We start from the raw sequence: 125,846 nt of genomic DNA, 5'->3' as shown, positions 1-125,846 counted from the left end.
TTTCACCCGGCCCTTGGATCCATGTAATAAAACACTGTGGCTTACCTCTGATATTAGAATATTTTGTCAGGGCACGTGCCAATGTTGGCTGTTTATTTTCTGATCTTCTTCTGTAACTATATATAAAGACGTTTGTTGACCCATCTGCTTCACCCCTGGTCTTTATAGCTACTTCTGTAAAGAGCTTGCAACCTCCAAACCCCAAGACTGTAAGATAAACACGCTGCGGTGTAGCTGTGGTCATATTTATGCCAGGCTGAAGTGTTTTGTCAGTTTACGTGACGTGAAAAACATTATAAAAAAAATATATAAAAAAATAGGGGATTGAATAAAGATAACGAAACGCCTGAAGGTTTTAGAGTTAGTTTTACATTGGATAAATTGTATAGAGAGGTTAGCGCTAAGTGATGCTAGAGCAGAAGCCTTCACCAAGCTCTCTCCCAGTTATTTATCTTCATAGTCATCGGAAAGCAAAGACATACGGACTATAGACGTAGGATGCAGTAGCATTCTCTCCTGACATTGTATTCTCTAAATGTTCTCCAGTAGGGCATATGGAACGGCGTTGTGGTCGTGAGACAGCACCTTTAAAGGATCTGTCACCTACTGCGTTATGTAAGAGCAGTGTATTACAGGGGCTGGTATGTTCACCTATTCGCCAAAATGGCGCAATAAATATAATGGCTAATGGGAGGGATCTAACAATGCAGCAGATTAATCTGCTGTATTTATGAGGAGAGTACGCCGCCATCTACCTGCCCCTGTCACCAGTGACCGCTGATGGGCATGGGGGGAGCAATATTTGTTGTGCCATTTAGGCTAATAGTGGATTGGACCTGTCCCTGTAATCTGCTGCCGTCCCATAGGGCAGTACCTTGAGGAAATAGCCACACTGGGAGGATTTTCTGCAGCACAGTTTCTTCAGCAGATTTTAAGCAATTCTGCAGGAAAATCCACAATAAATCCTCTTGTAATCTGATTGTAACCTGTGCGGGTTAGCTCTGAATTTCACCTTATGTATTGTAAAGGCTGAGGGGTCATTTTCTGCTGTGGATTTTTTCCACTTTGGGTGGAGGAGGTCTTGTAAAGTCTCACTCACTTTGCCGATGCTGTCATTTGCTGCAGATTTTCTACCTTCAATTCTGCAACATGAAATCCAGAGTGTATCCACCTTGTGTGAACATAGGGGACAGATCCGCTTTAATTATTTCCGCTTGCCCCGTTGGGGTTCACCTTTCTATTAGTTCCATTTTAAGTTAAATCTATGTATCTGACTTATTGTGTAGATTACTCAAAGAGAATGATGGGACACTATAGTCAGGCTGGATCATGCAGTTTTTTTCACCTTCCACTTTTCCTTTGTAGGGAGAGACTCTTAGGAGATCACAACTGAAAGGCTGGTGTGTGGTTGAGCAGGCCCCATCTCGTGGGGCACTTTTAGGGTGCGTGCTTAGGCTGAGTTCACATCAGCGTTCAGCCTTTCCGTTCTTCTGCTCCTTCATGCATGACTATTGTCTCCTCTTCAAAAATCTTTCTCTGAGCAGAAACCTAACGGACCCCATTATAATCTGTGGGGTCCGTAAGCTCCACTCAGCTCAGTTATGTGCCGAATCTGTCCTATAACAGAGCAGAAGATTGGAAAGGCTGAACGCTGAGGTGAACCTGCCCTTATGGACATATTTCTGAGCTTAAAGGGGTTCTGCAGTTTTTGTTTTTTTTTAGGAAGAAATAAGACAAAACGAATGAAATAAATAGTAATTCACAAGCTGCAAAAAGTCATGGCACGAGCACAGACTGGCACATTGGGGCAGATATATTCTGTTTTTTTCCTGTTTTCTGTTCTCATTTTTCATACCCGTTTGTCTGACATCAATTGTTTGCACAAAAAAAACTTTGGTGTGTAGACAAAAGTGTATTGCAAAAGATACCAACACTGGTCTAAACTGAGACCAATCATCGTGTCCCGTTCTGGTGCAGAGTGACGCATGTTCCAATTGGACCAAATTTATTTGATGCCATGAAATCAGCGTGACAAAAGTCAAGCAAATAAGTTCTATGTTCAAGCAAAGGATGACAGCATATTCTTAGGGCACCATCGATGGGTCAAGTTAAAAAGAATTAAAGACTTCCGGTTCCGGCGCCAACATGGAGAGACGCAGCTAACCTCGGCTCCGTACAGTCAAACCTCGGCGGGCTATTCTTCCCCTACATACCGGACGAGAGTCGGGAAAACCGAAACCGCTTGCTAAGCGGGATTTTATGGATCGATATATAGTAAACATGGGGACCAGAAGTAAATCAAAAGGCCTGAATAAAGCTCTGAAGTCCGCAGCGCGGGAAAGTGAAGGAGAGGAAGAAGGCGTTCTCATGTCGACGCAACGAACCACAATGGAAGAACATACAGCGCAGGATGAAGCTGATATCAGAGGTGGGGATGCAGGCATTGACTATATCAAGTTGGCTATAGAGGTGGCGAACAGAATCCTACCTGACCTGCAAGAATCCTTGGCTAGCACAGTGGGACATACGCTTCAGTCCCTGCAAGCAACTGCAGCAGAACACGGGTCAAGGATAGAAAGCGCGGAGACTCGTATACAAATGCTAGAAGAGTCGTGCTCCGATATGCGCGTGCTGCTAGAAAAGGCAGAAAGGGAGACGGCGACCATAAAAATGAAGGTGGACGACCTGGAGAATCGCTCCCGTCGGAGCAACTTGCGAATACTGGGATTGAATGAATCTATTCCAGCACAGGATCTGATCGCAATTTGCGAACAAGAATTACCGTCGGTCCTAGGGCTAGAGAAACCATGCAAGGTGGAAAGAGCCCATCGTATAGGCCCTGACCTGAGATCAGGGGGAGACCGCAACTCAAAGGCTGCTGCAGCCTCAGCTTTACGACAGAGACCGAGGCCGGTCATAGTAAAGTATTTGGACTTCACAGATAAGACGGCCATTTTGCGACAGTACAAGAGGCAGAGATCCACGCTTGAGCTCCGTGGCCAGAAAGTGCTGATATTTGGGGACTATTCCGTGGATGTGCAAAGGAGGAGAAGAGAGTTCTCTGGGATATGCTCAGAACTGTACGAGAGACACACTAGATTCGCACTACTGTACCCAGCATTACTTAAAATATTTCACTCGGATGGTACGACATCCACGTATACCTCAGCAAAAGAAGCGATAAGTCAGCTGGATCTACATCATTTGTCGTCAAGACCCCCCGGCCGAAACAGAGCACAAGAGAAGCCAGTTAAATCCAAGGACAATGCAACAGAAGTTGCTGCGGCAAGTATGGACATAGGCGGGGAACCGCGAAAATGGCCCTCACGTTGATAGGGGGATTTGAATGATAAAATGTCAGGGTTGAAACTGTTTTTCTTTTTGGTCAGAAGAGCGCACAGTCTTCATATCTGCATGTAAAAGGCCTTAAAATGTTAATGTTTTTGATTGAGGTGACGCATGGGGTTTGACTGACCATGTTGGAAAAAAGTGAAGTAGAAAGGAAGTAAGGAGAGGAGTATGCTATCCTATAATGTTATTGAGAGTTATGAAGTTAGAAGGGGGTTATTTCCATGTGACAAGCCATGGAAAATGTTTTGGGCGGGAAGGGTTTGGTTATCTGTCTGGATGTTTACTCAAGTACCTAGGCCGCATTCTCTACATGTGACAATAACATAATGCGAATTATATCATGGAACGTGAAGGGGCTTCGCTCCCCGGCTAAGAGGAACATGATCCTTAAACACCTACAGAAATGCAGAGCTGATATTGCGCTGCTACAGGAAACGCATTTGCGAGCAGAAGATTTCAGTCGCATGGAGAGAATGTGGGTGGGGAAAGCTATGGGATCAGATGCCATGGGCAAGAAAGGAGGAACACTAATACTTTTTCACAAGAAATTGCAAATAGATATAACGACACAAGCAAATGATGATGAAGGAAGGTGGCAGATAGTGACATTAAAAACCTCAATGGGGGAGATAGGGTTAATCAATATTTATGGGCCTAACGGAGATAATAAAAAGTTTTTTGAGGACCTTGGTGTGCGCATGAGCACTTTACGGCAACGTAATGTTATAGTGGGGGGGGACATGAATACAGTGATGGAAGGCAGGGAGGACCGTAGTTCAGCTAAAACACTGAAAAAGGCAGTAATAGGGAGGGAGAGGGTATTGGAAAGGTTGGCACGAGATCATGACCTCATGGATCCTTGGAGAGCAGTTAATCCTGAAGGACGAGAGTATACCTTTTACTCGGCTCCTAATGACTCATGGTCACGTATCGACTATCTGCTGGTTTCTGCCCCCTTGTTCTACATGATTGAAAACCCCAGGATTCTGGACATGGTTATTTCGGACCATGCCCCAATACAGATGGACATCAAAGAACAGGTGCAGAAGGGTTCCGACTATATATGGAGGTTTCCCTCATATCTAGGGGAAAATGACAACTTCAGAGACTTGTTAAGGGGATGGCACCTAGAATTCCAGGCAGATAATGCGCAGCACAAAGACGATCCAACATTGTTATGGGACACTGAAAAGGTGGTCCTACGGGGAAGGATAATGTCGTACGTACATGCTCTTAAAGCGAGAACAAAAAAGAAGTTAGGAGAAATAACAGATATCCTTAGAAAGGTATATTCAGATTTTTTGCAAAACCCTTCTGAGAAAACTAAATTAGAGTGGATAACCGCAAAAAAAAATTTTGAGCTATGGTACACTAGATGGGAAAAGATGTTTAGCTCTCAGAAGGAATCTAAATTATTTAAATACGGGAATAAATCTGGACGGCTGCTAGCAAGGTTGTCTAAGGGTCCACGACCCCAGTTAGTCTCCCCGACGCTGTTAGATGGACAAGGTAACCATCAGAATAATCCTGAGAAAGTACTGGAGATTTTCAGGGAGTATTATCTGAAATTATATTCGGTGGAACCTGATGCCCAACCATCCCTAGTGCATTATCTTGAACAGGCAGATTTGCCGGGACTCCAGGACAGTCAGCTACTTGACCTAAATAAGCCAGTGTCAGTGGAAGAAGTATCTAGGACTATTAAAAATATGCCTTCTGGAAAGGCACCAGGCCCAGACGGGTATACTGGGGAGTTCTATAAAATATTAAAGGATGATATAGCACATATGCTCACAGAGAACTTCAACAAGGTATTGGAGGGCAAAACCACAAAACTGACTAATAACACAGCGTATATACGTCTACTGCCGAAACCGGGGAAAGATTTACTGTTGCCATCTTCATATAGACCCATATCATTGATAAATGTAGATCACAAAATATTTTCTAAAATTATGGCAGAGAGACTAGCGGATAAATTGCCGAATCTGATTGGGCCATCACAGGTGGGATTCGTAAAAGGCAGATCTGCTGTGTTTAACATGAGGAGGGTGCTGGCTGTCCTGGACTCAGTGGCTAGGAATTCTCAAGCAAGTGAAGCACATGCACTTCTCACAATAGATGCCGAGAAGGCTTTCGATAATGTGCATTGGGGATGGTTGTCGCAGGTATTGGATGCAATGAATATAAAAGGGGCCTTCCGAACTTTTATAGCAGCTTTATACTCGGATCCTAAGGCGCAAATAGTATTACCAGGGTTTCTCTCTCGGGCTTTCCCACTTCTGAAGGGGACGAGGCAAGGGTGTCCTCTATCACCGCTATTATTCAATATTGCAATCGAGCCTCTAGCTAGATATCTAGAAAAGATGGACACTTTTGAAGGAATAAAAATAGGGGCAAGGGAGGTGAAGTTATCATTGTTCGCTGATGACATAATTATGTTTTTAGCGAACCCTTCCAGAGATATACACAAGATATTTGAAGTGATGAAGGATTTTGGGAAAAGCTCAGGATTTAGAGTCAATATCGAAAAATGCGAACTCCTATATATAGGGAACACATCCTCAAAAAATAGGCCAATTATACAGGACTGTCCGGTTACTATCTCAAAAAAGCATATTAAATACCTAGGTATTAAAATTGGGCCCTCGCCCCATACTCTGTACAGCCTCAACTATACACCGTTGATAAAACAAATAAAATTAGAGCTAGAGAGGTGGCAATCATTGCCATTGTCTTTGCTGGGACGGTGTCATTTGGTGAAAATGGTTAGTGTGCCCAAATTATTCTATCCTATGCAAACATTGCCCATTTTGATTAGGCATAGTGACCTACAAGAGTTAAATAAGGCTTTCTCACAATTCCTTTGGTCAAAAAAAAGAGCCAGGATTGCTTTACGAAAACTTTATTTACCAGTGGAAAAAGGTGGGGTGCGCTTTCCTGATCTGAGAAGATATAATCTGGCTAGTCTTTTTCGCCATTGTAGAGATTGGATAGCTGGGACATCTTATTATTCAAATATATTATTGGAAAAGGAACTGGCCCAGGGATGGGATCTGGGAGCAGTATTGCATACACGTTTAGCATCTTTACCAAGTGGAGTCAAGAACTCTGTGTTATTAAGAGACACCATTGTAACGTGGAAAGCAGTGAGAAAACTATATAGTCTTTCCTTTCAGACTTCTAAATATATGACTTTATGGGCCCACCCAGAATTTGAGGTAGGAAGTACTAATAAATTATTTCAACACTGGAGGCAGAAGGGGATTGTTCAGGTGATACATTTGTTGAACATTCAAGAGCAAAGGTATTTAACGCTGTCAGAACTAAGTGAAAAGTTTGGTTTGCATAAGGGTCAAGAAATGCAGTATTACCAGGTGATGCACTTTTGTAAGGCTAGGCTAAAACAGATTTCCTCTGAATGTAAAGTAAATGGATTTGATACATTACTCAAACAGCTGAAAAATAAATGGTCATTATCGGACATCTATGGACAACTCAGGGATAGGGAAAATGATAAAACAGCAGTCACAATTAGTAGAGGGTGGGGTAAATTATTAGTGAGCCAAGACTGGAGGGAGAAGATATTGAAGGGATGGATTAGGACTAGGAGAGCGGTAGCGAGTGAAAAATGGAGAGAGACTCAACTGAAATTAATGCACAGAGCAATATATGCCTTTAACATTACTAACACCCGTAATACAGAGTCTTGGATAAATAAGTGTCCAAAGTGTGATCTTTTGAAGGCGGATTTGGATCATGGGATGTGGCTTTGTCCTAAGACACGTCAATACTGGGAATGGGTGCTGTCTTGGATTAAAGACACGTGGCATATTACCATACCGTGTGAACCAGAAACGGTCTTATTTCATGTATTCCCGGATACGTTACAAGTGCCCAAACTGATCGATGGGGTGCTGCTGGTGGCCTTGAAATGTCTATTACAAAAATGGTTAGAACCACAAACACCCACAAACACAGAATTCCATAGTTTAATGAGGCACTTTCTGTTGATGGATCAGTTGGATGCAGAGTCCAATAAAAATAAGGGATCAACAGCTTTTTTGAATAAATGGTCAAAGTTTATTGTCAAACAGTTGTCAAAGGAAGAAACACAAACTCTTATGAGTAATTTTAAACACACTGAGTGGTATTTACAGAAAGATTTAAGAGGCACCCTAGGACAACTAAAAGTCACTTGAAGCGAGTGACATAGTTTTGAGAAGTTTGCCTTAGTTGTGTCTAGACAAAATACACAGACTAAGAGTAAGGTTGAAGTAAGAATGATATTAAGGTGGAGTTGCATCCAGACAATAGGGGTTGGGGCGGGGGAGGGGGGGGTTGAAGTTTATTAGTTATGCATACGTCAGATGTAACGCTCAACGTCTGATCAGCGTAAGAAAAAGAAAATGTCAATGCTTTTAATTGATATTTGAGATGTATGTGTTATTTGTACCGTACTATTCAAATGTATCTGTAAGAATTCTCAGTATGCAGAAATGAAATAAAATGTTTTTGAAAAAAAAAAAAAAAAAAAAAAAAAAGAATTAAAGGGGCTCTGCAGTTTTTTTAAACTGATGATCTATCATCTGGATAGATCATCAGCATCTGATCTGCGGAGGTTCGACATCCAGGACCCCTGCCGATCAGCTGTTTAAGAAGGCAGCAGCATTGGCAGTAGCGCCACGGCCTTCTCACTGTTTACCGCATGCCCAGTGACATCATGACTAGTATCAATGGCCTGGGCGGGGCTAAGCTCTGTTCACTTGAATGGAGCTTAGCCCCGCCCAGGCCATTGATACTAGTCATGACGTCACTGGGCCTGCGGTAAAAAGCGAGAAGGCCGCGGCACTACTGCCAGCGCTGCTGCCTTCTCAAACAGCTGATCGGCAGGGATCCCGGGTGTCGGACCCCCGCGATCAGATGCTGATGATCTATCCAGATGATAGAGCATCAGTTTAAAAAAACTGCAGAGCCCCTTTAATTCTTTTTAACTTGACCCATCGATGGTGCCCTAAGAATATGCTGTCATCCTTTGCTTGAACATAGAACTTATTTGCTTGACTTTTGTCACGCTGATTTCATGGCATCAAATAAATTTGGCCCAATTGGAACATGTGTCACTCTGCACCAGAACGGGACACGATGATTGGTCTCAGTTTAGACCAGTGTTGGTATCTTTTGCAATACACTTTTGTCTACACACCAAAGTTTTTTTGTGCAAACAATTGATGTCAGACAAACGGGTATGAAAAATGAGAACAGAAAACAGGAAAAAAACAGAATATATCTGCCCCAATGTGCCAGTCTGTGCTCGTGCCATGACTTTTTGCAGCTTGTGAATTACTATTTATTTCATTAGTTTTGTCTTATTTCTTCCTACCATATATGTATTTGGATGAATTCAGTGTTACTTTATTTTTCCTGTTCTAGAACACTTCCACAAAGGATGAACTTCGACCCTCAGAAGAAGAGGTTGGAACGTTTACCAAGATAATCGAAGCAATGGGCTTCACTGGACCACTGAAATATAACAAATGGGTGAGGGAAAATTGATCTCATGTAAAAGGGCTGATTTTACATTTTGGTCTGCATTGTAATGTACAGTTTTTGGGCTGGGACCCAAAGTGTGATCCCAGCCTTTTAGTTTTGATTCTGACTCATTGTAGGGATACAGTTTATTAGACTGATGACTCGTAAACAGTTCTTAAAGGGAGGCTGTCAGTAGTTTGACAGCGCAAGGTGTAGAGTCTGGGGACAGCAGGGCAATTATGCGTCTTGTGGAGCATTTCTCATCAGCTGTGTGAATATAAAGTTTTATTCTGCCCGGTTCTGTCCAGCAGTTGCTCATGAGGTGAAGCGCTCTGCATTCACCTGCTTCACATCCCTCCCCTCTGCTCTGAGTGACAGCTGAAGCATCCAACCAGGATACCAGTATGCCTCAGAATAAAGGTTCATATTCACACTGATAATAAAAGCTCCCCAAAAGGTATGTTTGTCCTGCTCTTACCTGGTGAAAGCAGATGTTCTTTAAAGGGGTTGTCCAGTTTTTACTATTGATGCTCTATCCTCAGGATAGGTCATCAATATCAGATTGCCAGGGGTCCGACTCCCGGCACCCCCGCCGATTAGCTAGTTGAAGAGATTGCAGCACTCATGCCAGCGCTTCCTTCTCTGCTCTATCTGCTCGCCACAGCAATTGCAGTGGTGAGGAGGTGTAATTACAAGTATGGCATCCCCATTCACGTCTATGGGACGACTCTGTAATATTCCCTTGAACAGACAGAGCCTTCCCATAGAAGTGACTGCTCAACACTGCAATTGCTGTGGTGGGCTTTTAAACAGAGCAGAGAAGGCAGCACTTGAACAATGTTAATATTTTGATCAGAACAAAGTAATATCAATTGTTAGTGACAGCCCAAAAACTGTGATCAAGTCAAGTACCCTATGGTAAGTGAGAAGCAATCACGGAACGACACGTTATTATACTGCCCTACTATGTCCATGTACACTGCTCTAGGGTTCTCTGCTTTGAACAATTACTATTTGGTCCGGTGACAATAACTGTTCCGTTGAGAAGCCCCAACAATTAGTTGTAAATCCAATTTTACAAGAATGTAATACTGTCACAGCTTAGGGGGCATGTCCTTTCTCAGGGGGATTGTTCTTTTTGTTGCAGCTCACTCCCTGTTACAGCTCAGGAGGTGTGCCCTTTCTCAATGGGTGTGTCAATTCTGCCGCAGTTTTCTCCCTGTAACTGTCACGGCCTCTAACCAGGTAGCATACAGTATATACACCTGGTAGCAGTGGAAGCATGGAACTGAGGATGTGCGATCATGCTCAGTCTGCGGACATGCACGTTACTATACAGATTAATCAACAAGGGGCTCCATTTTAATAAATCTCACACCTGGAGCATTTTTGTAAACTACAAAGTAACTAGTTTTTCCCATATCATCACCATGACGGCCACAAGGAACAGAGAAGAGGTTAAATTGCCCCCTCCCACCACCACACCTCAGTGTTCCTGTCCCCACTGTGGCCAGGGTCAGAGAAGAGTCTCCCTGCGGTCGGCAGGGAGATGAAGATGGGAAATCGTCTTCTTTTTTATTTTTTCCTACTCCAGGAGGGTCAGAGGACGGTCTCCTGGTTACCTGAAGCTCATCGGAGCTCCCCCAGTCCGCCGGCGGCCGCGTGCTTAAGCTGGGCTGGGGGGTATCGGGAGGACTCGCTCCGGCTGGTCTGGAGCCTGCTCCTGGGCCGCAATCTTCCTCCTCCTCCCCCCCCTGTGGGTCGGGCTGGTAGACGTCACTTCCGGGTTCGGTCATGTGACGCAACCCGGAAGTAAAGCGCTGGAGGACAGAGCAGTTTGAATAAAAGGCGGGACGGCCATAGGAACGCTGATCTGAGGTCTGTGAGTACTGTGATTACACTTCTACTTCAGAATATGTCAGGTCCTGAATTACAAACTGTTATGGAGCCTGATGCTCCCTCTCTGCCTCCTGTAAGTATCCCTCTGGGGGTCCGCTTTTTTTATGGCACTGTATTTTCTGCTAGTCCTATTTCTGATGCCTCTATTCCATATTTATTTTCAGGCTAAAGAGGCTCAAAAAAAGGTTAAAAAACCTCCTCGCTGCATCTCTTGTGCTAAAAGACTGCCTGGCGAATATGGAAAGAAGCTTTGTAAGGAGCGTATTTCTGATGTGATCCAGCAGGAACAATCGTCTCTTATGGAGAATATCAGATCTGTGGTTCAGGAAGAAATTAGGGCCGCTAGAGTTGCTCCGTCTGATTCCCAGGGCGAGCCCTCTCGCAAGCGTCCGCGTTCTAGGATCATTACCTCTGGATCCGAGGATGCTGACGATAAAGCTTCAACTTCCGTGCAGTGGGAGGATGATCTCTCTCTCTCTGAAGGAGAAATTTACGAAAGTAATAGGAAATTTTATTTTTCCTCAGAAGAGATGGGTGACTTATTAAAGGTAGTCAGAGCGACAATGGGGATTGAAGAAACCCCTAGGTCCTTATCCATTCAGGATGAAATGTTCGGGGGACTCGGGGTAAAAAATTTCGGGGAAATTAATAAATGAAAATATTAGAGAAATGATTTTGGAGGAATGGTCGGAACCAGAAAAACGACTTGGGATTTACAAAGAATTTTAAAATCGACTATTGTTCGACCCCTCTCAGTCTAAATTGTTCGACGAGACCCCTAAAATAGACGTGCAAGTGGCGAAAGTTAACAAAAAAACTGCCCTGCCATTTGAGGATGCCGCTCAATTGAAAGATGCTATGGAGCGGAAGGCAGACGCCCTTTTAAGAAAATCTTGGGAGGCCTCCATGTTTAACATTAAGACCAACTTCGCAGCAACGTCTGTTGCTAGGTCTATGTACTTATGGTTAGGAGATCTTGAGAACCACCTAAGCAGTAAGACCTCCAGGGAAGAAATCCTGCAGTCCATCCCGCTACTTAAATCAGCTACGGGATTCCTGGCAGATGCATCGGCTGAATCTATTAGATTCTGTGCTAAGGAGGCGGGGCTTTCCAATGCGGCTCCTCGAGCTTTGTGGATGAAGTCTTGGTCGGGCGATAGAATTTCTAAACAAAAGTTAGTATCTATCCCCTTTTCAGGAGAGTATGTATTCGGGACGGTCCTAGACAAGATTCTCGAGAAAGCGGCCGACAAGAAAAAGGGAGTCCCTGAGGAAAAGTCCTTTAGAAAGAACCAGTCCTTTCGGTCTTGCGGTGGACAAAACAAGGCTGTTAGGGGGAAAGGCAAGTCAGGCCGCTGGTCTTATCCCAAAGGGGGTAAAGGAAGAGGCTTCCTTCTTAAGCCCCAATCTAAATTCGAAGATAAACAGTGACGCCATTGTAGGGGGGAGACTGAAGGATTTCCTAGGTCCATGGGCACTAACATCAAAAAATCCTTGGGCCTTGGATATCATTCGGCAAGGTTACAGGATCGAGTTCACCTCTCTCCCCCCTCCAAGATTCGTCGTCGCAAAGAGGCCTGCCAGATCCTCCAACCTAAATATTTTCCAAGGAGTCCAGGACTTGGTGAAGAAGGGAGCAGTAATCCCAGTTCCCGTGTCTCAAAGAGGTCGAGGGTACTATTCAACCCTATTTTTAGTAAGAAAGAAGTAAGGAGACTTCCGGACCATTATAAACTTGAAACAACTGAACAAGTTTATTCTTTACAGGAAGTTCAAAATGGAGTCTCTCAAATCCATAGTACCTCTGATAAAGCTAGGAGCATTTATGTGCTCGGTAGACCTGAAAGACGCTTATCTGCATGTCCCCATTCACCCAGATCACCAGAGGTACCTAAGATTTGCGATCCTAGACCCTTCCAATCGGCTTCTTCATTTCCAATTCATAGCGCTACCCTTCGGGATTTCAGCCGCTCCAAGGCTTTTCACCAAATTGGTGATAGAAATGATAGCCCTACTCAGACAGGAAGGGTTAAATATAGTGCCATATCTGGACGACTTTCTAATTATAGCAGACTCAAAATAACTCCTGCTGTCGGACTTGGAAATCTTTCTGTCTCGTCTGTCTCAGCTGGGATGGATGGAACAATGTTAGTTCCATCCACGAAGGTGAGGTTTCTGGGAGTTACACTAGACTCCGTAACTCAGTCAACCTTCCTACCACAGAGCAAGATCCAGTCCCTGGTAAACAAGGTGAGGCACTTCCAACACCGGAAGAGATGCTCAGTGAGGGAAGCAATGAGCCTACTCGGCCTCCTAACCTCCTGTATACCTTCTGTCGAGTGGGCGCAAGCTCACTGTCGAGTAATACAGAACTGGCTATTGTCCCACTGGAGCAAGAAGATGGGTTCTCTGGACTCCAAGCTTCCAATCCCAGGATCAGTAAAGAGATCTCTCTCATGGTGGATGAAGGAGAAGAATCTTTCCCAGGGAGTTCCATGGATCAAATCGCCTTCAATTACGATCTTCACGGATGCCAGACAATCTGGTTGGGGAGCAAAAATTGACAGAGCTTATTTCCAGGGAATGTGGAAACATCTGATATCTGCCCAATCTTCAAATTTCAGGGAGCTGTATGCGGTAAGAAAAGCTCTACTTTCCGCCAGACAGCTGATAAGAGATCAGCACGTGAAAGTCCTATCGGACAACATGACCGTGGTCTCCTACTTGAAACATCAGGGAGGTACTCGATCAAGGAGACTCCAGAGTATCTAAGAGGAAATTTTCTCCTTTGCAGAGAAAGAACTAAAATCCATCTCAGCAATGCACCTGAAGGGATCCCAGAATCTAGAAGTGGACTTTTTGAGCAGGCAAGTGGTATATCATACAGAGTGGGCACTGAATCCAGAGGTCTTCAATATGCTAACCCAGAAATGGGGGCTTCCTACAATAGACCTGTTCGCATCAAGGAAAAATACGAAAGTACAAACATTCTGCTCCCTAAATGCTGGAGATCATCCCTGGAGAATAGATGCCTTCTCCCTAAAATGGTGCTGGGATCTAGGGTACGCATTCCCCCGATTACCTCTCATCCCGAGGGTCATTCAGAAGATTCAGGAGGGAAGAACCACAGTAATATTGATCGCCCTGTTCTGGCCGAAGAGAAGTTGGTTCGCTCCTCTCTTGAAACTAGCAATAGACGAACCAGTGAGACTCCCACTCAGAGGGGACATCCTATACCAGGGTCCTTTGCTACATCCTCATCCGGAGTTCCTGAAACTCACGGCTTGGATTCTAAAGTCTTCCTCTTAAAGTTTTAGGGCCTGTCGGACAAGGTTATAGCCACCTTGAGATGTTCTAGGAAAAAAGTAACGTCTGCGATATACCTGAAGATCTGGAAAAGGTTCTGTTCATGGTCAGGTGAAAAGAATCCAAATCTTGAAGGGCCTAACATTCAGAAAATTCTGGAATTTCTACAAAAAGGTCTGGACATAGGCCTCTCTCCATCCACCTTAAAGGTTCAAATTTCGGCATTAAGCGCCTTCTTTGATGCCGACCTGGCAGACCATAGATGGATCAAACGATTCATAAGAGCTGCCCGTAGACTTAGACCCACGCTAAGATCCCACACCCCAACCTGGGACTTAAATTTAGTACTCAACAACCTTATGTGTTCCCCATTTGAGCCATTGGAGAGTTGTTCAATTAAATTGCTTTCATTCAAAACTGCTTTTCATATAGCAATTACCTCTGCCAAGAGACTAGGAGAGATTCAAGATTGTGTTTAAAGGGTTTCTACCACTTGCTTTGCACACATTTTGTTTTCAGACACTAGCGATCCGCTAGTGTCTGATGTACCATACAAGCTAAGTATTATATTCCTCTGTTCCGCCGTTTTGTTTAAAAAAGCACTTTTATATTTATGCAAATGAGCCTCTAGGTGCTATGCGGGCGTCTTTTCAGCACCTAGAGGCTCCGTCTACCTTCATAAACTGTCACCCAGCTCCTCGCTCCAGCACTCCCATCTCCTAGTGAAATCGATCCTCCCCCTGCTTTTGCCGTCTGAAATCTCGCGCCTGCGCCGTTCGTCTCGGCATTCAGCGCAGGCGCAGTCAATGTCTGAACGCTCCCTGCTCAGACATTTCCACTGCGCCTGCGCCGAATGCAGAGACGAACGGCGCAGGCGTGAGATTTCGGACGCCAGAAGCAGGGGGAGGATCGATTTCACTAGGAGATGGGTGTGCTGGAGCGAGGAGCTGGGCGGCAGTTTATGAAGGTAGACGGAGCCTCTAGGTGCTGAAAAGACGCCGGCATAGCACCTAGAGGCTCATTTGCATAAATATAAAAGTGCTTTTTTAAACAAAACGGCGGAACGGAGGAATATAATACTTAGCTTGTATGGTACATCAGACACTAGCGGATCGCTAGTGTCTGAAAACGAAATGTGTGCAAAGCAAGTGGTAGAAACCCTTTAAATTAGACCCCGGTTTCCTGCCAAAGGTAGCCTCAGACCGCAACAGAGGCCAGGAGATCCTCCTTCCATCCTTCCATCCTTTTTCAACAATCCCAAGGATCAGGAGGAAGAGAAATTTAATTCCCTTGATGTTAGGCGTACAGTCCTTAGATACTTAGAAGCCACTAGGGACTTCAGGAAGTCTGACTGCCTACTTGTCCAATTTGCTGGAAAAAATAAGGGATCCAGGGTCTCAAAATCCTCCATTGCAAGATGGATTAAAGACACCATTACCCTATGCTATAAGAATCAAAATCTGGATCCTCCTTCCAATATTAGAGCACATTCTACCAGAGCTGTCTCCACTACTTTTGCTGAAAGAGCAGGGGCCTCCCTGGAGGATATATGCAGGGCCGCCTCCTGGTCTAATAATCACACGTTTGTGAAACACTACCGCTTAGATTTATCTGGAACCTCTGGCCTCTCCTTTGGTCGGAAGGTTCTTCAGACGGTTGACCCCACCCATAAAAAATAATTTTATAACTCTCCTTGTGGCCGTCATGGTGATGATATGGGAAAATCGGAATTAGACTTACCGGTAATTCAGTTTCCATGAAATCACCATGATGGCCCATATATTCCCTCCCCTTTTTTTGTTGAAATTTTTTCACAGATATTTTCTGGTATGATGTTAATACTGGGAAATACTAATACACTTCTGGCACTTTATGTCTTTGAAACACTGAGGTGTGGTGGTGGGAGGGGGCAATTTAACCTCTTCTCTGTTCCTGCCCCCACAGAGGTCATGGGTCAATCTCCTTGTGGCCGTCATGGTGATTTCATGGAAACTGAATTACTGGTAAGTCTAATTCCGGTTTTTAACTTTTTATTTTAACACAATCCTATGCAAGACGGAGATGTCATCCAGAGCAAGAGTTGCTCCTTGTAATCACCCTCCACTCTGCCAAGAGATGAGTACCCTGACCAGGGGGTGCGGACAACTTTTTCATGGCATATTTGAAAAGAACTGTCAAGTGTAGTGCGACTCTTCCTAAGGATTTTTACAGATTTTTGCATCGATGGCACACTGTTTCAGTATAGGAGTTTTAGTTGGCCGTTAGTGTATTGTAAAGGCGTTACAAAGCCCTTGGCCACTGTATATTCTACTGCATCTATTTCATCCTTCCTCGCGTCGTCATGTGATTCCGTTTTTAAAAATGAGAAACTGTATACAGAAAGGGAGCGTACGCAGAAGCCTAGACATAGCTAGAGCTAATTGTGCCTCGCGGTGTGGATATTTTCTACCTCAAAGTCAATGCAGTTTCTCCTTCAAATGATCATTGTACGCTTGACAACCTTTATTTCTGTAAAGGAAAATAAAATGAGACAACTCGACGCACATATTTTAATGGAAGTCTGCACAAACGTTTATACGAAAATAAAGCAAATGTCAGTTTTTGGATTTTTTTATTTTTTTTAAGTGCTGCTTAATGAAGTATGCAGTGTGTAAGCTGTGTAGGACATCTGTTCTTTGTGGTTTTGTGGCATCTGGCATCCTCTAAATGCTGACATTTTAACTCCTTTTAAATAAAGGTTAAGCGATTTAATAAAAACTTTGGGTCAAGATTTTGCCACGTTGGGTGCATTGAATCAGACTTTGTGGATTTTAACTCCCTTTAAACTATTCAGAGGAACTTTCCTTCAAATTTACATATGGAGTCGAAATCCTGAAGACCAAAGGTAAGGTGTGCGGTGGCGTATTAGGATCTCAGAGGGTGACCTCACTCGTTTCTAAGTAGTGGCACGACATGTTATTGCCGTGTATCTAAATGTGGTGGGTTTATTTTGAATAATTAACTATAAGCAAACCCCATGATAGAGGAGTTGTCCCACAAAAAATATTCTATACTTTTCAAAACAGCACCTGGATCTGAATACTTTTGTAACTGCATGTATTAAAAAATTTAGCATAGCCACTGAGTTATTAAATAAAATGTATCTGTATAGCACCACCTGCTGTTTGATTTCTTTCTTATTTCTTTGACCTGCTCACTGAGATGGCCGCACATGCTCAGTTTCATCCTTTAACTGCCTCCTGAGCTGTGATGGGGAGAGCATGGACACGCCTCCTGAGCTGTGATAGGGAGAACATGGACACACTCTTTTAGCTGCAGCAGAAAAGACACTCCCCTTGAGCTGTGAGCTTGATCTAGCAGAGCAATGAATGGGGAGATCTCTGGATTCATGTGAGGTACAGGGCTGGTTCTCGCTTTGTTAGAAAGAGACCGCCATGTACTATATGATGTCTGATTTTAATTTTTTTACATTAGTCATGGGATAACCCCTGTAAATATTTAGGTAAATCAGAAGTCTTAGACATGGGTTTCCAGACTGGGACCCACTTTCTTTCTCCATCCACCATGCTTTACAGGTCAGAAGGATAGTTGGCATCCATTGAAAACAATGAATGCCCATTAGGGACAATGTATGTCATGCAGGTCTTCGTTTTGCTGCCACAGCCTATTGCATGGCATCCACTTGAAGAGAACCTGTCACTAATATAACCCTCTTCAAATTAGAGCGTTGACATGATGCCCTGATAAAGCTATACTAGGGGGTTTAATTTGTATCCAGTAAACAGTCGCCAAAGTGCCCAACAGGGGGCTGCAAAAAATTCCTGTAAAGTCCTCCTGACAGCCGCTGGAGTGCTTCCTTTTCAGCCCCCCTGATTGTGACTATGGAAGCTGTTAGAAGGTGTAGTTGTGGCCACTAGCATTTCTCTTTTGTAGGGCAGATTGGTAAAATCTGCAACCGATGACTGTACAAGGCAAGTGGATGAAATATCTACATCTTGTGGACATTTTTTAAACCACGGCATGTACATCCTGTTGTGGATCTTCCCTGTAGATTGCATCATTTTCAGTATTATGGCTCAAATTCCTTGTGAATCCGCAGTACATGTAAGACATGGATTCGACACTGATTTTTGGCAAGAAGTGCAGCTGAAATATTCTGCCCATATTGGAACTATTATGGTGTTGTGCTGATGTCCTTATTTGAATAGCTCTGTCATAATGACAGGTTCTCTTTAAATAGGGGGTCTGCTGCCAGTAACAGCTCGCTTGAGTAGTGCCACCTCCATCAATCAACCTGTGGTTTTCCGAGAGTTTAGTATTGATGAGCTATCCTTAGGATAGCTCATCAGTACCTGATCAGTGGAGGTCTGACTCCCGGCACCCCTGCTAATCAGCTATTTGAAGAAGCCATGGTGCTCCGGTCAGCGCTGCGGCCTCTTCCTGGGCCAGTGATGTCACGTTCATCGGTCACATGGCCTAGGCACAGCTCAGTCCCATTTGGTCTGACTTCCACCACTCCCTGCATTCAGCTGTTTGAAGAGGTTGCGATGCTCCTGTGAGTGCTGAGGCCTCTTCTCAGGTCAATAATATCATTTTCTTCGGTCACATGGCCTAGGCGCAGCTCGATCCCATTCAAGTGGCAAGGCCTGGGCTGCAATACCAAGCATATCCACTATACAATGTATGGCGCTGTGATTAGTAAGGTGCTCACTGGAGTGCTGCAGCCTCTTCAAACAACTGATTGGTGGGGTCTGATTCCTGGCATTCCTAACTTTGAGGTTCTATAACTAAAAACCTCTTTTAAAAAAAGCTGATTTTCTAGTGTATTAAATGTCTCCCAACTTTTCTTTATTCATATTAAGAGATTTTAGACGTAGCTGCCAGTAGTAACAACTGTGAGAAATTGCGCAGTTATCAGTTATGACTCTATATTGTATTTCAGGGCCGGTGGCACATGTAGCCCCCGGGGAGGGTACACGTTATGTCAGTAGGGGGTTCTCACACTACCCTCATGCTGTGCTCTTAATAGGGGCAGCACAGTGTCAGGTCATACCCTTGGGGGCACTTTGAGATCATTTATTTGAGCGGGGGGTATTTGGCTTGTGAACTTTGAGAAATCTTTAGTACGGTATGTATGTTGAAATTGACGTCAGTTGTCTCTTTTACTTCTGTTACAGAAAATTAAAATAGCTGCTTTGCGCATGTATACCTGTTGTGTGGAACGAATAGATTATGATGAGTTTTTTGAAAGTAAGTATACCTTTTTTTTTTATTTTTATTTTTTTATTGTTTTTCTATACACTGGATCACTGAAAAACTAATGGCACACGTCCGTGATTCAAGTGTGAATAAGCCCTAAAGCCGTGTTTAATCCAAAAAGAGAAGTAGTAGTCACGGCACTGACCAATGTATCAAGTAGTGGTCCTTATTCGCTTCTCAGCAGGTATGTACACGGGGAGGATGCACATACATGGATGAGTCATGTGCACTAACACCTTAACAGGGCCTGTTGTATCGTCAGTACACGCAAAATGGCTGTAGGCTCAGGCTACCGTGAAGCGAATAAAGGCCACTACTTGATACATTGGCGAGTGCCTCAACCCGAATAGAGTTAGTCATTTTTAAAGTCGTGATGACAAAATGATTTGACTGTGTAATAAAATATAGTTGCACGCAAAATCTAAACTCATAAATGTATATTTTTATGATTTTAAAGCGGTTGTCTGGTATCAAGGGGAAACCGGACAACTCAGGAAATCGACCTGTGATAAAAAAATAGATGACTAATGACCTGACAGATCCAACCCTGCCTCTCCAGTTCTCCTGCCTGCAGTGGTGGTATTACAGTAACAAAACGTGACTGCTGCAGCCAATTACTGACCTCAGCGGTGCACTGCAGAGGCCAGTGATTGGCTGCAGCTGTCAGGAGTTGACAACATGATGCAGCCGGGAAAACGGAGCACAACCAGGAGACCTTTTTAAGTAGCAGTGCAGGATCGGTAAGGTAAGTAGTCATCTATTCTTTATTACAGGTCGATTCCCTGAGTTGGCAGTTCCCTCTTGAAACTGGACAACCCCTTTAACTGCTGATATGCTATATTGGGGCAAGTCTTTTATACAGTTTTGTCTTCTTAAATGCAGAATGCAATCTGCCTGATACATTGAATTCCTGGTTCCTTGTGACGCAGCTACACGTATGGTAAGTAAAAGTCATTCGAGTCTTCTCTATACACTGTGAAGAATTGTAGCTGCCTGTATGTAGCATAAATCTGACCAAACTATATTTTCCACTGCAACAGTTGCTCTTTATTTTATGTACAATTGTATTTCTGGTATGTGCACATCATGTTACTTAACCACCTCCGGACCGCCTAACGCAGATGTGCGGTCCGGAGGTGGCAGCCCTGCGCTCAACGACGCATATACGCGTCATCTCGCGAGGGCCGGGATTTCCTGTGAACGCGCGCACACAGGCGCGCGCGCTCACAGGAACGGAAGGTAAGCGAGTGGATCTCCAGCATGCCAGCGGCGATCGCTCGCTGGCAGGCTGGAGATCCGAATTTTTTAACCCCTAACAGGTATATTAGACGCTGTTTTCATAACAGCGTCTAATATACCTCCTACCTGGTCCTCTGGTGGTCCCTTTTGTTAGGATCGACCACAAGTGGACTCAGGTTGGTAAGTACAGTCGCACCAAACACCACACTACAATACACCCCCCCCCCCCCCGGCACTTATTAACCCCTTATAAACCCCTGATCACCCATGATCACCCCATATAAACTCCCTGATCACCCCCCTGTCATTGATCACCGCCCTGTCATTGATCACCCCCCTGTCAGGCTCCGTTCAGACGTCCGTATGATTTTTACGGATCCACGGATACATGGATCGGATCCGCAAAAAGCATATGGACGTCTGAATGGAGCCTTACAGGGGGGTGATCAATGACAGGCGGGTGATCACCCATATACACTCCCTGATCACCCCCTGTCATTGATCACCCCCCTGTCATTGATCACCCCCCTGTAAGGCTCCATTCAGACGTCCGCATGATTTTTACGGATCCATGGATACATGGATCGGATCCGCAAAACACATGCGGACGTCTGAATGGAGCCTTACAGGGGGGTGATCAATGACAGGCGGGTGATCACCCATATACACTCCCTGATCACCCCCTGTCATTGATCACCCCCCTGTCATTGATCACCCCCCTGTAAGGCTCCATTCAGACGTCCGCATGATTTTTACGGATCCATGGATACATGGATCGGATCCGCAAAACACATGCGGATGTCTGAATGGAGCCTTACAGGGGGGGTGATCATTGACAGGGGGGTGATCACCCTGATCACCCCCTGTCATTGATAACCCCCCTGTAAGGCTCCATTCAGACGTCCGCATGTGTTTTGTGGATCCGATCCATGTATCCATGGATCCGTAAAAAATCATGCGGATGTCTGAATGGAGCCTTACAAGGGGGGTGATCAGTGACAGGGGGGTGATCACCCTGATTACCCTGATCACCCCCTGTCATTGATAACCCCCCTGTAAGGCTCCATTCAGACGTCCGCATGTGTTTTGTGGATCCGATCCATGTATCCATGGATCCGTAAAAAATCATGCGGATGTCTGAATGGAGCCTTACAGGGGGGGTGATCAGTGACAGGGGGGTGATCACCCTGATCACCCCCTGTCATTGATAACCCCCCTGTAAGGCTCCATTCAGACGTCCGCATGTGTTTTGCGGATCCGATCCATGGATCCGTAAAAATTATACGGATGTCTGAATGGAGCCTTACAGGGGGGTGATCAATGACAGGGGGGTGATCAGGGAGTCTATATGGGTGATCACCCCCCTGTCATTGATCACCCCCCCCCCCCCCCCCCCCCCTCCCCGGTAAGGCTCCATTCAGACATTTTTTTGGGCACAAGTTAGCGGAAATTTTTTGTTTGTTTTTGTTTTTTCTTACAAAGTCTCATATTCTACTAACTTGTGTCAAAAAATAAAATCTCACATGGACGCACCATACCCCTCACGGAATCCAAATGCGTAAACATTTTTAGACATTTATATTCCAGACTTCTTCTCACGCTTTAGGGCCCCTAAAAAGCCAGGGCAGTATAAATACCCCACATGTGACCCCATTTCGGAAAGAAGACACCCCAAGGTATTCCGTGAGGGGCATATTGAGTCCATGAAAGATTGAAATTTTTGTCCTAAGTTAGCGGAAAGTGAGACTTTGTGAGAAAAAAAACAAAAAAAATATCAATATCCGCTAACTTATGCAAAAAAAAAAAAAATTCGAGGAACTCGCCATGCCCCTCATTGAATACCTTGGGGTGTCTTCTTTCCAAAGTGGGGTCACATGTGGGGTATTTATACTGCCCTGGCTTTTTAGGGGCCCGAAAGTGTGAGAAGAAGTCTGGGATCCAAATGTCTAAAAATGCCCTCCTAAAAGGAATTTGGGCCCCTTTACGCATCTAGGCTGCAAAAAAGTGTCACACATGTGGTATCGCCGTACTCAGGAGAAGTTGGGGAATGTGTTTTGGGGTGTCATTTTACATATACCCATGCTGGGTGAGAAAAATATCTTGGTCAAATGCCAACTTTGTATAAAAAAATGGGAAAAGTTGTCTTTTGCCAAGATATTTCTCTCACCCAGCATGGGTATATGTAAAATGACCCCCCAAAACACATTGCCCAACTTCTCCTGAGTACGGCGATACCACATGTGTGACACTTTTTTGCAGCCAAGGTGGGCAAAGGGGCACATATTCCAAAGTGCACCTTTCGGATTTCGCAGGCCATTCTTTACACATTTTGATTGCAAGGTACTTCTTACACATTTGGGCCCCTAAATTGCCAGGGCAGTATAACTACGCCACAAGTGACACCATTTTGGAAAGAAGACACCCCAAGGTATTCCGTGAGGGGCACGGCGAGTTCCTAGAATTTTTTATTTTTTGTCACAAGTTAGCGGAAAATGATGATTTTTCTTTTTTTTTCTTTTTTCCTTACAAAGTCTCATATTCCACTAACTTGCGACAAAAAATAAAAAATTCTAGGAACTCGCCATGCCCCTCACGGAATACCTTGGGGTGTCTTCTTTCCAAAATGGGGTCACTTGTGGCGTAGTTATACTGCCCTGGCAATTTAGGGGCCCAAATGTGTGAGAAGTACCTTGCAATCAAAATGTGTAAAAAATGGCCTGCAAAATCTGAAAGGTGCACTTTGGAATATGTGCCCCTTTGCCCACCTTGGCAGCAAAAAAGTGTGACACATCTGGTATCGCCGTACTCAGGAGAAGTTGGGGAATGTGTTTTGGGGTGTCATTTTACATATACCCATGCTGGGTGAGAGAAATATCTTGGCAAAAGACAACTTTTCCCATTTTTTTTTATACAAAGTTGGCATTTGACCAAGATATTTTTCTCACCCAGCATGGGTATATGTAAAATGACACCCCAAAACACATTCCCCAACTTCTCCTGAGTACGGCGATACCAGATGTGTCACACTTTTTTGCTGCCAAGGTGGGCAAAGGGGCACATATTCCAAAGTGCACCTTTTGGATTTCACCGGTCATTTTTTACACATTTTGATTGCAAAGTTCTTCTCACACATTTGGGCCCCTAAATTGCCAGGGCAGTATAACTACGCCACAAGTGACCCCATTTTGGAAAGAAGACACCCCAAGGTATTCCGTGAGGGGCATGGCAAGTTCCTAGAATTTTTTATTTTTTGTCGCAAGTTAGTGGAATATGAGACTTTGTAAGAAAAAAAATAAAATAAAAAATCATCATCATTTTCCGCTAACTTGTGACAAAAAATAAAACGTTCTATGAACTCACTATGCCCATCAGCGAATACCTTAGGGTGTCTACTTTCCGAAATGGGGTCATTTGTGGGGGTTTTCTACTGTTTGGGCATTGTAGAACCTCAGGAATCATGACAGATGCTCAGAACGTCAGAGCTGTTTCAAAAAGCGGAAATTCACATTTTTGTACCATAGTTTGTAAATGCTATAACTTTTACCCAAACCATTTTTTTTTTTTGCCCAAACATTTTTTTTTATCAAAGACATGTAGAACAATAAATTTGGCGAAAAATTTATATATGGATGTCGTTTTTTTTGCAAAATTTTACAGCTGAAAGTGAAAAATGTCATTTTTTTGCAAAAAAATCGTTACATGTTGATTAATAACAAAAAAAGTAAAAATGTCAGCAGCAATAAAATACCACCAAATGAAAGCTCTATTAGTGAGAAGAAAAGGAGGTAAAATTCATTTGGGTGGTAAGTTGCATGACCGAGCGATAAACGGTGAAAGGAGTGTAGTGCCGAAGTGTAAAAAGTGCTCTGGTCATGAAGGGGGTTTCACCTAGCAGGGTTGAAGTGGTTAAAGGGAACCTGTCACCGGGATTTTGTGTATAGAGCTGAGGACATGGGCTGCTAGATGACCGCTAGCACATCCGCAATACCCAGTCCCCATAGCTCTGTGTGCTTTTATTGTGTCAAAAAAACGATTTGATACATATGCAAATTAACCTGAGATGAGTCCTGTCCCTGACTCATCTCACATACAGGACTCATCTCAGGTTCATTTGCATATGTATCAAATCGTTTTTTTGACACAATAAAAGCACACAGAGCTATGGGGACTGGGTATTGCGGATGTGCTAGCGGCCATCTAGCAACCCATGTCCTCAGCTCTATACACACAATCCTGGTGACAGGTTCCCTTTAAAGGGGTTGTGCCATGGAGAACCATTCTACATTTTTCAAACCAGCATCAGAATCGGAATACTTTTGTAACTGCATGTAGTTAAAATGTAGTATAGTCACTGAGCTATTCAATAAACTGTATCTGTGTGGCTGTCATGGCCCATAACAGGTAGGAACTACTTATGAAGGCGACCTTGACGTGGTGAGTGGCTTATTACGCTTTGGCCAAAATGTACACCAATGCCTTATTCAACATCCAGCATTAAGGCAGGGCAGAGTGCTGGTTGCAGAGTGCGATTGCATTTTGTGTTTTTGCGTTTGTATCTGTATAGTGCCACCTGCTGTTTGTTCTTTTTCTTATTTGTTGTCCACCTCACCTCACTGAGTTGGTCGAAACACGATCAGTTTAAATGTTCAACTGGCACCAGCTGTATCTTCCTTTAGAAGCCCTGAGCTCCGAAATACAACATTTTTATACTCAAGAGCTGCCAACGTGAAATAAATCAAGCAGAACAATTGGAGCAATGAATGGGGAGATCTCTGGAACCATGTGAAGTACAGGGCTGGCTCTAGCTTTGTTAGAAACAGATTTCCATGAACAATATGATGTCTGATTTTCATTTTTTTTTTACCTCAATCATGGCATAACCCCTTTAAAACCATTTCCCTCAAATAGGGTTCTATGAATAAGCACCTCCACAGAATAGTCATCTAAGTCAGCATATCTTCCAAATACTCTGAGCAGTCCTAAAAAGTAGTAGCTACTTTTCTTCCTCCATTAAGGAACATGAAAACCTATTTGAAAATGAAAATTGCTTGTTAAATGCAGTTGGTTAGCAGTTTTGAACTCTCAAAATTGCTGACCGTGCTATATAGATGATGGGGGGGGGGGGGGGGGCATGTAAACATATCTGGGGGGGGGGGGGGGGCGTGTAAACATATCTGGGGTGATGGCCAAGCAGGTTGCATAAAAGAGAAATCCAGAAGGGATGTTAGTTACAGCCATCACTGGAGGGCGCATAGATCCGAGGGCACTGCACACGTCGAGACCACTTCCATGGCACTTGTGATTATATGGAGTTGGCGTGAATTAGAAGTTGGATTCCTTGATCATGCAGGCTGCACGTTTGCAGTTTTAGTACCGATTTTTGCACCTTCATATTTTTTTTTGGGGGGGGGGGGGGGTTGCAGTAAAAACATCAGCTCCAGATGTTAACTGTAAGTCTAAGTCTATAGAAAATATAAAATGCAGGACACACAAGAACTTTTTAGGGTTGCTGGCTTGGGCCTACCAAGTCAGAACATTACTTTGACAGCCCATAGATTTTATCTAGGAATTGTGTAATGCCTGATTTCCCCCAGTGCTGCTCATTGATTACAGCTGAACCTGTGTTCAGGTTACCGTTGTGGGCCCTTATGGACCAATGAATAGACGGATAGGGGACAACTGTTAGATCAGTAGGGGGTCTAACAGCTGGAACTCCACCCATCACAAAACCTGAGGTCCTGTGTTCCCCTGTATGTATGGAGTGGTGGTTGGGCATGGGCGCTGCCGCTCCATCCGCCACTATGGGACTGCCAGAGATAGTGGAGTACAGAACTTTCAGTCCCATAGGATATGAATGGTATGGCAGTCGACTGCTGCTGTGTTAAAATGGGGGGACACTGGGTCCCCGCTCTCATGATCACGGATGTTCCAGTGGCCCAAACCCTACAGATTTTACAGATATCCTCCTATCCAGTGGCAACTAGAATATGCCTTTAAAAGTGATTTTTGCAGAAATCTCCCTGCAGGGATTCTCACTGCGAGTTGTCAGTAGACTGGGCTATAAGAGTTATTACACTGACATTTATGTTACACCTAAAAAACACACACACAATTTTCCTAAATTGCAGATTTGTTGCTTGTGAAAATATTTAACACCCAGGCAATATTTTCCCTTTTCATCTGTGGAGTAAATAGCCAAAAAAAAAATATTGTTTAATCTCGCATTATTGAAAAGGTCAGCGTATGTTGTGGCAGGGGGAAAGATATATATCTTAATGTGTAACAGGAACCTTGCTGAAGTACATTCAAACATTTGCTAACATGCCGGCGAGAGCTAACACATCATAAATTGAGCTGATTACTGGGGTTGTCTTTAGCTGAAATGTATGGGGCCTTATTTAAACCCGACAGTATTTTTAATGTCCTAGGTCGCCAAACTGTTTCCTTCTGGGCTGGAATCCCCCTGTCCAGCCGCAGAAATGGAATGCAGCGGTTTTCTGCTCATTTATCCCGCTGCCGGGGTTATGAAGTGATATTTGGAAATTCAGTTGACCTTGACGATTTTGGTAGACTTAAGGGAGTTAACGTTTTATATATGCTAAAGCTCTTAGAATAATATTCCTTCCTTATAATCGCCTAATTGTGCGGATCCAATTGTGCCATCCATTATTCATTTTGAGATTCAAATGCTCTATGCAAGTTCTGGTGCGTTTTTTCTGAAATGTTAATGGAGTGTAAATGCTTTATATTGAATGCATTTCTAATTGACCTTTGACATGGGGGCTCTCCAGGACTGCATAAAGAAACACGGCACGCCACCGTATACTTGTTCTTAAATACCGATGTACAGCAAACATCCGGTCAATAAATATAGATCACCATCAATGTAGAATAGTCAATAACTGCAGATGAAGCGAATCTGGTAGAGACAGAACTAAGCACCAACTGGGCGACTGCAATGTTTCCCTTCATCAGGCATAGAATGCAAATCAGTAATAAACACTAGGGATGTCTCAATACCGATATCAGTATCTGTACCAATACTGGACATTTGCACGAGTACTTGTGCAAATGCTGCCGATACCACTGACGATACCTGATGGCTGTCCAGCGGCGGGTCCCATATCCCAGATGGTCAGCGGCGGAGGCGATGGCGGGTCCCTTGTCGGCTGCGGCGGTGGGTCCTGTGCTGGCTTCCGTGCAGCGGCGCTCCCAGGCCATCAGCGCGGGGACGGCAGCGTGTCCCAGCTAATCGGCATGGGGCGGGACTTCTGTGCGGCGGCTCCCAAGTCCCATGCGGTTGCCTAGCACTGGGAGGAAGTTAAAGGGTTTCTACCACCAGATTTTGACATATTTGGCCGACTGACACTAGCGAACTGCTAGTGTCTGCAGTACCTAACAGTGCTCTTGTATCACCTCTGTCTGCTGCCGTTAAGCTTAAAAACGTACTTTTATTGATATGCAAATGAGCCTCTAGGTGCTATGGGGGCGTCTTTATTAGCACCTAGAGGCTCCGTCTACTCACTATTTCTGCCGCCCAACGCGTCCCTCCAGCAGAAATGGTGAGTAGACGGAGCCTCTAGGTGCTGAAAAGACGCCCCCATACCACCCAGAGGCTCATTTGCATATCAATAAAAGTATGTTTTTAAGCTTAACGGCAGCAGACAGAGGTGATACAAGAGCACTGTTAGGTACTGCAGACACTAGCAGATCGCTAGTGTCAGTCGAGGGGAAAATCTCAAAATCTGGTGGTAGAAACCCTTTAAATATTGGTCAACTATCTTCAGGATAGGTCATCAATATCAAATCAGTGTGGTCCGATGCCCGACAGCCCCACCAAGCAGCTATTGCAAGGGGCCATGGTGCTCACCTAAGCGCTGTAGACTGTTCCTCGGCCTGTGGCATCCATATGTCACATTGTCTTTATACAGCTCGGTCCCATTCAGGTGAATGGGACTGCGCTTGAATATGAAGCACTGGCACTATATAATGTATGTACAACATTCATTCAAGCACCAGACTAACTTAAAAAGCTGATTTTCAGGAGTGTCAGGATTCGGTACCCCATCTATCTAATATTGAAGACCTATCCTGAGGATGGCGTTCAAATATTAGATGACGGCAGCATCATTCTTCATTAATTCTTTATTTGCTGTTAATCCATGACCTATGTGCAAAAAAGACCATTGATAGCAGCAATGTTTCGACTAGTATACAGTGCTTGCTTCAAACCTTTATATGATACAGGTCACCACTTATGGTTCACATATAACCAATCACAATAGGCAATTGTTATTCATCCACACCCTTCTTAAAAGGCTGCCAGTAGGATTGTACCCATTGGTAATTGCCCCACTTGTGCACCTGTGTACAATTATAACAAATACCTATCTACCAATGGACACCTCACCTCAGGTGTCCTGCACAGCCCAGCGTCTCCGTTTACCTAATGCGCATGTCTCTCAATCCGTGCGTCATGTCCTATCCCTGCCCAATAAAATAGTGTGATCGTGGCCGCAGTCACTGGCTCACTCACCAGTTTCCATTTAGCTCCGACCTATAGATCATCCTCAATGGTTTGCACACTCGTAGGAGGGTACCACTCCACGCTCCTCCCCGGAGTCTCTAGATCACGTGTCTCCATCTGAATCACATGGCCGGCTCCATCCCGAGGATAGATCATCAATATTCAGTTCCTGGACAGCCCTTTTTAGTGCACAATTTCTCTCTCCGTGTCTGCTGAATGGACAGCTCTTCTAAGAGCTGTGCTGTGTGCGCTGACCCTGCTGCCACCCTCTCACAACATGCAGTCTCAAACTCAAATGCTGCAGCTGTATCTGCGTTAAAGGGGTATTACTATCTTAAAGGCTAAATACTCCTTTGGGATCAAAATTATTTCATTGTGTTTTCCTAATTTGGGGCTAAGGCTACTTTCACACTTGCGCTTGATCGGATCCGTTCTGAACGGATCCGATCATATTAATGCAGACGGAGGCTCTGTTCAGTACGGATCCGTCTGCATTAATAACTTAGAAAAAATTCTAAGTGTGAAAGCAGCCTGAGCGGATCCGTTCAGACTTTCAATGTAAAGTCAATGGGGGACGGATCCGCTTGAAGATTGAGCCATAGGGTGACATCTTCAAGCGGATCCGTTCCCATTGACTTACATTGTAAGTCTGAACGGATCCGCTCACCTCCGCACGGCCAGGCGGACAGCTGAACGCTGCAAGCAGCGTTCAGCTGTCCGCCTGTCCGTGCGGAGGCGAGCGGAGCGGAGGCTGAACGCCGCCAGACTGATGCAGTCTGAGCGGATCCGCTCCATTCAGACTGCATCAGGGCTGGACGGAGGCGTTTGGGTCCGCTCGTGAGCTCCTTCAAACGGAGCTCACGAGCGGACCCATGAACGCTAGTGTGAAAGTAGCCTAAGAATATTTTTTTTAACTTGGTCTTTATTAAAAAATGTTCAACAGTTTCTTTTTCTGCAGCTTTTAGTTTCACTGCATCTACATACTATTGCTGTCTGCCTCACACTGAATCTGTCAGGGAGCTGCTCTGATGGCCCAGTTTTTAAAATGTACCTGAGTTTTCCAAAAAGTTGGCATAATTGCTGTGCTTCTTTGTACAATCATAACTGTGAGTGTTAAGTAAATTGTTTTTTTGGGGCTTCTCTAAAGTCTCTTTCAGGCATATTATTCTCTGTCTCAGCTGCACATTTAGATGCATTTCACTCAGAAGCAGGGGGGGGGGATACATTCAGTGAAATTTGCCTGCACTGTACTGCTGTGATAGCCTTTCCATTACTTCCCACTATGTTCGTTTTCAGCTCCAAAGCTCATAGGACTAATAAGGAGGCTTGTGTGATGTTCAGATGCAATGTAGAAGCAGTCCTTTTATCAGGCTCAGGATCTCAGCTAGCTCTGACACTTCCTCTTTGCTGTCTCCTATTTCCCTGTTACTAGGGACAGATCTTGCTTGCAAATTAGGTGAAAGTGAGACCCCTAGTGGCCATGACTGCAGATTTTTTCAGGTGGATGCATTCTTTTTATTTTTTTTATGAAGTGATTTAGAAATTTAGTTAGATCATTCTCTATTAAATTAAATGGAAAAGTGTGAAAGTACAGTGACTTTTTAAGCATTTATGATGTATCATATGTATATGCCTTAAAACTCTGACTTACCACCTCTGGAACCATCATCACCTGTGAGGGACGCAAGGTCCGAGTCCATAGGCTTTACTTGAGAAGGTTGCATGCAAGAACAACCACCTCTTCACTGAAGTTCATGGAGAACACTGATTATGATTGGCAGACAGACCCCAGTTCTCTCAGAAGGTGAGGGTCTCAGGCATTTGAAGCAGATCCTTTGGAGTCACATTAAAACGACTTAAAGGGGTATTCCCATCTGAGACAATGGGGGCATATCACTAGCATATGCCCCCACTGTCTGATAGGTGCTGGTCCCATCTCTGTGACCCGCACCTACACCGAAAACTGAACGGGGAAGGTGGTGGCCGGAGGACCTCGGGTCTTCCGGCGTCCGGCTACCACCAATCTCTCTCCCTATAGTAATGAATGGGAGCGCACCCGTGGCCACCGCTCCCATTCATTTCTTTGGGGCCGACGAAAATAGCCAAGCCAGCGCTCGGCTATTTTCGCTGGCCCCATAGAAATGAATGGAGGGCATCTGTGCAGTGCGCCCTCCATCATTTTCGGGGCTCCGTTCTCAGTGTAGGTGCAAGTCCCATTGGGTGGGACCCGCACCTATCAGACAATGGGGGCATATCCTAGCGATATGCACCCATTGTCTGAGATGGGTAAACCCATTTAAGTGACTGTTTAGACCCTTGACCGGAACGGATTTCTATGTCTTATATGCTATGGTGCTAAAACTTGAACTTATTTGTGCCAGGTCTCCTTGCCGTGGTATTATCCTGCCTGCTATTAGTGTGGGCTCCATGTGTAGGTGCTGGAGTTCTAATCTAACCTTACCAGAAAACACTGGCCCTGCCACTCTTCCCCTTAATTCGAAATGAATTCTTCCCTTCACTGTTCATGTCACTTTGATGTTATATAATATTTGTGTTGCTTTTGTGTTAGCGTTTAGACTGTTGACGTAACTGGGTTAAACAGGAGTCTCATTTTGCATGTGGAAAAAATTGCTAACCTCTTGCTAGCGTGGATCCGCGAGCGACTTTATTAAAATTTTGTAAACAGGAATGCAATGTTACCGTTGTGGTTTGACAATGATGAGTCAGACTTTTAATGTGCTCCAGTTCTTGCGTTACAAACTGCACTGATTATAGTTGTGGAATTTTATGGACTGAGAAAATATATATACGTCTTTTAAAATCCAGGTTGCAGGTGCAGCTAAAAAATGGCATTTTCATGTAAAAACACTGAATTCCATGACCTCATTTTTTCAGTTGACAAATTGGTACAGGGTGATGCATCAAACGTACACCTTCTCTGCAATCTTAAGATCTCTCGAAGCAAAGTGATTTCATTTGGGAAAAGATGCCTGGGCGTAGATTTGGCCTGATTACTCTGTTTCACAATATTCCGTTGAATGGTTTAAAAAAGTATCGCCCATAAGCCTGTAATTGTTCAAAAGTTTGCTTGTCAGCAGTCTGTTTGAGATGTGTTCTTTCTGGTTAACATTTAAGGTTCGTTAGATTTCGGGAGTTCTTTAAAATAGTCAAATTACTAATACTTGACCTGTTTAATCCACCGCTGGTACAGTGCCGTTGCCTCTCTCTACCCCCTGCCAGCCACGGTAAAGTGTATGGGCTCCTGTGAGAAGGTCACGTGCCACTGAGACAGGTGGTGGTGCAAAGTAACATGTAGGAATGTGCTGTGTTTTGGTTGGGGATGGGGGGGTTCTGTGTGATCTCTTGTGTGAGTTTAGGTTTAGGGTAAGGGTTGTTGGGGTGGTGCACGTGGGTTCTGATGATCCTTTAAGGGCGTGGATAGATTCTCCTAGAAGCCCATACACTCTAGGGACATCCACCAGTCACTGTTTATCTCCGGACAGTAGTCCCATGCCACCTAAGCATACGGCTGCATGTGGCCAATCACCCACCTTAGCAGTGATACCGCTGAAAGGAGATTAGTGTAGACCAGAGCAGTGGTGGCGCTGTACCAGCAGTGACTTAAACAGGTGAGTATTTGTTAATTTATTATTTTCAAGCTCTCCGTGCATTAACAGAAAAATATATACAGGTCCTTCTAAAAAAATTAGCATATTGTGATAAAGTTCATTATTTTCTGTAATGTACTGATAAACATTAGACTTTCATATATTTTAGATTCATTACACACCAACTGAAGTAGTTCAAGCCTTTTATTGTTTTAATATTGATGATTTTGGCATACAGCTCATGAAAACCCAAATTCCTATCTAAAAAAATTAGCATATTTCATCCGACCAATAAAAGAAAAGTGTTTTTAATACAAAAAAAAGTCAACCTTCAAATAATTATGTTCAGTTCTGCACTCAATACTTGGTCGGGAATCCTTTTGCAGAAATGACTGCTTCAATGCGGCGTGGCATGGAGGCAATCAGCCTGTGGCACTGCTGAGGTGTTATGGAGGCCCAGGATGCTTCAATAGCGGCCTTAAGCTCATCCAGAGTGTTGGGTCTTGCGTCTCTCAACTTTCTCTTCCCAATATCCCACAGATTATCTATGGGGTTCAGGTCAGGAGAGTTGGCAGGCCAATTGAGCACAGTAATACCATGGTCAGTAAACCATTTACCAGTGGTTTTGGCACTGTGAGCAGGTGCCAGGTCGTGCTGAAAAATGAAATCTTCATCTCCATAAAGCTTTTCAGCAGATGGAAACATGAAGTGCTCCAAAATCTCCTGATAGCTAGCTGCATTGACCCTGCCCTTGATAAAACACAGTGGACCAACACCAGCAGCTGACATGGCACCCCAGACCATCACTGACTGTGGGTACTTGACACTGGACTTCAGGCATTTTGGCATTTCCCTCTCCCCAGTCTTCCTCCAGACTCTGGCACCTTGATTTCCGAATGACATGCAACAGTCCAGTGCTGCTTCTCTGTAGCCCAGGTCAGGCGCTTCTGCCGCTGTTTCTGGTTCAAAAGTGGCTTGACCTGGGGAATGCGGCACCTGTAGCCCATTTCCTGCACACGCCTGTACACGGTGGCTCTGGATGTTTCTACTCCAGACTCAGTCCACTGCTTCCGCAGGTCCCCCAAGGTCTGGAATCGGTCCTTCTCCACAATCTTCCTCAGGGTCCGGTCACCTCTTCTCGTTGTGCAGCGTTTTCTGCCACACTTTTTCCTTCCCACAGACTTCCCACTGAGGTGCCTTGATACAGCACTCTGGGAACAGCCTATTTGTTCAGAAATGTCTTTCTGTGTCTTACCCTCTTGCTTGAGGGTGTCAATGATGGCCTTCTGGACAGCAGTCAGGTCGGCAGTCTTACCCATGATTGCTGTTTTGAGTAATGAACCAGGCTGGGAGTTTTTAAAAGCCTCAGGAATCTTTTCCAGGTGTTTAGAATTAATTAGTTGATTCAGATGATTAGGTTAATAGCTCGTTTAGAGAACCTTTTCATGATATGCTAATTTTTTTAGATAGGAATTTTGGGTTTTCATGAGCTGTATGCCAAAATCATCAATATTAAAACAATAAAAGGCTTGAACTACTTCAGTTGTGTGTAATGAATCTAAAATATATGAAAGTCTAATGTTTATCGGTACATTACATAAAATAATGAACTTTATCACAATATGCTAATTTTTTTAGAAGGACCTGTATGTAATGGACAACCCCTTTAATCTATGATATAAATGTTTCTATATGAAATTAAAAAGAAATTGATTGAGCAGCTGACTGTGTTTTCCACTTTATGGGTGTCTGGTTTACAGCTAGTTACCAGGATCAGGACATCATAACGAGAGTGGAATTAGAAAAGTTGTAAAAGAGGAACATTTCCCATGTAGTTAAAGGGGTTGTGCAAGGGTTTTATATTGATGACCTATCCTCAGGATAGATCATCAGTAGCTGATCAGCGGAGGTCCAACACTCGGCACCCCCACAATCAGCTGTTTGAAGAGGCCGCGCTCCATGCCAGCACTACTTCCTCTTCATTACATGGCTCAGTGTAACTACTAGTACTCACTCCATTCACTATGCTGCTGCCACAAGTGAGATGACGCATAGTGTAATGAAGAGGAAGTAGCGCTTGCATGGAGCACCGCCTTCTCTTCAAACAGCTGATCGGTAGGGCAGTGCTCCAGACAACAAAAAAATATCAAGGAGCCATTGGCTCCTAAACTGAAAAATTTAGGAGCCAAATTTAAAATGCATATAATTTTGGTATAATAAAAAAAAAAAATGTCTTACCTTGTGTCGTTACCCATTTGTCTTTCCTTTTGATTCATTCTTCTAACCCCATCAATCTTGAGGCTCTTGAGGGGTTGTGCACTAATTTCTATGAACTCTCAGACTAGCCAGGTTTGCGTTGCTGATCATGCTTCCTTGATCCCTAGGTACTGGGCCTTGGCTTCCAGGCCTCCGCTGCTTGTCTTGGGTTTCTCCATGAAAACTTTTATGTTGATGCTGCTGCAGCCAATCACTGGCCACAGTGAAGATCTGCTCCCCTTGCATCACATGACCATTTAACATAATGCAAAGGAAGCAGTGATCAGTTATTGGCTGTAACGGCGTCAAACAGGAAGTCTTTATGAAGGAACTCAAGAGAAGCAACGGAGGCTGGGGAGCAAAGTTGCCAGGACCCAGCACTGGGGATCAGGTAAGTATGATCACCAACAAAGGAGGTCCTTCCAGTCTCAGAAATTAGTGTATACAAACCCTTAATTTTTTAAAGGGGTTTCAAAACAATATTCTTCTATATGTGACACAGAATGGGTTAAAATAAACTATCCCCACTGCACTCCTTAAAAGGCCAATCACTTAAGAGAGGCGCCACTGCAACTAGTGACCACATCAGCAGGCATCAGCGCTCTCCATAAACCCCCCCCCCCCCTCTACACAGAGTGCTCTCCATACATCCCCATCTACACAGAGCGCTCTTTATACATCCCCCCCCATCTACACAGAGCACTCTCCATACATCCCCATCTGCACAGACCTCTTTCCATGAATCGCCCTCTATACAGACCGCTCTCCATACATCCCCCCCTCTACACAGACCGCTCTCTATACATCCCCATCTACACAGAGCACTCTCCATACACCCCCATCTACACAGAGCACTCTCCATACATCCCCCATCTGCGCAGACCTCTTTCCATGAATCGCCCTCTATACAGACCGCTCTCCATACATTCCCCCCCCCTCTACACAGACTGCTCTCTATACATCCCCCTCTACACAGACCGCTCTCCATACATCCCCCCCTCTACACAGACCGCTCTCTATACATCCCCCTCTACACAGACATCTCTCCGTGCATCCCCCTCTCTACACAGACTGCTCTCCGTGCATCCCCCTCTCTACACAGACTGCTCTCCGTGCATCCCCCTCTCTACACAGACTGCTCTCCGTGCATCCCCCTCTCTACACAGACTGCTCTCCGTGCATCCCCCTCTCTACACAGACTGCTCTCCGTGCATCCCCCTCTCTACACAGACTGCTCTCCGTGCATCCCCCTCTCTACACAGACTGCTCTCCGTGCATCCCCCTCTCTACACAGACTGCTCTCTGTGCATCCCTCTCTCTACACAGACTGCTCTCCGTGCATCCCCCTCTCTACACAGACTGCTCTCCGTGCATCCCCCCTCTCTACACAGACTGCTCTCCGTGCACCCCCCTCTCTACACAGACTGCTCTCCGTGCATCCCCCTCTCTACACAGACTGCTCTCCGTGCATCCCCCTCTCTACACAGACTGCTCTCCGTGCATCCCCCTCTCTACACAGACTGCTCTCCGTGCATCCCCCTCTCTACACAGACTGCTCTCCGTGCATCCCCCTCTCTACACAGACTGCTCTCCGTGCATCCCCCTCTCTACACAGACTGCTCTCCGTGCATCCCCCTCTCTACACAGACTGCTCTCCGTGCATCCCCCTCTCTACACAGACTGCTCTCCGTGCATCCCCCTCTCTACACAGACTGCTCTCCGTGCATCCCCCTCTCTACACAGACTGCTCTCCGTGCATCCCCCTCTCTACACAGACTGCTCTCCGTGCATCCCCCTCTCTACACAGACTGCTCTCCGTGCATCCCCCTCTCTACACAGACTGCTCTCCGTGCATCCCCCTCTCTACACAGACTGCTCTCCGTGCATCCCCCTCTCTACACAGACTGCTCTCCGTGCATCCCCCTCTCTACACAGACTGCTCTCCGTGCATCCCCCTCTCTACACAGACTGCTCTCCGTGCATCCCCCTCTCTACACAGACTGCTCTCCGTGCATCCCCCTCTACACAGACTGCTCTCCGTGCATCCCCCTCTCTACACAGACTGCTCTCCGTACATCCCCCTCTACACAGACTGCTCTCTGTACATCCCCCTCTACACAGACTGCTCTCTATATATCCCCCTCTACACAGACTGCTCTCTATACATCCCCCTCTACACAGACTGCTCTCTATACATCCCCCTCTACACAGACTGCTCTCTATACATCCCCCTCTACACAGACTGCTCTCTATACATCCCCCTCTACACAGACTGCTCTCTATACATCCCCCTCTACACAGACTGCTCTCTATATATCCCCCTCTACACAGACTGCTCTTTATACATCCCCCTCTACACAGACTGCTCTCCATACATCCCCATCTACACAGACTGCTCTCCGTGCATCCCCCTCTCTACACAGACGGCTCTCCGTGCATCCCCCTCTCTACACAGACGGCTCTCCGTGCATCCCCCTCTCTACACAGACTGCTCTCCGTGCATCCCCCACCCTCTACACAGACCGCTTTCCGTGCACCACCCCTCACAATCTGCTTCCTCGGTTACCTTTCCGGTGCACGGGAATTGCACACCACTAGACCTGCAGCCGCAGATTTCTCCCTGAACTGATCTCACAAATGGAAAGCCAAAACGCTAAGTAGCCTAAATGCAGTTAAGAACAGCTCAGCCAAGATGACAGCCCCATAATCTTGTTCAGGAAATAGAATAAAAAATTCTGCAATCAGAAAATGAGAACGGTAACAAAGAAGGAAAATAGTCAGCGGCACTCACCAGCGTATTATATCAACTCCACGCTTTATTCCACGGAGTGAAGACATGGCATTGGGCAAACAGACATTCAAAAACTTTGAATGTCTGTCTGCCCCATGCCATGTCTTCACTCCGTGGAATAAAGTGTGGAGTTGATATAATACGCTGGTGAGTGCCGCTGACTATTTTTCTTCTTTGTTACCGTTCACACATAATCCTCTTCTCAGCTGTGCACCACCGTCAGTGTATACAAAAAGGGAAGCCAGTGGATGTTGCCGTACACTTTACTTGTGCCGCCCGACTCTACACTTGTTTTGAAAATAAGAACAGATTAGAAAAAAAGGGAATGTGTTACTATCTGGTTTTAACTGGCAGATGAAAATTTTGGTGACACATTTCCTTTAAAGATTTTCAGCAGAAAATCACAATGGGTTGGGGGGTTCTTTAAGGAATTTGAGAATCAATCGGTGTTTGCACAACGTTAGTCGTCACTAATCTCATAGTTGCCTTGTGTAGAACTACTTCGAGATCTTGGGCTTGACTAAGTTGATTAAGGTCTGGGTTATAATTTGTGTTTGTATGGTTTGTAGGATTCTGGTATAGAGACTGCTACATGCAGTGTACACTGGCTGGCGTGGTGATGTGATGTATAAGTATGCAGCGCTGGAGGCGGTCCGGCTTCCTGATAAACAGTGGCCCCCTGCAGGCAGAGGATCTTTTGATCCTTTGCCTTTGATGTGCCCAAAACTTTTGTCCAGTTTTCCGGGCTGCTCCCCTCCCCAGCAGGTATAGGTGACTTGGCTCACGTCTGCCTACAGGGGAATCCTTAAAGGGGACAGATCCCTCTCCCTCCCCCTCTCTGTCTCTCATATATACATATATATTTAGACACTTCACTGCTACAGTCAACACAGGCTGTATTAGTAAGTGACATATAGTCATCTCAGCCAACCCATGTAAGGATAGCCAATTGCACAACTCTCAACTCTGTACGGTTTTCAGGAGAGTTTTAAAGTAATATAGCGGTTTGGGTTAGGTCTCAGAATTTGGACCAGTAGGACTGGTTTAGGATATTGAGGATGGACCACCTGACTGGATAGGAGCATGAGTAACAACCTGACCTGTCACTTCTAGACAACTGAAACCTTTATGGAAGTTTTCTCCATCTTTGCTGGAGCTTCCTCCTTTTAGAATATTAAAGCGTGTAGGTCTCCAACACAACAGGGTGTAAAGTCAATCCCGAGTACTTGACTTCACCCCTTGCTACTTCAGTTATCCACTTACTAAGTGTAGATTGTTCCTTGAGTTACAGGCACTTCTGTGATGGGTAATAATATAAATTACAGCAAGTTATGGTCATTGAGGCACAAAGGAAATTTTATATGCAAAAAACTGCAAATTGTTTCTACTTATAATAAGTTTACTTAAAACTCTAGTTTTGCATGCACTGTAGGTCATGTTCCTTTACTGTTCTTTTTGTGCGCTAGATATAAATATTTTTCTGGTTCTTTACATCCTAAAATGTTACAAGAATTTTATCACCAAGGATGGAGCGTTACAGTGCCTCAATATTATACAAATGTTTTTATAGTGATCCTGCAGATTTAAAATGTGTCCTATGATGATGTCACCCTTAAAGACTGAGTGGAACCATAGCTGGATTATATCAACGACTGGACATTGAAGGGCATTGGATTGACAGTAATGTGTTTTTATAGGATGTGCTTGGTTCGAATAAAGCAGGAAGGACGAGCTGGAAAGTACATGTGCAGATTTATTGTCTACTCCATGTGGGAAGATGTTGAACAGCGTGGGAAAGTCATGGGGGTGAGTTGTGGTGTTTCATATGCCATATTCCGTATTGCTTGATGATGCATATAATTTGTTTAGAACAGAACTGTATCTGTCCATCTAATCTATCTATCTCATACCTATCTATCTACCATATTTTTGGCCATATAAGACGCACCTAGGTTTTAGAGGACAGTAAGAAAAAATATTTTTCATTAGACCTCAGTTCAGACCCCCAATCCTCAGACCTCAGCTCAGAACCCCAATGTGAATTACCCCCAATCAGACCTCAGATAAGAGCCCTATGCCTCTCATCATCCCCCAGGAGTCTCATATCAGCCCCCATTGCCTCTCATAGTAGCCCACAGCAGCCTCCATTGCCTCATACCAGCCCTCAGTAGTCCTTTAATTCGCCAATCTTATATTCACTTATCCATCCATCCATCCACTCAAACTCATCTCCTGGCACATCACTTATTGTATTTCATTGGCTTGTGCCATTTTTCAGGCTTCAGCCAGAGGATGCCGCATCTGGCCATATTGCTCTTGCAGAAGTCAAAAGTGGAGAGGCACATTGCATCATAGTCGGGTCCCAAGCAGGGTATCCCCCCTCTGTGATGTCCATATGCCCTAAGTTGACAAAACCGAGATTGTTGGTGACCGAAACAGGAAAGAGAAACACATCTGGAAGGTTTAACCTCAGCTGTCTGTCCTCTTATATAAAACCTTTTCATATTTTATTCAGTAGCTTCTGGATTGTCTTGGTTTTATACAGTTTTGTGTGTGACACCACTAATGGCTGCTGTTCTGCGCACATAGGCGTTGTTAGCTACAGACCCTAAATGCCAGTTGAATTTTGCAGTGTTATGTACAGATAAATCTTGATCCAATTAAAAAGGTTTCTGCATATGGGTAGGGCATGCAGACATCTTAGGGGAAAGCTGGGTAAAGAACCCTGCATGGGTCGAAGCGTAGCAACTACGTGTTGGATATGTTAATTTCTTGTGCATGAATGTGACATAGCAATTTACTTACTGAAGCTCTCATTTGCATAAAGAATAAGCCTTATTTCTCAGGGACACTTCGACCGATTTTCACAAGACAGGTATCATTTTAAAGAGGACCTGTCATCTTCATGCATTCCCCATATAATAACAATTCTGGAGCATCTATTCTTATGTCTCCATGTTGTGCCGTTCCTGTATTATTTCTACTAGAAGTTATGAGTGAATTGCTAGCAGTCTGCAGTAAGGGTACAGAGGGGTGGTAACAAGTTGGGGGCGTGTACCGGCACAGACTCACTATCCAATCAGTGCCGCCGTTGTCAGACTGTGCAGGGACGCACCCCCAACTGGTGACAGGTCCTCTTTAATCAGCAGGATTAACTCTACCAGGTGGTTCGTTTGGTTTATTAGGGATGGTCATGCTGATAGATGCTTTTTAATTCTATTAAAGGGGTTGTCTAGCAGAACAATTGTATTTTGTTCCACATAGGTTTTTGGGTGCCTATTCTTGAATCCTAGTGAAGCATCCTAGTGCTTGTCTAGACTGCTTATCTAGACAAATCTGATCTGCCATTTTAGAGTATGAAAAAGCTATGTGGCAGCCCGCAATGTTGACAGTCACCCATCTTTCCCAAACGCAGGTAATACCTGCTAGAAGAGGGCAGCCCAAGGGCTTAGACTCACAGATGATTTTCTCCAAAGCCTAAGTCCACCATATTTATAGAGCAGTCATTTGTGAAGCTCCCAGTAACACATGGTTGAAGCCTTGCAGTAAGAACGCTTCCAGAGCGAGGAGCACGAGGCAGATGGGAAGAGGTGGAAAGTAGAGGAACTGCAATCAACCAGCATCATTACAGAAAGAATATAATTATCACAAATGAATAGCGGAGTGTAAGTGCTTTACCAAATCACCGGCCAAAATACACTGACTCCCTTCTTCTTCACTTAGTACCAGAATGCAGTTCAGTGCAAATAAATGAATTGAGTTTTTCCTAAATCTGGCAGCGAGCAATCTGCGAGTAGAACTGTGTTTTTTTGCAAAAGATTAAGGAAAATTGGCAGAATTATGGGTAATCCTACACTATGTTGTCATTTTTGGCTCCATTTGCAGCAGAAACCGAGTAATATTTGTATCTTTTCCTCTTCTTGGCCCTTTCATTCCATTTTTTTTTTCTTTGAAATTAGCTTTTATCATCATATTTTCTTAGGACATTCATCCACAATAAACTGTGACAACTTGGGAAGTTTCCACGGTAAAGGGCTTGTCTGTTGCAATTTTTTAAAAACGCCTCACACTGCTACTATGTTACTCCACTGTGTATTTTTTTCCATTTTTTTTCTATCCCATCCACTCCTCCTAACACGCACGAGGGCAAAAACAGGGCAAAGTAATAACTTTTATTCACTTCTGAAAAGTTGAAGCAATAAAGAGAGCCTTGTTAGCATCAGAGAGCCCGGCAGCCCGAGGTTTTCATAGGCCTGCCATTGTTTGTTTTATCTGTCATTTGGAACCTCCTGAACTCTTAAAACCTTGGCAAGAAAATCCTTTAACTGTTGGCCTGCTTCACCCCACGTACACAACCTGTTCTCAGAGCAAGTGCTCCTTTCACGGAGCGGAGACTGTGCTGCCTTGTTTAATGTGCAACATTCAGGGATCACTCTGTCTGTGGACTTATAGGAGGATCAGCCGGTGTTACACTTTAACATAAATGCTGGAGCACATTTATTAATCCTTGCTAAAATTTAAACAGTATAAACTGAGACTAGACAGTCTAAAAATGCCCCAGACTGATAAGTAGTTGATACAAGATGATAAATCTGGTGCACCTTTAGGCTGGAACCTACTAGGGGGCTCATGTACCTTGCACTAGAATTTGAGCACAGTTTTTGCGCATAATATCGCAACTTAAAGGGAGTCTGTCTCCAGCGACCTCCCAATTTAGCTGTTTCAGGGGCTGACTGGGAACTTGAAGTGGCCCTGGAAAGTGGGACACATGTTGTATGCGGGTCCAAACTGACAGGAAGTAATAACTAAACTAAACCAAGCTTCTTTAAAGGGGTTCCCTGGGAATTCATAAAATAAAATGAAAATACTTAAATATCACAAGATTTTAAATACATTCCCAGATACCTTTCATCATTTAGAATGTCTTGTTTTGTCTGGGGAACAATCATCAATGGAAATAAAATGTCCTAATCACACAGCAGGACAAGTTACTTCAGAACACTGAGCTAAAGAGCTGCCTCATCCTCCTCTCTGCTCTGCTTGTCAGGGATTATGATCCTGAATACAGCTGATAAGCTCTTCAGCTGAATCTCTGTACGAATAGAGTTCATGAAGAGACAGGTCAGACTATGGTAATGGAGACTGCATACAAGTGCTGCTGCTCATTAGCCACAAACTACCCTCCTCTCCATACTTCATGTCTCCTCATGACCTCCACTCCTACAGAGATTCAGCTGAAGATCTTATCAGCTTTATTCAGGATCATAATCCCTGACAGGCAGAGCAGGGAGGAGGATGAGGCAGCGCATTAGCTCAGTGTTCTGAAGTAACTTATCCTGCTGTGTGATTAGGACAGGTTTTGTGTGGACTAATGGGAGAGCGGCCATTTTATTTTCCCTGATGATTGCTCCCCAGACAAAACAAGCCATTATAACTAATTATTATTATTATTTATTTTAAAGTGCCATTAATTCCACGGCGCTGTACATCTAGCTGGGGTTACACAGAAATGAAAAACACAGTAAACAAGAAACAGACTGGGACAGAGAGGTAGAGGACCCTGCCCGCAAGAGCTTACAATCTATAAGGGGAGAGCACAGTAGGTGAGGGTATGCTTTTGTGGCTATGTGGTGGCAGCATGCTCATTGCAGACGGTAGGCTTTTCTGAAAAGGTGGGTTTTCAGGTTACTCTTGAAGCTTTGGATGTTGGGGGAGAGCCTGATGTGCTGGGGTAGTAAGTTCCAGAGCAGGGGAGAGGCACGTGAGAAATCTTGTAGTTCTTGTGTAGAACTGAGAAGGAGGTCCTGTGAGGATCTGAGATTACGTGTGGGGATGTATCGAGAAAACAGGTCAGAGATGTAAGGAGGGGACAGATTGTGGATGGCCTTATATGTACTTGTAAGTGTTTAAAACTGAATTTGCTGGGCAATAGGGAGTCAGTGAAGAGATTGGCAGAGGAGAGATTGGAGGGGAGCAAGAGTGCTTGATGGAAGACCACACAGGAGGATGTTGCACTAGTCCAGGCGGGAGATGACGAGAGCATGCACTAGTATTTAAGTTGTCTCAGGGGTGAGGAAGGCGTGAATACGAGAGATGTTCTTAAGTTGAAAACAGTAGGTGGAGGCGAGGGTTTGGATGTGTGGCTTAAAGGACAGGGCAGAATCCAATGATACCCCCAGGCGGCGGGCCTGCGAGACTGGAGAAAGTGTTGTGCCATTAACTGTGATGGACAGGTCAGGAAGGGGGGCTGAGTGACATGGGGGAAAGACAATGAATTCAGTTTTCTCCATGTTGAGTTTTAGGAAGCAGGGAGAATGAAGATATTGCTGACAGACACGCTGGGATTCTGGATAGGAGGGAAGCAACAACTGGGCCAGAGAGGTAGAGGTGTCGTCAGTATAGAGGTGGTATTGGAAGCCATGGGACTCTATGATCAGTCCCAGGCCGAATGTATAGGAGAAAAACAAGGGACCCAGGACAGAGCCTTGAGGGACACCAACAGAAAGGGTGTGTGATGAGGAGGTAGTGTATAAATGGGAAACGCTGAAGGTTCTGTTGGCGAGGTATGAGGAGATCCAGGAGAGGGCTAGGTCTTTGACGTCAAGGGATAGAGGATTTGTAGGAGGAGAGAGTGAGTGGTCAGCAGTGTCGAAGGCAGAGGAAAGGTCAAGAAGGAGGAGCACATAGTAGTGACGTTTAGCTTTGGCAGCTAGCAGATTGTTGGCGACTTGGGTTAGGGCAGTTTCAGTGCAGTGATTTGGTCTGAAGCCGGATTGCATCTGATCAAAAAGTGAGTGGGATGAGAGGTGAGAGGACATTTCGAGATGGACATGTTGTTCTAGGAGTTTGGATGCAAGTGAGAGCAGTAAAATGGGACGATAAGCTGTATAAAGAGGATGGGTCCAAGGACGGTTTCTTAAGTATAGGTGTGACGGTTGCATGTTTAAAAGAGGAAGGGAAGATGCCAGTGGTTAGCGATAGGTTGGTTAGGGCAGGGAAAACTATAGTGGTGGGGTTAGGGATGAGGTGGGATGGGATTGGGTCAAGGGCACAAGTGGTGAGGTGAGACTTGAAGTTGGAAAGCTTTTTTTCTCTGATGGTGGTAAACTGGGTTATGTGGGAAGATGTTTGGGTGGCTGTGTAGTGGGGGGGGGGGGGGGGGTTTAAAGCTTTCACAGATTTTATCTCTGAAATATGAGGCAAAGTCTTCAGCTGAGATAAGGGGTGTTGGAGGGGGACAGAGTAGTGAGTTATAGGTATTAAACAGTTGTTTGGGGTTACGGGAGAAAGATAATATGAGCGTATTGAAGTAGTTGTGTTTAGAAGAGGTGAGTGCAGACTTGAATGTGAGAACAACTTCTTTGTATGAGATAATGTCCTCCTTGGAGTGGGTTTTCTTCCAGCGCCGTTCTGTGACTCTGGAAGCTTGTTCCAGGGTTGTCGACTCATTTGCCGGGTTCTCGTGTGTGTGAAAGGGGCGACTGAGTCAAGGGCTGAAGTAATTGTGGTGTTGTAGAAAGTAGCGGCTGTGTCAGTGTCGTGAAGGGAAGATATGATGGATAGTGGTGAGAGAGAGTCTGAGAGTGTGTGAATGGAGAGGTGTTTGAGATTTCTGCAAGGGTGTGTTAGTTTATGCACTGGAGGAGCAGTTGAGGAGAGAGTGGATGAAAATGTAAGAAGATTGTGATCTAAGAGGGGGAGAGTCTGAGAGATTAGATAGGGAACAGAGGAGGGTAAAGACAAGGTCTAGTGTGTGTCTGTCTCTGTGGGTGGCTGTGGAGGACCATTGAGTCCAAAGGAGGCCTTTAAACTCCTAAGGCGTTTGAGTTTTGTGTGTCAATATGGATGTTGAAATCCCCCATGATGATGGAGGGGATGTCAGCAGAGAGAAAGTGAAGAAGCCAGGTATTGAAATGGTCAAGAAAGGTAGAAGCAGGGCCTGGTGGACGGTAGATGACGGCTATTTGAAAGTTGCAGGGAGAGAAGATGTGGACGGAGTGGACTTCGAAAGAGGGGAGGTTGTGAAAAGATGGAGCAGTTTCCTGATAGGAGGAGGCCGACACCACCACCATGTCGGTCTGGGTGGGGGTGTGAGTAAACTGAAGGTTCCCATATGATAATGCAGCAGAGGAGGCTGTGTCTGTAGGTGTCAGCCATGTTTATGTGAGGCCCAGGAATAAAAATTTATTGGAGATAAAGAGGTCGTGGATGTAGGAAAGTTTGTTACAAATGGAACGCAAGTTCCATAATGCTCCAGATTGAGAGGGTGGGGGAGCAGGGGTCAGGTGAACAGGTATGAGGTTAGAGGAATGAGTGCAGTTAGTGGCAGGTGCTTTGTAACGGAGGGGAGATAAAATGGTGGGGACAAAACAAGGGGGGCCTTTATTAGGAGATATGTCTCCAGAAATAAGGAGAAGTAGAGCAAGGGTAAGCAAGTGAGTGTAGGATAGAGCAAGAGGTGGTTGATCGTGTTTAGATGAGAAGATCGGAGTGTTAAGGAGGAGTTCAGCAGAAGTGGTGAGAGGGTAGTAGGGAAGGTGAGATAAATAGCTCTTTATCAGTTTTAGGAATAGTGGGCTTACGAAATAGTATGAGGGATATGAAGTTAATCGTGGTAAACACAAGTGAAAACATGTTAATGCAGTGATGTTGAAGATGATAGTATAATAATCTTTGTAGCAAATGGTTTACCTTCTGTTCACTTCTGGTTCAATTCCTGGTATAATTCCTGCATTACACTTAATTCAATGTGGCACTTAGATGTGCACAGAAATGACCAAGAAAGCTATTTGGGAATATATTTAAAATCTACATGTAAGTATTTTCAGTCATTTTATTTTATGAATTCCCAGAGAACTCGTTTAAAGAAGCTTGGTGTAGTAATGGGTAAATAAGTTCATGTTATATTGTGACCGGCATTTCTTGCCAGCTTTGCCATTTCTCATGACAAATATCTTTGGGCAGACATGTATGTGAGTTAGGGAAACAGCGTGGCACAGCCCAGTCGGCTGTTCTATAATCCCAACCACCTTTGGTCGCCACATCCAAAGATAGATGCAGGTTTGGGACCTTCACCTATCAGACATTTATGGCCTATTCTATGGGTGTCCCAGAAGTGAAGCCCCCAGTGATGATACATTTATCATGTATCCTGATGATTCCTTAAAAGCTGAGAAGAATAAAATGCTATAATGAACATGGCTGCTTTATATACTGTTGCTTGCACCTTTTTTCATAGGATGGAGTAATCCTGACAGTGGCCTTGTATAATGAGGTAAACCTCATCATGACCATGCAAGGTTTTTCAACCATTTCACGCAGACATAGTCCTCAGAAGTAGAATATATATCTGGAATCATCTTATCTCATTGCTACAGTCAGTAGAAAGCAATGGTACAGAGGGTTTTGAAAGCCCCATGTATAGCACAGGAACATATAGTAGTTGGAAAAGGATTGCTGGTAAATGGGTGATGAAACAATGAAAGCAGTCTTACAGCTGTGCTGGGGAGTGGCATTCGACCAGTCTGCAGCACAACCCTCTGAAAGAAAATGGATGTCAATGCCGCAACGTTTGTACAGGTGCAGCACGGGAAACAATGAGTCACTGTACATCTGGAGCTTTCTACCGAGGTCCAAACTTATAGAACTAAATGGCAGGGCTTCATTTCTGAAGGATCTCGGCAAAGTTCCAGTACTTGCTTTAAGTCTTCCATAAAAAACAGTACAGAACGCTGGGATAGTTTCAATATTTCTATATACATCTACCGGTATATCTTTATGTATAATGTATTATTTTAAAAGGAAAACCTATGTTTTTGAAGGTTACCTCATGTAAAATAATGAGATGTTGAGCTTGGGGATATCTTTTTGAGATTCTGTTCGCTGTTATGTAAATATCGGCCTGTTGTGATGGGCAACCTCTTCTAACACCTTCACGCTACATGTGATGTATATATCTGTCATGAGCGAGGAGTTTGTCACGCTCTGTAATGGATATATAAATCACCATGATCTATTGAGTACTGCCATTGTCATGAGCTCAGCAGCCAGGGCACAGCTGATAAACACAGCCAGGCCCCTGCCGAATTATTACCAAATCTGACATCTTAGATGCCGCAGCCACTGTTACAGAGGGAAGTGGCTCACTCTGTCAGCCCATCGATCCACCCTGCAAAATGATTAAAAAGTGCCAGTGGGTTGACATGGGAGCTGGGGCCTAACAGTGGCTCCCAGGCATCCAGCTTACTACATCTATTAAGTCCCGTTGGAAGTTTAGCAGTTTATTGTATCTGTGATGAATTCCCTTAGTGGGACTAAACATAATAATATTAATAACATGTTACAAAAATTAAATTAAGACATAAAAATCACCATTCTCGCAATAAAACATCGCTTTTTTTATATGGAAAATAAAACGTACACTTAATTGGTATCACTGCATCCATGTTATGGATGGGTGTGGAACCACTGTATCAAGCAACAGTTTTGACTTTGGGCTACTTCTAAGGGTGTTATCCTGGCAGCTCCCAAGTATTCACAGTTTAACTCCTGTACAGGGATTTGGAATTTGCTGCAGGGGAACCACCAGGTCGCTACCTCCTGGAGTAGTCTTGGTATGATTGACAGCTGATCTGGTTAGAGACACCGGTGCTGAGCACTGAAGGATCAGGCAAAACAATAGTCAGGCTGAGGACAGGGTAGGCAGAGTCCGATCAATCCGATAAACAGTTAGAGGTCAGGGCAGGCAACAAAGGGTCAATATGGAGGTTGGGCAGTGGAGGGTCAATATCCAGGAAACAGGCAGAAGTCTGTACACGGACAAACAAATACAGCAGACCTTTGCAGGGAGCCAGCAAGCTAAACAAGTTATTGCTCAGTCACATTGAACAGGAGGAGCTGAGCAGACTGATATATAGTTTTGTGGGAAAAGATTCAGTGCAACATGTGTGTTATTTATTTACATTCCTGCTCATTCTGGGCTTTGAAGTCGAGGAGACGGTCCTGTCAGTGATTGACAGCCTTCTCCCTATGACTGTATATACAGTGATAACTGTCGGTCACTGATAGGACCGTCTCTTTGACTTAGAAGCCCAGAATGAGCAGGAATGTAAATAAATAAGTTACATGTTATACTGATTCTTTTCCCACAAAATTATGTTTGTCTGCTCAGCTCCTCCTGCTCTATAACCTGCTGCCCATAATACCATGTTCAATGTCACAGGTTCCCTTTAACCTGTTCCGGACACATGATGTACCGGTATGGCATGTTGTGCCGATACTTAAGGACACCTGACGTACTGGTACGTCATGTATAGTTCCGATCACCGGCGGGCGGTGATCGGAACCCAGTGCCTGCTCAAATCAATGAGCAGGCACCGTGGCTCAATGCGCCGGGGGGTCCTGTGACACCCCCCCCCCCCCATGTTGGTGATCGCAGCAAACCACAGGTCAATTCAGACCTGCGGTTTACTGCGTATTCGGGTCTCTGGGGACCCGATAACCCGGATCAGGATGGTGATCGGTGGTGTGATAATACACCACCAATCACCGTCCTGCAATCCTGAGTGGTGCTGGTGACATCACCTCTCAGGATCACTCTCATTGGTCGGGTGGGCGGGTGGGTCATTTCAATTATCGCCTTTTGTGTCCGAGAGCCCGAGGAGAGAGGAGCGCTGCATGTGGATCGCCAGCTGCACGGATCTCCAGCCAGCACCCCAGCCCCCACATCTGTGCCCCAGTACCACCCAGGTATTTAGGGAAAGGTTAGGGTCAGATTAGGTTAGGCAGGGATATTCAGGGAAAGTTAGTGAGAAAAAAGAAATAAAATTTTTTGTTGCATCACCCTAAATCCCCAGTTTTTTTTTTTGTCTGTTAGGTTTAGGGTGGAGGAAACAAACCTCTACGCCCAACAGTTTGTTGCTCAACACCCGGGCTCCTTTTTGGCTAGGCCCGGTGGCTGGACTTCGGTAAGTGCAGCCGAGATGAGGACGTTTTGGGGCCTCATGCTGCTCATGGGCCTAGTCAAGAAACCTAGTGTCAGGCATTACTGGAGTGGGGACATCCTCTACCAGACCCCACTTTACAGTACGTCCATGACACGCTCCCGGTTTGAGGCCATCCGGAAATGCCTGCATTATTCAGATAATGCAGCATGTCTTAATACAGAATGCTTAGTAAAATAGGGCTGGTGGGGTTAAAAATAAATAAAAAATATTTTAACTCACCTTAATCCACTTGTTCGCGCAGCCGGCATCTCTTCTGTCTTCTTCTTTGCTGTGCAGGAGGAAAAGGACCTGTGGTGACGTCACTACGCTCATCACATGGTCCGTCACATAATCCATCACCATGCTGATGGATCATGTGATGGACTGTGTGATGAGCACAGTGACGTCACCACAGGTCCTTTTCCTCCTCCACAGCAAAGAAGAAGAAAGAAGAGATGCCGGCTGCGCGAACAAGTGAATTAAGGTGAGTTAAATTATTTTTTATTTATTTTTAACCCCTCCAGCCCTTTTTTTACTTAGAATTCTGAATTAAGAATGGTATTATTTTCCCTTATAACCATGTTATAAGGGAAAATAATAATGATCGGGTTCCCATCCCGATCATCTCCTAGCAACCATGCGTGAAAATTGCACCGCATCCACACTTGCTTGCAGATGCTTGCGATTTTCACGCAGCCCTATTCACTTCTATGGGGCATGCGTTGCGTGAAAAACACACAAAATAGAGCATTCTGCGATTTTCACGCAACGCAAAGTGATGCGTGAAAATCACCGCTAATGTGCACAGGCCCATGGAAATGAATGGGTCCGGTGCAATGTGTTCACCTCACGCATTTATTGCACCCGTGCGGAAATCTTTCCCGTGTGAAAGAAGCCTAAGGGCTCTTTCACACTTGCACTTTTCTTTTCCGGCATAGAGTTCCGTCGTCGGGGCTCTATGCCGGAAAAATCCTGATCAGGATTATTCCCATGGATTCTGAATGGAGAGAAATCTGTTCAGGATGCATCAGGATGTCTTCAGTTCAGGACCGGAACGTTTTTTGGCCAGAGAAAATCCTGAACACTTGCCGCATCGACGGATCCGGAATAATAGCCCATTGAAATGTATTATTCCGGATCCATCCTAATATCTTCAGTTGTTACGACGCAACGACGGATCCGGAAGTTGCGTCTGCGCCAGGAAGTAGGAAGGGCTTGGCTGGCGCGAAAAGAGACTGATCCGGAAATCCTGAAGCCAACATCAATGTTTTTTTCCGGATCCGTCATACGGATCCGGCCCCATACCGGATCCATACGACGGATCCGGAAAAAAAACGTTGATGTTGGCTTCAGGATTTCCGGATCAGTCTCTTACCAAAAAAGCCGGAAAGACCCATCCGGAAAGAAAAAATTATGCGTTCTTACGCATTTTTCCGGATCCGGCGTGTAATTCCAGCAAATGGAGAACACGACGGATCCGGGCAACGCAAGTGTGAAAGAGCCCTAAATCTGTCTCACGGCGTTCCGAAACAGAAATCTGGTACATTTTATTCAGACTATGTCCACATGGTATTCTGTTCCAGCAGCGGCGCAGAACACTGGAATTGCTGTATCCGGCATAGCCGAGCAACCCAGAGGCCCAGCAGATCCCATTGACTATAATGGGGTCCATTGGGTTTGCTGCATAACTTCAGATTTTCTGCTGGAAAAAATACTGCTGCAACGGTATTTTTCTGGTAGAAAGTCGACATTCATGCTGGAAATTATATTCTAGTGAATGGAGATCTGGCCGTGTCCGGCTATGGTATAGACGGCAATTCCAGTATTCTGCTCCTCTGCTGGAACACAATACAGGAACCCAAATGTGAATGGAGCGTGAGTAAATCTGCCCTAATATTTCTGGGCTACATATGGATATCTAATTAATAAAACTAACATTAAATGTATGGAACAAAGTAAAGATAGTTCTCTGCAAATTTTTGTACAAATACTTTTTGTTACTTTTTTTTTTTAACATGTATGTATACATATTGTGTATATATATTGTAGATTAGTTTTTTTTTATACAATAATGCAAGAGTTAATCCCCATAAAAAAAGCGAGTTGGTTTTTAGTTCAGGTATATAGAGTGAAGTACTTCAATTAATGGAGCCTGAGTTTATTTTTCTTGCCTCTTTACATTTGCCTGATGTAAGTTTTGTAATAAGTGTTAAGCAATTCTCAGGGTAACAATTTTACTGCGCCATAAAAAGAGCGCAGCAAATATATCGTAAGTCGCAGAGTTTGTTTATTTAAAAACGGAGAGGTAATTTATGGAGTGTGCTACATGTAACCGGGTCTGCCTTATTAAAGCCAAGTAATCCTAATTTACAATGTATTCCACTGAGAAAAAACATGTCCCGTGACTTGCAGTGAACAGCCCGCTCCCATTGGCTAGACGTGACCTCATTGTTTGTGAGCGCTATAAAATATAATTGAACCATCAGTTGAATTGTAATCATACTATGAACCTTCTAATGTGTCTCTGCTAGTTTATCAAGCCTTATTAAATATTGTAATAACCAGATGTAAGTGGCACCATGATTCTTTAGGCAGGTGTTTACAGCCTACAAACACGAACGATCCACTTGTTGCTTTTATACGCTGGAAAATGGATGGCTTTATATACCCAGTTTAATTACTGGCTTGTTATAATAGAAAACTTCTTTAGCTTCTATAATTCATAGAATTGTCGCAGAATGCTTTGAGCCTTGCCTTCTTTACAATTAACCCCTTTGTGATACCAGAAATTCACTTAAAGGGTTATTCTCATCTCAGACAATGGGGACATATCGCTAGGATATGCCCCCATTGTCTGATAGGTGCGGGTCCCACCACAAGACCCGCACCTATATTGAGAACAGAGCCTAGAAAGTGTTGGAGGGCTCACTGGGCATGCGCAGCCGCTCTCCATTCATTTCTATGGGGCCACTGAAAATCGGCTATTTCCATCGGGCCTATAAAATTCATTTCTTTGGGGAGAGCGCTTGGTGGTGGCTAGACCGGAGTCCTCCAGCCACCACTTTGCGGGGCTCCATTCTCGATATAGGTGCGGTTCCCAAGAAGAGTGTGGGGCTGAATAAAAGGTATATTCTTTGTCTGCCGGGTGTTGAAGATGCCACAAATCATACAATTGTAGTTGGAGTAGCACTTTTCTAACTTTTTTAATGGTCGAATAGAGAAGGGAAGCACGCCCAGTAGAGTTGTCAAGCGTGGGGTCTAGGGTGAGGTTAAGGTCACCACAGAGGACAACCGTAACACAGATTAGGGGCAGGGCCGTGTCGACAAGGTCCAGTAGAAAGGAAACTTGGTTTTGGTTGTGGGCGTAAGCATTAAGAAATGTGAATTCTCATCCGCCAATCAATAGCGAGAGAATCAGGTACCTGGCCCCAGCATTGACAGCACAGCTCAGCACCTGATGAGGCAAAGATTTGTGGATCACTATGGCAACCCCCTTTGTTTTATTCACTGGGTTGTTTGCAAAGTGCCAGGTCGTGTAGTGTCGATGTCGGATGTCAGGAGCACCACACTCTTTGAAGTGTGTTTCTTGAAAACAAATAATATGTACCTTCTGGCGATTAAAATGATGAAGTACTTGGGCCCTTTTTTAAGGGGTGTTGAGGCCTTTCGCTTTAAAAGACTCTGTCTTGAGTGACGTCATATCTGTGGGGGAGGGAAGAACAAAAGGAGCAAGGGGAGGAGGAGTAGGCAGGTAAGAAAAGAAAAATAGGAAAAGAAAAAAGAAGTAAAAGCAACCAAAGAGAAGAAAGAAATGGAGAGATAACTATCTAGTGTGACCAAAAGGTCTAGGGAGTAAATCACCAGGAACCGCCCCAAGGGAGTGTCTCAAACTATTGAGGGAGAGTAGCAGCCAGAGAAGAGTAAACATGCTACGTTCCCTGCCCCAAAAAACTGTCAAAAAGATAGCATCTACTACTGAGGGGGGCAAGTGAAGCAGAGAGGTGCAAGAAGTTAGGAAAAAAGGAGCTGTGTTGGCAACAGGTTAGTAGTCCTAGTCAGGAACAGCAGGTAGTTCTTTAGGTGGCGGAGCTAGGTGGGGATCCACATCGGGGACAGGTACATTGCCGGTGTCGCCATCCACGAGGAGCCAGTGTAGTCGGTCCAGAAGTCTTGGTACTGACCGTCTTCCCAGCGATGCCAGAGCAGGTGGATGGATTGAGGGCCAAGGGCCCAGGTCGACCGGCTGCAGATCCAGCTGTTGGAGGAAGTGCGGTAGGTCCAGTGGAGTTACGGAGAGCAGCAACATGTCCCTTGGGGCCTGCAAATAGGGCAAATGGATAGTCTCAATGGTAAGGGATTCCACAGACTCTGTGGAGGTCCAGCAGAGGACGTAGGGCAGATCGCTGTGATAGGGTATGGCAAGAAAGGTCTTGCAGCAGCGTGATGGGGGTCCCTTCATAAGACAGGGGAGAAGATTGTCAAGCTTTGTTCAGGATTCTGTTAAATCTCTCGGTTTGGCACCATCTGGGTTGGGAGATCTGAGGGCTCGGTGGGCCCTGTCGATCTCTACGTGGGTGCATTAGATCAGCCATCGTTATTGACTCTAGAAGACCTCTGATCCGTATATTGTTGCAGCGACTGCGATTTTCTATATCATCTAGATGTTGTAAGGCAAAGAGTTGTGCATCGTAAGTTTGGATCTTTTCTTGTAGGGCTTGGACAGTCGAGGACAAGGTTGCATGGTCTTGTGTAACAGAGTTGACTCTTGTGTCAATTGTGGCCAGCTTAGGGTACTTTCACACTAGCGTTTTTCTTTTCCGGCATAGAGTTCCGTCACAGGGGCTCTATACCGGAAAAGAACTGATCAGGCATATCCCCATGCATTCTGAATGGAGAGTAATCCGTTCAGTTTGCATCAGGATGTCTTCAGTTCAGTCGTTTTGACTGATCAGGCAAAAGAGAAAACCGTAGCATGCTACGGTTTTTTCTCCGGCGAAAAAAACTGAAGACATGCCTGAACGCCGGATCCGGCATTTTTTCCCATAGGAATGTATTAGCGCCGGATCCGGCATTCAGAATACCGGAATGCCGGATCCGTCGTTCCGGCATGCGCATGCGCAGATCGGTAAAAATGCGAAAAATGTACAAGACGGATCCGTCGGTCCGCATGACAAGCGGAGAGACGGATCCGTCCTTGCAATGCATTTGTGAGACGGATCCGCATCCGGATCCGTCTCACAAATGCTTTCAGGCAGCAGCAGATTGGCGGATCCGGCGGCCAGTTCCGACGACGGAACTGCCCGCCGGATCACACTGCCGCAAGTGTGAAAGTAGCCTTAGAGCAGATCTGAGATAACTCCTGCTTACATTCTCACAAGATGTTGGTAGCAAAACTGGACCGGTCTGCCTTAGAGGGTAAAGAGCAGATGAGGGTACGCAATTCTGTCATTGTTGGCGGTCTAGAGTTCTCGTCAAATAAATCTGTGGAGGATGAAAGTCTCAAACAGTAGTGCAAAGGAGACCCCTGGGGAGGTATGGCTGCAAGATCGATCGTGGTCTTGGGATCAGGTGGAGCTAATCCAGACGCCTGTGGATGAGAGCCATCCCATGAGGATCCAGTGGACCAGTGCAGGGATGTTGCCAGGGAAGGTCCAGGGAATGAGAGGGTGGGAGCAAGGGGTCCTGTGCAGTAGGAAAGGAGGGGACATGGTCTGCGGACAGGTTAGGGGACTGCTGCTGGTGATCTGGAGGCGGTCTCTGAAGTATAGATAGATTTCAATCAATAACTCAGTAGCTGCACTAAATTTTAATTACATTCAATTACAAAGGCATTGAAACTCAGGTGCTGGTTTGAAAAATGTTAAATATTTTTGGTGGGACAAGTTCTGCTGTAGCCAAACTCCCATTATCTGTCATGTTTGGTATGGAGAGGTGCCTGTTTGTATGTTTCAGACTGTGACATGGTCACATGGGTATATGCATTATTTTCTGGTTTGCATGTCCTTTTATTTTTTAAAGGATATGCAGATAATGTGATGTCTTTCTTTCTCTTTTTTCATGTATGGAAAAGTGGATTAGCTATGATGGGTTATCTAGTGTACCCACCCTCCATAAAGATAGCATACAGCCCATATACATACATATTTACATTCAATACTTCTACGGCCATCTTAAGAAGAGTTTGTCACCAACAAATTCACTGTTACCCCAAGCATAATACCTTGTAGGTCTAGTTTATCTGAATGTCATGAAGAAAAAGTACTTTTAATGCACATGCAAATGATCAGTTAAGTGCACCAAGGGCGGACCCAAGCCACTCTGTGCACCCTTGCTTCTCCTTTTCTCCTTCTCCTATCTCCTTGATAGGATCAGGTTTTTGTATAGTCATCTTACCTGGCCCTGTCAATCAAGGAGGAGAATGAGCGTCTGGCAGAAGAAGGAAAAGGATGCACAGATTAGTTTGGGCCTGCCCTCTGTGCACTTAACTGCTTATTTGCATATGACTTTAAAGTATTTTTTCTCCAGAATGGAGCGACATATCGGTCAGTTAAATGTATCACATCCGTGTTTCATGGATTATTAGGAAGAGATGTTTTGAAAATAATTTTTCAGCTGTGCAGTGTCAGTGAAACACGGATGACACACGCGGACAGCAGAAAACGGACGGACATCTTTACGGAGGCATCACTGACCACCTTTTCACGGATTTAAGCACGGACGTGTGAATGAGGCTTAATAGTGAATTTCTTGGTGACAGACACCCTTTAACACTGGCCATCATCCGCACCGAGGACCAGTTTTGCCTATTACCCCTGCTCTTACACTTTGTTCTTACTCAAGTCAGATCCCAAAGATGCCGAGCTACCAGGCGTTTTCCCCATCTGTCACTGGGGCTATTTTTGTTGGATGCAGATATTCTTTTTGGATTAGTGACGCTTTACTGTATAGGGTTTTATTGTTTTATGATATATGCTGGAGCGGTCTTCTATGTCATGCCAATGAAAGCAGTTTGTGTAATAAATATGGACACAAGTGTGAGATGTATGTATTGATTTATATATAATGTATTTTTATGTCATGTGTGCATTCAGAACACTCCAAATCCTCAAACGTACTTGAAAATAGTTGAGAGGTGGCCAAGGCTTCTTTAGAACTACAAAGCATGGCTCTGTCTTGCCTTCGCCATACATCTTTGCGTGTAACAAATCTATACAACCCACAGGAAGTGAGCTTTATAAAGTGCTTCTGTTTTACAGTCTTGGCCAGATATTATATATTACCAAAAGGAAGGAAATTCATACCGCCGTGACACAATCCATTGCCCATAGCAGCTTGAGTATGATTAGAGAGCTCGGTTCTCCCACAGTTGCTAAGTCACTGAAGGGTAAAACTGTATGTTTTTCATCTTCTCTCTTCAGTCGTTACACTGAAAATGCTATATATTATTACAGCACTCTGTATCTAAGAGGAGGGGAGTTAATTCTATGTTGCTCAGCTTCCATGAACCACTTACATGAAGAGAACATAGATGGTTCTCATGACATTCCTTCATCCTTTCATCTTTAACTTCAGTTGATCTACTTTATCAAGGATTTCCCACTTGTAAAAAAAAAATGGACGACATACGTCACCGAGTTAATGGCTACCATTGCAGTCCACACCTTCCAATGTCATTTTGGTTATCAAGTTGATAATATATGCTATGTGTGTAAACTTAATGGAATGGGATTTTATATAGGTCATCAATACCTGATCAGCGGAGCTCCAACTCCTGGTAGGGTTGCACCGGGTATCAAATTTTCAATACCCAATTGATACTTTTCCACCTGGATTGAATACGATACCAGGATTTGCACAGCCTGGTATATGTTAGAGAACATGGCACGCGCCGCTCTCAGCGTGCACCATGTTCTCCTCAGCGGCACAGTGGAGAAGGAGGCAGTCCCTCCCTCCCCACTGTGACGCGGCTGCCACCAATGAGAAGATAGTACTGAGGAGGAGGGGGGGACTGGGGCCACTGCGCCACCACTCAGGTGTGACACCTAAGGGGTTAAATGACGGGGATCGCCGTGCCCTGTCATAGAGGCTGGGTACCCGGAATGTGATACGGCCGACACCTTCCATCTACATTTGTATTTAGGGGTAAATTATATTCTTTGGTGGCGCAGTGCGCCCCCCAGTATTATTATGGTGGTGCAGTGGCCACAGGGTCCCCTCCTCCTCAGTATGTTAATTAGTGGCAGCTTTGAATCGGAGCCCCAGCATGAAATCGTGGGGCTCCGATAGGTTATCATGGCAGCCAGGACGCTACTGAAGCCATCCATGGCTGCCATGGTAAGCTCCCTGCCGCTGTGTGCAAAAAGCACAGGGCAGTATGGACAGTGTAAAATCCTAATCACCCTAATAGTTAGTAAGTAAAAAGTTTTTTGTTTTTTTTAAAACACCGAAATATTATTAGCCTCTAGGTGCAGGAGGGGCATTGCCCCTGCTCCTAGAGACTCTGTTATCCCACCTCTGGCCATGCCCTGCTACACTAGATTGACAGGGCCAGGCAGCCTTCTCCTCCAACTGCCGGCCCTGTGCGCTGGGGAAATCTCGCGCCGTTCAGTATTCGGCGCAGGCGCAGTGAGGCAACCGGCGAGTGCTCTTCAGTCACTGCAGATTTACACGGCAGACAGGGCCAGCAGTAGGAGACCAACGCTGCCTGGCCCTGTAAATCTAGTGTAGCAGGACGTGGCCAGAGGTGGGAGAACGGAGCCTCTAGGATCAGGAGCAATGCCCCTACCCCCCTGCTCCTAGAGGCTAATTATAAAAGTTATATTTCTGGAGTAACGCGGTTATAGATAAAAGTAGGAATAGGCTAGTTAGGTTCAGTTGACATTAGCACATCGCTAATGTCAGCTATTTTAATAGGGTTAATTCTGTTGACAGAAACTACAAAAAAATGTAATTAAAAATTTTGTATAGCATCTCAGTGACTCAATCTTTTTTCTGTGTCCAGCTCACTGAGATGGCCGCACATGCTCAGTTTCATCTCTCAATTGCCTCCTGAGTTGTGATAGGGAGAGCATGGACACGGCTCCTGAGCAGTCAGTTTGATATAAATCTAGCAGAGCAATGAATGGGGAGATCTTTGGGTCCATGTGTGGTACAGGGCTGGTTCCAGAATTGTTAAAAAGAGATTGTCATTTACAATATTAGTCATGGGATAACCCCTTTAAGTCCAGTGGGTGTTCCTGCTCAGTGATTGACATTTATTCCTGTATACACACTCATATATGGAAGGTTGTCAAATAGTGCAGAAAGTTATTCTCAAGTCTAAAATACCTAGGGTGGGCGAGACTGTGATATCTATCCACTGATTCAACTTCTGTCCCAATAAAACTTTTTTTAATGCGTTAAAGAGGACCTTTTATGGGTTTGTATTAATTGCGATAAATACCTTTACTTGGGGGGTAACACCCGCTGATGCTGCCACCCTGCCTGTTTTTTTTTTTAAATATCGCTCCTGTGCCCCGCTGTGCTCCCCCGCAATTTTCCCGCTGAGTATGCTAATTCTGAGCATTAGTACAGGGAGGAGGAGACGCCAGGGTTTCTCAATGGGCGTCTCCGTCTCCCTGGCTGTGCCGCGATCCAATCACAGCGGAGAGCGTCACAGCCAGGGCCAAAAAAAAAACAACTCACTTTCTCCCTGGCTGTGAGACTCTCCGCTGTGATTGGATCGCGGCACAGCCAAGTGGAAGGAGACGCCCATTGAGAAACCCTGGCGTCTCCTCCTCCCTGTACCGATGCTCAGTATTAGCATATTGGTTTTTTTTTAGTTTTTTTTTTTTTATTACCCACAAGTCATAAAGATGCTGAAAGTGGTTCCCGGTCACGTCTCTGCATCTTTGGGCACATTGCATTGTGTTGGCTGATACTGCTTGTGATGCTACGGATAGTGTTTGTGATGTTCTCCTTGAGTTCATCCAGGGGATGTGGATTGTTAGTGGACACTTTCTGTTTTACATTTCCCCACAGATTAAAATCTCATGTGGACAAGTCAGGGGAATGTGCTGGCCATAACCCTTTGGTCACAGTCTGTTCCTCCCTAAACAGTTCATGAACCCGTGCCAGTGAGCTCCATGAGGTGCAGCATATTGTCCTAGGACATTTTATCTTCTGCAGCATCACTGCTGAAGAGCTGCAAGCAGTAACAGCCAACATAATCCAATGTGTCCAAAGATGCATAGATGTGACTGGGGACCACTTTTAGTATCTTTTGTGACTTTTGGGTAATAAAAAAAATAATTAAAAAAATCCACTTGCTCGTTTATCTTGTCATACTATTGCTGGAGGCGGCTACTTTTTTGTGGGCCACTCTGTATTATGTTCTAGAGGTGAATACAGCAAAGAAAAAGGGGGTCAGTCAGCACATCCCAATGCGCAGGTGAATGTCGCCACGGCTGAAAGCACAAAAGCAAAAACAAACACAATGCAACAGCACCCCTCAAACGCAAATAAAATGAACTGATGCCATAGTCATTTACCCCTTAGCGACCAGCACCCTACATGTACTGCACTGGCCGGGTCTTTAAAGATGGCGTCCGCTCCTGAGCGCTGCGGGCGCCATAGCCGCGGGTGGCTGTCGGCGGTATGGAAAGGGTTAAACGGCTGACATCGCATCACAGTTAGCCGAGATGCCTGGTCAATGATTTGGCGGCAGTGATCGGAACAACATACCGGTACGTCATGTGTCCTTAAGTACCAGGACAACATGACGTACCGGTACGTCATGTGTCCTGAAGAGGTTAAAAAAAAAAAAAAATTCTAATCACTCCCCCTTTTCCCAAAATAAAAATGAACTAAAAAAATCAGGGCTGTGCTCCTCCTCACAGTGCTCTCCTGTCTCATGTTTATATCAGAGAGGAGACGGCCTGCACATGACAACACTGTCAGAAGAGGCTGCTCAATGTGAAAGTGACACACATTTCTAGGTGAAACTAAAAAAGATGACATTTTAAAGCACAAAAGCATTTATAAAGCAGGGTGTACTATACCATCACGGTATAAAAAATGTCTCACCTCAGCAAATGGCATTTATCATGTAGAGGAAAGTCAATACATGGCACTTACTAATGTATTGCTATTGTCTATATTGCTTCCTTTGCTGGCTGGATTCATTTTTCCATTACATTCAGACACTGCTGGTATCCAGGGGTTATGACCATCCTGCAATCCAGCAGCATTGTCCGTGCTTGTACACTGTAGGAAAAAGTGCCAGCCTCTCTGGTAGCCAGGACCTGGGGAGTGCGCATAGACATGCATGCGCAGCAGCTCCTGTCCCGGCCACTCAATATCTGCGCTGCGGCAGTGGTCATAACCCCTGCAAAGAGAAGTGTATAATGCAATGGAAAAATGAATCCAGCCAGCACAGGAGGCAATATGGACAATAACGATACATTAGTAAGTGGCTTGTATTAACTTTCTCTACATGATAAATGCCGGTTGATGAAGCGAGACAACCCCTTTAAAGGGGTTTTCTAGTTACACACACAAAAAAATAACACCAGCATTCAACCTTGCTGCATTTTAGAAGTCAGATGATGAAGTTCTGAGTGCATTTTGACTCCTCCAGTGCAGTTGCAATCTGTGACCCGCACCCTGTATTTACATCCTAATTCAAGACTCATGGGGAGTGTCTGTAGCCTCAGGTCTCTGCCTCTCCTTCTCCTCCCAGCCTCAAAGTCACAGATCCAAGCCTGCTTGAAGACCTGCTGGAAAAAGGCCCGCCCTAAACCCAGCATCATTTCTGACATCACATCTACGGGGCAGGGTCCAGGAGAATGAGCAGAACACTGCCCAAAGGGGCAAGGTATACAGAGGCAGAGCCTTACAAGCCTCGCCATGCTTCAGATGTTGATGTGATGTCTTCAGGATAGGGAACCAACACATCATAAAATGTCACATGATCGCGATGGAGTGCGGAAAAACGAGGCATTACGGATAAATCCAAAAAGCAGAAGATCTACTGCTCCATAAAATCACATCACACTTTATTTAATCTTCAATTAAAAGCAATGCATAAGTAGTTCATTCCTCCCACGCGTTTCAAGCTCCTTAGGAGCTCATGTTCACAGAATAGTTTGCAACATAATGTGCTCACTATTTAAAACTACCGAACTACAAAATAGCAAGCATACTATCTAGCAAACTATGCTGTGAAAAAGAGCTCATAGGGAGCTTGAAACGTGTAGGGGAAGAATGAACTCCTTATGTATCACTTTTACTTGAAGATTACGGTAAATAAAGTATGAGGTGTTTTTATGGAGCATTGGATCTTCTGCTTTTTAGATTTAACAGCCGGTGGTCTGCGGCTTCTGGATGTTCTGAGGGCTACGGATGTTACATAGTGGAGCCAAGGTGGTCAGCGCCCATTTATCTGGTTTTGTATTACCTTACAGATAAACAGTCAGTATTAGTGAGTGGTAATGTATTGTCTACTATCAGTTGATGCTGAAAATTGCAAAACCGGAATACCCCTTTAAGGGACTGTTGACTCAAAAGGCATTAAAAGGGCAGTAAACTATTGTATTTGTAACAGCAAATAAAAGCTCATTTCCCTCCTGTCCAGAAATAACCGTGGGCATATACCCTTTTTAACACTTATACACCTTGCTGATGCAGCAGTATAACAGGATGGAGAAAAAAAGTGTTTAATAAAGACCGGATTCATATAAATATTTTGGGTGAAATAATAAAGAAAATTTGATTTACAAGATGTTGATACCAAATAAAAAAAAATGCAAATGGCATGCCATTGTAACACGCACGCAGATATATTGAAATTTGTTATATTTATAAGGTGTGGAAGTGGGGTCTGTGTAGAGTCACATAATAGATTAAAGAGCACGAGTGTAGCAAAAGGTAAGAAATGATCCCCCTTCCCCTCCCCACCGTCGGAGCCAGATGTATTGAAAGGCATTTGGGTGACCTACAAAAATATGACTTCATTATTTAGCTTTCCTTCCCAATACGCCTATAATGTTTAAATTTTATGTAATTTTTTTTTCTTTTCTTTTTTTTTTGTCAAGAAAGTGTGTGTTGGAGGGGAGGATTTCTTTTCCCAGCGAGCGGGATAGAACAAGTCGTCTCCTTTGTGATTGACACTCTGCTAGTCATCAGTAGCAGTGAAGGCCCCTGCTGTTTTGAAGGCCCTGTTTGGATGACAGCCCAGTCAAGGTCTGCATCTCAGACCTCCGCTCTGCCGGCCTGCACTTTAGTGTCTCTAGATAGAAGGGCTTCCAAAATATGTCTGAATTCTAAGACGAAATTGGCTCAGAATAGCCTCGAAAGCGTTCTCATGGGGTTAAGAGAAGGCGCCACTACAGCTGAGACCTGCGTTTTGAACTTTTGTTTTTCAGACCATTACCACCTTTCAGAAATTGTTTCTTTAGTTTATAATATATATATTTTCCAACTTTTACCGAGTGTTTTGAGTAAAAACACAAAAGACCCCTGTCCCGTAAGACAGACCTTGCCTTTGTACCTGGATTAAATTAATGCACAATGGAATCCAATGCTCCTAGACACAAGAAGACACTGGCGTGACATATCTACCAGTCTGCACCGTATCACATTTAGATTTAAATTCAGAATAGCAGCCACTATAGTAATGATACCAGAGTATTATAACTAAGGGCCGATCCTGTTAAGATACGCACATTAAACCACGCCCCTTTCCTGATGGGCTAAACACCTTTAACACGTTAAGCGAGGCACAGTGGATTATTCTTTTTGACATATTTGCTTCATAAATAGGCAAGAGATGCACCGGATTTTGGCACACACAGGGGGAGATTTATCAAGAAAGTCATTTTGTACCCCACCGTTAACTCTTTCACCCCCGGAGGATTTTTCATTTTTGTGTTTTTGTTTTTCAGTCGCTGCCCTTATGGGGGCCATAATTTTTTTTTATTTTTCCATTTACATAGCCGTATGAGGGCTTGTTTCTTGCAGGACAAGTTGTACTTACTATTGGCCCTTTATTATTGCATACGATGTACTGGGGAGCTGTAAAAAAAAAATTCCAAATGGGGTAGAATTGGAAAAAAATTCAATTGTGACACAGTTTTATGGGTTATGTTTTTATGGCGTTCCCTATTTAGTAAAACTGACCTGTTTTTTTAATTCTCCAGGTCAGTACGATTACAACAATACCACTTATGTATAGTTTTTCTTGCGTTTTAATACTGGAAAAAAAAAACTTGGGAAAAAACTAATTTTTTCTTTGCATCACAATATTCTTACCCCCATAACTTAATTTTTATGTGTACAGAGCTATATGAGGGCTCATTTTTTGTTGGGCGATCTGATGTTGTACGTTATTGTCGATCACATACATTGATCCTGGGTGTTTGCTGTTGAAAACAGCAGGCACCTAGCAGATATGGCACCTCCAGCACTTGCGAGCGTGTGCCATCTTTAAAGACCTGCCCTACATGTACGGCCCTGGGCAGGAAGGGGTTAGTATTCCCTTTGCCACCAGAGGATGCGCTTAATTTATGATGGTGCACGTCATCATAAATTAAGTGCATCCTGTGGTGGTCTTTACACCTAAATGAAAGGCATCATATATGCCTGAAAACTGGAGTAAATGATGATAAATCTGCCATGGCTGATGGCCGCGCGAACATGCCTGCACTATTAAAATACAAAAATATTTATCCCAAATGGCAAATAGCTGATTTACTGTATTTTGGTCGCTTCACCTCCCACAAAATAAATTGAATAAAAAGTGATCAAAAAGTCATACAGACCCTGAAATGGTATTAATGAAATGTACAGATCGTCCCACAAAAAATGAGCCCTCAAACAGCTATGGTGATGCAAAGAAAAAATTATTTTTTTCCAGTTTTTTTTATTTTTCCCCCTATTATTTTTCAGTTTTTTTTTTTTAGACTTCCACCCCATTTGGGATATTTTTTTTTTTGCCTCTTCCTGCTATATGATATAATTATATGCAACCGTAAATGGTGCCATTGGAAAATACAACTTGTCCAGCAAAAACAAGCTCTCAAATGGCTATGTTAATGGGAAAAAAAGAAAGTTATAGCTGGGAGTAAAAAATGAAGATACAAAAATGGAAAATTGCACAGTCATTATGACGTTAATAATGATTGTTTATCTTTAATGCCCTGTTTTCCTACACTCCATCATAGTCACGTGACATCTGAAGCATGGCAAGGCTTGTAAGGCTATACACTGTTGATACAACAGCATTAATGACCTTGCCCCTTTGGGTAGTGCTCTGCTCATTCTCCTGGACCCTGCCCTGTAGACGTGATGTCAACAATGATGCTGTGTCTTAGGGCGTTGTTTTTCCAGCTTCAAGCAGGCTTGGATCTGTGACTTTTGGTCTAGGAAGGGAAGAAGAGGCAGAGAGCCTCAGAGCTGAACCCGGACATACCTCCATTTTCACCCAGACAGCCCCCCTGAGATTAAGCATCGGGGCAGTTCATGCTCCAATGCTCTCCTTTGCCCTGCGCGATTTAGCAAAGGCATTTTCAGGAGTTCTGGTGACGAAAAGGGCTCTCCATGGGGCTGCCAGGAAGCCTGGTGACGTCTCCGGCACAGATGGGCGGGCTCTAGCGCTGCCATAGCCAGTAAAACGGCTAGGACAGCGCTAAAGCACACCCATCTGAGCCGGTAACGTCACCGAACACACTGCTGGGCGGAAGCTTCCGCCCGGCAGTGTGTTATTGTAAACAAAAGAGCCCATCCTCTGCGCAATCTAGCGCAGGGCAAGGGAGCGCATAGGAGCATGAAATGCTCCAATGCCAACATCAGGGGGGCTGTCTTGGTAAATACAAGGCTATGTCCGGGTTCAGCTCTAAACCCGGACAACCTCTAAGCAACAGCTGAGTACTTTTTCATTCAACCCACCTAGGACAATGTTTGTATATAGCAGAACTCTAAGGGCTGTTTCACACGAGTGGATGCCGAGTGCGTGGCATCCGCTCCGTGAAAGAGTGCCAAGACCCGATGCAGACTGCAGGGGCACGGAGCATTAACATGACTGATAATGCTCCGTGCCTCTCTGTGATCTCTTTACTACAAAATCACAGTGACAACTTTATCTCACTGTGATTTCGTAGTAAAGAGGTCACAGAGAGGCACAGAGAATTATCAGTCATGTTAATGCTCCGTGCTTCTGCAGTCCGCATCGGGTCTTGGCACTCTTTCACGGAGCGGATGCCACGCACGGCATCCGCTCGTGTGAAACAGCCCTAAGAGAAGAGCCGGTGATAAGCAGAGTTCTCAAACATGAGGGAAGAGCTGGGAACTCCTAAGAATGTTGGTGCCACTAAACTGGAGCCTCTTCAGTATTTAGTATTTTTGCATAGATCCACGATTTTTTTTCCCATATTCTTATCAATAAGTATGCCTTAGCTACTATAAATGTGTCCTCACTTATCTTTTTTTCTTGGCTCAACTAAGATGATGAGTTTTAAAAAACAAACAAACTAAAAACATGATTTAGTGATATTCTGTCACAAGATTCCTAACCTTATTCTATGTCGGTCACCCAGTGGCTATGTTGAGAAGTGCAGTCAGTCAAAGGCTTTCCTAGCTTGCCACCATACTGTGTTAAATTAGTTTCATGAGAAACTGAAGTCCAAATTTGAACCTAAAGTAAGAGTGGGCAGATCTGAAAAAGCCATACAGAGAGAAGACGCGGTTTATATTCTTTAGGTGGACAGTATGACCTCACTAAGAATCAGGGAAATTACAATGATGTGGCACTTGCAGTGAATTGGTACCATTATGTAGACTAAACAAAAAATTCCTCAGTATACAGCCTGTCTTCACCCTACATGACAGACAGACCATGTACTGTAGGTGGATCAAGCAAGACATAAGGAAAAAAGCAAGCCGTGCATATAGTATTTCACGTCACTACAACATTAAAGGGAAAATAAACTTTGTCGTCAACTCAAAATCCGAGCAAAGTACTCTTGGAACAGAGCTCAAGCGTCTTGGCTTTCGCAACAAAATTACTTAGTATCTTTTTGCCATTACGTTCACAGAGGAGCCCAGAGACTAAAGTCACGACTCCAGCTTAAATCTATATTTTTCCCTTTTATATCCTGCAGGGAAAAATAATAAATGGCTGAAAAAGTAGATGATCCATGTAATGTGTTGAACCCCGTAGCTGCAGCCAAAATAACCGTATAGAAAAGTGGCACAACTTTCTGTTCTTGTCAAGTGAAGAAAATGCCATTAAAAGTGCTGCACTGTAATCAAGGGATTGGTCTATGCCTGGCTATGCTGAGCTCATATGTGCAGGATAGCACATCCATCCAGCTCTGTGCTCTGGCTGCTGTCACTGACACAGTCCGTCTAGAAGACGGCAGGTTGACCCGAATCCAAGAATGGCTGATGTTTTTTAAGTCGAGCATATTGCAGAACAGGCCAAGGACGTGGAAAAAAGTGTTTACCTAAAACATGGCAAACATTGGACTGTTTCACTACAGGAAGCGTCTGAAAACTTTTAATAAATCGTGTGGACTTCGATAAATATGCCGAGGTGGTGGATTTTAATGTAACAATAGATGTGGCTTAAAGGGGTATTCTGGTATCACAATATTATGACAATATTGAACCAGATTTGTGCCATTAGTAACTCTAAACAAGAGAGAAGTCAGGAGCGGAGTGTTGTTTTAAAGGGACACTGACAGGGCCAATAAGCATATTGAGGTATATATATGGCAGTGCAGGTCTTATAATGGGTATTACAATCATATAAGTATCCCCCCTGTCTACATTATACATACAGTAAACTTAAGTTTTATAACCTGCTCCAACGGTCTTCAATCTGCCCAAGGGGCGGCGTTTCACCTCTCTTACACCCAGCCAGCCTCCCCAACTGCCGCTTTGAAGCGCTGCCCAGCTCATGAATATTCAGTTTGCTGGGCGGCTTCTGCGGTCCCCGCTCTGAAGCGCTGCGCTTAACAGTGCCCGACGCATGCGCCGGATCTTGTGAAGTCGGGGACAGTAAGCGCCGCCCAGCGAAGTGAATATTGATGAGCTGGGCGGCGCTTACTGTACCAGACTTCACAAGATCCGGCACATGCGCAGGGCACTGTTCAGCGCAGCGCTTCAGAGCGGGGACCGCAGAAGCCACCCAGCAAACTGAATATTCATGAGCTGGGCAGCGCTTCAAAGCGGCAGTTGGGGGAGGCTGGCTGGGCGCAAGAGAGGTGAAACGTCGCCCCTTGGGCAGGTTGAAGACCGTTGGAGCAGGTTATAAAACTTAAGTTTACTGTATGTATAATGTGGACAGGGGGGATACTTAGATGATTGTAATACCCATTATAAGACCTGTACTGCCATATATATACCTCAATATGCTTATTGGCCCTGTCAGTGTCCCTTTAAAGGGATGTTACAGTCTGCAATAAGTATGGGTAATTATAATGTGTGTAGAACTGTGAGTTTGTAATATACTTTGCTTACCTATGTGGTCCATATCTCAAGTTTAGAACTCTGCTCCCATGACCCCATCCACTCAACATGACGGAGCTTTCACTGACATCACGTCCACGTCTTCCTATCTTGTGTCTTGCAGTCCGGAATGCGTCACCACCATGGGCGGTCAGTAGGTGCTTCTGGAATCTCTCCCACAGTTAAAACTATGGACCCTCTGGCTACCGACTGCCCACGGTGGTAATCACACTGGTAAATAAAGTATATTACAAACTGACAGTTCAGAAAATCCCTTTAAGGGTGCCTTAATAAAGTGCTAGCAACCATTTCAGCTCAGTGTAATCACCCACTCCTGGTAAGTTCGTCAGTAGTCCTTCTGTTTGCTTGACCATCATTGGTTCAGCATTGCCGAAGTACATTCTACGTATCCTTCATAAATATTCATATTCTAACCCTTACTATGGAAGACATTGTGGGAGGATAGTGGTTAGCAATGTATACTGCCAGTGAAAATAGGTGGAATGTCGGTGGAAGCAAGTAGATAATACAGCTTTGAGGAGTATTCCTATTCCTGTACGTTACGGTTAGGGATGAGCGAACTCGAACTGTATAGTTCGGGTTCGTACCGAATTTTGGGGTGTCCGTGACACGGACCCGAACCCGGACATTTTCGTAAAAGTCCGGGTTCGGTGTTCGTCGCTTTCTTCGCGCTTTTGTGACGCTTTCTTGGCGCTTTTTGAAAGGCTGCAAAGCAGCCAATCAACAAGCGTCATACTACTTGCCCCAAGAGGCCATCACAGCCATGCCTACTATTGGCATGGCTGTGATTGGCCAGAGCACCATGTGACCCAGCCTCTATTTAAGCTGGAGTCACATAGCGCCGCCCGTCACTCTGCTCTGATTAGCGTAGGGAGAGGTTGCGGCTGCGACAGTAGGGCGAGATTAGGCAGATTAACTCCTCCAAAGGACTTGATTAACTGATCGATCTGCAGCTGTGGATCATTGAGCTGCTGATCCTCAATTGCTCACTGTTTTTAGGCTGCCCAGACCGTTTGTCAGTCACATTTTTCTGGGGTGATCGGCGGCCATTTTGTGTCTTGTGGTGCGCCAGCACAAGCTGCGACCAAGTGCATTTAACCCTCAATGGTGTGGTTGTTTTTTGGCTAAAGCCTACATCAGGGTGAAGCTGTCACACCAAGTGCATTTAACCAGCAATAGTCTGTTTATTTTTTGGCCATATACTACATCAGGGGCAAGCTGCGCCTGTCACCAAGTGCATTTAACCCTCAATGGTGTGGTTGTTTTTTGGCTAAAGCCTACATCAGGGTGAAGCTGTCACACCAAGTGCATTTAACCAGCAATAGTCTGTTCATTTTTTGGCCATATACTACATCAGGGGCAAGCTGCGCCCGTCACCAAGTGCATTTAACCCTCAGTAGTGTGGTTGGTCAAGCTATCACACCAAGTGCATTTAACCAGCAATAGTCTGTTCATTTTTTGGCCATATACTAAATCAGGGGCAAGCTGCGCCCGTCACCAAGTGCATTTAACCAGCAATAGTCTGTTCATTTTTTGGCCATATACTACATCAGGGGCAAGCTGCGCCCGTCACCAAGTGCATTTAACCCTCAGTAGTGTGGTTGGTCAAGCTGTGACACCAAGTGCATTTAACCAGCAATAGTCTGTTCATTTTTTGGCCATATACTACATCAGGGGCAAGCTGCGCCCATCACCAAGTGCATTTAACCAGCAATAGTGTGGTTATTTTTTGGCCATATCCCAGTCTAATTCTGTCACTAAATCCATACCGGTCACCCAGCGCCTAAATACTAGGCCTCAAATTTATATCCCGCTAAATCTCTCGTTACCGCTGTCCTGTTGTGGCTGGGAAAGTTATTTAGTGTCCGTCAAAGCACATTTTTTGTTCTGGGTTGAAATACAATTCCCAATTTAGCAATTTAAAAATTTAGTGGTTTCTGCTGTATCAGAGCTATTTGAAATCTATCCCTAAAAGGGTATATAATATTCAAGGTGCACATAGGGACATTCAGAATAACTTCACACACCCGCTACTGTGCATTTCCAAGTCTAATTCTGTCACTAAACCCATACCTGTCACCCAGCGCCTAAATACTAGGCCTCAAATTCATATCCAGCTAAATCTGTCGTTAGTGCTGTAGCTGGGCGAGTTATTTAGTGTCCGTTCAAGCACATTTCTTGTTCTGGGTTGAAATACAATTCCCAATTTAGCAATTTCATAATTTAGTGGTTTCTGCTATATCAGAGCTATTTGAAATCTATCCCTAAAAGGGTAGATCATATTGAAGGTGCACATAGGGACATTCAGAATAACTTCACACACCCGCTACTGTGCATTTCCAAGTCTAATTCTGTCACTAAACCCATACCTGTCACCCAGCGCCTAAATACTAGGCCTCAAATTTATATCCAGCTAAATCTGTCCTTAGTGCTGTAGCTGGGCGAGTTATTTAGTGTCCGTTCAAGCACATTTCTTGTTCTGGGTTGAAATACAATTCCCAATTTAGCAATTTCATAATTTAGTGGTTTCTGCTATATCAGAGCTATTTGAAATCTATCCCTAAAAGGGTATATAATATTCAAGGTGCACATTGGGTCATTCAGAATAACTTCACACACACCCGCTACTGTGTATTTCCAAGTCTAATTCTGTCACTAAACCCATACCTGTCACCCAGCGCCTAAATACTAGGCCTCAAATTTATATCCAGCTAAATCTGTCCTTAGTGCTGTAGCTGGGCGAGTTATTTAGTGTCCGTTCAAGCACATTTCTTGTTCTGGGTTGAAATACAATTCCCAATTTAGCAATTTCATAATTTAGTGGTTTCTGCTATATCAGAGCTATTTGAAATCTATCCCTAAAAGGGTATATAATATTCAAGGTGCACATTGGGTCATTCAGAATAACTTCACACACACCCGCTACTGTGTATTTCCAAGTCTAATTCTGTCACTAAACCCATACCTGTCACCCAGCGCCTAAATACTAGGCCTCAAATTTATATCCAGCTAAATCTGTCCTTAGTGCTGTAGCTGGGCGAGTTATTTAGTGTCCTGTTCAAGCACATTTCTTGTTCTGGGTTGAAATACAATTCCCAATTTAGCAATTTCATAATTTAGTGGTTTCTGCTATATCAGAGCTATTTGAAATCTATCCCTAAAAGGGTAGATCATATTGAAGGTGCACATAGGGACATTCAGAATAACTTCACACACCCGCTACTGTGCATTTCCAAGTCTAATTCTGTCACTAAACCCATACCTGTCACCCAGCGCCTAAATACTAGGCCTCAAATTTATATCCAGCTAAATCTGTCCTTAGTGCTGTAGCTGGGCGAGTTATTTAGTGTCCGTTCAAGCACATTTCTTGTTCTGGGTTGAAATACAATTCCCAATTTAGCAATTTCATAATTTAGTGGTTTCTGCTATATCAGAGCTATTTGAAATCTATCCCTAAAAGGGTATATAATATTCAAGGTGCACATTGGGTCATTCAGAATAACTTCACACACACCCGCTACTGTGTATTTCTAAGTCTAATTCTGTCACTAAACCCATACCTGTCACCCAGCGCCTAAATACTAGGCCTCAAATTTATATCCTGCTAAATCTCTCGTTAACGCTGTCCTGTTGTGGCTGGGAAAGTTATTTAGTGTCCGTCAAAGCACATTTTTTGTTCTGGGTTGAAATACAATTCCCAATTTAGCAATTTCATAATTTAGTGGTTTCTGCTATATCAGAGCTATTTGAAATCTATCCCTAAAAGGGTATATAATATTCAAGGTGCACATTGGGTCATTCAGAATAACTTCACACACACCCGCTACTGTGTATTTCTAAGTCTAATTCTGTCACTAAACCCATACCTGTCACCCAGCGCCTAAATACTAGGCCTCAAATTTATATCCTGCTAAATCTCTCGTTAACGCTGTCCTGTTGTGGCTGGGAAAGTTATTTAGTGTCCGTCAAAGCACATTTTTTGTTCTGGGTTGAAATACAATTCCCAATTTAGCAATTTCATAATTTAGTGGTTTCTGCTATATCAGAGCTATTTGAAATCTATCCCTAAAAGGGTATATAATATTCAAGGTGCACATTGGGTCATTCAGAATAACTTCACACACACCCGCTACTGTGTATTTCTAAGTCTAATTCTGTCACTAAACCCATACCTGTCACCCAGCGCCTAAATACTAGGCCTCAAATTTATATCCTGCTAAATCTCTCGTTAACGCTGTCCTGTTGTGGCTGGGAAAGTTATTTAGTGTCCGTCAAAGCACATTTTTTGTTCTGGGTTGAAATACAATTCCCAATTTAGCAATTTCATAATTTAGTTGTTTCTGCTATATCAGAGCTATTTGAAATCTATCCCTAAAAGGGTATATAATATTCAAGGTGCACATTGGGTCATTCAGAATAACTTCACACACACACGCTTCTGTGCATTTCCAAGTCTAATTCTGTCACTAAATCCATACCGGTCACCCAGCGCCTAAATACTAGGCCTCAAATTTATATCCCGCTGAATTTGAATACAATACATTGGGCCAAATAATATATTTGTTGTTGTGGTGAACCATAACAATGAGAAAAACATCTAGTAAGGGACGCGGACGTGGACATGGTCGTGGTGGTGTTAGTGGACCCTCTGGTGCTGGGAGAGGACGTGGCCGTTCTGCCACATCCACACGTCCTAGTGTACCAACTACCTCAGGTCCCAGTAGCCGCCAGAATTTACAGCGATATATGGTGGGGCCCAATGCCGTTCTAAGGATGGTAAGGCCTGAGCAGGTACAGGCATTAGTCAATTGGGTGGCCGACAGTGGATCCAGCACGTTCACATTATCTCCCACCCAGTCTTCTGCAGAAAGCGCACAGATGGCGCCTGAAAACCAACCCCATCAGTCTGTCACATCACCCCCATGCATACCAGGGAAACTGTCTCAGCCTCAAGTTATGCAGCAGTCTCTTATGCTGTTTGAAGACTCCGCTGGCAGGGTTTCCCAAGGGCATCCACCTAGCCCTTCCCCAGCGGTGAAAGACATAGAATGCACTGACGCACAACCACTTATGTTTCCTGATGATGAGGACATGGGAATACCACCTCAGCATGTCTCTGATGATGACGAAACACAGGTGCCAACTGCTGCGTCTTTCTGCAGTGTGCAGACTGAACAGGAGGTCAGGGATCAAGACTGGGTGGAAGACGATGCAGGGGACGATGAGGTCCTAGACCCCACATGGAATGAAGGTCGTGCCACTGACTTTCACAGTTCGGAGGAAGAGGCAGTGGTGAGACCGAGCCAACAGCGTAGCAAAAGAGGGAGCAGTGGGCAAAAGCAGAACACCCGCCGCCAAGAGACTCCGCCTGCTACTGACCGCCGCCATCTGGGACCGAGCACCCCAAAGGCAGCTTCAAGGAGTTCCCTGGCATGGCACTTCTTCAAACAATGTGCTGACGACAAGACCCGAGTGGTTTGCACGCTGTGCCATCAGAGCCTGAAGCGAGGCATTAACATTCTGAACCTGAGCACAACCTGCATGACCAGGCACCTGCATGCAAAGCATGAACTGCAGTGGAGTAAACACCTTAAAACCAAGGAAGTCACTCAGGCTCCCCCTGCTACCTCTTCTGCTGCTGCCGCCTCGGCCTATTCTGCTGCTGCCGCCTCGGCCTCTTCCTCCGCCTCTGGAGGAACGTTGGCACCTGCCGCCCAGCAAACAGGGGATGTACCACCAACACCACCACCACCACCTCCGTCACCAAGCGTCTCAACCATGTCACACGCCAGCGTTCAGCTCTCCATCTCACAAACATTTGATAGAAAGCGTAAATTCCCACCTAGCCACCCTCGATCCCTGGCCCTGAATGCCAGCATTTCTAAACTACTGGCCTATGAAATGCTGTCATTTAGGCTGGTGGACACAGACAGCTTCAAACAGCTCATGTCGCTTGCTGTCCCACAGTATGTTGTTCCCAGCCGGCACTACTTCTCCAAGAGAGCCGTGCCTTCCCTGCACAACCAAGTATCCGATAAAATCAAGTGTGCACTGCGCAACGCCATCTGTAGCAAGGTCCACCTAACCACAGATACGTGGACCAGTGAGCACGGCCAGGGACGCTATATCTCCCTAACTGCACACTGGGTAAATGTAGTGGCAGCTGGGCCCCAGGCGGAGAGCTGTTTGGCGCACGTCCTTCCGCCGCCAAGGATCGCAGGGCAACATTCTTTGCCTCCTGTTGCCTCCTCCTCCTACTCGACTTCCTCCTCCTCTTCTTCCACCTGCTCATCCAGTCAGCCACACACCTTCACCACCAACTTCAGCACAGCCCGGGGTAAACGTCAGCAGGCCATTCTGAAACTCATATGTTTGGGGGACAGGCCCCACACCGCACAGGAGTTGTGGCGGGGTATTGAACAACAGACCGACGAGTGGTTGCTGCCGGTGAGCCTCAAGCCCGGCCTGGTGGTGTGTGATAATGGGCGAAATCTCGTTGCAGCTCTGGGACTAGCCAATTTGACGCACATCCCTTGCTTGGCGCATGTGCTGAATTTGGTGGTGCAGAAGTTCATTCACAACTACCCCGACATGTCAGAGCTGCTGCATAAAGTGCGGGCCGTCTGTTCGCGCTTCCGGCGTTCACATCCTGCTGCTGCTCGCCTGTCTGCGCTACAGCGTAACTTCGGCCTTCCCGCTCACCGCCTCATATGCGACGTGCCCACCAGGTGGAACTCCACCTTGCACATGCTGGACAGACTGTGCGAGCAGCAGCAGGCCATAGTGGAGTTTCAGCTGCAGCACGCACGGGTCAGTCGCACTACAGAACAGCACCACTTCACCACCAATGACTGGGCCTCCATGCGAGACCTGTGTGCCCTGTTGCGCTGTTTCGAGTACTCCACCAACATGGCCAGTGGCGATGACACCGTTATCAGCGTTACAATACCACTTCTATGTCTCCTTGAGAAAACACTTAGGGCGATGATGGAAGAGGAGGTGGCCCAGGAGGAGGAGGAGGAGGAGGAGGAAGAGGGGTCATTTTTAGCACTTTCAGGCCAGTCTCTTCGAAGTGACTCAGAGGGAGGTTTTTGGCAACAGCAGAGGCCAGGTACAAATGTGGCCAGCCAGGGCCCACTACTGGAGGACGAGGAGGACGAGGATGAGGAGGAGGTGGAGGAGGATGAGGATGAAGCATGGTCACAGCGGGGTGGCACCCAACGCAGCTCGGGTCCATCACTGGTGCGTGGCTGGGGGGAAAGGCAGGACGATGACGATACGCCTCCCACAGAGGACAGCTTGTCCTTACCCCTGGGCAGCCTGGCACACATGAGCGACTACATGCTGCAGTGCCTGCGCAACGACAGCAGAGTTGCCCACATTTTAACCTGTGCGGACTACTGGGTTGCCACCCTGCTGGATCCACGCTACAAAGACAATGTGCCCACCTTACTTCCTGCACTGGAGCGTGATAGGAAGATGCGCGAGTACAAGCGCACGTTGGTAGACGCGCTACTGAGAGCATTCCCAAATGTCACAGGGGAACAAGTGGAAGCCCAAGGCCAAGGCAGAGGAGGAGCAAGAGGTCGCCAAGGCAGCTGTGTCACGGCCAGCTCCTCTGAGGGCAGGGTTAGCATGGCAGAGATGTGGAAAAGTTTTGTCAACACGCCACAGCTAACTGCACCACCACCTGATACGCAACGTGTTAGCAGGAGGCAACATTTCACTAACATGGTGGAACAGTACGTGTGCACACCCCTCCACGTACTGACTGATGGTTCGGCCCCATTCAACTTCTGGGTCTCTAAATTGTCCACGTGGCCAGAGCTAGCCTTTTATGCCTTGGAGGTGCTGGCCTGCCCGGCAGCCAGCGTTTTGTCTGAACGTGTATTCAGCACGGCAGGGGGCGTCATTACAGACAAACGCAGCCGCCTGTCTACAGCCAATGTGGACAAGCTGACGTTCATAAAAATGAACCAGGCATGGATCCCACAGGACCTGTCCGTCCCTTGTCCAGATTAGACATTAACTACCTCCCCATAACCATATATTATTGGACTCCAGGGCACTTCCTCATTCAATCCTATTTTTATTTTCATTTTACCATTATATTGCGAGGCTACCCAAAGTTGAATGAACCTCTCCTCTGCCTGTGTGCTAGGCCTAAATATATGCCAATGGACTGTTGCAGTGGTGGCTGACATGAAGCCTGATTCTCTGCTATGACATGCAGACTAATTCTCTGCTGACATGAAGCCAGATTGTCTGTTACGGGACCTCTCTCCTCTGCCTGGGTGCTGGGCCTAAATTTATGACAATGGACTGTTGCAGTGGTGGCTGACGTGAAGCCTCATTCTCTGCTATGACATGCAGACTGATTCTCTGCTGACATGAAGCCAGATTCTCTGTTACGGGACCTCTCTCCTCTGCCTGTGTGTGTGCTGGGCCTAAATATATGCCAATGGACTGTTGCAGTGGTGGCTGACGTGAAGCCTCATTCTCTGCTATGACATGCAGACTGATTCTCTGCTGACATGAAGCCAGATTCTCTGTTACGGGACCTCTCTCCTCTGCCTGTGTGTGTGCTGGGCCTAAATATATGCCAATGGACTGTTGCAGTGGTGGCTGACGTGAAGCCTCATTCTCTGCTATGACATGCAGACTAATTTTTTGCTGACATGAAGACAGATTCTCTGTTACGGGACCTCCCTCCTCTGCCTGGGTGCTGGGCCTAAATATATGCCAATGGACTGTTGCAGTGGTGGCTGACGTGAAGCCTCATTCTCTGCTATGACATGCAGACTAATTCTCTGCTGACATGAAGACAGATTCTCTGTTACGGGACCTCTCTCCTCTGCCTGGGTGCCGGGGCCTAAATATCTGAGAATGGACTGTTCCAGTGGTGGGTGACGGGAAGCCAGATTCTCTGCTATGGAACCTCTCTCCAATTGATTTTGGTTAATTTTTATTTATTTAATTTTTATTTTAATTCATTTCCCTATCCACATTTGTTTGCAGGGGATTTACCTACATGTTGCTGCCTTTTGCAGCCCTCTAGCTCTTTCCTGGGCTGTTTTACAGCCTTTTTAGTGCCGAAAAGTTCGGGTCCCCATTGACTTCAATGGGGTTCGGGTTCGGGACGAAGTTCGGATCGGGTTCGGATCCCGAACCCGAACATTTCCGGGATGTTCGGCCGAACTTCTCGAACCCGAACATCCAGGTGTTCGCTCAACTCTAGTTACGGTGTATTGCTAGGATATAGATATGCACAGGAAAGGTAATCAGTCCTTTGTACTATCCTGTGGAAAGAAGAGCATTTGGTAAATACATACCCATCCCAATGCCACTGTCCCTGCTGCACTCATACAGACTACAGGCTCATCTGCCCAGATCCTGGTCGGATGTGTGCCCTTCCATTCCTGTTCAGCTGCATAATAGCAACTGCAGCTGAGCCCGCAGCCTGTGTGAGTGCAGCATCGGCGCAGCGAGTTCTAATTACATGTATAATATAATATACTTGATTTAATCCTTTTTTTTTTTTTTTAGGTTGATCCTGTGGCAATGAAGAACACAATGAGAGCTTTAACGGAAATATTTTATGCGTCCATATTTGGATATGACGAGGTATGAGTCCCATAGCCACCTGACTCGTACTGCATTTTGTATTAACCCTTTGACGCACCATCACATACATGTACGTTATGGAAGCTGTGCCCATGCGAAGAAATGCAGGAGCCTGTTGGTGACAGCCAGGCTTCTGCTGTAATAGCTGGGATCAGAGAAACCTCTGATCCCTGCCATTTAAACCCCTTAGATGCCTCCTTCACAAAGGTGTTTGACAGAGGGAGGGGGCTCCCTCTGGCAGTCCATTGGCATTCTGCCACGCAAACAGGGGGCGTTGAGATCTGTCTGTATATCACTTACAGCCAATAATGCTTTCGAATACTATGTATTCCAGAGATAGAAGAATCGCTGCATCTAGAAGGACAAAAATATGAAGTTTAATGAAACAAAAAAGTCCCCTACCACAAAATTTTTTTATTTGTTAAAAGTTATTTTATAATTTTATGTTTGGTGCTGCCAAATGAAGTTACTTTATATTCATGCCACACTGTGCACAAAGAAAAAAAGAGAATAATATGGCGGTTTTGCTGCTTCTTCACTGCCCAGTGGTCCTTGTTTCCGACACTGTATTGATACCATGTCAAACTACCCCACATGTCCGCTGCAGCCAGTCACTGGCCTCAGGGGTAGTTGGGTCAGATCTGCACTGCATTTTATTATTATAGGCTGACTGATATATATTAGAGTATGACATTTAGTAGTGCATGGAATGAATTTACATTTATTTGAGCTGCACTTTCATTCTTTTTTATTACATTGTGATTTTGAACATCCCTTGTATATGATTGTATGATTTTGCAATGACTTGTTTTGCATTTATTTACTCACATATTTAGCTTATAAGGATGGAGATGAAATACGATTTACAAGTTATGTTGCTTCTCATTTTTGTAGGGATAATATTTGGTACTAAGGACAAACCAGATTTGTAATCGTGTTAAATTTGTGATGAATATGGAGTTAAATAGATTTGTTGTCTACTTTAGGGGATTATATCTGATGATCGTATTCTAGCCGCTGCCCTTTGGCGTAATCTTTTCAACATGAGGTGTGATGATCCCCGGCAAATGGAACTAATGGTTGAATATGTGCGCAAACAGGTAAGTCATTTAAACCCTCTTAAATCTTTCCAAAACTTACAGTATTTTTTGGACTATAAGACTCACTTTTTTAATGGGAAAAATCTTCATTTAAAGTGCCTGAATCTTATAGCTTGCATGAAATCAAGCAAGATGAACAGCACTCCTAGGAAGTGAGCAATGGGTGCACGTCTCCTGGGGAAGTGGTAGGTTTCCCCGTGCAAAATAGGGTAATGCACGTAGAAAAAATAAAAAAGGATGGAGACAGCAAGTCCAGTGATTGGAATTTATTCCAGATGCAACGTTTCAGCTAAAGAGCCTTTGTCAAGCATGGTTGACAAAGGCTCTTTAGCCGGAACGTTGCATCTGGAATAAATTCCAAACATTGGACTTGCTGTCTCCATGCTTTTTTTTTTTTGTTACTACTTGGATTATCTTATAGCAGTGCCAGACCTCCCTAACTGCTTCCTTAATGATCCAGCAGAGCATGCATACAGTGCTTTGCTGGATCAATGAGAGAAGTGTGCATCTCTCCTACTCATGCTGAAGGTCCCCAGGCAGGAGAGAAATGCATGAAAGCTCTGACTTAGGATAGCTAAAGGACATTTGATGATGTCACCAGTGGGAGGAGCGAGACCGGTAAGAAAGCAAGGACTGCACAGTACTGTAATGTACTGTACTCTGTAACTTGTGAGGTTTAGTGTGATGTTATATTATTTGACCAAATGTGCCATTGCTTCTTGTTTCAGTGGTCAAAAGTTGACACACTAGGAGCTGACTTTAAACTATTAACCCCCTCTAACCTAGAATAGTAAAGGGTTTTATCCTATGCTATAATGACCCCCAGAATGCCCAGGCGCCTCCTCTAGAGCATATTTACCTACTCCACTCGCGTCCCTCCAGATCCCTGCGCGGCCGCCGCTGCATCTCCCCATCACACGGATTAAAACATCTGGTGACAGGGGAGCAGCCAATAGCAGGTCATGATGGACCAGCCTCCGTAGCAGGGAAATTGTAATTAATATAACATATTTATTTTCTAATTTCCTGTTTTTTAAACTTGGGGGTGTCTTATAGGTAATAAGGTAATTCAACTGGAATAGTGTTTGAAGTTATTTTTAAAGGATAGGTGCACCTTCACAAATCACTTTTCACTTTTTTTTTATTGTTCTACCACATCTGAAATGAAAAACCAATGGGTCTTGATTAAAAAATTCCTGAGATCAGTTTGTGCTTCTCCACTCCCCCCTCCCACTAGAAGGTTCTAGTCTAGCAAAAGCTGTATATAAGGAGGGCAGTCAGAGCCCCTAGTGTGCTGCAGTTAGGGACCAGTGCTTGGAAGAGAAGACTCTGCCAGACTACTGAGTGACCAGAAGAAGACACTGAGAAGGGGATACGCTGCCACAGACCCTGAATCACCAGCCTTGGACCAGGGTACCAGCCTTCTGAAGAGAAAGCGGGACAGCTAACTCAGGCCTTTCCTCAGCATCAAACCCTTCTTCTGCCAGGGAGGAGACTGGAGAAGCCAGCCCAATGCCTCACCTGTATTGTTTTGTACCTGAATTCCTCCAGTAAAGAAGCACCCTGATTTACTGCAGACCCTGACTCTCTGGACTTACTTTTCTTTGGGGTGCACCACGCCCTACCATCCGTTCCGGAGAGCAGCAACACCTCAGCGTAGCGTTGGGGGGCCCCCCAAACCCGGCCACTGCAGTCATTTACACCAGAAACTGGTGTAAATCATGACTGGTTTACATTTCATTCTACACATGGATTGCTAGAGGAGGCATTTAATTTAAATGCCTCCTTCAGAGGCGCATGGCCCATCAAGACTGGTGTAGTATATGCCAGCCTTAATAAATCAGGACCTATATACTTAACAGAGTATATTGACTAGGGATCGATTTACCGATATTATCGTCCGATATTCAGGATTTTGAACGCTATCGGTATCAGCATTTATTTTGCCGATATTCCGATAGCGTATGGGGAACACAGATCGCGCTGCTCTCAGTGCTCTCCGTGTTCCCCTTAGCAGCACAGGGGAGAAGGAAGCAGTGTCTCCTCCCCCTGTGCTGCCGCTGCCGCCAATGAAAGGACAGGGGACAAGAGGAGAGGAGGAGCTATGGCCACTGCGCCACCAATGAAGCTTAATCTCTCATTTATTCATATACAGGAGGCGGGAGCTGGCTGCAGAATCACATAGCCGGCTCCCGACCTCTATGAGCGGTAGCTGCGATCTGCGGTAGTTAACCCCTCAGGTGCCGCGGATCGCAGCTACTGCTCATAGAGGTCGGGAGCCGGCTATGTGATTCTGCAGCCAGCTCCCGCCTCCTGTATATGAATAAATGAGAGATTAAAGGGGTTGTCCAAGTTATATTTATTGATGACCTATCCCCAGGATAGGTCATCAATATCAGATCGGCGGGGGTCCGACACCCGGCACCCCCTCCGATCAGCTGTTTGAAGAGGAGACTCGCACGGTGTCAGCGCTGCCTCCTCTTCACTGTTTACCTTCTAGCCGTTGCATCTGCAGTGGTGAGCAGGTGTAATTACACCCAAGCCTTCCTATTGAAATGAATAGGAAGGCTTGGGTGTAATTACACCTGCTCACCACTGCAGATGCAACGGCTAGAAGGTAAACAGTGAAGAGGAGGCAGCGCTGACACTGTGCGAGTCTCCTCTTCAAACAGCTGATCGGAGGGGGTGCCGGGTGATCTGATATTGATGACCTATCCTGGGGATAGGTCATCAATAAATATAACTTGGACAACCCCTTTAATCTTCATTGGTGGCGCAGTGCCCCCCCCCCCAACCCCAGTTTTAGACATTGGTGGCGCAGTGCGCCCCCCCTCCCCCCTAGTATTAAGCATTGGCGGCGCAGTGCGCCTCCCCCCAAGCCCCCCCAGTATTAAGCATTGGTGGCGCAGTGCGCCCCTCCACAGGATCCCCTCCTCCTCCGATCGGAGCCCCGGCAGTGTAATGCTGGGGCTCCGATCGGTTACCATGGCAGCCAGGACACTATTGAAGCCCTGGCTGCCATAGTAAGCTCCATGCTGCTGTGTGCACAAAGCACAGAGCAGCAGGGACAGTGAGCTCCTATTCACCCTTATAGATCTCTATCAGGGTGAATAGGACAAGGGTTCTAGTCCCTAAGGGGGCTAAAAGTTAGTAAAAAAAAAAAAAAAAAAAATTACAAAAATAAAACACCCAAATATTAAGTATAAAAGAAACATTTACAAAAAAAAAATACACATTAACAATAAACATTAATTTTCAGCAGATTTGTGGGAATTTTTTTATTTTTTTTTCAAAAATAAAAATTCCCAGAATATCGGTATAAATTATCGGCTATCGGCCTGAAAGTTCACAAATTATCGGTATCGGCCCTAAAAAATCAATATCGGTCGATCCCTAATATTGACAAGAGTTGTCTTTGAGACAACCCCTTTGTGTCAGATTTTAAGAGAATCTTTGCCACTAGATATTATATTATTGTGCAAGATGTGTTCTAGTGATGAAGTACAGAGGACCACATTTAAAGGAGGACAAAAATGGACACAGATAAAACTTTCATAAATGGTTTGTGTCATGTCTCGGACCCCTCTCTGTGCACAAAGATTCTGATCATTCCCATTTCTACAGGGTGGCCCATGAAAAAGGCCCACCTTCATTATCTCCAAATTAAACTGCCTAATAGTAAATCTGTCTTAGTTGTCCATAGCAACCAATCAGAGCTCAGCTTTCGGTTCCTACAGGACTCTGAAAAATGGAAGCTGAGCTCTGATTAGTTGCTATCAACAACTAAGACAAATTTACTATTTCTTTTTACAGTTTCATTTGAAGATATTGAAGGTGGGCTACTTTTTCGTGGGCCACCCGTACAAGAAAGTGTGTATCCACTAAACTATGAAAAGATTTCCCATGATGGTTGGAAAATTATGGTTTGGAGTTTTTGATTGTGAGAGGCACTTTGCCTCACCACCTACTCAGCATGATTCTTTAAAGGATAACTGTCACATTTAGACCCTAATTTCAATTTTCATATATGTAGTTACTAATAACATGATATTCCAGAATCAGTTACTATTAGACTGACTTACCCCATATTTAATAAGATTCATCCCTTAGCAACCAGTCTGCATAAAACTGCAATTTCACAATTCAGTTAAGATGGCCGCCACTGCCCTCACCCTGAGGCTAATCCCGCCTGCCCTCACTAGCCAGTAACAATAGCTCCCCAAAAGTGTCAGTAACCAGAGCCCTCCCCCTAAAGGGTTAATCTCCTGCAGCACAAAGGGGTCCTCTTACCACATGTTGCTTTCATTTATACACTGAGCAGATGGCAGATCTCCCTTCCCTGGTCTGCTCTGCTTCGACTCTGCATTGTCCCAGTCTGCTGAGTGAGTGAGCGTCTGCCAAGCGCAGGGACAGGGAGAAGTGCACACAGCCCAGGCAATGTTATCAGCTGCTGGGGAGGACCTGGCTTTAATCATTTACTTACAGTCCCTGGCTGTCTGTAATCTGACCTTGTACGCTGCGTGCTTCTGCGTCCTCCATCCTTCAACAGATAGACGGACCATGCATAGCAACCCTATTTATAGCACAGGTAAAAGCAGGCAGTACAGGGAACAAAAATGTGGAATTAAGGGGTAATTGAATACACAGTGAAAAGTTTGAAATAGGGCCACCAAGGAGATATTAATCACCAAATCCAATACAAAAAAATAAATAAAATTAGGACAGTTATACTTTAACAATTCGAAGAATCAGGGCAAAAATCTGATATAGGCTCTGTGTTTTACATGCACATACTATATAGTTGTACAGTCTGAAATGGATGTGGGTGCTTCTATAGCCATGTTATGAACATGAGCCTTCTTATGCTGTAAAAGATTTACCCAAACAAAACTTTGGGTAAAGGACAAGGATGATCTTCAGTTCTGATGTCTGTTAAAGAATAATTTTTGAAAAAAATGAGTTTTGTAGACCCCAAAGAAATTATGTAAAGGGAGGGAGTGTTATAAAATAACAAAATAAACCTTTCTCGCCATCTGATCCACTACTGCAGCCATGGTCTTTATTTTAGGTGCTGCAGCAATGACATGCCCAACTATCCTGCAGCCAAACACTGGCCTCACATGTGTAGTTAGGTACGTCATCACTGCTGCGCTGGTCTCTGCCGTTGGGACGTCAGTGACTACCCCACGTCACCACTGAGACCATTGATAGATGCCGGAGAGTAGCTGTGACAATCTCACATTAATCATACATAGTTATCATTCGTATGTTATTGGTCGGTGAGTATTGTGTGGCTCTTTTGAGATGTCATATCACAATGGTGGTTAACCTATCGACAAATGTAGCATAAATCAATCATACAGGTGAATATAATAATCTTTGTAATATATCTTAGGTAAAAATACCTCTTTCTCTATTTACCGAATTCCTCATTCTAAATTATCACCTAAATCCATCTTCAGACACCAAAATGGACTGTAAGCACAGTGAAGGATCCGATTACATACTGTGAGCAGGGCTAGGTGAAGGGGAGGGTGATGAGTGAGCTGCTAGAGTGAGAAAGAGGCACTTTTCCTGTGATAAGATATATTACAGATTTTGCTATATTCACGTGTTTTTTGAAAGGTAAGCAAACATTTTAACACATCGGCACAGGTGTATCATGGAGAAATTATCTAACAATAATTGTATTTATAATTCTTCTGCAAATATATTTTCCCCACTAATTTAACATGTTTTTTAGTTTTATAAATCTATACTATTCTATGTAGATCCACAAAATACAGTTTTCCATGCCAAACCATGGTTTAGTGTTATGGTTTATTATACTTTCAACACAAAATAACGTTCTATTAGAGGTGCACCTATCAGCGTCTCATCTGGTAGCTAACCATGAGAGACATTTGTAAAGTCCGTTTATCACGTTTTAATACAAAGCAGCTGGTCACACTAGCTGTGGTGTATTAGATAGATCTTAAGTCTTTCTCCATGTTTTATTGTGCAGACACATTACACATATAGTTGGCACGCAGTAAACAACCCACTAGGGGCATTTCTTAATAATGTCTAGTGTGTTATTGCTAGCATATGGATGTGTTGAGGACGAAGGAGAGGCTTGTGTGCTACCTTCACCGAAGCTTTGCGGAGCAAATCTTGACTTTTCCAACATCGTGTCTTCTGTGGTATGGTCTTTGTAGCTAGGCTGAAACTTGTTAAACGAAATAAACACCACTATGACATGCTTAATAATCCTTCAATTCCAAAGAATGTTTCAGTGTTTAGTCTCATGTGGATTTTCTAGGTCCTTCTAAGGTTTGGTTTTAATGATGTCTTTTTCTGCATGGACTGAACTGTACGGGTCTGCAGAAACACCTGTGAGTTACGTAATCCTTTCCCAAATGACTCCATCCTCCTTTCATAGATTCTATGAGATATTTACAAACTATACAAGTAGTTTGAAGGTGTAACTCTAGTTAACCCTCCTTTAGTCAATCATGACAAGTGGCCATCAGATCTTCTCCAGTCTTTAAGAAGAATATGTGTCATTTTTTGGTTCTTCAAAAAGATTGTTAAAATTCGTTTTAGTGAATCCATTAAGAAATTAAATGCTTAAAAGTTTTTATATTGCGAATGTTTTTTTTTTTTTTCTTAACACAAGGTATTCATTATGGATTATGTGAGATTGGGCTGGAGTAGCCGTGTTAACAAGTACGGGACAGGCAGGATCTTGAGAGTAGATTGAATTTTTTTTTTTTTTTTTACTTTCTCTCTAACATGTCATTGTTTATTCAGCTGGTCCGTGTTCCTGCCACTCTGTGAACTGGTGCTTTTGCTGGCTGAATACAGGCCAAGCATGGTGAAAACAGTTCCCAGACCTTCGGGACACTCCATGTATGCTAAGAAGTGTTATTCTACCAGACGTCTTCCAGAGATGTAGTCTAGTTCACGCGCACCTTGCGGACATGAGTTATTGAGCTGATTGGGTGACAGTTGATTCCTGTTGAGTTGCCACCAGTCCATACTTTGCCCAGGTATACACACAGTAGTATGTATTTATTCTGAAGCTAAGATTTCTGGATAAAGGGCTAGTAGTAAAAATCTTAGGCAGAAAAGAAGTCAGTGAAATGGTAGCCACAGCATTGTAGCCAGTGCCCTCTAATAACTATAGGATATAGAACAGTATGTGAAAAGACACTTGGTGTTTTTTGAAGTTTTAGTTTTTGGGCTTTAAAGGGCTACACAGCTCATTTTTCCTTTATGCGACCACTACTGCATAATCTCAGAAAATCCACATATAATGAAACTTTTTGCAATAACCAAGTTATTTGCAGTGTTTTCTCCCACAGAAAGTAATGCTGTGTACAGATATTTTGTAAGTCATATGCCTTTTGTACAGCCACAGTGAACATTATAATGAAAAAACCTGAAGCATGTATCACCTATTTACCTGACCCTCATTAATTGCTAGCATGGGAGACCCTGGTTCTCTTATTCGGTCCAGCCACAACTCTATAGCTAGGAGTAGTTTTAAATGGAGCAGCATCAAGCATGTAGACTGCCACTTCATTCAAAGTGAAAGAAGAGCTGTACTCAAAAAGATCCACTATTCTTCTGATCCGTGGGGGTCCCAGCAGTCGGATCTTCATTGATCTGGGGAATATCCCTTTAAAGTAAATATGGGTAGTGTCTATCTGTTTATTTGGGGGTAAACAATGTGGAAATGTGAATTAAAAATACTTCTACACAGTTCCTTGGTTGATGGCTACGTATACTACCTACTCATTATACAGGTCTTGTAGGTGATAAAAGACAACCACTGCTTGACTCTTGGCCATTCAACATGACTGCTCTCGAAGCCTCCCAATTCCCACCCTGAACAGCAGCTTAGAGCTGTATCGACTATGCCCATTGGTTTGCTCTTTATGGGCATATTTTTAAACATCCTAATTTTTTAAACTTTTAAGTTGCTTTACTGTAGAGTCTAGGCAGGGATCTGATGAGGTGCCTCACGCTTTTTATGTTTCATAATGATATTTGCAGAACAACGTGTTGAAATAGCTGAATAAATTGGGATAGTGCTAGGAAAATGGAAATACTGTATATTGACCTGGCAGCTCCATTTGAGCATAAAGCATTTTGAAACCGTTAATACTAACAATCTGAGTCTGACTGCAAATTAGAAAGAGTTACTGAATATATGAGTTTACATGTCACACCTCTTCTCCTGTGCTCCCACTGGAAACACTTGGATTTTCTAAATGTGATCTGAAGGAGCCATGAGTAGGTAAATGCTGAGCAATGTGATATCTGCCAAGTTGATGGGTGTTGGATGGAAAACTAGTCTTAGAGTCACTGAGATGTGACATTAGCTGCAAGCTTCTTTTCAAAAAGACAAGTTATCGAAAACACCTTTCAGTCAAGGAAATCCACCCAAGATATACACTAGTAACCATTTTAAATTCTCAAAGATTCGTACTTACTACTCTAGAATACCTAGCATAAATTCTACACCTCCAACATTGTTTCTGTACAGAAACGCTGAACCAGCAGGTGGTGGCGGGGAGATGTGAGGTTAAGTGCTATGGGCACCTTTTGAATGTATTTTTTTGATTTTTATTAGTTAATTTAAAAATGTTCAACCATTTGTCTTCTGCAGCCTACATCTTCTCGAATTTATGTAAGCTGCTCTGTCTCCTTCACAGTGAAATCTGCCAAAGGAGCTGTCTGATATTGCGATCTGTAAACTTTGTCTGCACTCCTGAGAGCTCAAAAACACTTATTTAAACGGACTTTTTATTCAAATTAATAAAAATTCAGCTTAAATCCGTGTTTATGAGCTCTCAGGAATGCAGAGATAAGGGATAGAGAATAAGCCATCAGACTTCTGCTGTGACAGATTTCTCTGTGAGGGAGACAGAGCGGCCTACAGTATATGTGAAAAGGTGTAGGATGCTGAAGACAAAAGTTTACAAATGTTTTACAGGCTTATTGGGAAACAATTGCTTTTTTAGCCCAAAGTAAGTACAATGGAATAATAAAAAATAAAACATTCAAAGGCGTCCATAGGCCTTAACCTAAGTCTCTTATGCCAAGATATCAGTGCTTCAAGTCTCGGATCAAAGACTGAAGTTGCAGCACTACATTGATCTCATAAGCATATTCATTTTTCCCATTTCTTTCCGATTCAGCATGGTCACTAGATATTGCATGTCACGAAATCACCATCCACATCGAATTCTATATCCTGACGAGCTTGAATAGTGGCAGTTACTTTGTGTATATTGATGTGGCTGACAATTTGGATTTTAGTACATTCAGACCATTTCATCTTTGGCAAAAAATATACAGGCCAAAAACAGTTATCATTTGTGTTGCAGATAATGAAAAAAAATGTTTAATCTGATGCTTTAACTCTTTATTTTGTGCATAAAAATCACCCATTTTCATATTTTTTTATTTTTTTTTAGATGCAATATCTGGATTCACTAAACGGGGAAGACCTTCTCTTAACTGGGGAAGTAGCTTGGCGCCCCCTTGTGGAGAGTGATCCTCAAAGCATTCTAAAGCCATCTCCCCCAACATACAATGATGAAGGACTTTAAAAGTGCTCAGTGGCAATGTGTAGCTATCCCTTGACGATAGCACATGGAGTGCCATCCCTGAAGACCTTTGAAAGAGTATGCTTTTGTGGAAATCGTTAAAAACACAGAACCAGTTTTTTATATGTTCGGTGGATTGGTTTACATAAATTTCAGGGTATAGGAAAAATATTATGGACTTGTTCAGTGAGTCTTCTCTTCCAGGGGAGAGAGTGTGCAGTATACTATGCAATCTCCATCATGGCCCTATAGTATTAAATATTCTGACAAACTTTTGCACACCCTTTGATCGTTATTACTCTTCATCCAGATCTGACATAGACGCATAACAGGAGAACTTGATAATATTCACTTAGCCTATTTTGGGGAGACCTTGAAATGCTGACCATTTTTATTCTGTAGAACTAGAATATTAGTCTATTCTTTGAATAAATTTTAATGTTCGGCAGTCTCGTCACTCATTTTTGTTGTTTTTTTTTCTTTTACATTGAGGATGAGGTCTGAGGATATACGGTATTTGTTTTCCTCTGAAGCACTTGACATCTCCAAGTCATTTTGCAGAGGTCCTGATGCTAGGACCCTCACCATTGTCACATACTATTTATAGCTGTATTATTGTCTAGGGGACAATAGGTGTCCTCAAGAACCAAGACCCAGTACAAATTCAGCCTCTGCCCCCTCTGTAGTTATGCTATGGTCTTTGGAGATGAGCTGAGAAGTGTCTATTGGGGCCTCCCCAGGTCAGAGGAGGCTACAGAAAATGTAATCTACCAAGCTAGTTGAGGGATTACTATGAAGCGAAGGATTGGGTGTTTCTGGCAAGGTGGAACTAGCTGGATGGTGTCTAGCTTTTTCTGTAGCACCAAACATGTTTCATAGCTGTCATACCCACCATGCTATTGTTGTTAGATTCTAATAGATTTTGATAGAAATAAATTATCTGTACTTGGAGACCCTGATGCCATTGTTTGCATCTAGAAAAGGGTCCCATGTCTGCTCTGTTAGTGTCTGTGTAAAGTGTCTGGGTGAAGAGGACATCAGACTTGCTATATACTGTAGAACAGTGGTCTCCAACCTGCATGATGGGTGTGCATGAATTAGAATTTGCTAATGAATATTTTCACTTTACATGAAAACTGTGAACAAATATATTAAATATATGCACTGGTCTAAAAATAATCCTAATTTTTGGAAGCCATGATCTCAGACATAAAAGGGAAATCCAGAAGATACTTTAAAAGAGGGTGCATTTAAGGGGTTATCAGGGGTTTTGATAGTGACGGCCTATCCTCAGGATAGATTATCTCAGTATCAGATTGGTGAGGGATCCGACTCTTGGAACCTCGGCTGATCAGCTGTTTAAAGAGACCACAGTGGTCCGTGATCGCTTAGGTCTCTTACTAGGCCATGTGATATCACGTTCATCGGTCACATTGCCTAGCCAAAGCTCATTCTCATTTAAGTTAATGGGAGTGAGCTGCAATACCAAGTATTGCTGTGCTTGGTAAGCTGTTAGGAGTTCCGCAGCCTTCCCAAACATTTGATCGGTGGGGGTGCCAGAAGTCAGACCCCTGCTGATCTTATATTAATGAGCTATCCTGAAGATAGGCAATCAATTTGAAAATCCCAGAGAACCCCTTTAAGTGACCCTTGAAGAAATGATTGGAAGTTTAAAAGGTGAAAAATGTTAAGGTGCCCACCTTTAATAGTTGTCAGCCGAGCCATTGTTCGTCCAACTGCTATCTCTCTAGACTCCCTCTTACATGTGTGTCCTCGACTTGGCCAAGTCCAAGTGTGTTTCCAATGTGGAGAGTGGAGAAGGTGGGTGTCTGGCAGCAGTTTATTTCCTAGGAGAACAAAAGGATTGGACAAGCGATTCGGGAGCTCCTCATACACATTAGATTGTCAGCTGGTCCTGCTGGCTAACAAAAAAATTAATGTACATGGTGATGGCCTTTATGTTACAGATATGCTATATGCATCTTATAGTGCCAGATGACCTCATTTGCTACAGATACAGGTGAGAAGAGCACATTGGTGAAATCCGTAATCTCAGATCAGCTCTAATTTCCATAATGAAGGGAATGCTTGACTGCCACTGCCATTCCTGTGATTGTTGGGGGTCCCAGCGTTTAGACCCACACCGATCTAACCATTATGCCTTAGCCAGCGGATAAGGGATAACCTTAGGGTAACCAGAATACCCCTTTCATGGAAATGCTAGCTGCCTTTTTATAGTGGTCTGTTTTGCACACTGTACAATACACATCATAAGCTGACAATTATCCTGCTTTACATGGTCACATAACGATATAAACAGAAAGCACTGAAACATCTAATTACTTTAATTATAAACTTTTTTTTTTTATCCACAAGCATAATAATTGTTGTGCAGTATAGAGTATCTGTAGAGGGAATGGCCGCATGGGGATCTAATATGGGTTCAAACGGTTTGAGACTTGGCAGACTGAATCTAAATTGGCTAAGAGTCTGATGTTTATGGCCAGCTTACCTCAGGGATTTTAGATCTGCAAATACAAGGGGGGTAAGGGGCACAGGGCAGTTGGTTCCTTAAATTATCTCCATAATAATGCGTATTATCCTTTAAATGAAATGCTTTATTAATTATCCCAGGCAGACCAATTATTCACTTCCACTGGTTGGCAAGTGAAGTTTTGACCAATAAAACATTTCAGAGCTTTGATCTTGAAGACATGGTTTTGGGAGAGGAATCCTGGATGCAGTAGGTACATAGATCTGGATGGATGGTTGTATTCTTCTTTTGCAGCATATATGTAAACACAAACCCTTCTACCAGACTTCACATTGATGACATTATTAAGCCATTATACTGAAGCTAGTACTTTTTAAATTTCTATTCTAATTTTTATATTTTTAGAGGTCACCTAACGAGATGTCATTGTTCATCCCATCTACGAGGTCATTTTTAAGCAGTTTGACAACCATGTATTGTTTTAATCACAGATTTGCTGAATTTTACATGTTGAATGGGAACCTAGAAGAGAGCTGTGCAGCTTTCTATGACCAGCTGCATGCCCTGTCCTTGGCATTTTGGTGCTCTTAAAAGGGGTTGGCCAATTTAGACTGAAATTTCAAAAAGTCCCATGAACAGTCATGTATGCTAAGTGCAAGCATGTGTGACTTTGTACTGTACCCCAGCTGTGATAGTGAAGGTTCCTGGCTACTCCAGGATCTGTGTTGTATACCCTACGGGGCAGCAAGATGGCAGCAGTCACATGAATTGTTCACATGACCACTTCCTTGGACTGTTCCTGGTTTTCAGTAATTCGGCACAGGTGCTTGGATAGCAAATAGGCGCATGTGCAGATACAGGGGATTCTGCTGCCTGCATCTGGACATGTCCACTTGCTGTTCAGTGCCTGCACCAAAGTTCTGAAAGCCAAGAACAGCCCAAGGAAGTGGTCATGTGAACAAGTCATGTGACTGCCACCATCTTGCAACCTCTGGATGCAGAGAATTCCTGGTCTTTTTCTTTACACCGCCGATACGGGGGCCTTCACTATCGCAGCTGGAGGGCAGTACAAAATCATGTATGCTTGTGTTTAGAATATGGCTGTTTATGCCATTTTTAGCATTTTTAGTCTAAATTGGTCAACCCATTTAAAATAGGACATTTTCAGCCATTAGCAAAGTTTCCTAGAACTGCACATTCAATTCAGCATCATTACAGTAAGCTTTAATAGCTACAGTTCTTTCTCATAAACAAGGAGCATTGTCATGGCTACAATATAACTTGCCTCCATGTTACTTAAGTGGGTATTCTAGTTGTAACGAGTTATCCCCTATCCACAGGATAGGGAATAGCTATTATATCGGTGGGTGGGTGTCTGACTGCTGGGGCCCTCATATCTGCTGGGCCCCCAAAATGAATAGAATAGCATGTTGGGCAAGTGCGTTCCATTCCTCTCAATGAACTGTTCAGGGAAAGCTGAGTACAAGCGCTCTATTTCCAGCCGGTCCCATAAGGATGAATAGAGCGGGAGCGCACATGCCTGAAGTGCCACTCATTTCTGGGTCCCATGGGCTACAGGTGCCTATTCTTATGGTGGGAGATCCTGGCAGTCAGACCAACACTGATCTAATAGTTATCTCTTGTGGATAGGGGATATCGTATTACTTATTACTACCTTTCCTTTAAAGGGGTTGTCTCATCAGAGACAAACCTTTTCAAAATTATCTGCCCAGGTCCTGCTTCCAGCACCCCCCATAAATCGTCTGAAAGTGTCGGGGGATGCTGCAGCCAGCCATGTACGGTATTTCTTTGCACTGCAGGAGAAATGTAGTATTACATGGTGGAAATTCCGATGATTGGCTGTCTGTGTTATACAAGGATAGCTTTAGTCCTCTATTATAGCTGCCTCTTGTACAGGGCAGCAAATGTAGGGGGGCCGAGCAAGAGATCCCCTCTATGACATAAGGGCACATATGGATAGAGGTTGTCTTCATTGGAGAGCCCCTTTTAACCTGTACATGTAAAACTGGAATCATTCTGCATTTTTGTACGGGTATGTCGTATTAACCAATAGGATTACTTGTTATTTGTAATAGAGTAAATAAAGGATCTGATTGGTCCCTATGAGCTAACTCAAGGCATCACTGCAGTTCTTGTTACTTGGGTATATATAGTATATATGATTATTCTTTAGATTTTCTAATAATGTGAAAGTGTACTTTCAGTCTCTTTTTCTATATGGTTTGTATAGTAGATGTTATAGAGGTGATATCATTGGTTATTGAATAACTTATATAATTATACTGTAGAAAGTAAAGCTATTAAGGATACAGAGTGGTACACAGATCTATAAAGTATATATAACAAGTATTTACATTTTGGAAAGTTAATCTCTATTTGTATGTGTTTATTAAATACTTGTAATACCACGTCTATGACTACTGTCATGCTGAATTATATAATCTAAAGTTAGTCCTGTACTGGTAGGACTTCAAAATGCAGTTTACCAGAGTGCTCTTGTCTTAGCCACATCACCAAGTCTGGTCCAAGTCTCCCTCAAACCTCAAAAGCTATAAGGATTAAAGGGGGTTTTGATACTGAATAGATCATCAGTATCTGATTAGTGGGGGTCTGACACCCGGCACACCTGCCAATCAGCTGTTTGCGAAGGCACCAGTGCTTGCAGTAACGCCAAAGCCTCATGCCCCATTTACCTCATGTATGTTGGTCAAATGGCCTAGGCAAAGCTGTGAGAAGACTGCAGTGCTACTGCGGGCGGTGTTTCCTTATCAAACAGCTGATCGGTAGGAGTCCCCAGTGTTGGAGAGGACAAGTCATCATTCCAAAAATCTCAGAAATCACCATTAACCGCCTCCGGACTGCCTAACGCAGGATCGCGTTCCGGAGGTGGCTGACTCAGGCACAATCACGCGCCGGTGCGAGATTTCCTGTGAACGTGCACACACAGGCGCGCGTGTGCACAGGAACTGCAGGTAAGCAAATGGATCTACAGCCTGCCAGCGGCGATCGTTCGCTGGCAGGCTGTAGATGCGATTTTTTTTTTTAACCCCTAAAAGGTATATTAGACACTGTTTTGATAACAGCGTCTAATATACCTGCTACCTGCTCCTCTGGTGGTCCCTTTTGCTTGGATCGACCACCAGAGGAAACAGGCAGCTCTGTAATAAGTAGCACCAAACACCATTAGACTACACCCCCCCTGTCACTTATTAACCCCTGATCACCCCATATTAGACTCCCTGATCACCCCCCTGTAAGGCTCCATTCAGACGTCCGTATGTGTTTTGCGGATCCACGGAACCGCAAAACACAGCGGATCCGCAAAACATGGACACCGGCAATGTGCTTTCCGCATTTTGCGGATCCGCACATTGCCAGAACTATATAGAAAATGCCTTTTCTTGTCCGCAACAATTGCGGACAAGAATAGGACATGTTCTATAGGCTCTACAAAAAACAAAGTGTTCGCCCAATCAGGCCTGATCTTGTGCGCACACTTGCGTTCAGTCCGCCCCACCGCAGTGACAGGAATTTTCACTGCAAAAACACCGTAAAATCGCTGCGGCGCTATAAAAAGATCGATTTGAGGGGCATGGCGAGTTCATAGAAGATTCTTTTTTTTTTCAAAAGTTAGCAGAAATTAATTTAATTTTTTTTTTAGTTTTTTTGTTTTTTTCTTACAAAGTATCATATTCCACTAACTTGTGACAAAAAAATAAAATCTCACATGAACTCGCCATACCCCTCACGGAATCCAAATGCATAAACATTTTTAGACATTTATATTCCAGACTTCTTCTCACGCTTTAGGGCCCCTAAAATGCCAGGGCAGTATAAATACCCTACATGTGACCCCATTTTGGAAAGAAGACACCCCAAGGTATTCCGTGAGGGGCATGGCGAGTTCATAGAAGTTTTTTTTTTTTTTGGCACAAGTTAGCAGAAATTGTTTTTGTTTTTTTACAAAGTCTCCCTTTCCGATAACTTGTGACAAAAATTTCAATCTTTCATGGACTCAATATGCCCTTCAGCGATTACCTTGGGGTGTCTTCTTTCCGAAATGGGGTCACATGTGGGGTATTTATACTGCCCTGGCATTTTAGGGGCCCTAAAGCGTGAGAAGAAGTCTGGAATCCTAATGCCTAAAAATGCCCTCCTAAAAGGTGCTCTTTGTCACACATGTGGTATCGCCGTACTCAGGAGAAGTTGGGCAATGTGTTTTGGGGTGTCTTTTTACATATACCCATGCTGGATGAGAGAAATATATCTCTAAAATGACAACTTTGTATAAAAAATGGGAAAAGTTGACTCTTAGAGAGATATTTCTCTCACCCAGCATGGGTATATGTAAAAAGACACCCCAAAACACATTTCCCTACTTCTTCTGAGTATGGTGATACCACATGTGCGACACTTTTTTGCAGCCAAGATGCGCAAAGGGGCCCAAATTCCAAAGAGCACCTTTTGGATTTCACAGGGCATTTTTTACGCATTTGGATTCCAGACTTCTTCCCACGCTTTAGGTCCCCAAAAATGCCAGGGCAGTATAAAAACCACACAAGTGACCCCATTTTGGAAAGAAGACACCCCAAGGTATTTTGAAAGTGCAAAATTTAATTTTTTTGCAAAAATTTCGGTAAATTTCGATTAATAACAAAAAAAAGTTTTAGCAGCAATGAAATACCACCAAATGAAAGCTCTATTAGTGAGGAGAAAAGGAGGTAAAATTCATTTGGGTGGTAAGTTGTATGACTGAGCAATAAACCGTGAAAGTAGTGTAGTGCAGAAGTGTAAAAAGTGGTCTGGTCATTAAGGGGGTTTAAGCTAGGGGAGCTGAGCTGGTTAAAGTGGTTGTCTGGGATTTAAATATGAATGACTTATCCTCAGAATAGGGCATCAATATCAGATTGGTTAGGGTCTGACTCCCAGCACTCCTGCTGATCAGCTCGGACAAACTGCGTAGCCTCCTTATACTATACTTCATACATACTGTGCATTTGTATAGAAACTGTGCTTGGTATTGCTGTTTAGTCCACAGTCTGTCCTGTCCATCCTCTCTGTACTTCATCTCTCCTCGTGAACTCCATTCCTACTCAGATTCAGCTGAATATCTTATCATTTGTATTCAGGATCATAATTAGGGATGAGTTTTATGTGAATTGACTTTGTATGTTTCATCCAAAGTCTATTCGCTCATCCCTAATCATAATCCCTGACAAGCAGAACAAAGAGGAGACTGAGGCAGCTCTTTACTTCAGTGTTGTGAAGTAACTTGTCCTCCTGTGTGATTAGGTTAGGTTTTAAGTGTACTAATAGGATGGCAGCCATTTTATTTCTCCTAATGATTGCTCCCTAGACAAAATTAACCATTATAGCTAATGACACGTATTTGGGAATATATTTATACTAAAGTAATATTTAAAGGAAACCTGTCACCAGTTTTATGGTGTCCTAACTAAGGGCAACATAAAGTGACTGATTCTCTTGCCAACATCTTGTATTGAAAAGCTCCAGCTCATAATGATGAGTCATTAATATTCATGAGCTCCTGACTCTCCCCGCCCACCTACTGCTGATTGACAGTTATTTTCCATATGAATCAGCAGCAGGTGGGCAGGGGATATAGCTCTGAATAAAAAAAACGCTGGACTCACTGACATCACGCTGGACTCAAATCAGCTCATTAGCATGCGGCATGTGGCATCTTTGTGTGTATATTATGAGGTAACCATCTGTCACACCAGTAAGTGAATACATCTAAGGTACTTTTTAGTAGTTAATGATTGTATATAATTAGTTAGATTATAATCAAATATCCCTTTAAGTATCTTCATTTTATTAATTCCCAGAGAACCCCATTAAACATATTTTCCCTTACGCTTATGACAGCATTTTGAGGGACCAACCCCAGCCTAGGACATAGAAACATAGAATGTGTTGGCAGATAAGAACCATTTGGCCCATCTAGTCTGCCCAACATGAAGACCTATGGAGAGATTTTAAAGGGGGAGCACCCTCTATCACCTCAGTTTATAGCAAGATTGCTGTCCTCAAACAAATGTATAGATAAACTAAACAAATGATAGATACGCTAGTGGACAATAAAAAAAAAATAATGAAAAACCTAAAAGGGTGTACCAATGTCAGATAGGTGTGGGACCCATCTCTAGGACCCGCAACTATCTTTAAAGCAGGGCTCCCAAAATGAACAAGAGAGCACCATGTATGTGCTGCCACCTTCCATTCATTTTTATGGGAGTGCGAAAATGAGCTATTTCTGGCAGTTTCATAGAAGTGAATGGAGTGGTGGCTGCACTTGTTCAGTCAGCAATCTATTAAATTCTATGGGATGTCCCAAAGATAGCCGAGTGCGTCGCTCAGCTATTTTCGGCACTACCATAGAAATAAATGGAGGGCGGTTGCGCACGTGCCATGCACTCACGTTGATTTTGGGAGCTCCATTCTAGAGATAGGTGCAATCCTAGTGGTGAGACCCACACCTATTTGAGATTGGCGGTATAACCTAGCAATACGCCACCAATGTCTTAGGTGAGACAACCCCTTTAATGCATTTGAGGTAAGACTGACACAGTAAAAAAGTGCTAATGGTGCTTGGTCAATGATCAAACAACCAAGGTGGTGCACCCTTTATTTTGGGTTCTGTAGCAAGGTAATAGTCATGCAGATGCTAGATATCCTCTTGTGGTATGTCATTACAAGCTCTTTCAACTTGTAGTTTTTTCAAGGTGGCTGCTGTGCATGGGATATCCGTTGATCCGTTCTCGCATCCAGTCCCAGACATTCTCAATGGGGGAGAGATCTGGGGATCGAGGTGGCCAGGGTAGGTGTTAGATAACCTGAAGACCAGGTTGTGTAGGTGGGCATTATCTTGTTGGAACAACATGTCTCCTAAAAGAGTCAAAAAAGACAGTAGTATTATTTCCATTATGTCCTCAACATACTGAAGGCTGGTTCCCTTTCCAAATACCAGACGAGAACAGCCATGCGAGCTAATAGGTGTGGCCTGGTGTTGGTCTTGTGTGTCTCCGCATTATGCATAATGGCAGCAGGCGCTCTCCAGCTGAGGCGGTCTAATGATGGCTCAGGCAGCCATCATTAGTACCAAGGCAGAACCTGCTTTCATCACTGAACACCACTGTTTGCAATTCATGACTGAAACGGGTTCTCTCCTGGCACCAGTGCAGACGCTCTTAGAGATTCTGTGGCAAACAAGCTAGCGTAGTGTGAGAATGCAGTCCAGTGATACCAAACAAAAAAAAAACTGTCCGTGGAACATAATTTTTTTTAAAACACCACCATACACAGGAGGGGAAAAAAGGGGATGCGGTCATCGTCTCGTGGAGAACTGATTACCGATGAGCATAATCTTATATTTCTGAACACATGGGCATAAAGATTTCATCATTATAGCAGATTCAAATCTGATGACCAATTCCCTTTCTCATGAGATACTGTGGCACTTCTGCAGCACTGCTTTTCTCTTATGTCGTAGGAGATCCTTTGAAGCTCATAATCTTGGGCGCCCAAATGCAATTGCACACCCCTATACCATCTGTCTACCTGAAGAGATTGTATATACGGTATATAAAATGGAGATTTGAGAAACCGATTCACTTATTACTAAAAGTGCATACATGCATTAAGCACAGTACATTGATGTCAGCATATCCCAAAATGAGTGAGCTTGGAGACCTTCCAGATGTAAAAGCAATAAACAAGCTCGTGTTGCTACAAGATGAAACACTGTGTACAGTAAAGAGAATTACTTTTTAAATGCAAGATTTGCAGTTGCATAATTGTTACATCCTTAAGTCAAAAGCTGGCTCTGTGTTACAGTTTCCAATCGTTCATTGATTAATATGAGTTAGTTGCACTAGATTGTTTAGTACATGATGTCATTCATGTCTCGCTCTTGTTCAGCGTTGTAGAGTAGAGAGTTCAAAGAATGTGGTCATCTAAAGTGTGCATTAACTTCTACAAAGATTTATAATATTACATATCAATTCTACCGGTTTCTCCTTAGTGCCTGCTGCTATTGCTAAGATTGTTATACTTCATAACTATTGCTCAGGAGCAACTAAAGTTTACAATAGCTCGACAGTGTTATCACACAAATATAAAAGTGAGGTCTTCAAGCCAAAGCACTTCAATGTGTTCATAAATGTTTCTTCTGAGAACAGTAGTTTGTGCTCTATGGCTACTGTTGAGATCTGTGCATGTGGGCGGGTTGGCAATGACAGGCTTCAACAGTTTAAAAGTCCAACACAAGGTTTCTTGTCTTCAAAAACAGCATAGTGGCATTAAAGTTCAACATTCACTTTGTCCAATCCACATGAAATAAACAGAAACAAAATGAAGCACCTGCCCGTTTGCACGCTAACTTCCCTCACGTGTACAGTCATCAAAACATGGGAGATTAGGCTTTACACAGCCAGCAGGTCATGCAACTTTCAGGCTCGGACACTGAATGAGTTTTTCAGCCTTGTTTTTATTTTGTCAGTAATGAGCCCAGCAGCTACACCTGGGTTGCCTCGGTCTAGAGCAGGGATGCTCAACCTGCAGCCCTCTAGCTGTTGTGCTGTTGTAAAACTACAACTTTCACCAGGCCCTGTTGTAGGCTGATAGCTGTAGGCTGTCTGGGCATGTTGGGAGTTGTAGTTTTGCAACAGCTGGAGAGCCGCAGGTTGGGCATGCCTGGTCTAGAGGAAAGTGTAGTATTGGAGTGGGGAGGGAATGGCAAGTCCCACTACTAAAACCTATCTGCCATTCCATAAAAATTATAGCCCATTAAACAATTTGAAAACTAAACTTTGTTGTAACAAGCCAGCTTTCCTGAATTCTTTTTACCTCACCCAACTATGCATTTTGGGTGAGATATACACCCCCTCCAGTATTTTACCAGACACCATGTTACACTATTCATACAGGTGCAATCTAAGAGGCTCTGCCCGGGTCATTGGCCCCATAGCAAGAATCTGAATTAGGGCCCCATCCATAGCTCCTCTCCCTACCAATTCTTGGGCCCTCTCTTTTACCCACCCCTGGCCCCTCCCCTTGCTTCATGAACTGTGCTTGCTTCTGTCTGTTATATAGTGTGCCATCAGGGCTGGGCTGGACTGGGATTACAAAACAGCCCTGCCACACAAACCCCTTCAGCCACATATGATATTGCATACAAATAATGGTTTTCTCAATGGACAATGTGGAGGTGATTTTTGTTTTACTTGGTCATGCCCCTAGGTAAACCATCAATTCAAGAAAGAAATAAAAGTGGAACACAAAATTGCCTAATCACATGGTCAGGGATATATTTTACCCTTCCCAACAGCAACACATACCATAATAAAGTTCAAATAACCTACCCAGCAGCATCTGATACCAGCGGCATTCCAAAACACCTCCCCAACTTTGCCATGTAAATACAACACTGCAGCACAAAATATCTCCCCAATATTACCTAATAATTACCCCCATGAAGTACAAAATACTCAGTATTATTGTCCCCTGACAACCCCTCCCCAGCAGCAGCATTGTCTTTATTTAAATGTCTCACCTCTGGGATTTGCAGGACAGGAGCTGCGTGATCTCACAGGTCACATGTTGCTGATGGTCACATGGTAAGAGGTATAACAGATGCAGTTTGTACAGATATATAGTATATACAGTAGTGTACTGATATGTAAGGTATAAATTACATTTCATATGTCACATTTCAGTGCACTGTTGTATATACTATATATCTGTACACACTGCATCTATTATACCGTATAATAGATATAATAGATGCAGTGTGTACAGGTTTAATAGTATATACAGCGTATATACTAATATGTGAGGTACAGGGTATAACAGATGCAGTGAGTACAGATACATGTAGTCAGTTATACATTATGTTACTGTGTGAGGTACATGAGATATTAGGGGTTGTAGCTGTCCGTAGTACTATATATGAGTGAGGTATTTCTTAGTTATAATGTATAATGTGGCACTTCTGATGTTTGAGAATCAATGAGGCATGATGTAGTAGAAAGCGGGACTGGGGGGCACATGGAGAGAACTTCCTTTTAACCAGCCCATTCTAGTCTCAATGGAGAGCTTTTCTTGCAGTTCGTCCCCACGCTGTCAGGGAGTGAAGATCCTTTGATGATGTCATCACAGGTCCTGGCAGCTACACCTTCCTAACCTGGGAACTACACCATTCTCTGTGCAGTTTACTAGATGTTGCAGAGCCTGTGGTGACATCATCACAGGTCCTTTAGCTTTCTGAGCCTCTGGACTGCACTGATGATGTGGGGTTATCATCATCAGTGCAATTAATGTTTGATCTTGTCAGGCAGCCCTCTGACAGGGACTGTGGACGGGAGCCTGTATTAAATGTAACTAGGGGGCCAGACTTTTTTTTTTCCACAGTGGGGTGCTGGCCTAGACCCTTTAGTTCCAGTGAGGGGAAATCTTTAAGCTTCAGTATACCAAAACATTTTGTATGCCTCCAACTTTGTGGAAGAATTTTTGGGAAGGCTCTTTTCTGTTCCCAAATGCACAAAGCAAGATCCATAATGGCATGGTTGGGTGAGCTTGATGTGGATGAACTCAAATGGCCACACAGGGCCCTGACCTCGATCACACTGAACACCTTTGGGATAAAACTTACTGTAGATTGTGAGCCAGAACCTCTCGCCTAACATCCGTGTCTGACCTCACAAATGCTCTTCAAGATGAATGGGGACAAATTCCCACAGACACACTCCAAAATCTTTTATAAAGCCTTTCCAGAAGAGTGGAAGCTGTATTAGCCGCAAAGGGGGGGGGGGGGGGGGGGGGACCAACTCTGTATTACTGCCTATGAATTTATGTGTCGTTAAATTACTGACCCAAAAGAACTCAAGGGTGGGAAAAAAAAGTACAAAAAATGCCTGTCTGCAGTGGCGTACATGGAGAAGTAAGGGCCCCATAGCAAGGATCAAACCAGGCCCCCCACACAGAACAGAAGGGTTTCCGCCTAAACCTTTTTCGATGACCCTTGGGCCATTTTTTCAACTGCCTCATTTTCTAAAACTTGTTCCTTTAGAGGGTAGAGTCCTGATCAAGTTTTCACCTCCAGTAGAAGAGGGGATGATCCGAACTGGGCCCCCTCTTGCCCTGGGCCCCATAGCAGTCGCATGGTCTGCCACTATAGTAGTTATTCCCCTGCCGGTCTGTCCTGCATTTAATATTTCTTATAGACATGCATCATCTGGAACTTTTTTTGTCTAAAAAATAAACGTAGCAAAAGAAAAGCACCAAAAACTTCAAAAGTGCAAAAACAGCAAAAAGAAACAGTGTGACAGAAGCAGTAGAGGTTACCATTATCTTTCAGCATCATAGTCAAAACCTGGTAAGAAAAAAAGGAAAGGGGGATAAAGGTTTTAGAGGGTTCAAATACTGGATGAGACCACTCTTCAAAACGCCCCTTAGAGTTGATCTGTAGTTTATGTCACCGTCAGAAATTTATCTCGAGAACAATTTCTTGATTTATAATGTACCTTAATTTCATCTGGTCCCTTTTAGAGGTAGTTAAGACTAAAAATCTCCCCCTTTTTCCACTTACTAATTAATATGAAACTCAACTTTTACCACCGTATTTTATTTTTTAGAATCATACATTATTTACTGAGGTGATTATTTTTTTTTAAACTCAGTAGGAGACACAGAATCTCGGCATAGATATATCCTCATATGTCTGCTGCTTAATAACTTAGCAGCAGGACTGGGTCTCTCTATTGCACTGGTTTTTGCGCGCCCACACCAGCGCTCCTTGTCTCAGAGAGGATTCCCTTCTATTTATATCCCTATATTCGCCTAACTGTGCTCCCTCTGTTTAACTAGAATGCCTAACACTGCCCCCCGACATGTTTCGCCGGTATACTCCGGCTTCTTCAGGGGAAACGGGCAGTACTTATGTGAGGCCGGCGAGGACAGCCCCTCATAAAACCTAGTATGGTGATGTCATACCGTATTTACAGCCAATAGTCTAAGTTGGCTTATCCATTTAGGTCATGTAGGGAAAAGACTTAGCCCCTCATAGGATAACACAGATAAAAGGAAAAAAGGGGGAGATTTTTAGTCTTAATGACTATATGTAAATAGAAGCATGTGAAGCAACATGCCTGACCATTTGACAAGTGGGTCTATAAACAATGTTATACTTTTAGAGGTGGAACTCCTAGAAATCCCAGCATTGTCTTCAAAGAAAGCACTTTGTCAGCCCAATAGTCCCAGCAGTTATGCTCATCTAGATATCCCAGCAGTTATGCTCATCTAGATACATGAGTTGCATGTAGACTTCTACTTGAGCATTTCTGACACTACTGTCCAATCTCTGCCTGTCTCAAGTGTACGAATAAATGTGATGTTAGTAAATTGCCTTTCTGCATCGCTCTCAGCTTAACTTGCTGATCTAGTGTTATCATTCTCGCTTTGGAACATCTCAAAGTCTATTTTGAACTCTTTGGATTACAGTATGAATAAAACAGGATTCATATAATTTAAAGGGATCCTGTCGCCTCCAAACTCCGTAGTAAAATAAGCATACCATCATGTAGGGTATGAGCCCCAATACACAACCATACCTTTCCTGTGAAAAAAAGTTCTCTAATCCTGAGAAATACTCCTTTTCATTTTATGCAAATAATATTTTTAGTGCACCATCGGTAGGGTCGCTCTGTATGGTGAACCCTTACTCCACCAGTAATGCTCTCCAGCATAAATCCACCTCTTGATTTATTGACATATACTGAGATTTGATGAGACAGAGGACACCAGGCGCACAGTGACCCCTCCCATGGTGCACCAAAAACTATATATCCATAAATATAAAGAATTTCTCAAGACTAGAGAACCAGATTTTTACAAAAATAGTTATGTTTCAGGGCACCTACTCTAGATAGCAATATGCTTACCGATTTTGGAGGAGATAGATTCCCTTTAGGCCCCCTGCACACGATCAGGATTGCGTGCGGATTTTCCGCTCGGATTTGCGTGCGGAAAATCCGCACCGTAGGTCATGTACATTGTATTCTATGAGAATTTGAAATTCTCAATGCACACGATGCAGATTTTTTCCGCGCGGATTTTGACCTGCGGTGCGGATTTTAAAATCCGCGACATGTCAATACATTTTTTTTTTCCTGACCGGATTTTCTTAATTCACTTAGTGAAATCCGCATGCAGAAAATCCGCACCAAATCCGCATGCAAATCCGCACCAATTAATGCGGATTGACCGCACGGATTTGCCTGTGAACACCTGCGGATTTCAGTGCGGATTCTCCGCACATGAATCCTGAACGTGTGCATGTAGCCTTAAAGGTAAACTGCCACATTAAATATGGTGCTTGAGCTACAGCCACCATGTTATAAAGCAGGAGGAGCTGAACAGATTGATATCTAGTTTGTGGGGAAAGATTCAGTAAAACTAGTATATCATTCATTTAAATTCCTGCTCATTCTGGGCTTTGAAGTCAAACCGGCGGTCCTATCAGTGACTGACAGCCTTCCGTCTATGACTGTGTATACAGAGGTAGCTGTCAATCACTGATAGGTCCGCCTCCTTGACTTCAAGACCAGAATTAGCAGGGATTTTAATGTATAAAATACAAGTTATACTGAATCTTTTCCCATAAAACTTTATAATAATCTGCTCAGCTCTGTACCGCATATGGGTCCAGAGATACTCACATTCACTGCTCCAATTGCTCTGCTAGTCTGTCTTCAACATGGCAGCTCAGGGGGTATGTCCTTTCTGCTGCAGCTCTTTCTAACAGAACATATGGCTGGTGGCAATTGAAGACTTAAACTGAGCACATTCAACCAGCTCAGTGAGACAGACAAAAAATAAGGAAAAGAACAATGGCGCTATACAGATGCATTTTATTTAATAGCTCACTGGCTATACTAAATTTTTAACTTTTGTTCAAATCCAGGTGCTGGTTTGAAAAATGTAGAATTTGTTTAGTGACACAACACCTTTAACTTTAGATTTCCCATGAAGTTTAGAATAAGGTAATTCATCACAAATACTTCAGTATGATTCGGGGAAAATAGACATCTCTAAAAGTAAACTTGGGATTATGTCATCCTTTTTTAATAAAATCAAGCAGATAATGCTAAATGTTAACTCTATTAGATTTTGTTAAAGGTTAGGTGAGTTTACTTAGTGACTCAATTCAACAGCAAGAAAATTTAATTTTTTTTTTCTTTTTGGGGCAAATATTCTTTAACATGATTTTGCCTTACCACCTAACAGAAAACAACTCTTGGCATAATTAGATATATTTTACATATCAGATTTTTTAGAGCGCTTCATTCTAATTTAATTTACTCAGTATTAAATATTTAGTTTTTGTAACCTTTTTCAATATTATATTGTGAGTTGAGAATGCACATGTGCCTTCCACGGGGCACTTTTTTAATTTCACAGAATATCTTTCCTTTGAGAACACAGCACATTTAGAAAATAGCTGTGTGAACATTTGTCAGCCGCCATGGAAACAGGTTGGTTTTGATTCGAGAGAACGCAATTTGGCTAATTCTGTTTTCCAAGCCAAACTTCCTCACTTTAACATCTTATAAAATGAGTCATATAAAGAAACTTTATAAGTGTAAGGTATATCCTACTTCTTTCAAAACATTACAAAGCAAACAGAATTTTCTCAGTTTATTTAACATGCTTTTGTTGCAAGGGTAGCTGCAGAGAACCTACTTATGTGTAAAGCATTCTAAAGTAAATTTCGAGCAATCTCACCTTGTAATGTATTACAGCTGTGTTATATTTACAGAAAGAGGGCTTAACTGTGGAGGAATTTGCTGATTAATTTATTTTTAATGGGAGAAAAGTACATCAGTGCCCAAAATAAACTTAGCTCTGTGTATTTTGCCATTTCTATTATATATGGAAAAATTAATGACAGCCACTCTGGCATATTTTACCGCATATAGAAATGTGTTATTTAATCCCTAAAGTTTTATGGACAACGCACTTCTCTCGTTTTTCCCCTCCATTTCTTTCTTAATTTTAATATATGTTGGTAAATACAAAAACATTCAGGATGCTGAGTCTATTAACTAATCATCTTGGAGTTTATTAGTGTTTAGACATTTTTATAGTACGTTAGCCTTAAAGAGGACCTGTCTCCTCTCCTGACATGTCTGTTTTACCAACTAGTTGCACCACCTTGTAGTAACAATTCTGGAGCATCTATTCTTACGACTCTATGATGTGTCATTCCTTTATTATTCCTGCTAGACATTATGAATGAATTACTAGCAGTTTACAATGGAGATCCAGTTGGGTGTTACCTGTTGGGGATGTGTCCCTGCACAGTCTGACACTGACAGCACTGATTGGATAGTGCCAGACTGTGCAGGGGCACACCCCCAACTATTAACATCCATCTGAACCTTCATTGCAAACTGCTAGTAATTCATTCATATTTTCTAGAAGGAATAATAAATGTATGGCACAACGTAGAGTCATAAGAATAGATGCTCCAGAATTGTTGTTACATAGGGAGTGCAAATAATTACTAAAACAGACATGTCAAGAGAGGTTTCAGGTCCTCTTTAAATGCTCACTCTACTTTCAACAGCTTTGCTTAAATCAATAGTACAGGTGAATATAGGAAACTTTGTAATATATCTCATGAGAGAAAAATGCTTCCCTCTCCTCCCCTTCTTACCTCTTAAGCTGTTCACTCATAATCTGTATTGGGTGACAAAACAGACTTTCAGCTCACTAAGAGATAAGATAACATGCTGCCCATAGAAGTCTATGGAGAGGGGGATAGGGATGGAGGTAGAGCCGAGTGAAAGAGAAGCAGAAAGACACACACATACATGCTGCTGCAGCTAATAGTGTGTGTTTTACTGTCTCACAGCTACAGCATTCACAGCTATGCTACTCAATGTCTTCCTTGCTGCTGCATCTCCATGGGGCTCGGGAGTTTTAACCCCTTAGTGACCACCCATACACCTTTTTACTGCGGTCACTAAGGGGCCTTCGGCTTGCCTGGCACTTTTTCGCGGCGGCCCGGTCTGACCGCAGCTCACATGAGAGCTGCGGTCCTGCTCTAACAGCCCGGACCGGCAGGAGTGCCGATCTGGGCTGTTTGATGCTTTACATGCCGCGGGCAATGGCGCCTGCTGCATCTAAAGTGGTGACAGAGGGAGCGGACTCCCTCTGTCTCCCATCAGCACCCCACAAATGCGATTGCAGGGTGCAAATGTATGTGAAGGCTGTCTGGGGTCTGATGTAGGCCCCAAACCAGCCTTGAGTAGTTTCCAGCATGATGTGCCTATCTGGCGCAGCCTGCTGGTCAATGTTAGTAAAGCACTCACATAAAAATGCAATGCACTATAGGGAGAGTGCATTGCATGTTAAAATAAATCAGAATGTTGTTTCTTATAGTCCCCTTGTAGAACTATTAAGTGTTAAAAAAAGAAACACATTTAATTTAAAAAAATCCAGTAAAATTAAAAAAACTGCAAAAAAATTACAGAATTGCAAATTTATACTTAGTTGCCACTAAAAGAACTTAATAAAAAGCTATCAAAAAGTATAATTTACTCCAAAATGATACAAATGAAAACTACAAGATGTGTCTCAAAAATTAAGCCCTCACACTACTCCATCATCAGGATAGGTCTTCAATATCAGATCGTCGGGGGTCCGACTCCCTGTACCCCCGCCAATCAGCTGTTTGAAGAGAACACAGCACTCATATGAGCGCTGCCATCTTTGCTCTGTTTACCTGCAGTGGTGAGCAGGTGTAATGGCGTCCCCATTCACTTCTATGGGACGGCTCTGTAGTATTCACTTGAACAGATAGAGCCGTCCCATAAAAGTGAATAGGGACGCCATACTTGTAATTACACCTCCTCACCACTGCAATTGCTGTGGCGAGCAGGTAAACTGAGCAGAAAAGGTAGCACTCGTATAGTGTATTACTGTACATCAGCGGCGGCATGAAGCGCACGACGTCATAGCAACCAATGACGCCGTGCGCTCCTGCTCTGTACAGGAATCCAGCCCGGCATACCACAGACCGCTCTCGGCCGCGGAACACGGCCGTGTGCATTCGGCCTTTCTTGCATGTTTTTTTGTGGAGGGGATTTTATTTTTGCTATTTTTTTCACTGAAAAGCTTTTCCTCAACTGTATTTTTTAACGTGGAGACTTTTTTTGTCCCCCAAAAAATATTCTACAGTTTTCAAACCAGCACATGGATCTAAATACTTGTAATTGCATGAAATTAACAATGTTGCATAACCACTGAGTTCAATAGAATCTGTATAGCACCACCTGCTTTATTTGTCCACCCCCTGAGCTGCAGCAGAAAAAAGACTCCCCTTGAATTTTATATAAATCTAGCAGAGCAAAAAATGGGGAGATCTTTGGATCCATGTGAGATACAGGGCTGGTTCTTGCTTTGTTAGGTTGCTTTCACATCTGTGTTGTGCTGTCCGGTTTTGAAATCTAGCACAGGGTCTCAATACTGCAGCACAGCGCTTCAGTTTTGTCCCCATTCGTTGTCAACTGGAACTAATTGTACCAGAATGCATTCCGTTCCCATTTGTTGCATTCCCCTGCCGCACACAAAACCGCTGCAAGCAGCGTTTGTGTGCAGCATGGGAAACTGAACATGGACGTATCTGGCACCAAAAACCATGTAAGTCAACGGTGCCGGATTGACAGTACAATGGTATTTGATGCCGGCATGTTAATTTTCGATATAATAGAACCGGATCCATTCTGAATGGATGCAGAAGCGTTTTGCTGTGGTTTTGAGATCCCATGTTGGATCTCAAAACCGGACTGCAAAATAGCAATGTGAAAGTAGCCTTAGAAAGAGATTGTCATGTACTATATGATGTCTGATTTTCATGTTTTACATTAGTCATGGGATAACCCCTTTAATAAAAACTATTAACTATTTACTAGTCCCCTAAGAGGACTGTAACAGGCGATCTTTTGATTGTTTCTTTTATTAATGCATTGTACAGCTTATGCAGTACACTGCATTATATTTTCAGTGCTATATTGACAGTTACCAGCAGGGTGCGATAGAGAGGCTCAGCCTGATGGGAAACATTGGAGGCAGCCCTGGGGCCTTCATTTGCTCCCAGGCTGCCATGCACGGACATCGGCACCCCACAGTCTCATTCTAGTGGTGCCAATGGGAGATAGTGAGTGATTTCAAACTGACAAAAAAGCTTCTTTTTATGTATTATTTTATGCACTTAGATTGTCTATAAAATGATGGTAGTCTCACGTTCGAAGCTGTAGTGGATGGTGAGATATGGAGCCTGAAAGTCAAAAGTTAAAAACATTGTTACCCTTTTGCTCATCAGTGTACCTGAGAACTGTGCCCACTGCCTGTATATGCACTGTAATCTCCACTCAGTAAAAGAGAGACTATATTTTACTATATTTGTCCGAATGCTTCTCTGTATATTTGCCGTACTGCGGACGGATTTATGCCGCTCCCTATTATAGTGAATGGGGCCGGGTGGACTTCTGGCAGCACACATGTGTACACTGTAGTATGGATCCGGCAGGCTGTTCTGGCCTTAGGCTACGTTCACACTTGCGTTTTTGCCTGTTCTGGTAGGGATCAGCAAAAACTCTTACATTTCTGCTAATACAACCGGCTGCATCCGTTATGAATAGATCCGGTTGTATTATCTTTAAAATAGCCATGATGGATTCAGCATGAACACCATTGTAAGTCAATGGGTGCCAGATCCTTTTTTTAATGTGTCTGAGAAAACGGATCCGGCACCATTGATTTGCATTGTGTGTCATGCCAGATCCGTTTTGCTCTTTATCCCATGCCGCACAGAAAACTGCAGCTTTGCTCTCAGGTTTGGGGAGGGAACCAAACTGTATGTGGGCCACAGGGAGACATTGACATTATACTATATAGGGGCCACAAGGAAACATTATACTGTATGGGTACCACAAGGAGACATTATACTGTATGGAGTATACAAGGAGACATTATACTGTATATGGGATACAAGAAGACATTATACTGTATGGAGTATACAAGGAGACATTATACTGTATATGGGATACAAGAAGACATTATACTGTATGGGGGATACAAGGAGACATTATACTGTATATGGGATACAAGGAGACATTATACTGTATGGAGGATACAAGGAGACATTATACTGTATGGAGGATACAAGAAGACATTATACTGTATGGGGGATACAAGGAGACATTATACTGTATGGAGGATACAAGGAGACATTATACTGTATGGAGGATACAAGGAGACATTATACTGTATATGGGATACAAGGAGACATTATACTGTATGCGGGCAAAAACAAGACTTACTCTATGGGTGCAACAAGGAGACATTATACTGTATGGGGGCAACAAGGAGACATTATACCGTATGGAGTATACAAAGAGACATTATACTGTATGGAGGATACAAGGAGACATTATACTGGATGGGGGCAACAAGAAGACATTATACTGTATGGGGGATACAAGGAGACATTATACTGTATGGAGGATACAAGGAGACATTATACTGGATGGGGGCAACAAGAAGACATTATACTGTATGGGGGATACAAGGAGACATTATACTGTATGATGGGGGATACAAGGAGACATTATACTGTATGGAGGATACAAGGAGAAATTATACTGGATGGGGGCAACAAGAAGACATTATACTGTATGGGGGATACAAGGAGACATTATACTGTATTGGGGCAACAAGGAGACATTATACTGTATGGGGGATACAAGGACACATTATACTGTATGATGGGGGCAACAAGAAGACATTATACTGTATGGAGGATACAAGCAGACATTATACTGTATGGGCAATACAAGGAGACATTATACTGTATGGGGGGCAACAAGGCGACATTATACTGGATGGAGGATACAAGGAAGCATTATACTGTATGGAGGATACAATTAGACATTATACTGTATGGGGGCACCAAGGAGACATTATACTGTATGGGGGATACAAGGAGACATTATACTGTATGGGGCCACCAAGCAGACATTATACTGTATGGGGCCACCAAGGAGACATTATACTGTATGGGGCCACCAAGGAGACATTATACTGTATGGGGCCACCAAGGAGACATACTGTATGGAGGATACAAGGAGACATTATACTGTATGATGGGGGCAACAAGAAGACATACTGTATGGAGGATACAAGCAGACATTATACTGTATGGGCAATACAAGGAGACATTATACTGTATGGGGGGCAACAAGGCGACATTATACTGGATGGAGGATACAAGGAGGCATTATACTGTATGGAGGATACAAGTAGACAAACGCTTTGACTTATCCAGGCCATTCTGAGATTGTTTTCTCGTCACATATTGTACTTCATGACACTGGTAAAATGAAGTAAAAAAAAAATTGTAAATAAAAATTGCAAATTTCCAAGTTTCAATTTCTCTACTTCTATAATACATAGTAATATCTCCAAAAATAGTTATTACTTTACATTCCCCATATGTCTACTTTATGTTTGGATCATTTTGGGAATGATATTTTATTTTTTGGGGATGTTACAAGGCTTAGAAGTTTAGAAGCAAATCTTGACATTTTTCAGAAATGTTCAAAAACCTAATTTTTAGGGACTAGTTCAGGTCTGAAGTCACTTTGCGAGGCTTACCTTATATAAACCACCCAAAAATGACCCCATTCTAGAAACTACATCCCTCAAGGTATTCAAAACTGACTTTATAAATGTCGTTAACCCTTTAAGTGTTCCACAAGAATTAATGGAAAATAGAGATATAATTTCCAAATTTCACTTTTTTGGCAGATTTTCCATTTTAATATTTTTTTTCTAGTTACAAATCAAGGGTTAACAGCCAAACAAAACTCAATATTTATGGCCCTGATTCTGTAGTTTACAGAAACACCCCATATGTGGTCGTAAACTGCTGTACGGCCACACGGCAGGGCGCAGAAGGAAAGGAATGCCATACGGTTTTTGGAAGGCAGGTTTTGCTCGACTGGTTTTTTTGACACCATGTCCCATTTGAAACCCCCCTGATGCAACCCTAGAGTAGAAACTCCATAAAAGTTACCCCATCTAAGAAACTACACCCCTCAAGGTATTCAAAACTGATACAAACGTCGTTAACCCTTTAGGTGTGCCACAAGAGTTATTGGCAAATGGAGATGAAATTTCAGAATTAAATTTTTTTTGCAAATTTTCCATTTTAATCCATTTTTTCCAGTAACAAAGCAAGGGTTAACAGCCAAACAAAACTCAATATTTATTGCCCGGATTCTGTAGTTTACAGAAACACCTCATATGTGGTCATAAACTGCTGTACGGGTACACGGCAGGGTGCAGAACGAAAGGAATGCTATACGGTTTGGAAGGCAGATTTTGCTGTCCCATTTAAAGCCCCCCTGATGCACCCCTAGAGTAGAAACTCTAATAAAGTGACCCCATTTTAGAAACTACGGGATAGGGTGGAAGTTTTGTTGGTACTAGTTTACGGTACATATGATTTTTGGTTGCTCTATATTACACTTTTTGTGAGGCAAGGTAACAAGAAATAGCTGTTTTGGCACCGTTTTTATTTTTTGTTATTTACAACATTCATCTGACAGGTTAGATCATGTGGTATGTTTATAGATCAGGTTGTCACGGATGCGGCGATACCTAATATGTATACTTTTTTTATTTATATAAGTTTTACACAATGATTAATTTTTTGAAACAAAACAAAATCATGTTTTAGTGTTTTCATAGTCTGAAAGCCATATTTTTTCAGTTTTTGGGCTATTACCTTGGGTAGGGTATGATTTTTGCGTGATGAGATGACGGTTTTATTGGCACTATTTTAGGGTGCATGTGACTTTTTGATCGCTTGCTATTTTTTTTTTTTTTTTTTACGGTATTCACTTGAGGGTTTAGGTCATGTGATATTTTTATAGAGCAAGTTATTACGGACGCTGCAATACATAATATGTATACTTTTTATTTATTTATGTAAGTTTTACACAATGATTTCATTTTTGAAGCAAAAAAAATCATGTTTTAGTGTTTCCATATTCTGAGAGCCATAATTTTTTCAGTTTTGGGGCGATTATCTTGGGTAGGGTATGATTTTTGCGGGATGAGACTGACGATTTGATTGGCACTATTTTGGGGTGCGTGTGATTTTTTGATCGCTTGCTATTACACTTTTTGTGCTGTAAGGTGACAAAAAAATGGGTATTTAGTACAGTTTTTATTTTAAATTTTTTAAGGTGTTCATCTGAAGGGGTTAGGTCATGTGATATTTTTATAGAGCCGGTCGATACGGACACGGCGATACCTAATATGTATATATATTTTTTTATTTATGTAAGTTTTACACAATAATATCATTTTTGAAACAAAAAAAAAATCATGTTTTAGTGTCTCCATATTCTGAGAGCCATAGTTTTTTTCAGTTTTGGGGCGATTATCTTTGGTAGGGTCTCATTTTTTGCGGGATGAGATGGCACTATTTTGGGGTGTATATGACTTTTTGATCGCTTGCTATTACACTTTTTGTGATGTAAGGTGGCAAAAAATGATTTATTTAGCACTTTTTTTTTACGGTGTTCATCTGAGGGGTTAGGTCATGTGATATTTTTATAGAGCCAGTCGATACAGACGCGGCGATACCTAAAATGTATACTCTTTTTTTATTTATGTACGTTTTACACAAAACCAGCTTCTTCTTTTTTTTTAAATGATGTTTTAGTGTCTCCATATTCTGAGCCATAGTTCTTTTATTTTTGGGGCGATTGTCTCAGGTAGGGGCTCATTTTTTGCGTGATGAGGTGATGGTTAGATTGTTACTTTTTTGGTGGGCAAACACCTTTTTTAATCGCTTGCTGTTATTTTATGCTAATATATATCCTTTTTTATTTTCCCCAATTTTTTAGCAATTTTTTTAACTTTATTTGGGGAAAATGATGTTTTTGTTTATTTTTACTTGAAACTTTTAATTTTGGGGGGGGGGGGGGAATTATTTTTTTCAACTTTATTTTTCACTTTATTTTTTGTCCCACTTTGGGACATCAACTTTTGGGGGTCTAATCCCTTTACAGTGCATTCCAATACTTCTATATTGGAATGCATTGGCTTAATGAGTAATAAAGTGAGTATTACTCATACAGCTTCCTGCCTGTGAGATCGAGGGGGGTGGATCTCACAGGCTTGTCAGTGGAAGGCAGCGCAATGCCTTCCTTAGGCATCGCGCTGCCTTCCATGCCATCGGGTCCCCCCTACAGCCGCATGGGGACCAGATGGCATCTCTGATTACTGCCGCAACCGCAGGTAAAAGCCGCAAACCCCACACATTTAGCCAAGGTGCCTGCTCAATGATTTGAGCAGGCATCGGGTTCTGATTACCGCACACCGGGCGGCGGTGATCGGAACTATACATGACGTACCGGTACGTCATGTGTCCTTAAGTACCAGGACAACATGCCATATCGGTACGTCATGTGTCCTGAAGAGGTTGAGAAAAAAAAAGGGCGATTGTCATAATTTAAAAAAATTGTGGTGGCGGACAGAAAACTGTGGTGCTTATAGAACAGACTACACAGTGTAGAGGTATACTGTACATTGTGGGGCACAGGATAGCGGTATACTGTATATTGTGGGGCACAGTGTATGCTATATGTGTATAACATAAACATATTTCACATGAAAACTTACAATTACTTGGCTTGGCCCTTGGGGATCTCGGACACCACTTCCACACTTTGGCCGGGGGCTCGGCGGAGCTGATGTTGTGTTTTATCCTAATGAGAAAGATTTCATAATAAGGATTTGGTAGAAGGGGCAGAGGGGTCGCAGAGCAGAGAGAGGCTGGTGCTGCTACTAGGGGGCTCATACCATGGGGGAGTAATAAAGCCCACCATAATGCCCCCCCAGTAGTAATAATTCTCCTTATAATAGACAGTGCAAAAAAGACCCCCTTGTAATGCCCCCAGTTGAGCTAATGTTCCCTTAGTGTCCCCCATAATGTGCCAGTATAAAATACCCCTATATAGTGCCCCCAGTAAATGCCCCATAGTGCTCCTCTCCCCACCTTCCTCCTAGTGCCCCCATAATGTACCAGTATAAAATGCCCCATATATAGTGCCCCAGTAGAAGCCCTCAGTGTCCCACATAATTTTGCAAGCATAAAATACCGCTTCTTAGGGCCCCCCGGAGATGACCCAATAGTACTTCTCTCCCCCCTTCCCCATAGTATCCACCATAATGTGTCTCAGTATAAAATGCCACTGTACAGAGCCCTCCATATAACATACCCCTTCTTTGTGGCCTCAGTAGATGCCCCTATAGTGCCCACCAATAATGTGCCAGCAAGAAGTGCCCCCATAGTGCCACCTAATAATGTGCCAGTAAAAAGTGCCCCCAATGATGCCCCCCGCCTTAATGTCACATCACCCCCTCCTATTTACATCACCCCCTTCGTGTCACATTCCCCCCCACCCCCCAATAGCACATTTATCCCCCTCCATGGACCTGGCAGCAGCACATCTTACCCCCCCCCAATGGCACATTACTCCTCCACCCCATGAGCCTGGCAGGAGGACATTCACCCACCCAATGACACATTTCTCCCCCCCCATGGGCCTGGCAGGAGGACATCTTCCCCCCCCCCCCCCCCCAATGGCGCATTTGTCGCCCTCCCCAATGAGCCAGGCAGGAGGACATCTTCTCTCCCCCCCCCCCCCATGGCACATTTCTCCCCCTCCCCATGGGCCTGGCAGGGGAACATCTTCCGCCCCCCCCCCCCGTTCATTTTTCCAACCAACCCCCTCCAGTTTACAAGCACCGCAAGACACAAGCTCACTCTGTTCACAGACCGGTGACTGTCAGCTCAGCTCCAATGCTCCCTGCTCGCCACTCCGCCCCACGTGACTAGTGACCTCCCTGACTGCAGCTCTGAACACTGCAGCCTGAAAGCGCCGCACGGGCCCGGCCCGGCACACGCAGACTGGTTCGGCCAGGGCGGGCGCACGCACAGCACTTGTGTAAGTGGGGGGAGGGCATTAAAGGGGCCAGGGGCACAATGTGTGCACGTCTCTGCTGTATGGGGGAAACAAGAAGGCATTATACTGTATGGGGGAAACAACAAGACGTTATACTGTATGGGGGATACAAGGAGACATTATACTGTATGGAGGATACAAGGAGACATTATACTGTATGGAGAATACAAGGAGCAATTATACTGGATGGGGGCAACAAGCAGACATTATACTGAATGGGGGCAACAAGAAGACATTACACTGTATGGAGGCAAATACAAGACGTTATACTGTATGGGGGCAACAAGGAGACATTATACTGTATGGGGGATTCAAGGAGACATTATACTGTATGGGGGCATCAATAAGACATTATTCTGTATGGGGGATACAAGGAGACATTATACTGTATGGAGGATACAAGGAGACATACTGTATGGGGCTACAAGGAGACATAATGTATGGGCGATACAAGGAGACATTATACTATATGGGGGCTACAAGGAGACATTATACTGTATGGGGGCAAATACACGACGTTATACTGTATGGGGGCAACAAGGAGACATTATACTGTATGGGGGATTCAAGGAGACATTATACTGTATGGGCAATACAAGGAGACGTTATACTGTATGGGGGCAACAAGGAGACATTATACTGTATGGGGGATTCAAGGAAACATTATACTGTATGGGGGCACCAATGAGACATTATACTGTATGGGGGCAACAAGGAGACATTATACTGTATGGGGGCCACAAGGAGACATTATACTGTATGGGGGCAACAAGGAGACATTATACTGTATGGGGGCAACAAGGAGACATTATACTGTATGGGGGCAACAAGGACACATTATACTGTATGTGGGATACAAGGAGACATTATACTGTATGAAGGATACAAGGAGACATTATACTGGATGGGGGCAACAAGAAGACATTACACTGTATGGGGGCAAATACAAGACGTTATACTGTATGGGGCAACAAGGACACATTATACTGTATGGGGGATTCAAGGAGACATACTGTATGGGGCAACAAGGAGACATTATACTGTATGGGGGCAACAAGGACACATTATACTGTATGGGGGCAACAAGGACACATTATACTGTATGGGGAATACAAGGAGACATTATACTGTATGGGGGCAACAAGGACACATTATACTGTATGGGGGCAACAAGGAGACATTATACTGTATGGAGGATACAAGGAGACATTATACTGTATGGGGCAAAAACAAGACGTTGTACTGTATGGGGGCAACAAGAAGACATACTGTATGGAGGATACAAGGAGGCATTATACTGTATGGAGGATACAAGGAGGCATTATACTGTATGGAGGATACAAGGAGACATTATACTGTATATGGGATACAAGAAGACATTATACTGTATGGAGGATACAAGGAGACATTATACTGTATGGGGCCACCAAGGAGACATTATACTGTATGGGGCCACCAAGCAGACATTATACTGTATGGGCGACACAAGGAGACATTATACTGTATGGGGGCAACAAGGAGACATTATACTGTATGGGGGCAACAAGGAGACATTATACTGTATGGGGGATACAAGGAGACATTATACTGTATGGGGGCAACAAGGAGACATTATACTGTATGGGGAATACAAGGAGACATTATACTGTATGTAGGATACAAGGAGACATTATACTGTATGGGGGATACAAGGAGACATTATACTGTATGGGGGCAACAAGGAGACATTATACTGTATGGGGAATACAAGGAGACATTATACTGTATGTAGGATACAAGGAGACATTATACTGTATAGGGGCAACAAGAAGACATACTGTATGTAGAATACAAGGAGACATTATACTGTATATGGGATACAAGGAGACATTATACTGTATATGTGTTGAGGAAGGGTTGAGACGTATGCATATATATCCATGCATGCCTGCAAACACGTGCGGGCATGTATGGTATATATGTGCATACATTAACCACAGCATCATGGGACGATGTGCGCAGATGTGCCCAGCATCTGCGCACGTCTGCTCATGGTGGCCCCTGTGGGAAATATGTGCCTCCTTTAGACCGTGCCCCTTATAATATATATATGGCTGTGGCCCCTTATAACATATATATATATCTATAATATACATTATGCCCCTTGTATATGTGTATATATATTATCAGGAGGACATATATGTGTATCTGCCATGGCTCTCCCCCAGGTGTGTATATATTGTGACGGTATGCGAGGTGAGGTGGTGGATGATAGGTATGTTTCACCTCGCATGCGCTCTGTTATCAGGGACTAAACCGGAATCCGGCCCGGGTTTTTCCAGCCTCTGGCCCCATGCACACGGCCGTGTTTCACAGCCGTGTGCGGGCCGTGGAACCGCGGCCTGGATCCCTCCTGAGAGCAGGAGCGCACGGCGTCACTGGTTGCTATGACGCCGTGCGCTCCCTGCTGCCGCCGCAATACAGTGATACACTGGTATGATCTATACCAGTGTATTACTGTACTGTGCCGGCAGCAGGGAGCGCACGGCGTCATAGCAACCAGTGACGCCGTGCGCTCCTGCTCTCAGGAGGGATCCAGGCCGCGGTTCCACGGCCCGCACACGGCTGTGAAACACGGCCGTGTGCATGGGGCCTCTGTGGCAGGCTTGGTTCCGGTCCAGAGATTATGGTCCACTGGAGTTCACCTCCAGGTGGACTTTAAATAAACAGGAAGAGAGCACAATAGCTCTCTCATGTGCTGAGTCTCAGGACTGTAACCTGTGTTGCTGAAGAGAGAGCTATGTTTGGATGCGGGAAAAACAAAAGGTTTGCTTCACCATTTGTGTTGTGGATGTTGGGGAGCAGCCCCACACCGTATAGTCAGGACACGACTGTATAGCTTAGCGCCGGACGGCAAGGATTTACTTTATGTTTTGTTTGTTTTCTGCTGTGCAAACCTTTGTGCCTAAATAAACCTGGCAACAAGCCAGATTTTAAAGGAAACTGCCTGCTTACGGACTGTCTGTTCAGAAAAAGGTGATCCCCACGAGCTAATCTCCCACACTATATATATATATATATATATATATATATATATATATATATATATAATGTAGAGAAAAGAAGGCAGCACTCCAATGGAAAGTGAAAAAGTGGACGGTTTATTCACTCATCAGCTCAGCAACGTTTCGGCTCTCACTATGGAGCCTTTTTCCAGCTGAGTAACATGTGCCAAATTACATCTATATATAGTGCAAACAATTAATCAGGTACAAATTGATGTAAAATATAATAAAGTGCAAATGCATATATATTACAACCATAATATCAAGTTGATCAATGTGACAAAGTAATTCAAAGTAGCAGCATTATAAATACATTCATAAACGTTTCGTGCTGTGAAGGAAACGATACAAAATCACAAAAACTTCATAATTGTTAATTAAAAGTGATCAGTGAACATATGTGTAAAATATAGAAAATTAAAACCTTAGAATGAATCACATCAGGCATGGTGGACGTGATGGGAGCTTGTTGGCGTCCGGAAAGGAACACGGCGCATGCGCCGTAACCGCCGCTATCGCGAGATTCACAATAATAATACAAGAGGTAGAAACCACATCAAAGATGGCCACTATAGAGCATAACTTAAGGGCGCATGCGTGTGCCGGAACACCACCCATAAAATTTTGACAGGTACTATTATAGTACACGAGCGCCGCAGCAAAAAGCAGAAAGGGCTGATGGAGACATCAGGGGCCGGCAGGTCAACGTCGGTCACCAATGGGGTATCTGTATTTACATGGTGGTACGGTTATCACACTGTCATCACCAAGTAATCCAGAATTACAGCGCATCCGCTCCATGGCCCTCAAAGCAGTGTAGCGAAATCTACACTTGGGACCTTGGTCGCAGGTCTCTTTGGAGGATTTTTTGCACCCACATCCTTGTGTGCTGCTTCTCTTTTTTCTATTTATATATATATATATATATATATATATATATATATATAGGCCTATAACTGCCCATGTATGCCCCCAGGTTTATAATGAGTATATATATGTATATAGATGCGCCCCAAGTATCTATATACATATATATATATACTTAAATTTCCCCGGCGTCTGCAGGGGGGTGGATATGTCTCCAGGTGGCTGGTGACTTCAAAGGCTAAGGGATCAATTGATTTGAGGCACTTTGTTAAGTTTATCAGCCTATTTACTATGCAGCCCCACTTTGTGTTTGTGACATGGCTGGGCGTGTGGTGCTGCTAGCCTCAGGGGGCCAACTGGCATGCATACGTCACAGTCACACTATGATGTCACACCCCTAAGAAGGGGGGAGGTGGGGGTTTCTGAGGCTGATATAGGAGCCTGAAACCAGGAAGGCATAAATAGGCGGAGTCTTCACTAGACGGCTCCTCCTATTTAGGAATATTAATTATCGATATTCGCATAATATTGGTGATTATTATTCCCCCTTTACAATATGGGATACAAGAAGACATTATACTGTATGGAGGATACAAGGAGACATTATACTGTATATGGGATACAAGGAGACATTATACTGTATTGGGGATACAAGGAGGCATTATACTGTATGGAGGATACAAGGAGACATTATACTGTATATGGGATACAAGGAGACATTATACTGTATGTAGGATACAAGGAGACATTATACTGTATATGGGATACAAGGAGACATTATACTGTATGGGGGATACAAGGAGACATTATACTGTATATGGGATACAAGGAGACATTATACTGTATATGGGATACAAGGAGACATTATACTGTATGGGGGATACAAGGAGACATTATACTGTATGGGGGATACAAGGAGACATTATACTGTATATGGGATACAAGGAGACATTATACTGTATGTAGGATACAAGGAAACATACTGTATATGGGATATAAGGAGACATTATACTGTATATGGGATACAAGGAGACATTATACTGTATGGGGGATACAAGGAGACATTATACTGTATGGGAGATACAAGGAGACATTATACTGTATGGGGGATACAAGGAGACATTATACTGTATATGGGATACAAGGAGACATTATACTGTATGTAGGATACAAGGAAACATACTGTATATGGGATACAAGGAGACATTATACTGTATGGGGGATACAAGGAGACATTATACTGTATGGGGGATACAAGGAGACATTATACTGTATAGGAGTAATTGTTAGACTAAAGGTATCCATACACATAGGATAACAAATGGCCGTCATTCAGCCATTTGTCGGACGGCGAGTTCGATCGTATGAGTGTTTTTCTGTCCAGCTTTTGACACAGGACTAGTGCACAAAGGGGCAGATGTCTTATGACTTGCAATACATATATAATTGTAGGGCATGTCAGGCCGCCTGTGCTCCGACATCTACTCCAGCCTAGAGCTGATATCTGGTGTAATGTGCCGCAGTTTTCTGGTACACATGTTGTTGAGTCGGGCCGCAGAGGTCCAGTCTGTGCCTCTCCTTCTGCCCACACCCCGCCTACTTTTGGGAAAAATTACGAGGATTTTGAAGAAAACTTTAAAAGTTTTTCGTAAACTGGCACTGGCGACAAGATTTGTAACTTTTCTACATCAGAAAACTGGCATACACCCATAATGAATCTCCCCCAAAGTGCACTGAAATGGCATCAGTTGTGTCCACCTCAGTAGACAGTATTTATCAGTTTTGCACCCTGGATCCAATTTAAAAAAGGACAGAAAAAACTATTGATCTATTCTTAACAAAGAATGTCCTAACTTATCTTCTTAATGGTACAACAGTTCCCTCTAGTGGAGACATGTGCAACTTCACTCATCTGTCTGCTTTTCTAAAGGACGTTTGTTAGATTTTAACAAGACGTATTAACATGCTCGGAAAGAAGTGTGGATGGTTTCTAGATGTTGGAAAGCTGTGGGAGAGATACAATTGCATCAATGTATCGGTACAGCAGTGCAAGCGTTTCATAAAGGTCAGTGGGTTTGGGGGAGGCTTTCGTTGTGTTGGTATGATATCTGCTCATAATAATTGCAGCTAATGTTTCACACTTGCGTTAATAATTCCGGTTTTGAGATCCGGTAAAGGATCTCAAAACCGGTATTAAACACATCCGTTCCATTTAATGCATCCGGATGCACAACTGATCAGGATGCATTACATTTCATTTTGTAGCGTTTTTTTGCACCAGACACAAAACCGCTGCAAGCTGTGGTTTTGTGTCCAGTCCGTTAAACGGGACACCCCGGATCCAGTATGAAAATCATTGTCAGTCAATTAGCAAACAAGAAAACGGATCTGGCTTCATTGACTTACATTGATTTTCATGCAGGTTTGTTTCCTTTTGCATACTGGACACAAAACTGCAGCTTGCAGCGGTTTTGTGTCCATTCAAAAAAACGCAACAAAACGGAATGCATCCTGATCAGTTTTGTCCCCATTAGGGATCCATCCCCATTAGCTCCCGCTCCGTACAGTATTCTAAGGAAGTTTTATGCAAATCGACTTTGGATGTTTCATCCAAAGTTGATTCGCTCATCCCTTGTCCCCATTGACAATAAATAGGGAAAAAACTGATCCGTTTTGGCCCGGTTTTGAGATCCTCTGCCGGCTGTCAAAACCGGAAAGCCACAACGCAAGTGTTAAACAGGCCGAAGAGTAACGCAGTGGAGAGCAAAGTTATTTAGGCCTCATGTATCCATATAAACCCAATCCCACCCAGTCCGCTTTGTAGCCCCACACAGTGATAGTGTTAGTGACCCTTTATACCCCCCTCCTCCAACACACAGTAAAGACGCACTTTAAGAGCCCCCCACACACACAGTACTGATGTCCCCTTAGTGCATCAAAAACAGTAATGATGCCCCTGTTTTGGCCCCCACACAGTGTGATTTGTCTTTAGGTGCCCCCCATACAGAGCCATGCCTCCCTGGTACAAATTCCATACTCGCCAATCCCACGTTCCCATGATGAATAGAGAAGAGCAGGTCTGCTCGCCTCTCCCCTCAAGGGCTATCTGTGGTTAGGCACAATGAAGTCACTGCATCAAAACAACCGGGGAATGGCAGAGCAGGCAGCTGATGGCTCCATGCTTCACCATTGTATCCAGTTGTATCTGCGTCCTGAGGCGTGATGGTTGTGTAATGGGCTGGATGTTTGGTTCCTACCAATAGTAGGGACAGATTGACTTTAGTGAAGAGGTCCTGGAAGATGTCACCTTGGACCACAGTTGCAGAAGACCAATACAGCATGCCTGTTAGTGTGGTTCTAAGGGTCCGGAGCAGCTGGCCCCAACTGTATCCTGAGTGTGTGAATTAGCCCCCGATTTTCTACAGATCTTCAAAAACGAGAGTAAAGATCTGAGTTCAGTGAACTCTGCTTGCCACCTGTTTATTACATGGACCTAACCTGAACTGTAATTGGCACGCCGGGCCTGCAGTACGACCCACAGGTTGGTAAAGTTTGATTTCTAACCCAAGTCACATGATAGTTGAGAAACGGTTCATGTGCATTCCATGTCTCCTGATCATCTTTAATCTTACCAAGGATACGCAAATATAACAATACAAGTCATGTGTAGTCTAAGCATACAGCATCTATGTCTGTACAAATATGACACACTGCTGGAGATTTACAGCATCCTTCTATGTGGCTTCACAAGCTTTGCTTGATGTCATCTGATTCAACATATCCTTGGAAATGAATCCCATCAGATTTTAAGGTCAATTACAAGGCAAGATAGAAAGTAAATAAAAAGCTGAACCCTGTAATACCCTCCTATTGCATCATTAGGTGAACCATAGGTAGATAAAAAAAATATTCCAGAAGCGTCGTGATAGGATACGGATAGTCCATCCATATCAGACAGGCGGAGGTCCAACTGCCTGCACGCCCGCCGATCAGCTGTTTGGAGCTCCCGCATGGGGAGTAGACAGAGCGGCTACCTGTAGCACTGCTCCCATTCATTTCAATGGACTACTTCCATTCACTACATCATGGACGGAGCTGTGTAGTCCTGGCACCACTTACGAGTACAGTGATCGGTTATTTCCGGGAATGGAGAAGCAGTATGCTGCTGTTCCATTCATTTTGGGAGATCAGTAGGGCTCAGTGATCAGTAGGGCTCCCAGAGATAGGATCCCCACCAATCTTGGGTATCACCTATCCTATGTTATCCTATAGGGGATAAATTGTAACAATCAGAATACCCCTTTAATTCCATATGTGTTCCTTTCTTTTTCAGGTCTTCAATATGAATCTACAATGTTGAACAGGGATATTCAACTGGCGGACCGCTATCCGAACCGCAGTTATGACCTATCCAGACACCTGCATGTCCCGTGTTCAAATCTGTGTCCTGAGGATGCAGATACAGTTGAATAGAATGGTGACGCAGGGAGCTATCAGCTCCCTCCTTCACCATTCCTGTGCTACTTGTAGATCAGCACATGCAGGCGCGGATGTACTGCCATCATCACGCCTGCTGCGCTTAGCCGCAGAGCACAGAGTGGAGCGGATGTTCATTGGGGGAATGTGGGATAGGTGAGTTTTTACACCGGAGGCACTACTCTGTGAGAGGACATAACTACTGGGGGGTATCACTGTGGGGGCCATCTAAGGGGGCATAATCTATTAGGGGGGTATTACTGTGTTTGGTAGTCACCCAAAGGGGCATCACTGTGTGAAGGCAGTTGAGGGGGCAGCACAACTTTGTGGGGAGATCACCTAAAGGGGCACAACTCTGTGGGGGGCAACTAAAGAGTGCATAATAATTACAGGGTATCACTGAGTAGAGCCATCTAAGGGGCACAATCTATGAAGGGAAATAACTGTGTGTGGGCGACTACTTAAAGGGGCTTCATACTGTGTGGGGGGCACTTAAAGGGCTTCTACCACCAGAAATACTGTTATGTAGCTGACTGCACTACATAACAGTATGTTTCTAACATTTGTCCCTGCAGCCGTTTTTTGTAAAAAAAGCACTTTTATAATATGCTAATGAGCCTCTAGGTGCTATGTGGGCATAAAATCAGCACCTAGAGCAGTGGTGGCAAACCTATGGCACGGGTGCCAGAGGCGGCACTCATAGCCCTCTCTGTGGGCACCCACACCCTGGAAAAAGTCTATGGTGTACCAATATGCCTTAGATTAATCAGTGCAGGGCGCACTATGAATGGCACAGGCAGCGCACTGAATGTAGGGAGGCTATTATAGCTATATGATACAGTAAATGGAAGATATACTATATTGGACTGTAGCAGGGGTGGACTGGGAACTTAAAGTGGCCCTGGAAAAAATACTAAAAGTGGACACATTTTGAAGGCAGTTCCAAATTGATGGAAGGCAGGGCCAGGAATACCATATTGTGGCACATTATACCACCACAACTAAGCCAAATAGCCAAACACCACAGTCCATCACAAAATACTGCCAGCAGCACAAATAAGATCCCCAAAAACTTCCACTGGCCAGCCGTGAGGAGGACTCAGGCGGCCCCCTGGGCATCGGCTCACAGGCAAATTTTGCTGTAAGGTCTATGGCCAATCCACCCCTGGACTGTAGTATTCAAGTAAAATTGCTGTGTTGGCACTTGGCGATAAGTAACTGGGATTTGGGTTGCC

At 43.8% G+C, this 125,846-nt stretch overlaps 1 protein-coding gene across 1 annotated transcript; it reads left to right on the top strand.

The window, feature by feature from the left end:
• Positions 1 to 8,789: 8,789 nt before the first annotated feature.
• LOC122940866 (ubiquinol-cytochrome-c reductase complex assembly factor 1) lies at positions 8,790 to 91,999 on the top strand. Its single transcript, XM_044297726.1, has 7 exons — positions 8,790 to 8,892; positions 19,266 to 19,338; positions 20,230 to 20,287; positions 39,466 to 39,574; positions 77,806 to 77,883; positions 78,870 to 78,983; positions 88,451 to 91,999. The coding sequence occupies exons 1-7, from the start codon at positions 8,857 to 8,859 to the stop codon at positions 88,583 to 88,585; spliced, it is 603 nt and encodes a 200-aa protein (XP_044153661.1). The 5' UTR covers positions 8,790 to 8,856; the 3' UTR covers positions 88,586 to 91,999.
• The last annotated feature ends 33,847 nt before the right edge of the window (positions 92,000 to 125,846 follow it).

Source organism: Bufo gargarizans, chromosome 6 (assembly GCF_014858855.1).
Source record: "Bufo gargarizans isolate SCDJY-AF-19 chromosome 6, ASM1485885v1, whole genome shotgun sequence".
In the NCBI taxonomy this organism is placed as follows: Eukaryota; Metazoa; Chordata; class Amphibia; order Anura; family Bufonidae; genus Bufo; species Bufo gargarizans.
The sequence above is the reverse complement of the archived record's forward strand: the minus strand, read 5'-3'. Positions and strand labels throughout refer to the sequence as shown.

Bases quoted from the DNA above. Each gene is read 5' to 3' on its own strand.
- LOC122940866 (XM_044297726.1), top strand. From the start codon at position 8,857: ATGGGCTTCACTGGACCACTGAAATATAACAAATGG. The intron at 77,884-78,869 runs GTATGAGTCCCA...TGTCTACTTTAG, and splicing joins CCATATTTGGATATGACGAG to GGGATTATATCTGATGATCG. The intron at 78,984-88,450 runs GTAAGTCATTTA...ATTTTTTTTTAG, and splicing joins TTGAATATGTGCGCAAACAG to ATGCAATATCTGGATTCACT.